Source organism: Phascolarctos cinereus, unplaced genomic scaffold (assembly GCF_003287225.1).
Source record: "Phascolarctos cinereus isolate Bilbo 61053 unplaced genomic scaffold, phaCin_HiC Scaffold_4;HRSCAF=312, whole genome shotgun sequence".
Lineage (NCBI taxonomy): Eukaryota > Metazoa > Chordata > Mammalia > Diprotodontia > Phascolarctidae > Phascolarctos > Phascolarctos cinereus.
The window spans coordinates 218513596-218657774 of record NW_027555847.1 but is presented as its reverse complement, the minus strand read 5'-3'; positions in this window follow the sequence as shown (position 1 = coordinate 218657774).

Below are 144179 nucleotides of genomic sequence, written 5' to 3'. Positions count from 1 at the left end.
TCTCTCTCTCTCTCTCTCTCTCTCCTCACTTCTACCTCCTAGCATCCTCATCTTCCTTCAAGGCTCAGCTGAAGAGTCACTCTTAGGTCAGGGGTGGGGAACCTGTGGCCTTGGGCCACATGGCCTTCTAAATCCTTAAGTTCAGCCTTCTGATTGAATCCAAATTTTACAGAATGCAGTACTAGTGCACTAGGTGAAGCCTTCTCTGATCCACCCCCATTGCTTCCCTCTTCACACACATCATCAGTACTTTTATCAAATTACTTTTAAAAAATGATATGTGTCTTTTGTTTTTACATCCCCTTCATTACTGAATAGAGCCCTCCCCTCTTCCCTATCCAGTGAGATACACTTTATAACAAAGAATAAAAAAGAAAAAGGAAAAAGAGACAGTTTTAGTAAAACTAGCCAGTTTATCAAGAAACTCTTGAGAGTTAATGCAAATTTCCATGCCCGTGATCACCCATTTCTTTAAAGAAGAGAGGAAGGTATATTTCTTCCATCTCTTCTTTGGGTCCAAGCTTGGCCATTATAATTATATAGTATTTACTTTTGTTTCATTTCAAATGACTTTGTATTGACTTAATTAGTATACTCATTGCATTCCCAGAGGAGAATGTAAACTCCATGAGGGCAGGGACTATTTTGTTTCAGCCTCTTTTTTTCCAGGACCCAGCACAGTGCCTTGCACAGCACACTTAATAAATGTTTATTGAATTGCGTGGAGCAGCTTTTCTGACAGGCCTTCACCCCTGCACAACTCTTCCTTTGTAATAGAATAGAAAGCTGGGTAGATAAAACATTTAGGAAGCATTTACTATATTCCAGGCACTAAACTAAATGCCGGGGATACAGAGACAAGCAAACAAGACTGTCTCTACGCACAAAAGACTGAAATTTTAGTGTGGGAAGATAACACATAACGAGGAGACAGAAAGCAGGGCTGGAGGGAAGTTAGACCAGGTATAGAGATGGTGTAGAATGATATGGAGGACTGCTTCCACAGAAAATGAGGAAACAGACTCCGCACTTCTGGTGGGAGGGGGAAGAGGAGGATGGCCAAAATGCAGATAGCATGGTGTGGGCAGGACCAGGAAGTTCTGGGAAGGTCTGACTCAAGTTATTCATCTATTTAAAAAGGCTCCTTGACTTTCTACTGTCTCCAAGTAAAGGTCAGACTCATTTGCTTGGCATTCAAGGCTCCTCATAATCTTTCCAGTATCATCTCATGTTAGGCCCTCCCACCTTCCTGAAACTAGAATCAACAATTCAGTTCTATACCCTGATCCTCCATGGATACCCTGGGCTTTCTTGTGACTTTCTCTGTGCTTTCTAATGCCTGGAATATCCTCTTACATCTTCACCTATTGAATTCCTATGAATTCTTTAACACTAATTTTATTTTTTGGTGAGGCAATTGGGGTTAAGTGACTTGCCCAGGGTCACACAGCTAATAAGTGTCAAGTGTCTGAGGCCAGATTTCAATTCAGGTCCTCCTCACTCCAAGGCTGGAGCTCTATTCATTGTGCCACCTAGCTGCCCCTAGAATTAATTTTTAAAGAATCGCCTCTTCCATGGAGCCTTTTCTGATCCCCTTGGCTGCAACAGTCTTCTCACTCAGACCTCATGTAACATTTTGTGCCTCATCTCTCTAATGCATTGTATTGGGGCAGCTAGGTGGCACAGTGAATAGAGCACTGGGACTGGAGTCAGAAAGATTCATCTTCTGACCTCAGACACTTCCTAGCTGTGTGACCCTGGGCAAGTCACTTCACTCTATTTGCCTCGGTTTCCTCATCTGTAAAATGATCTGGAGAAGGAAATGTCAAACCATTCCAGTATCTTTGCCAAGAAAACTCCAAATGGGGTCACAAAGACAAATGACTGAACAACGATGCATCTCATTCAAGTTGTCTGTGTTCATGTCATAAGACACAAGAGAGGCGGTGGCATGGTATATAGAAAACTGATCTCAGAATTAGGAATACCTGAGTCTAGGTTCTGCTTCTACCACATGTTAGTTATTTAATGCTAAGCAAGCAACTTAAACAACTTCTCTGTTTTGGGGCAATGCTAAAATTACAAGTTGCAGAACGTTTACTGCTTTGCAAGGGGAATTTCCTCAGTGGGTGGGGAGTTTCCTCAGTGGGTGCTCCCTACACCAGAACCACAGAATTTTCAAGGTGGAAAGGACCTCATTGACTGTCTAATCTAACTCATACACCAAAGGAATCCCCCACTATAGCATACTTGAGAAGTGGTAATCCAGCCTCAGCCTGAAGACCTCCAAGGAACACCTCCAAGATCTTTCCAAGATATCCTCACCATCTTTTTATTTTTTGTTAACTTGAGGCAATCAGGGTTAAGCGACTTGCCCAACACCACACAGCTAGTAAGTGTCTGAGGCCAGATCTGAACTCAGGAAGATGAGTCTTCCTGACTCCAGGCCCAACACTCTACTCATTGCTCTCTCTAGCTGCCAGTGTTTGATGTTTGCCTACCATCTTTTTAATGGTCAGTTCTAGAATTTTGCCAGAAATACAACCTGAACTCACTGGCCTATAGTTTGCAGACTCTTTTCTCTTTTTTGTCTTTAAAAATGTGAATATTTACCCCTTTTCAATTTTGTGGGTTTTTTTCTCCCATTTTCCACGAACTTCCAAATGTCACTGACAATGGCTCAGCACTCACTTTGCCAATTCTTTCAAGACCTAAGAATATAGTTCTTCTTTCTGAAGTGCCTGGAATTCCTCAAAGCAGCTAGATTCCCTCTTAGTATTTCTGAACATCTTCAATATAAACTCCCTGTTAATCATTTTTGTTATGTCATTTACAGCATAAATATCATTCTCCTTTCTGGAGAAAATAGAAACAAAATACCAACCAAGGAGCTCTGCCCTCTCTCTGTTGTCAGTTATTTTCATCCTATCCATCCCAAGCAAGCATGCTAACGTCCTATCCTTTCTTACACCTTCTTTGTTCTCCAAATAACAGCTTAAAAAACCATTTTCTGTTTTAGTTCTTTGCTTCCTTCACCGGCTTCAACTCATTTTGAGCTATTGCATTCCTGACACTCAAACAGCATTATCGAGCTTTTATATTCATGTTCTGTTACCACCTGGCCTTTTGTCCATCTTCTGCACATTTCTTTTTTAAACCGAAGCTGGTTAATGAGTTCACTATGCATCCACATTGTTCTCTTTAGACAAATCTCATTTTTTCTCCCCCTTTGAATTCTTTCCCTTCTTGGGGACAGAAATTCATTCTTGAGCGTTTCCCATTTTTCCTATACTGAAGCATGTTAGTCCATGGGATCCTTCCTACCTATCTTTCTTCTGAGGCCTTTGAAATCTGTTTTTACAATGATAGGGTATATATAAATAGCAGAATCTACTCCTCTATCACAATACCTAGAATGGAGTGGTCACTCACCCCCCCCCCCAAGTGTTCATGTCATCATCATCCCTTGTAACCAGTTCATTCCTGCTAATGAAAATCAGATTCAGAATAGAATTTCTCCTTATTGGTTCCTCTCCTTTTTGAAGGATAAAATCCCAGGTCTGGACCAAAAATTAGAAAGTCAACTGTATTATAGCTATTCCAACTACTAGTCTATAAGCTCTCTTAAGGTAGGAACTATGTCTTATCTATATTTTGTCTCTTCTGTGAGAAGAAGGTAGCACCTACTTCACAGGGTCATTGTGAAGATTAAAAGAGAATATTTATAAAGCATTTAGCACAGTGTCTGACACATAGGAGATGCTTAATAAACACTTGTACCCTTTTCACTTCCTCTTTCTTAGAACCCAGTGTGGTGATCTGTCAATTTAAGCAATACTTGGTATTAGGAATCCCAGCTGTGGTATCCTATAATTCTATCTTCTGTGTGTTTAAGGCGCATGTAAGCAAGGGAAAGGAACCACAGTGCCAGAAACCCCCAGAACCTTTGCTCAGTGCCTTGGTTTCTCTGGTATGAGGCCTACCTTGCTTTCTCTTGCCTCTTGTCACAGAGGAATATATGTTGACAAGGAGACAGAAGAAAGCATTTCATGGATCTATAATCTACTAGGTGTGGAAACTCCTTCCTCTAGTGCAGATTGCATCCTATGCAATTCACGTCTGTGTCCTCCCATAAATCCTCTAAAGCGGTGGTAGGGAGCGGAGGGTGGAGCCTCATCTACCCAATATGTTAAGAGACTTTCTCTAGATGTCTTGACATTACCTGGGTACTGATGCAGCACATAGGCTATCCATCTGTTATCTCTTTTGTTGTTGTTCAGTTGTTTCAGTCATATCCGACTCTTTGTGACCCCATTTGGAGTTTTCTTGGTCAAGACCCTGGAGGGATTTACCATTTCCTTCTCCAGCTCGTTTACAGATGAGGAAACTGGCACAAGCAGGCTTAAGTGGCTTGCTCAGGGTCACACAGCTAGTCAGTGTCTGAGGCAACATTTGAATCCAGAAAGATAAGTCTTCCTGACTCTGGACCCAGCACTCTCCACACTGTGCTACCTAGCTGCCCCTTACCTTCCTTCCCGGTGTATATCTCTTTGACAATGCTCTTAGTACCACTTCTAAGGTCCAGTTCTTCGTTAGTAATGAGCTGCAGCCTATTCGCATCCACTAAGCATCTTTATTAGTATAATATGTAACTTGGATCCTTGGGGGGCAGGGGGTCTGTGCTTTGCAGTCATAGAGCATTGCCAGAATATTGGTCTCAAAAAGATGGACCTGTGTTTCAGGGACAATTTTGGGGCTGCCTGAAGCACTGTACTATTTCCCAGATGTAAAACTGCCCATTCTCATCCTTCTCTTCAACTCTAGACTCAGTTCACTGTCCCTTTGCAGTGCCTGTCCAGTATGCACAGACTAAAGGACTAACATGTTTAGTGGCATGTCAGAATCTGAACTCAGCTTCTTCATCTACTGGAGGCAAGCAGATGACACAGTGAATAGAGCACTGGATCTAGAGTCAAGAAGACCTGAGTTCAAACTTGTCTTCAGACACTTACTAGCTGCGTGATCTTTCAATTGTTTTTTTTTCTAGTTGTATCTGACTCTTCACGACCCCTTTTGGGGTATTCTTGGCAAAGATACTGGAGTGGTTTGTCATTTCCTTCTCCAGCTCATTTTACAGATGAGGAAACTGAGGCAGACGGGGTTAAGTGACCTGCCCAGGGTCACACAGCTAGTAAGTGTCTAAGGCCAGATTTGAACTCATGAAGATGAGTCTTCCTGATTCTAGGCAAGTTATTTGATCTCTCTGGGCCTCATTTTCCTCATCTGTCAAATAGAAGAGATTCATCTGAGATTCTAACTGTAATTATCTAAGGAATGGGATGCCTTGGGGGACAGTCACTGTCGCTGGAAGACTTCTAATGACGCATTAGGGGTATTACAAATGGGATTCCCGTTTAGGGAATGTTGGACTTGTTGGATTCGATGACCTGACCTGTTAGCTCCCAAGATTCTGCGATTTTGTGTTTCTGTTTTAATTCTGCTTGGAGATCTTTGGGTTTCCCTTCTGCACTCCCATCAGTGAGCATCAGTGGTCTCAAGCATTGATTGAGGACCTAACCACAGGACCGCAGAACTAGAGCTGGGAGGGACAGTTCAAGTTCAGCTGTGTTCCAGAGGCCCTTTTGGCTTCCCTGTCCCCTCCCTTGAGCCAGGATGAATAACACACAGAAGCAGCTGTGCAAGTATGGCCTCTCACAGCCCGGCCCAGTTATTGAAGGGTTAAAGTGGCTGCTGCCTCAACGACACGCAATTTCTGATCCCCTGAATCCTTTTTTAATTATTTTGTTATGACAAAAGTAGAAATATCCACCTCCGAACGGCTGACTTTATTGATATGCTGCTATTTGTGCCTCTGTGGAGGTGCAATTCCATAAATGCAATAAATTAGAAAACCCCTTTCCTCACTAGAGAGACACTGTCTATATTTCTAAGATCTGAACTCTGAAAAAAAAAACAACCAACCTAGGACCCTATCTCCAGGGTGAACCTGAGAACACAGTCCGAGACCCTCTGTTGGGGCAAGTGACTTTTACACACCCAATACACTTCCCTGGCCAAGAATCCATTTATGGGCCTGGGGTAGGTGGGTGGGGGTGGGAGTTGTAGTATTTTTCTATTCTAGGTCCAGAGCTGGAGGACACCTTCAAGGCCAGCCAGTTAAAACTCCTCATTTTGGTGAGGATTCTTACTACCTGTGTAATCTTGTACATACATGTTATGTGTACATACATACACATTAATCTCTCTCTCAGTTTCTAGGTAAAATAGAACGAGCTCCAAACTCGTAAATGTGGAATTTGAGAGTACAAATCCTGGCTCAGCTACTTATTACCTGCATGACCTTGGGCAAGTCACTTTACTTTTATGTGCCTTGATTTCCTCATCTATAATGTGAAGGCGTTGGATTACTAGATGACCTCTGAGGTCCCTTCTAGCTTTAAATCTATAATCATATAAGTCTATGATCTATCCCATGGTGAAGGGACCTTTGGTCTAGTATGAATGTTAGCTGGTTACATACTGGTGTGCAATGTGCATATATATATATATATATATATATATATATATATATATATATATATATGTATGTGTGTGTGTGTATATTATATGTGTGTATATATACACACACACACATACATACACACACAGAGAATGACACTTCTTTTATCTTGTATCATCTGGGAATGAGGTATTCCATGGTAATGAACTTCCTAGATAATTAAATCTCATTCTTTTAAGCTCTAAAAATCTTTTATTGTAATGATTTTCAATACAAAGCTTTCTAAGACATATTATATATTTCCATGCTTTCATAAAGAAGAGGATAAGGAGCATAATTTCTCATTTTCTTGAAATGTTTGGGTCATTATTATTAAAGGGCAGCATTGTGTAGCCAAAAGTGTGCTGGACCTGAAGCCAGTAACAGCTGGGTTCTACTTCTGATCAAGGACAAGTTTTATCACAAACAAATAATACTAAGATTAAGAGGGAAACAATTAATTGGGGAAAAAAATCTTTGCAACAAGTTTCTCAAATAAAAGTCTCATTACCAAGATATGTACAGAACTGATTCAAATTTATAAGAGTAAGAGCCATTCCCCAAATGATAAATTATCTAAGGATAAGAACAGGCTGTTCTCAAGGGAAGAAACCCAGGCTATCTATAGTTATGTGGGGGAGAAAATACTCTAAATCACTACTAATTAGAGAAGTCAAAATTAAAGCAATTGTGATGTTTCACACCCATCACATTGGCAACAATGAAAAAAAGAAGAAAGATGATAGATGTTGGAGTGGCTGCAGGAAAATGGGCATGTTGATAAGCTGCTGATGGACCTGTGAAAAGCCACAACCATTCTGGAAAGCAATTTGGAATTTTATGTAGAGTACTAAATATTTGACTCAGCTACACTGCTGCTAGGGGCAGCTAGAGCGTACAGTGGCTAGAGCACAAGGCCTGGAATCAGGGAGACTCCTTTTCCTGAGTTCAAATCTGGCCTCAGAGACTCACTAGCTATGTGACCGTAGGCAGGTCACTTAACCCTGTCTGCCTCAGTTTCCTCATCTGTAAATGAATTGGAGAAGGAAATGGCAAACCACTCCCGCATCTTTGAAAAGAAAACGTCAAATGGGGTCATGAAGAGTGGGATGCAACTGAAAAATTATTAGCAGCAACTACAATACCATAGATGTACAAAAATATTTATAGCAGCTATTTCTGTGGTGGAAAAACAAAACAGTACAAAACAAAACAGGAAGCGAAAGGGATATCTACCAATAGTACCTGACACATAGTAGGCACTTAATAATTATTTATTGAATTGAATTGAACTGAATGACTGAATAAGTTGTGATATATGAATGTGATAGAGTAGATTAATTCTATAAATAATTCTATAAACTATTGTGCTATGAGAAACGAGGAAATAGATGATTTCAGGGAGACATGAAAAGACTTTGTATGAACTGATGTGGGGAGGAAGATTAGAACCAGAAGAAAAACCTATACCATAGCATCAATATTATAAAAATGAACAATTCTGAAGATTTGTAGAAGATCAAGAATGTCCTCAGAAGCGATCTGAGATTGTTCTGCCTGTAAAGAAAAAATATTTTTAAAATAAATTTTGAAGGTGGCCCGTGTTTTTGGTTAGGTAGCTCACTGGTTAGAATGCTGGACCTAGAGCCAGGAAGATGTGAGTACAAATACAATGTGTGGACGTATGCAAATCAAACTCTATCTGCCTTTGTTTCATTATCTCTAATGGAGATGATAATAGCACCTACCTCACAGGGTCATCGTGAGGATCAAATGAAAGAATATTTGTAAAGTATTTTGTAACCTTAAAGTGCTATGTGAATGCTGTTATTAATATTATTTTAATTCATTATTACCCTGTGGATTTTACCTATTTGTTTTTCTAGGATTTTCCCTTGGAAAAGAGAGGTAGGACATTAGATGACCAGTGATTAGATAAAAATGTGAACAAAATACCCAAATCTCCCCCTGACCTGAACCTAGCCCCAGGAATCAAGTGTCTTCCTTACTGGCTCAGAGTAAACCTGAGATTTTATTTATGTAATTTCTTTTTTTTTTTTAATGAATTTTTATTTATTGAGAATTTTTTTGGCCTTTTTTTTTTGTTTTTTTGGTAAGGCAATTGGGGTTAAGTGACTTGCCCAGGGTCACACAGCTAATAAGTGTCAAGTGTCTGAGACCAGATTTGAACTCAGGTCCTCCTGACTCCAAGGCCAGAGCTCTATCCACTGTGCCACCTAGCCTCTCCCTGAGATTTTATTTAGATCATGAACCATTGAGCTTGATCCAGAGCACCCAGGAGGGCAACTATCAAATCATTGTGGGGATGCTCTGGGGCACAAGATCTCATTCCCTTCAGGGCCACAAGGAAATCAAACGCTCCAGGCCCAAAGAACATCATGGGAGAAGCTAGATCTGGTGAACTTTAACTTAGTAATAGAATAAAAAGTTTCTTTACCACTCAAAGGACCTGAGTTCGAATCCTGGCTCTGGTTACTTGCTGCCTATGTGACTTTGGTAAGTCCTTACCCTCTCTAGGTTTCAATATCCTTACTTGTAAGATGATTGGAATGGACTGGGGTACCTCTAATGCCCCTTCCGTCTCCATAGCTCTGATCCCATGATCCCATTTGTGACTGAGAGGCTTTATTTTATATGCATCGTAATTATTTTATCCTAATGTATTATTGGGTAGCTAGGTGGCTCAATTTAGAGCTGAGTTCAAATCTGACCTCAGACACTAGCTGTGTGACTCTGGGCAAGTCACTTCCCCCTGTTTGCCTCAGTTTCCTCATCTGTAAAATGAGCTGGAGAAGGAAATGGCAAAACCACTCCAGTATCTTTGCCAAGAAAACCCCAAATGAGGTGATGAAGAGTTAGGACTGAAATGACTGAACAGCAAGTATATTATTCCTGAATTTGTATGTTCTCTTTTCCCTTGGCCAGGCCGTCTGGCTCCAAATCTATCACTTTTTTCACCATATCACACGATGCATGGTCTCTGTTTGTGTGCTCTTGTGTTGTGTTGTATGTGTCCCTCGGGAAGTCTCCAATATGGGTTGGTATGGGTCAGTGCACATTCATTGATTCATTCATTGATGCCTACTGGCAAACTTGTGAAACACTGTACATATGCCAGTGAATTGCATGGGCATACCCTTTCTCCAAGAAGAGGCTTCCATGGAAAGGAGCTGAGCACAGTGCTGAATTGTTTATTCATTACAATACCCAGAAAGCATGCTTTTAGGAAGGGGTGGGGAGGGCAGAATTCTGGGTGTGATATAGACCCCTTTAACTAAAATGACACCATTTAAACAAAAATGCCAGTTTTACAAAATGAAAGTGATTTCTATTAAGGCAAGTTTGAATGATGCTTATTAGCTTTCAAGCCTTTTATATATTTTTAATTGAGATTTTATGGATCTTAATTCATTAATAAAAAGGAGAAGGAGAAACATGGGTATGGTTTATCTCCTTTCGCTATTCAAATAGAACTGAATTTTAGAAAATAAATACAAATCTTGGGATAATTGAAAATCCCCATATTTCAGGGAAGCACATTTTCTTTATGATTCAGTCAACAAACTTCTATTGAGTGCCTATTATGTAAAAGGCTCTGTCTTAGTTTATTTTTTTAGGGGGAGATGGTAGGGGGGAGGGAGAAATAAAATATATGGTCCCTGACCTCAAGAAGATTACAGTCTGTAATGGGGGATAAGTCATTCATGAATAACAAAAATACAAGATAGTATGTGATAAATGTTATATGGTGGAAGGAAAGGAAGAAGCATTTATTAAGTGCCTATGTGTGCTAGGCCCTGTGCTAAGCCCTTTACAAATACTATCTCAGCTGATGCTCACAACAACCTTGTGAGGTGGATGCTATTAAGATTCTCATTTTACAATTGAGAAAATGAGGCAGACAAAGGTTTAAATGACTTGCCCAGAATCATACAGCTAGTAAGTGTCTGCTGCTCGATTTGAACTCAGTTTTTCCTGACTCCAAGCCAAGGTCTCTATCCAATGCATTACCTAGCTGCCTCCAATGTGTAAACAAATGATGGTATAAACAAATTTCTATGGGATTTAGAAGAGTCGGGAGGGTGGGGAATGGACATCACTTCTGGATGAAGGAACCAGGAAAGGCTTTATGGAGAAGGTTCCTTGGGAGCTTAGACTTATTCAATTCAATATTTATTGAGCCTCTGCTATGTACAAGGCACTTGGCTAGATTCTAGGAACATAACAGTGAGAACCAAATAGTCCTTGCTACCAAGCATCTTACCTTCTACCAGGTATGTAGGATTCCAACAGCTAGAGACTAGAGAAAGCCATTTCTTCCTGCTGAAGGAAATAGCATGGACAAAAATATGGAGGTAGGAAAATATGTGATATGTTGGGGGAAATATAGAAGGTCTAGTTTGAATGGCGAAGAAATTTTCAAAAACAGGTTAGGGACAAATCAGTGAAAGGCCTTGAATTTCATGCTAAGGAGTTTGGACTGTATTCAATAAGCAGTGGAGAGCATTGGAGGGTTGTTGTTGCTGGTTTTAGCAGCAGCAAAGTAACATCATTAAACCAATGAGTGCGCCAGCAAGATTAATCTGGCTGTAGTGTGTAAGACACACTTTGGAGGAGGAAACTTAATGTGTCCTCTGTAAACTCTTTTCCTTTGACTATTCTTTCTCCTTTCTGTGTTTCTGTTAATGGCTTCCATGTTCTTCCAGATATCCAGGCCCCAAACCTTTGAGTCATCTCTGACCCCTCTCTCCTTTCAGAACTCATTCCCCATAGTTGATCACTTGCATGGCCTCTAGAGCCTACCTCTGTAATGTCCTTCCCAACCCTACCCTCTATGACCCTCACTTCCTTTCCATTCCTATTGCCATCACTAAAATTTGGGCCCTTGTGACCACTCACCTAGATGATGCAACAACCTTCTAGTCATTTTCCTTGCCTCTCAATTTTCCATCTTCTATGCAGCTGCCATATTAAAACCATGAAAACACAGTTCTGAACATGCCACTCTTTAACTCAAGCATAATCATTGGCTCCCCACTTCCTGCTGAATAGAAATCAAACTCCTTAGTCAAATATTCAAAGTCCTCTGTGATATGATCCCAGCTTATCTTTCTATTCTAATAATAATGATGATAATAATAACCATAACTAGCATTTATACAATGCATTAAAATTTGTAAACCACTTTTCCTATGTTATCTCGATCTTCACAACATCAGAAGAGGAAATTTCTGAAAGTTTCAGAGGAAAAGAGAAAAGTTCTGAGAGTAAAGAAAAACGTTAAGTGACTTGCCCAAGGTCACACAGCTAGGAAGTGTCTGAGGCTAGATTAAAGCTCAACTCTTCCTAAGTCCAGCACTCTCATCATCATTAAGGTGCCCAAGCTTATCTCACCACCTTCTTCCATCCCTGAACATTCTCCATGCTTTCTCCTTGCTGAACCTTTGCTCATTCTACAGCAGAGTACGTTGGAATCTTACCCTGGGTTCCATTCTAAAGTTGGCACAGATGGTCAAAACTGCACATAGTGAAATTACCTTTTGAAAGTCCTTTAAGTTGTTCACATAATTACACTACATTTTTAAAAGTCAAGGCTGGAAAGGGGCTAGGGTTCTCTTCAAAAGAAAATGATCTGTATCAGCAGGTGGGTTGAAATGGTTGCTGGGAAAACAATTGAATTATACATTTTATTTTTTCACTGGACCTACACCCAACTGAGCTGTTGATAAACAGAAAGACTAGAAGTAGGACTTCTCAGATAGAAAAACAAAACAAAACAGAAAAAGACTTGGAAGGAAAGCTGTTCATTAAGGGGAAAAAAACCACTCTTGAAAGGGTGTTACCTGAAAATGTGACTATATTAGTCCTGCCATGTAATTTTTTCTTCATCATATTTCACTATGAAGCAAGATAAGGAACAAGGAACCCAATATGGGACTTCTAGCTGACTGAGAATTCTAGGAAGCCTTAGAACTAACACTAATACAACTGACACAGTCTCTCTCATTAGCTCTACCCACCTTGGCAGAAGGAAAACACCAACTGTGATTATGATAAAGAAAAGATTCTAGAATCATGCTCCATGTGGTTTACTCTATGAGATGTGTATGTGTGTTGGTGGGGGGAGAGGAGGACTGAAAATGGTTTAAGGAACAGTAGATTCACATCTCCCCTCTCAGGCGCCCTCCAAGGCAATATAACCTCATTAAGTGGAATGGTGGGCACCCAAATTGATCTCTCCCTCTTTGTGCTTGTCTCTTTCTATCTCATTGTCTCTCTGTGTGTCTCTTCATCTCTGTCTCTCATTCTCTCTGTTTCTGTATCTCTCTGTCTCTGTCTTTCTATGTGTCTCTGTCTCTGTCTCTCTCTCTGTCCTGGGCCCATATAGTTGAATTTATGTAGATTAAATGTACATATCATGCAACTCCATTGTGTTTCCTCTGCATGAAATGCCTTTCCAAATCCTTTAAAAGCCAGCACAAATATCACCTTCTCCATTAAGCCTTTCCTCATCCCCTGTACCAGATGTGATTTCTATCTCCTCTTAGTCTCTTTGAACTTCTCTGACAATGCTCATGATGAGATTTAGGGACTGGTCACACCCTGTGTGATCACTAGAAGATAGCACCAGTAGTGGCTTTATTGTTATAATTTCTTCATCATTACCCATCCCCTGCACCCCTCACTCCCACACCATTCCTTCTGGAAAAGTGCAAGCAAGTGTCCCAGAAGCTTTTGGGATTGTTGTTGTGTATCCTCCATTCTTGAAGAAGCCCATGACATTGGGAGGGTGACATCTTGGCTTGCAAGTGAATTAGATTTAAGTGATGTAGGGCTGTGCAAAGTCATCAGCCTCACTCTCTCCTCCAGAGTCATCTGGCAAGTGGAAAGACATAGGTCAAGACGACTCACCTTTTGGGACAATCTGATTGTGGTAGTCCTGTCTCAGAGAAGGTCCTTCAAACTAGTCTGAACACAACCCATGTCCATCTTAGGATCACTTAGGATAAAAACATTGTAATTAACCAGGCTCTGTCACTCTCATCTCTATGATAAAAATATCAATTTTGTACCAAAGGGCACACTATAAATATGGAGTGCTGTTGATCTTTTCATGATCTTTAGCATGAGAAAGAATTTGCTTTCTTTATTAATATCGATGCTAATACATGACATTATAATATCAACATCACTATCCTTAAAAGACCAGGGAAAGTTTCTCCTCTTCCAGTAAGTCTTCCCTGATGAAGCCTTCCCTGCTCCCCACCCCAGAACTTCCTTAGCAATTAGACTACAGTATCCCATTTAGCACTTCAGTACACCTGGGGTACCCCCTTGCTTTTTTCAGGGACAGTCCTTCATACAAGGACCTCTGGCAAAGCCAAGGTACTCTGAGTCCACATGCACTCAAAATTACAGCACACAGGTACCCACCAAGATGTTTACTTTTACTAGTCAGCCAGAAGACACAATTAGTTGAAATCTATTAGTATTTGAAGCATATCAAAGTTAAGAAAATTGACAATAGGGCGTTTTTTTCCATAAACCTGGAGCACTCTCCCACAAGTATATCATCATCAGTGCCATCAATGAACATGCCTAGGAAACTTATGGGGAGCAGCACATGTAGGGGACGCATGTGTCTGGGATACATGCATGAAGGGGCACACATATAAGAAACCTGTGGCCAAAGCACATGAATGAAGGGACACAGATGAGGGACACCTTAAAATGGTGCACAAATGGAAGGAGAGTTTTTGCCTTCTTGCTACAGGACCAATAACATTGCTCTACTCCTTCTGGGTCTGCCCCCAGTAGTTCTCACATGGTGTATGACCTCTGTAGGACAGGTAGTCTCTGCCAGGCATTATTCCACTGGTCACAGCTAACATGGATGAACAGAACACATGGTTGTGGCTTTTTTTCTTGTTTTTTTTTCCTATTTCCGGTTTCTGACTTCTTCTAGAGTCCTCAGCTGTGATGATGCCCCTTCCTTATAAGAAGAGTGGTCATTCCCATCTCTTTTTTAGTTTAGAACCCTGAGGTTTACATTTTAGTTTCATTTTTAGCAACAGATGCAAGTTTATTTGTTACCAAGGTCTCCCACTTACCCCCAATTGGGAGAGAGAGAAAATAAATGCTTGTTAATTTTTTAAAAGTAATTAAAAAGAAAACCAGATGCAGGTCCTTAACATAGTCAATCCTTGGCCAAGGAAGAAACTCTTGATTTTTTTCCATGAAGAAAGGAATCCATCAGTTTTTGGAGACTTAGCTGTATGTATCTCTTTCTCCAGAGGGAGAGTATTTGCCTCCAGGGTCCAAGCTCTTTTAGAACACATAATAGCTAGCCCGCTAAGTAGAGCCCATGGGTATTTAATATCTTTAAAACTATTATGTCTGGGGCTGAATTGCAGGCAGTTGTCCCAGACAACTATTTGACTTGGTGATAGAAATTCTTTGTAACTCCCCATTTAATCTCTTATAGGTATACTGTACCCTCAAATCTTATTACAGAGAGGATCTGTCAAAGAATTATGTCAAGAACTGTGTGGGTTTCTGGCACTATGGTTTTTCCTACAACTCCAGCATCCCCTGGCTCTCCCATACAGAACTATGGGAAGAGGCCATGCTGTCTCCTAAAGGTAGATCTCTCAAACTGACCATGTTATTTTTAAAGAGAGGGCTGATACACTGAGAAAAAATGCTGGACTGGGAGTGAGAGGACCTGGGATCAAATTCTGTAGCAGCTAGGTTTTGCAGTGGATAGAGTGTCAAGAAGATCTGAGTTCAAATCCTGTCTCAGACACTTACTAGCTGTGTGACTTAGGGCAAATCACTTAACTTCTATTTGCTTCAGTTTCCTCATTGGTTAAATGGCGATAATAATATCACCTACCTTTCAGGGTTGTTGTGAGGGTCAAACGAGATGGTAATTGTAAAGTGCTTAGCCCAGGACCAAGCACTATATAAATGTTAGCTATTATTATTATTATTATTATTATTATCATTATTACTTCTGACTCTCTTACCTGCTTGACCTCTTACTGTTTAGTCATTCTGTCATGTCCAACTCTACGTGACCCTATGGACATCATCTGTGAGGTTTTCTTGGCAGAGATACCAGAGTGGTTTGCTATTTCCTTCTCTAATGTGACCCCATTTTGATTTTAGGGAAGTCATTTAACTTCTCAGGGCTTCTGTTTCTTTGTCTGTAAAAGTAGGGTGTTAGAGAAGATGTCTACAAGTCCTTCTAGTCCTAATCCTATTATCTACCCGGTTGTAGAATCTCTGCGATAGGGCATTTGCCCAAAAGCTGGGGAGAGGTGGAATGGCCTGAGCTTGCATAGAGGAAGGAAAGGGAATGGTAGAGGTCCAAGCCCCAAGAAATTTTGCCCAGCAACCTGGGGATTTGCAAGGCCTGTTGGGTGGAGATTGTCCAGTTCTTCTTAGTTAGTATTGCTCTGTGGGAAGACAATGTCCCTTTCCAGCTCGCTCTATCCTGGCTGCCTTACAGGCACCAGGGGTGGCCTGGCTCCTAGCCTGGGCATCATAGCTGAGGGAACCCAAGAGGACTTGGTAGAGCCACTAATGATTGTGAGTTTGAGGGGTGGAGGCCTCACACGCTCAGAGCCAGGAGGTCACGTAAAACCCACAGCTGCTGCTTTGCATGTTCCCTGATTAGATCCAGGCGTGCGGTGTATGAGGGAGGGTTATAAAGTCAGCTTTTATTGAGGCTAAATAAAACGGCTAACAAAATCCTTTTATTAGGAGGAAACACCAGTTTCCTCATGACATTTCAGAGCCTTTCAAAGCTTCCATTTCTTTTTGAGCAGCATACATATTTAGGATAATAGCTCACTTCCTCACAGGGTTGTTGGAGGTATTACATGATATAAGATATAAAAAGAAAGCATTGTGCAACTATAAAACAGTATAATAAGTGTAGCATGCTCTTATTGTTATTAAAATAAATAATAATAATAATAATAATAATGATATAGAACCTACCAAAAAGGAGTTTGGATCATCTAAAAGATTACTACCCAATTAATACTCTAAAATTGGGATAGGGCTGTATTGAATCAGAGTTCAAGAAATTTATTTAAAATCACATGGGGAGCAAAGTTAAATGCCAGAAGGCCAGAATAAGAACTCGAATCTCTTGACTTGTCAAGTTATAGAGAGAATTCTTTTAAAAAAATTTTTTTCAATTAACAAACATTTAAAAAAAATTAATCTGTCCCTCCCATTACCTCCCATCTCTAGAGAGATAGCGGTTGAGGTTTGTGTGTGTGTGTGTGTGTGTGTGTGTGTGTGTGTGTGTGCATAGAGACAGAGAAAGAGATAGAGAGACAGAGAGATGGAGAAGAAGGAGAGAGGGAGGGTGAGGAAGAGAGACACACAGAAAGAGACAGAGAGGAAGGTGAGGAATGAGAGAGAGAGAGAGAGAGAGAGAGAGAGAGAGAGAGAGAGAGAGAGAGAGAGAGAGAGAGAGAAGGGGGGGAGAAATGAAAGGAGGAAGGCAGGGAGAGAGGAAGAGGGGAGTGAGGAAGACAGACAGAGATACAGAGACAAAAAGAGGAAGAGACAGGGGGTGATGGAAGGAGAGAGGGAGGAAAAGAGAGAGAGAGAGAGAGAGACAAAGGGGAGGGGAGAGGGAGAGGGTGGAGAGAAGGGGGGGGAGAAAGAGGGAGAAAGAGAGAAGTGAGGGACAGAGAGGTAGAGAAAGAAAAAGAAGCAGGGAGGCGAAGGAGAGGGCAGGGGAGGGAATGACAGACATAGACAGAGACAGAAACAGAGGGACAGAGTTGTTTTTCAAAACTGTTTGTCTTTAGTATGTATAAATGGCTTTCCTTTTTCTGCTCACTTTGCTATGTAATAGTTCATAAAGATCTTCCCACTTTCCTCTGAAATTGTCCATTTCACCATTTCTAATGGCATAACAAGAGTCTGAAATTTTTTTCAAAAAATGTGTTTAATGATATTTTCTGTCTTTATATTGCTAGAATTTCTCATTCCCGTTCCTCTCCAGATTAACCCCTCCCTTGTGACAAAGAAAAACAACTAAGCAAAAACATCCACGGTAACTGCATCTGACAAAAGGTTCTGTTCTGCTAGTCTGCTTCCTCTCTGTAAATCTCATGATCTGTTTGCTAACTCTTCCCTGGTTTTTTATAACAAAGTCAGCTTCCTTTTTTTTTTTAAGCAATATTTTCATTTATGTTACTATAGCATTGTATTTTGGTTTGGCTTATTTTGCTCTGCATCCATTTATACAAATTTTTCAGTGTTTCTCTGCTTTCCTCCTAGACCTCACTCCCTACTGCACAATAGAATTCCATTACACTCCTATGCCATGTTTTTTTTTCCAGCCATTAACTAATTGATGAAACTAATTGTTTCTAGTTCTTTACACCACAGAGTGCCACTATGAATATTTTTATATATGCTTCTCTACTGTTCTCCAGCATTTTCTGATCCCACCTCTCTCCTGCTTTTCAGCTTTCTTTTTTTTTTTTTTTGTGCTTTCTTCCCCATTAGCGTTAAAGTTCCTTGAGGGCAGCTACTGTCACTGCCTTTCTGCTTGAATTTGCATTCTGGGAGCTCAGTGCACTTCCTGACACACAGAAAGCCGAGAATAAATGCGTCTTGACTTGACTTGACCTTTCCTTAGGTCTTTAATTTTCTTGGGCTATGTGGCAAGTAGTAGGATTGCTGGGACAAAGGGATAAAATATAGGATTGCAATTGTCAAAGTGACCGCTTAGTTACATTTTTTGTATAATTCCAAATTGATATGTCCACCAATGATGCATCAATGTACCTCTCTCCCCACCTACTGTTCTCATCTTTGCTAATTTAAGAGCGTGAGGTTAAACCTAAGAATTGTTTAAATTTTCATTTCTTATATTATTAGTGATTTGGATAAGTCATGTCACTTAGAGATTGCAATTCTTTTGCAAACTGTTCATATCCTTTGATGACTATGCAGCTTGGCCTCACTTAAAATTCAATTCATGTTCAAGTCAAGACATCACCCTTGTGATATCATTGGTCTTCTTTGAGAACAAAGGATGAATAACAAGAATGATAATAATGTCCTTTGACCACCAATCAATTGAGAATGGCTCCCAGGAATTTTTTTCAAGTACGGATTAGATGAGATAATCATTCAGGTGCCTTCAAAATGTGACATTCTGAGATTCTAACCTTATGGCTTATGTTTAAAGTTTAAGCCAAATATTAGTGACTAGATAAAGGAAAATCTGTCATTTGGGGACTGAGGCTGAGTGGGAAGAAGAAGCTAAGTCTGTAATGATTGGTTTGGGGATGACTAGGGACCTTTAGGTAAAAGCTTTCAGGAAGCTGTTTGCTACCTCTTAGGAAGGGTGTGGGGAAAAATTGGCACCTATGAATCCACAGCACCCAAAAGAAAGAAGTTCAATTTTGTGTCCGTTTGAAGTATTGCTGCAATTCCCCTTTTTCTTTTTTCTAATTTGATCTTGCTTTTCCAAAGTCCCATAAGCCCTCAGGATTTGCTTCCCACTCTTATTCTATGCCAAAATGTCACTGCTACTGCAATGTCTCTTTCTTGGTCCCAAGCCAACCACCTTTTTAGCAAGTTTAATTATAAAGAGAAGTATTTTGGTGTAGTTGATAGAGAGATGGCCCCAGATGAACTGAGCTCAAGTAACACTCTATAATGGCTATATTATCTTGGGGGAATCACTTTATTTCTCTTGCTTTTTTTCAATAACACTACCAGAATTGCAAAAAAAAAAAAAGAGGGCAGAGGTGTTCAGAATGGGTCAATAAACATTTATTAAGCACTCATGACGTGGCAAGCTCTGTGTGTGCAAAGCACTGAGGATACAAAGAAAGCCCCTAAAAAGTCTTCCCTCAAGGAGAGGACCTTCCAAAAGGGGAGACAACATGCAAATAAATGGATATATTAACAATAGATGTACAAGAGATACATAGTACAGAGAATGGAATCTGGAAGGGGAAAGCATTAGCAGCTAAGGGGACAGAGAAAGGTCTCCTGCACAAGATAGGCTTTGAGCTAAGCCTTGAAAGAAGCCAGGAAAACTAAGAGGAAGAAGTGAGGGAGCAGAGCATTCCAGGCATGGGAGATAGCTGGGACAAAGGTAAGGAGGTGGGAAATGTTTGGAGAATTGTAAGTAGATCAGTATTGCTTGGTTCATAGTTTGTGGAAAGGAGCAAGGTGTGAGAAGACTTGAAAAGTTGGAAGGGTCAATTTAAATGACAGAGGACTTAATATTTGGTCCAAGATCCAATAAGGAACCACTAACATTCTCTGAGCAGGGGAGCTGATATGGTCAGATTTGCTCTTCAGGCAAATCATTTTGACAGCTGAGTGGAGGATGCACTTGTGTGGGGAGAGATTTGTGTCAAGGAAATTATTGCAGTAGTACAGGTGAGAGTCTATAGAGGGTGGTGGCTATGTGAGTAGAAAAAACAGAAATAAATATTAAAAAATATGGTGAAGATAGAAATGACAGGATTTGGCAATAGATTGGATATGTAGGTTGAGTATCACTGAAGAGTCAAAGATGACCCAAGGGTAGTGAGTCTGGGTGACCGGGAAGATCGTGGTAAACTCAACAGTAAAGGCAAAGTTCACAAGAGATGATTCAGGGCAAAAATAATGAATTCCATTTCAGACATATCATATTTGAGAGCTCTACAGTATGTCTAGGTTGAGATGTCCAAAAGGAAGATGAGGAGGAGGAACTAGAGCTCAGGACAGACACTAGGATTGTCGATATAGATCTGAAAAACACCTACATAGAGATGATAAGTGTACCCATGGAAGCTGGACAGATCACTAAAATAGGTTGTATTCAGGAAGAAGAGAAGACAGACCAGAACAGAACTTTGGGGGATACCCACAGTTCACGGGCATTACCTGTCTGAAGATCCAGCAAAAGAGGCTGAGAAGAAGTAGTTCAATAAGTAGGAGAACAACCAGGAGAAAATGGCATCATGAGTATCTAGAGATGATGGTATATCTAGAAGAAGAGGGTGATTGACAATGCCAAAAGCTCCAGAAACATTAAAGAGGAGGAGGATTGAGAAAAGGCCATAGTTTCTAGACAATTTATATGCTTTCATCACCCTGTCAGTAGAAGATGGTCTGATCATATGGTGAGTGTGAGGAATAATAGCTAGATAGCCAGTGCTCCAGTAATAAGTATCCTCATCTTTTCAGGAGAAAACAAGGAAATTCTCTCTTGGGTGGACCCTGGGTGGACATGATCAAGGGTCATACAAGATAAGCAGGCATGGAGGGACTAAAGTCTGCACCTTTGAAGGAAAGATCCAGATCAATAAGATCATAGATCATAGATGTGGAAAAGTCCATATTTTATTTAATAACACTGGGAAGTAGGATCTACAAGATTATTATTCTCATTTTATAGATGAGTACACTGAGCCTGAGAGATGTTACTTCCCCATGGACGCAAAGCTAGTGAATGTCTAGGAGAGGAATTAAGTCACAATCTTACAGCCCATTCTGCTTCTCACTTAGGCTAAACTGCATTAGTTTAGGCTAACACTAGCTTGGCTCCCAGCCAAGCAAGGATGCCATCTTGGCTGGAGAGGGAATCAACAACTGTGGTTGGCTTCTCTTCCTTCTCCCAAGAAGCTTTCTGGAGCTTTTGGCTCTGCTGTTCAGTTGTCATATGACCTATTTAACTCACTCCCCATTGACGGGTTAATGGGTAACACAACATGACCAGGAAAATAAGATGTGCCCATAGGACATTATACTCCAAGGCCAAATCCTCCTAAAGTCCACAAAGAAAAACATGATCTCCATCACAGGGTTCACCTAGGCTTGACATCATGATATCCAGAGGAACAGGAGAATTGGACTTGGGGGGATGAGAAGACTTTAGAGGACGTAGTAAGTGTCTGCAAGTATTTGAAAGGTTCACATGTAGAAGATAGATTAAAGATGTTTTGTTGAACCCCAAGAGGCAGAATTGGAAGCAGTGGATTGAAGATACAAAGAGGCAGATCTATGTTTGATATAAAGATTATCTTAACAATATTATTTGTAAAGCACCCAGCACAGTGCCTGGCACATAGTAGGTACTTAATAAATGCTGGTTCCCTTTTCCTTCCTAACAGCCACCCCAAAGTGAAATGTACTGCTTTGGGAGGGTAATATTAATAATAGCTAGCGTTTATATAATGAATTAAGGTTTGCAAGCTGGTTTGCATATGTTGTTTTATTTGATCTTTATAACCATCCCCATGAGGAAGGTCATATTACCATCCCCATTTTGCAGATGAGAAAATTATGGCTGATATAGATTAAATGACTTGCCTAGGGTCATACAGTAATTTTCTGAGGCAGGATTCAAACTCAAGTCTTTCTGCCTCCAAGAGCAACACTCTAGCTAAGTAATGGCTACCCTCTGTCTAGGGCAGCTAGGTCATGCAGTGGATACAATGGGGGCCTGAAGTCGGAAAGACTCATCTTCTTGAATTCAAATCTGGCCTCAGACATTTAGTAGTGTGACCCTGGATAAGTCACATCACCCTGTTTGCCTCAGTTTTCCTTGTCTATGGAGAAGGAAATGGCAAATCACTCCAGTATCTTTGTTAAGAAAACCCCAAGAGGGGTCAAAAAGAGTCAGACACAACTGAAATGACTGAACAAGCTGAACTCCCCTTCTCTGGAAGTCTTCAAACAGAGGGTGACAGCCCACTTCCTGGGTATATTGTAGAAAAGATTTACTTCAGGGTCAGCTAGGTGGCGCAGTGGATAGAGCACTGGCCCTGAAGTCAGGAGGATCTGAGTTCAAATCGGGCCTCAGACCAAACAGTTGACACTTACTAGCTGTGTGACCTTGGGCAAGTCACTTAACCCCAATTGCCTTAAAAAAAAAGAGAGAGAGAGATTTACTTGAAGTATAGAGTAGAGTACATGGTCTTGGAGATTCCTTCTCATTCTAAGAATCTTAGGTTCTGTGATTCTGAGGGGTGCAAAGGGAATATGGTTAGCTTAGTCAAGTACCAAATAAATTGTTCCATCAATCTTTGGAGAAACTTAGACTCTAAACACATGAACCTATTATGGCCTCCCTTTATGTGAAGTTTTGGTCTGTTTTTCCATTGTTCAGAACCTGGTTCACATTTCTATAGAATCTACTATACTCCAGGCACTTAGGCACTCCAGCCTTTCACAATGCCTCTTAATTCCTTAAGAGTGTAAGCTCCTGGAGGGCAGGAACTGTCTTTTGACTCTTGTTGTATCCCTGGTACTTAGCACAATGCCTGGCTTTTAACAAATGCTAATTAATTGATTGATTGATGATGATGATGACGATGATTGTTATTATTTTTAATTGCTACACATGGACTCTTAGGTTTTTGTTTTGGATGGAAACTGTGATTTCATTGGTAAAGGAAACTCTCAGTCAGCCACTTCCTCTAACAATGGAGGTCTGTACAAATTAGCCTCCTTTGCTGCTTAGTTTTAGGGTTGCCCAAGGTGCTGAGAGGCTAAGTGGTTTATCCAGTCACACAACCAGTACACTGTCAGAGGCAAGATCTGAATCCAGGCCTCCCTGATTCTGAGGCCAAGCCCTCTTTCCACTAGTCATACTACCTTCTCCATGTTTATGATAGTTATTTGCCTATTTGTCACTTGTAGGCTGTGAGCTCCACAAGGATGGGTACCTAGTCTTATGGAAACTGTGGATTTCTCCCAGTATCTGGCAGAGTATTCATTACACAATTAGTGCTTAATAGACATTTTTTGTTGTTGTTCAGTCATTTCAGTTGTGACCCCACTTGGGGTTTTCTTGGCAAAGAAAGTGGGGTGGTTTGCCATTTCCTTCTCCAGCTCGTTTTCCAGATGAGGAAACTGAGGCAAACAGGGTTAAATGACTTGCTCAGGGTCACACAGCTAGTAAGTGATTGAATTAAAATGGAAATGGGATGATGAAAGGATACCTAACAAGGAAGACTTGCTTTTGGGAGCTACAAAGCTAAGAGTTGTAACAGTTAAGGAGTGGGTAGAGGGGATCCTCAAGGAGGGCAGAGATGATCACTGTGGTTTGGGCTGCTCTGTTTGGATTCCATTCCGAATAGCTTCAAATTCTATCTGAGTCCTTCAAGATAAGAAAACAAGAATTACATTCAAGGTTGAATAATACTGAACCCTGGCTGGTCAGAGAGGGCTTCATGGAGAAGGAGGTAGGCCTTCATCTGGACCCCAAAGGAGATTTGGAAGGCATACAGAGGGGCATTCCAGGGGCAGGACAGGTAACAGAGGGAGCCTCAAGGTACAGAAGAGTCAATGTACATCACCCCTCAATGGATGCAGAATGGGGTAGCTAGGTGGTAAGAGTGCAGGCCTGGAGTCAGGAAGACTCATCTTTCTGAGTTGAAACCTGGCCTCAGATACTTACTAGCTGTGTTACCCTAGGCAAGTCACTTAATCCTCTTTGCCTCAGTTTCCTCATCTATAAAATGAGCTGGAGAAAGAAATTGAAAACCATTCCAGTATCTTTGCCAAGAAAACCCCAAATAGGGTTACGAAACATCAGACGTGACCTAAATGACAACAAAGGGTGGGTTTTGCAGTCAGGAAACCTGGGGTTCAAGTCTGCCTCTAACACATGCTAGCTGAACCGCAAGGCTTGCTGGTCTGAAGCTGTCCTGAGATGGTGGCAGCTTCCTGCTTTCCCAGCCCCAGTGGCCCTTGCTAGAGGGTAGGCTGAATTTTCTAGCAGCCCCTTTTCTGCTCGCCAACCTCTGGTTTCTCTCTTCCCCTTGTGCTGGCCGTGCAGACTGTTTAAATTGGAAATTATTTGTATTACTGTCTGTAAATAATAGATGAAGGAGTGAAGTGGAGTTTGGTAGCCTTTCCATAAACTCCTCCTCACTTTAATTAGTGCGAAACAGCCTGGTGAGAATGCGAGGTGCCTTGATGCTGGTAATTAAAATTGAAACCACTGCAAAGCTGCTCTATTTTTTATCGGAGCTGCTGTTAGGAGCCAAGAGCCCGCAGACGGCTCTGCAGTAAAGAGTGATAATGAAGGTGTGAATTCCCCTGGGGGGAGGGGCAGCTGCAGCGATGGCTGAACTTACAACAGATGAAAATTCAGGAGCAATTAGAGGTGGCTGTGTACAGGCTGGGCATGGGAGATTAGTTGGCATCTTGGGAACAAGGCAGGGAGGGACAAGGAAGGGTGTTGGGGGGGGTGAGAGGGGGAGATGGCTGTTGGTTGTTTTTTTCCCCCCCTAATAAAAAGAAAAACTGTCAGGTTGACAAATTTAGCATTTTTCTTTTCAAAGAGGGGAGTCTGTTCCTTAGCTTTATACAACTCATTGAATCTTAGATGTCAGAGCTGGAAGATTGGAAGCTTTCTGAGGACAGGGACTGTTTAACTCTTGTCATTGTATCCCTAGTACCTTAGTAGAGTGCCTAGTAGGAAGTGCTTGGTTGACTTATCTTAAAGATTATCTAGTCCCACTCCTTTTTACAAGCGGAGAAACTGAGGCCCAGAGAAAAATGACTTACCCAAGGTCACAAGGCTACAAGTAGGAGCCAGAAGTAGAAATTTAAGTGACCTTAACTCCTGATCTAGTCTTTCTGCCGGACCACGCTGCATCCCTTGGTGGTTTCTCATGGTCGCTACACGTTTGCAGGTGTTCCTGCCTCCTAAACTCCCTAACTAGACGGTAAGCTCCTTGAGGGCAGGGACTGTGTCTTATTTTTTATCTATTTCTCCCACCCCCATCCCCATCCCTGCACTTAGTACAAGGATAGAACACAAGGGCTTAAATCAACATTGGATTTGTGGAATTGGGATGAATTAAATTACAACAATAATAACTGACATTTATGTAGTGCTATGTAAGTACTTACATTTATTATCTCATTTGAGCCTTGCAGAAACCCTGTGAAGTAGATATTACAACTGTTCTGGGCCAGGCCTAACTCAGGCTGGGCTGCTAGTTCAGGCTTGAGACTAAAATGAAATAGGACTGTCGGTGCCAGGAGAGAAACAGAATTTGGACCAACTGGAGTTTATTGAGTTCATCTGCAGGGGAGTCTCACCCGAAGAGGGAAAGACTCCCCAAATGAACAGTATGCAAGGTTTATATAAGTTTTAGTGAGAAGCTGGGTAAGGGGGACTGGCAAAAGCTGATTTGTGAAGGTCCCTATTGTGGGCACTCAAGGCTGATTTGGCTCAATAACCCTTTCGCCCAGTTTTGGGGTTAGAGGTTTCTGCATAACAGAATGGGGGGATTAGGTTGTTTCTTAGAACACATTGCACAAAGGGATACAGTGGTGCATCCTTTTTTGGGTTACTTGCATTTGCAGGCACAAATGGGAGAGTACAGACATAGATGTGTGAACAAAATAGAATGATTCTCAAAATGTAGTAGCTCTGGATCCACAACTCTCTTAGACTACATCACATGTAATAAAAGGAAGGTCACTCAAAAGTGGAAAGGATAGTCAGTCAATATATAGCATTACTTCAGGTGGGCATAGCTTCTCTTACCTTGGATTTGCCCACATGGCACATTCAGGCAGAAGGGAAGTCCATCAAGCCTGGAAGGCCCTGACCGCTGGTGTTTATGCCTCAGGTAACTAGGGACACCAACAATTATAGCCTTAGCTCCCTGGACTAACTTTTAGAGAAAAACTAGCCTAATAAGCGGTTGTGATCTTCTAGCCCTTGTTATGGGTTTCAATCAGATTAATAGGAGATGGTCCTCCTACCATACCCTCTATGGTGTGCTGGAGTGAAATGTCTGGAAGTATACCCCCAAATGTTAATTGTGCTGCCTCCTACCTTTAATTATGCTGCGGTGTCCTTTTACGCTGTATGTTGTGAATTTCTAGTTACTTGACAAGGACTACTGTCATGGGTCCCAACCATATTAGCAGGAGATGTTGTTCGGACCAATGACATCACAGTGTATTGATGTCTTGACTTGTACATGAACTGGGTTTAAGTGAGGCAGAGTTTCACAAAATCTCCAGCCTCATTCTCTCTTCCAGACTCGTCTAAGTGAGGTGACAAAAGTCAGGATGACTGGTGAAGGCCCAGGATGCAGTGAATGACTTTGGCGTCTTTGCTGTCTGACCAAGCTCTAGGTGCTCCACAGTGCCTGCTTTAGCCACCTTCATGGTTATTGGAACAAACTATTCTCATATGCCCATTCTGCCAGGGGAAGTCTTCATATGCTTGAGGTAGATATCCCTTTAACTCACTGATGGGCTTGAGGCCCCTCAGTTGTCCTCGACCTGCCAAAAAGGTTTACTGGAGCGTGGCTGCTGCATATACTACAGCTTTTTGGAGCCACAGATGACAGTGGGGTGACAGGTAGATACCAAAAGTGGATGAGCAGCCCTGAAAAGGGCTCTAAGCAAGTCCTCGCACCAGAGGTGCTAGTCTCCCCTGCATACCCCAAATAATCCTTTTTTTTTTTTTTGGTGAGATGATCAGGGTTAAGTGACTTGCCCAAGGTCACACAGTTAGTAAGTGTTAAGTGTCTGAGGCTGGATTTGAACTCAGGTCCTCCTGACTCCAAGGCCAGAGCTCTATTCACTGCGCTACCTAGCTGTCCCTCCCATATAATCCTAGTAGTAGACACTGAACCTATTGCACCCCACCCTTGGTGGCAAGGTCCTAAAGGTCTTCTAAGGGATCTTCAACTATTTAAATGGCCTTAGGGACATTAATGCCTAGTTCTGAAAAATTCTTACCTCAAGAGCCTAGAGGAGATACCAAAAAAAAAAAAAACCAGAATGAATCCCACAAGGAACATGACCAGAAGCCTCGGGCTTTACCTGCTCCTTTATAAAGACCAAGTCCCAGATCATAATGATCAGGTCCATTGTGAAAAGGGTGAGGGAGGCCAGTCGATCAATGGTAACAATGAATTGGAACTACACCAGGAACATCAGGGCCACAGTGCAAGGTAACACTTCTGGCACAGTCAATTGATCCTAACCAGGAGTCAGCATCATCTATAGTAAGGTAATTAAGAGATCATATCCTTCTTGCATGCAGCCTATCCTAGGGCCTAGGTTAATACCAAGATTTGACTCTTTATACCACTCATTCAGCTTTCCCTGGCCTAACAGCCTTCTCCCTGGGAACACCAGTGTGTATGGGAGGGGGGAATGATACCAAATCTTCGACCTTTTAAAGGTCTCTATCATGAGACTTCCTCCTTATTCCATAGGGCTAGGTAAGGACTTCCCTTTACCTTCACTCAGAGAATCAGGATTACCACCAAGTTGGCTAAAGGATCCCCTTTCTTCCTGGTGAATTCTCATCGTAATTTTGTTAGAAATCAAGGGACCTACAAACAATTCTGCTCCCCTTGTCCTCCAAATCCTCTCTGGAAAGTTGCCTGAGCCATCCACTGGAAAAGCGATCTGTTAATTAAAGGAGACCTGATCCATCTTCCAGAGTGTATAGAGCAGGGATGGGGAACCTGCAGCCTTGAGGTCACACATGGCCTTCTAGGTCCTCCGGTGTGGCCTTTTGACTGAGTCCAAGTTTTACAGAACAAATCCTTTTATTAAGGGGATTTGTTCTGTGAAGTTTGGATTCAGTCAAAGGGCTGCACTTGAGGACCTAGAGGGCCACATGTGGCCTGGAGGCCTCAGGTTCCCCACCCCTGGATAGAGCTATCTGAGGAAGCAAGGACCTTAAGACCTTGAGAACTCCCCACATAAGGAAGGGCCATCGAGGGTCAACTGCAACTATGGCTAAAATCAATCTGTTTTCATGAGATAAGTCTTCCTAGATTCCAGAAGCCATTGTACCAGAGATCCTTCCCTCTTCCTAGGGTAGCACTGATGCATCAAAGATACTGCTTCTGGGAGTAGCCAGTAATCAGGAGCATGTCAAAGGCTTCGTTTAGCCTGGTCCTAGTGAACAAAGACTTCCAAAAACATGAGATTCAGAGAGTGAAAAAGGCCCAGGGAGAAAGATGGCTGGGTGACCTCTTTTAGGTTCTCCAGGGTTGTAAACTATTCCAGACTCCATTGAAAAGAGGTGGCCTATGGGCAAGGGTCTGTTGGATCTAGCTTTCAAGATCTGTTTGTTAAATTTTAAGTATGAGTATTTATGCCTCAGAAATCAGAAAATGCTATAAACCAGGGCTTGATTTATTTTGTTGTTGCTGATTGCTTAGACTTAAGAAAATAACAAAGAAAATATTGATAATACAGATAAAACTTAAAACTGACCTGTGCATACATTTTTTTGAGAACTGGTTGTAAAACATTTACCAGCCCACTGATATTTGTGGGTGGGGATCAAAATACTCAGCTGGAGAATGTAGAGTCTCCAAAACCTAAAGGACCCAATACATCTCAGTGCCTACCGTGAGCATCAGCTGCTTGTACTGGGCAGTATCAGGAATCATATGGGTTCTCCCCATCCATTGTATTCCCCAAAATATAACTGAGTCAACTGGACCCTGGATTTTCTTAGGGCTGATCTTCCACCCTTCATCCTTCATATGTAGTGTGTAATGGGCATGTTTGACTTATAAGCTATAACCCTGTCAGTTTGACCTCATGTTGGAATGAAATAAGACACTCATAGGTTAATCCACAGTTAACAAAAGGAGGTTTATTTGGCCATGAAATAGAAAGGATCTTCGACAAGGGTACTCCAAAACTTAGCTTGGGTAGACACGTTGCTGACTCCATATGGAAATGTGTCTAATCAGCAGAGCTGGGTTTGGTGATCCACAGAGGCTTGAGATATCTGCCCACTCTGAAGATCTTTAACTAAACCTGGGTGAGCCTTTTAATGTTCTAGTCAGAAGCTACCAGGAAGCAGAACAGGGAAATGCAGTTTGAGCCTTAGACCACTGGGCCAATCAAATCCCAGGAAGAGTTTTGCTGCCTTTCGAGGAAAAAATTAGCCTAGTCTACATTTTAGCAGGAAAGGAGAATGCTGGTAGGTAGTGACCCTGTGATAGGGCACCATCCAATCTCTGGACTCATCCAGTCTGGTTAGCATTAAATCATCAATGTTATGGTGGACATCAGTGCAGAGAGGATTCTCCCCCATACCCTTGGGGGAAGCCCTTGGGATCTTTTTCAGGTGTCTTCCCATCACACTGTGGCAGTATGAAGGCAAATTCAAATGGCCTTAGGGAAATATTTTAAAGAAGGCAAACTTCTCTTGACTAGTCTCAGACACAGAAATAGAGAAAAAGGGAGGTGAACAACCCAGTATTATTTACTCAGGGCCAGGCTATCTGGTCCACCACATTGACAAGGTTTGAGAATCACCACAGTGATCCACGTAACAATTCTGTTGAGTGTACTGTAATCCATTGTAAGCTTCCATCTGCCGTCCCCCCACCTCCCGTCCACTGATGTGGCTAAGTATTTTGGCCCCTTTGTCTCCATCAATAGGGAGATCAAATAGCGGATCCCTCCTAGGACACAGTTTTCTTTTGTGTTAACTACATGGGATGGCTTGGCTATTCTCAGGGTTTCTACTTGGCTACACCCACAATCATCAGCATAGAAGTTGCCTGTAAGTACCCATAGAGATACTGATTCCCAAGAGTTCATGATGTCAAATCCCATAACATACTCATTCTGATTGATCACCAAGAGTGTGACTCATGTAGAGCTTTTCCATTGAAATAATAATCACATCTACTTTACATGGTTGTTGTAATTATCAAGTAAGATGATATATATAGATATATATATATAGATAGATATAGATATATGTATATATACATATATAAAGTATTTTGTAAACCTTAAAACACCATAGAAATATTATCAGCTGTCTACTGAAACTCCTCATGAAAACTGAGGTACCTCAGTGGATCCAGTGGGGGTCCCCTGGTATGATAGTAACCTGGCTACCAGTTACTATCATCAACTCCAATCAACTTTGGCCAATGGAATTGTGTGTATTATATATTATTGTGTATACCATTTTCCTAGATCTGCTTACTTCAATTTGTAGAAGTTTCTTTAAAACTTCTCATGCCTTTCCAAATTCTTTATATTCACCGGTTCTTACACTACAGTAACATTCTATTACTTTTATCTATTATAATTTGTCTAATCCAGTAGTCAGCGAACTATGACCTGTGAGCCAAATCCAGCCTACCGTGTTCTCTTGTAGGGCCTGGGACCCAAGCATACTTTTTACATTTTAAAATAAAGTTAATTACATTTTAAAATGTAAAAAAAAAAATTCTTAGCTACTGAGCCATATAAAAACTGGAGGTGGGCCCTCAGGTCTCAGTCTGCTGACCCCTGATCCAGTTATTCCAAGGTTGATGGGCATCAACTTTGTTTCAAGAGATTTGCTAACACAAAAAGCGTTTCTATGAATGTTTTGCTATATACAGGACACCAAACATAGAAGTGGTCTTTTCTTGGCCTCTTTGAGGTATATACCTAGCAGTGGGATTTCTAGGGCAAAAATTATAGGTATTTTAGGCAGTATTTCTTCAAGATCCCACATTCCTTTTCAAAATGGTCTGACTAATTCACAACTCTACCAGTAGTCTATTAGCGTACCCACCTTTCTGCAGTCCTTCCAATGTTGTCTATTGTCATCTTTATCGTTTTGGAGGTGGCCGGGCACGAGGTATTTTAGAATGTACATTTCTCTAATTTTTGGTGTCTTAGAAAAGTCTTTCATATGATTGTTTATAATTCAAAATTCTTTTGAAAACTGTTCGTAACCACTGACCGCTTATCATTAGGGAATGGCTATTGGTATTATATCAGTTAGTTCCTTAAATATCTTGGCTATCAGTTATTCATAGGAGATGTTTCATGAAAGATTCTTTTTCTCAAGTCATTTTCCTTCTAATTCTACTTGTGTTGATTTTATGTGAAAGCTTTTTAATTTCATGACATTGAAATTACATATTTTTATTTTTGTGATTGCCTCTATCCCTTGTTCGGTTAATAATTCTCCTAGCCATAGCTCTGAAAATCACTTGATCTGGTTGTCTTCTGCATTTTTTTTTAATGGTGTGACTTTTAATATTCAGATCAATGGACATCTTCTTGTATTTCCAGTTCTTTGATATTACAAAGAGTATCTCTATGATTATTTTGGTTTAGATAAGACCTTTCTTTCTATCTTTGACTTCCTTGGGATTCATGCCTAGCAGGAGGATCTATGAGTAAAAGGTTATGGACATTTTAGCCACTTTCTTAGCATGACTTCACATTGCTTTCTAGAGTAGTTGGAGTCATTCACACACCAACAGACTGTAAGTGCACCTGTCTTCCTGCAACCCACCCAATATTGACTATTCTCATCTTTATTCATCTTAACCAACTTGCTGGGTATGAGGGAAACCTTAGAATTGCTTTGATTTATGTTTCGCCTATTACTAATGATTTGGAATAACCCTTCATGTCATTGTTAATAATTTGCAATTCTCTAGAGAATTGTTTGTTCATATCCTTTGACCACTCATCCATTGGGGAACAATAACACTTACTATTAGTACTACTTATGATAGAATTATAGAATCTCAGAGTTGGGATTACATCTTACCTTGTATAGAAGTTAAGTGCCATATAGTTTTATGTGGGCCTTTCCTCCAAAATAAGAATATAAACTCTTTACAGGCTGGGAAAATGTCTGCTTTACTGTATTTCCCACTATCCTCCACAAAGTAGGAGCCCAATAAATAGTGTATGTCATTGCCCTGGTCTGCACATCCTGATCCCTGAACCTGTTACAGTAGGATCTTACTAATTCTAGTCCACTGGAATCTCCTAGTCCTGACAACTCCATTTTGTTTTGTTCTTCCTGGTTCCTGATTCAGTCCAACATCCTGATTGCTAAATCTGACAAGTTCCTAATGGGGAACCCTATAATTCCTAGTGTTCAACTGTGATCTGAATGAGTACTAAATTCCTCATTGCCTATTGGTTTCACAAGAAGATATGACCCTGGGCATATCACTTTATCCTCCTTACACTCAGTTTTCTCATCTGTAAAATGGGGAATCTGGATGAGCTCAGTGGTGTCAAACTCAAATAGAAGTGGGACCATTAATTCATACTTAAGAATTCCTATAGGCCCTTTATGGACTTAGCTTTAAAATGTAATATTATCTATGTTTTATTGCATTTTTACTTATTTTGTTAAGTACTTCCCAATTACATTTTAATCTGGTTTGGGCTACACTCAGTTTTGCAGGCACTATACAGTCCAAGGGCAGAGTATTTGACACGTCAGGACTGGTTGACCTCCAAGTTTTCTTCCAGCTCTAAAATCTGTGTTCCTATAGGTGCAAATTCTTGCTTTAAGGACACAAGTCACCCCAAGTCTTATGCTTTCAGCCACTCAGGATTATTGGGGAAGGAAGTGGCCCAGAGAGCTATTACTAAGGACATGAGGCTCATAAACACCTGACCAGCCCATACAATCCCCTCTGTCATCAAGGCAATTCCTTGCCCTTGTTTCATAAGGTTTAAATCCTATAATCCCATGAGCTTTCAGGCTACATGTTTCCCCTTTGTGAGGCTGGATCATGTTAAAATTTGACCTTGCTACCCATTATAACCTGGATTACTCTTTAAGCATCAATGAATCAATCAACAAATATTTACTAAATGCCAGGTAACTGAGGAGATACAAGGACACAAGTGAAACAGTCCCTGCCCTCAAGAGGCTTAAATTCTACTGGGGAGACATTATATAAACATACACATGTACATACATACATACATACATACATACATACATATGTACATATGTATGATTATTTGATATATGTACATAATGCAGTGGCTTCTGGGATCCAGGAAAACATATCTCATAAGTCTAATAGGGAAGCTAGGTGGCACAGTGGGTAAAAGTGGACAAAGCCTGGAGTCAGAAAGACTCCTCGTTCTGAGTTCAAATCTGGCCTTAGACCAAGCTAGAATGGGGGCAGCTAGGTGATTCAGTGGATAGAGTGTTGTGCCTGGAGCCAGAAAGACCAGGATCAAATCTGGCCTCAGATACCTCCTAGCTGTGTGAACCTGGGCAAATCACTTAACCCTGTTGGCTTCAGTTTCCTCATCTGTAAAAAGAGCTGAAGAAGAAAAGAAAATGATAAACCATTCTAGTATCTTTGCCAAGAAAAACCCAAATGGGGTCACACAGAGTTGGACACAACTGAACAACAAAAACAAAATACGTGGTTATTTGTAGATCATTGGTATGATTACTCTCTTCACCAACATAGATCTCAATCCCTCTTTCCTTCAGTAGGTGAGTTGCTATGGCCAAAACCGTCAACATCTTGTCATGAAGCTGGTGATAAGCCTCTCCAACCTTCCCTAGGCTGGCCCTCAGGTGACAGTCATACATTTCATCACTATACTGTACTACAAGCCATTCTAGCTTGTTTTTTTTTTTTCCAGTCATGTCTCACTCTTCATGACCCTATTTGGGGTTTTCTCGGCAGAGATACTAGAGTGATTCGCCATCTCCTTTTCCAGCTCATTATAGATGAGTAAATTGAGGCAAATAGGGTTAAGTGACTTGACCAGGGTTACATAGCTAATAAGTGTCTGAGTCTGGACTTGAATTCAGGTCTTCCTGATGCCAGGCATGACCCTTGATCCACTGAGCCACCTAGCTGCTGCGTTTCAGCTTGGTAGGACCTGCCAAAGCTCGTTGTCAACTTGCACAGCTTCCCAGAGCTCAGGGTCACCTCCATATTACAAGGAGGTAGTCATTCACAGGATTCTAGCATCATAGATGTAGAACTAAAAGGGACTTCAGAGGCCAACCTTCCTGTTTTACAGATGAGAACACTGAGGCCCAGGAAATTTAACTTATTTCCCCAAGGTCACACAAGTTATAAGCATCAGAGACAGGAGTTGAATCCAGATTTGACTCTAGAATTAATGGAGAAGCTTTCATTAACTTGGAGAAAAAGGTTAGGGTTTAGTGGGGGGGGGGTATCACTGCAATAAGGGATGGCCCTGCCTTTTTTTCCACCAAGAGAAAAATCCTTCAGAAAGGATATCTGACTTTGATATGCTACTAATTTAATGTTTATCCAATAACAAAGGCTTTGCAAACCCCCTTACCTTTCCAAGAGCCTCAGGTAACACTGTCGACTCATAATTGCTCTGATCCCTTTATCCTATGGCTTAATAAATAATTTACCTGAATTATTAAAATGAAAATTTCAACATTATTAAAAATTAACCAACTTAAATGAGCCAATGGTAAATAGCTGGGGTGGCTCTTCCTGAGGAAAAGCTGGCCAGAGACAGTAAGGTAAATAACCCAAAATGATTTCAGTGCATTTGACATCAGATGCTGCATACATAACCACCTACCTACTGGGGTTGAGAGGGAGACCTCCAGAAGAGAGGAGGAAAAGGAGGGATGGACAGAACTGGGGAGAGCCAGAAGGTTAAATAACTCTGAGGAAGCTCTACACAGGGGTGGCTACTGCAGGGAACCATAGCGGAGACTTTTCCTTCCAAAAGAATACTGGCCCTGGCTGGGAAAGGGGACAGTAGTGGTGTGGGGACAGTAGTAGTGTCTGGAGGAGAACTCAAGGACACAAAGCATAATGGGAACTGAATGGGAAGTATTGAGCTAAGGGGTCTGAATGGTTTTGTACTAAAGGTTCCTGAAACAAGATTCTATTTTTTTCCACTCAAAGGCTGATCAAATTGGGGAGTGATCAACTTGGAAAGGAAATCTAATTTTTTAAAGCTAAAAATGTTGGGTTTTTTTTAAACTTTTACAACTAAACAATAAGATATTTTAAGTAAAAATACTGTAAATGTGAAAATACTGTCTATAAAAATGGTAAGATAAATAGAGTTTTGTCAGTTGCATGCCAGCGTGATTGATGTAGACCCAGAGAAGTCTCTCTGCCCCTCAGAAGCTTACCCCCCAGCAGAACCAAGATCAAGGGTTTGCTAGAGCCAGCTCACACCAGCTTGTTAAATTTTCAGTGTGAGTATTTATACCTTAGAAACAGACAAAGCTACAAATCCAGGTTTGATTTATTGCCTTGTTGATTATTTATGCTTAAGAAAATGATGGAGAAAATATTAATAATGCAGATGAAACTTCAAAGTGTGCCTTGTACCCATATCTTTTTTTTTTCTCTTCAGAAAGCCAGTTGTTAAACATTTACCAGCCCATCACTGGCAAGAGACATCTACATTTCTAGTCACAGGCTAGGGACTGAAAGAAATTAGTCAGGGCCCAAAAGAAATCAGTCTGCTGACAAATGTGAATTTCAACTAAATAAGAAGTTTAGGATTCACAGTTACAGTTGCATGTCATAGCTGCCCCTATATCCTCATACCTCTTGGATGTCAATCAGGGATGACAATAAGACCCAGCCTGAAGGACAGAGAGTTGCAGCATAAAAAGAATTCTATAGCTAGAACCTTATTGATCATCTAGGTTCATCCCATCACATTACAGAAAAGAAGAGTGAAGACCAAAGAGAAATGATCATGGATTTTGGGATGGAAGGTATCTTTGAGGTCAGCTAATCTAACCATCTCATTTTCAGTTGGGGAAACTGAGTCACAGAGAGGTCAAGTCACTTGCCCAAGGTTACACAAATAGTGAGCAGCAGAGTCAGGTTTTGAATGTAGGCCCTCTGATTCCAAAATCAGTATTCTTTCCATGGTACCACACTGCCTCTCTTTGCTCAAACTCACGTAGCTAACCTAGGTTACTCATTCCTAGTCCGTTACATTTTTCTAACAAAAATTTATTGAAATCTGCCCACAAGGGCAGCTAGATGGATAGAGCACTGCCTCTGGAGTCAGGAGGACCCCAAATGAAAGAAAAAAAAGAAAGAAAACCTCAAATGGGGTCATGAAGAGTCAGATGTGACTGAAAAATGACTAAACTATCAACAAAGGACTGGTTAACCTGAGAACAAGAAGACGTGGAGGATACATGATAATTGGCTTCAAGTGTTTGAATGGCTAGCATATGAAAGATGGATTAAGCCTGCTCTGCTTGGCCTCAGAGGCTAAAATTAGAAGCAATGAATGGAAGCCATAGGGGAAATTTTACGTTTGATACAACATAAAGGAAAACTTCTTAAAAATGAGAGCTAATCAAAAATGAAATGGACTGTCACGAGAAGTGGTGCGATTTCCCCCCCTGGATGTTTTCAACCAAAGTTATTAGGTAACTCAAGTATGTGGACAGATTCCTTCCTTGTTTCCTTCCTCCCTTCTTTCCTTCCTTATAAATGGGGTTAAGTGACTTGCCCAGGGTCACACGACTACTAAGTGTGTGAGGCCAGATTTGAACTCATGAAGATGAGTCTTCCTGATGCCAGGCCCAGCACTCTATCCACTGTGCCACTTAGCTGCCCAGTCCTAGTTCCTTCAATTGGTCCTCAGGTGACATGACCTCAAAACCTCATCACACGCTGTATGACCCTGGGCAACTGACCAGGACCTCACTTTCCTGATTTTTAGAATGGGGGGGGGGGAACAAGACGGCCTTTGAAGTGACTTCCAAGTCTAGATCCATGACCCCTTGAAAATGTTAATCCTTTCACCAATTTGGTTGCCTTTCCAGCTTGTCATATGGTGCTTCTTGAAATATGGCGCTCAAAACTGAAGCAATACTTCAGATATCTTATCAGGGCAGGGTACAATGGGACTGCAACCTTCCTAACCTTATACGCTACAATTCTTTTAAGGCAGTCTAAAATCACATTAGGCTTTTTTAGGCTATCATAGCACACTATTGACAAATATTGTGCTTGTGGTCCACCAAAACCCCAGACCTTTTTCAATCAAGCTGTGTCTTCCCCGGTCGAGTTGAAGACTGGAGATTAGAGAACTAGAAAGGTGTAGTGAATAAGAAAACCACTAAATCTGGAGTTAGAAGAGTGAGTTTAAAGCCTAGTTCTGTTCTTTACTAGCTGGGTGATCTCAAAGCTCTAAATCTTATGAATCCAACCTCATTCTACAGGACTTCACGCATGGCAGAACTTAAGTAGCACTTAATAAAATATTTATTTACTGCTTAAGCCAGGTGTATGCTGAAGCCAGTTCAAACAGGTTCCCAAACCGATTGTCAAATTTTCAATGTGAACATTTATACCTTGGAAATCAGCAAACACTACAATTAGGACTTGTTTGTTTTGTTTTGTTGATTGTCTAGACTTGAGAAAATGATGGGTAAAATGTTAAAAATGAAGATTAAAATTCAAAGGGTGTCATGGGTACATCTCCATGCCCCACCCCCCCAGACTTCTCTATGGTTCCCTGTAATTGCCCCTGTGTAGAGACTTTCCTCAGAGTTATTTAACCTTCTGGCTCTCCCCAGTTATGTCCATCCTTCCTCTTCTTCCTCTATTTTTGTAGTCTCCCTGTCAACCCCAGGAGCTAGATGGTTATGAATTGTTAAAAAACAAAACAAAACAAAACTCAATGCCCGATTGTTAAAAATGTGTGAGCCCCCCACTGGACTGAGCTCTCTTCTTTGGAAAAGCCTTCACAGAAAGTCAAACCAACTGGGCTTGATATTCCTAACCTTCTCCCTCAAACTTCAGTAGTCTCCCATTCATCACAAGAGGTAGATGTCTCTTAATGGTACCTTTATTTATGAAACAATGATATAGAAATCAAATGCAATCCATATTAGTTTTCCGATGACATGTTATCGGTAAGTCAAAATACAAACAAGCATTTATTAAGCACTTACTATGTGCCAGGGGGGCCATCTCCAGTTGTCCTGATCTGTATCTTGCCTCTGGACCCAGATGCCTTCGGAGGAGAAAGTGAGGTTGGTGACCTTGCGCAGCTCTCCCTCACTTAAATTCAATTCACTTGTGAGTCATGGCATCATCTTCCTGATGTCATGGTCCTCTTTGAGAATGAAGGACAAACTGTGGGCCAGGCACTGTGCTATGCACAGAGAATACTAAAAAAGGCAAAAATATGATCTTGGTCCTCAAGAAACCTACATTCTAAGAGAAGGGGCAATGTAAAACAATAACAACAACAAACTATGGACATGCAAAATATAGAGAGTGTGAATTCCTTTCAAAGGGAAAAAGGCACAGGGAGGTGGCTAATGGGAAGGGGGAGAGAAAAGAGAGAACCAGGAAAGGCCTCTTAGAGGGTGGGATTTACTCCAAGTCAAACTGGATAGCTAGGTGGCACAGAGGTTATTAGAGTGGAGGTCCTAGAATTAGGAAGACCTGAGTTCAAATTCTGCCTCAGACACTTACTAAGCATGTGACCCTGGGCAAGTCACTTAACCTCTGTTTGCCTCAGTCTCCTCTTCTAAAAACAGGATAATAATAGCACCTACCTCATGGGCTGTTTTGAGGGTCAAATCAGATAATATGTCACATGTCTCAAAAGTCTTACTGCTGTTTTAAGTTATGACTTTTGAGACACCCTGTATGTAAAGCATTTTGCAAACCTTAAGATGTTATGTAAATGCTGCTGAGTCCGGAAGGATGGTCAGGGAAAGCAGGAGATGGAAGTGAAGAGGAAAAATTTCCAGAAAGTAGAGATTGCCAGTGAAAGGAACAGAGATGAAATGTCACCTGTGAGAGACAGCAAGAAGGCCAGCATCCTGGATTGCACAGCACACATGGAGGGCAGTAAAGTGTAAGAAACCTAGAAAGATACAATGGGGCCAGGCTCTGCCAAATAGAGCATTTCATATTTGATCCCAGAGGTCATGGGGAGCCACTGCAGTTTAAATGACATGGTCAGACCTGGACTTTAGGAAGATCACTTTGGCAGATGGATGGGCTTGAGTTGGGGGACACACTTGTGTTGGGAAGAACAACCAACAAGCCATCGCAGTAGTCCAGGATGACGTGATGAGGGCCTGCACCAGGGTGGAGACCATGTGAGTGGAGAAGATGTTATGAAGAAGGCAATGAGGAGATGCAGCAACTAACTGGATACGTGGGGTGAATGTGACTGAGGACTCAAGGATGACAGCCTGGGTGACCGGGAGAATGAAGGTACCCTGGACAACAATGGCGAAGTTTGAAAGAGGGGAAGGTTTTGGAGGAAAGATCAGGTAACTTTGGATGCAGTTCCGAGTTGTGTTCCAACGGTTGGACCAATCCACAGCTCCCCCACCTGCAATGCTCATGCCCTTGTTTTCTTTCTTTTTTTTTTATTTTTTCATTTATTTATTTTGATTTTTTGATTTTTTTAATATAAATTTATTTATTTTTAGATTTCAACATTCACTCCCACAAGTTTTTGAATTCCAAATTTATACCCCATCTACCCCCTCCCCACCCCAAGATGGCATGCATTCTGAATATCCCTTCCCCTAGTCTGTCCTCTCTTCTATCTCTCTCCCCTTCTCTTATCCACTTCCCCTTCTATTTTCCTGTAGGGCAGGATAGACTTCTGTACCCCATTTCATGTATTTCTTATTTCCCAGTAGCATGTGAAAACATTTTTTTAAATGTATGTTTTTAAAACTTTAGGTTTCACATTTTCTCTCTTCCTCCTTCCCTACACACCCTCATTGAAAAGGCAAGCAACTCAATATAGGTTGTACACGTGCAGTTATGCAAAACATGTCCACAGTAGACATGTTGTGGAAAACTAACTCTATTTCCCTTAATCCTATACTGCCCTCCCATTTATTCCCTGTCCCTCCTCAGAAGTATTTACTTCTGATTACTCCCTTTCCCAATCTGCCATCCTCTCTATCATCCCCCTGCTCTCTTGACCCCTTCTCCCCTTATTTTCCTGTAGGGTAAGACAGATTTCCATACCCAATTGAATGTGTATGTTATTCCCTCCTTAAGCCAAATCCTATGAGAATAAGATTCACTCATTCCTCTCACCTTCCCCGTTTCCCCTCCACTGTAAGAGATTTTTTTTCTGTTTTTTTTTGTGAGATAATTTACCCCATTCTACCTTTCCCTTTCTTCTTCTCAGAGTATAATCCTCTCTCATCCCTTAATTTTATTCTCCAGATATGACCCCTTAATCTTCAACTCACCCTGTGCCCTCTATCTCTATCTATCTATCTATCTATCTATATATACATACATATAATTTTTTTCCTTCAACTACCCTAACACTGACAAAGGTCTCATGAGTTATAAATATCATCTTTCCATGCAGGAATGTAAACAGTTCAATCTTAATAAGTCTCTTATGATTTCTCTTTCCTGTTTACCTCTTCATGTTCCACTTGAGTCCTGTATTTGAAAGTCAAATTTTCTATTCAGCTCTGGTCTTTTCATCAAGAATGCTTGAAAGTCCTCTATTTCACTGAATGACCATTTTTTCCCCTGAAGGATTATACTCAGTTTTGCTGGGTAGGTGATTCTTGGTTGTAATCCTATCTCCTTTGCCCTCCGGAATATTATATTCCATGCCCTGCGGTCCTTTAATGTAGAAGCTGCTAAATCTTGTGTTATCCTGATTGTGTTTCCACAGTACTTGAATTGTTTCCTTCTGGCAGCTTGTAATATTTTCTCCTTGACCTGGGAACTCTGGAATTTGGCTACAATATTCCTAGGAGTTTTCCTTTGGGGATCTCTTTCAGGAGGAGATCTGTGGATTCTTTCAATTTCTATTTTGCCCTCTGGTTCTAATATCAGGGCAGTTTTCCTTGATAATTTCTTGAAAGATGATGTCTAGGCTCTTTTTTTGATCATGGCTTTCAATAATTTTTAAATTCTCTCTCCTGGATCTATTTTCCAGGTCAGTTGTTTTTCCAATGAGATATTTCACATTGTTTTCTAATTTTTCATTCTTTTGGATTTGTTTACTGTGTCTTGATTTCTCATAAAGTCACTATCTTCCAATTGCTCTATTCTAATTTTTAAGGAAGTATTTTCTTCAGTAAGCTTTTGGACTTCCTTTTCCATTTGGCCAATTTTTCTTTTTAGGGCATTCTTCTCCTCATTGGCTTTTTGGACCTCTTTTGCCATTTGGGTTAGGCTATTTTTTAAGGTGTTATTTTCTTCAGTATTTTTTGGGTCTCCTTTAGCAAGCTGTTGACTTGTTTTTCTGATTTTCTTGCATCACTCTTCAGTTTTTCCTCTACTTCCCTTACTTGCTTCTCAAAATCCCTTTTGAGCTCTTCCAAGGCCTGGGACTGATTCATATTTTTCTTGGAGGCTTTGGATGTAGGAGCTTTGACTTTGTTGTCTTCTTCTGGTTGTATATTTTGATCTTCTTTTCACCAAAGTAAGATTATAGTCTGACTCTTTTTGCGCTGCTTGCTCATGATCCCAGCCAATTACTTGAGTTTTAAACTCTTTGTTAAGGTAAGAGTCTGCTTCCAATGTGGAGAATGTATTGTCCCAAGCTTCAGGGGTTTGTATAGCTGTTTTCAGAGATACTTGTAGGGACCTGTAAATTTTCAGTTCTTCTAAGGTGGTATGATAAGGGTCGAGGTGTTTACTCCTTTCCTGGCCTGTGATCACAAGTATTCCTTTCTGTCCTGTAACTGTGAGGAAGGGTTCCTCCCCATAGCCATTCCAAGGTCACCACGCCAGCATTCCTCCTCACCCCAGCACTGCCACCCAGAACTGTGACCCAGATCCAAACACAGGCAAAGCAAGAGATTCCCGCCTCAGCACTGGCAAAGAGATCCCTGCAATCCCTCTCTGATCAGCCACTGGATTCCCCCTCAGTCTGTGGGCTGGAAGCTCGGGAAGCAGCTGCCCCCACCCAGGGTCACACTCTTGGGGAATGGAGCTGAAACCCCACCTTCCTGTCTCAGCACCAACAGAAACAGACTTTTCCCACTGACCTTCTAAGTTGTCTTTGGCATTTGTGGATTGAGCCACAGCTGCCCGAGATTCAGTCCTCTGAGGCCTGCTCCAGGATCGTTGAGGCCTGTGCTCCACTCCCAGCCCTTGCGCGATATACCTTTCTGATCAATCATCCAGGTTGTCTTGGGCTGGAAATTTGTTTTACTCTGTCTTTTTGTGGGTTCTGCTGCCTCAGAATTTGTTTGGAGCCATTTTTTATGGGTATTTGGAGGGGTTTGGGGGAGAGCTCAAGCAAGTCACAGTTTTCACTTCACCATCTTAGCTCTGTTCCCCTCATGTCCTTGTTTTCCCACAGGCCCTTTAACATTCATCATTGACCTCAAAGTTCCTTTAATTTGCATTTTTCTAATTATTAATGATTTAGAGAATTTTTTCATATGATTCTTGGTAGTCTGAATTTCTTTCTTACAAAATTGCCTGGTCATATCCTTTTACCATTTACCTATTGGGGGATATCTCTTATGAGTTTGAACTGATTCACTAATAATTCCCTGGGGGGAATGTTACCAAGTGATGCATATACCCTTTGCTCATTTATACCACCACTAGGGCTATACTCCAAAGAAAGAGGAAAATGAGCCATAGGGACAAAAATATTTATAGCAGCTGTTTTTTTTTTTTAACAGTGGTCCAAAATCAGGACAAAGGGGCTGTCCTCCAATTGTGGAAGAGCTCTATAAATTGTAGTAATGAATGTGATGGAATGCTATTATACCATAAGAAATGACAAAAAGGGACAATTTCAGAGGAAAATGGGAAGATCTTTATGAACTGATGCAAAGCAAGGTGAGTAGAACAATTTATACAATGATAACAACATTCTAGACAAAAACCTTTGAAAAGTTTTAGAATTATTATTAACGAGTTCAAAGATATAGCATTTTACTCCTTTCTTGACAGAGGTAATGAACTTAAAATGCAGAAACACCCCCCCCCCATAAATTTTTAGATATGGCTAATATGAGGATTTATTTTGCTGGACTACATAAATATAAATTGAGGAATTTGTTTTGGGAATTTTAAAAATTGCTCAGTAAAGATAGTGGGAGGGATGGATTGAGAAAAAATACCTGTACAGTGATCCAAGATAATTCTAAAGGACGCATGATGAAAAATGTTATCCATCTCCAGAGAGATAACTGATAAACTTTGAGTGAAGATTGAAGCATGCCTTTTTTGCTTTCTCGTGTGTGTGTGTGTGTGTGTGTGTGTGTGTGTGTGTGTGTGTGTGTGTGTGTTTGGCAATATGGGTAATATGGAAATATGTCTTGCATGACTTCACATGTATAATCAATATCATATTGCTTTCCTTCTCAAGGGGTGGGAAGGGTAAGAAGGAAGAAAAGAATTTGGAATTCAAATCTTTTTTAAAAAATGAATGTTAAAAATGTTTAATGCAATTGAGAAATATTTAATAGAGCAAATAAAAATAGATTTTAAAAATACTTATTATTTGAAATTTTTTTTAAAGAAAGATTACCTTTTGATTAGAGAAGGAGAAGCTATGAAAAAAATTGTCTTGCCACAATAAAGGGCCTACTTAGGATTAAATAACATGAATCTGTCATGGACCAGTCAGTGAGTAAAAAGCACAGAATCACAAAATGATAAAGCCGGAAGGACCTTCTAGATTGTCTAGTCCAATGTCTTCATTTTATAGGTAAAGCACGCCCTGAGAGGGGCTATGGCTTGCTTAGCCATCACATATTGACATAATCAAGACTAGGATGCAGGTAGGTGGTGCTTTTTCCACCTCTGCCCTCCCATCTAAACAATACAAACTTATTTATAAATCATAATGTCATAGGTGGTACGCTTACAGGGTTTGGAGTCAAAGAACCTATGTTCCCATGTATTTTGCTGCTTACTGCCTATGTGACCTTCAGGAAATGACTTCAATTCTTTGGGCCTCAGTTTCCTCATCTGTAAAAGAGGTCTTAGACTCAGTGGGCTCTAAGATCTCATGGAGTTCTTTTTTAAAATTAGTTTATTTATTTTTAGTTTTCAACATTCACTTCCACAAGATCTCAAATTCCAAATTTTTTCCCCATCTCTCCCCTCCCCTCACCCCAAAATGGTGCACATTCTGAATACCCCTTCCTTTGATCTGCCCTCCTTTCTATCACCCTCCCCCCTTCTCTTATCCCTTCCCACTTCTATTTTCCCATAGGGCAGGATAGATCTCTATACTTCATTGCCTGTATATCTTATGTCCCAGTTGCATGTAAAAACATTTTTTAACATTTGTTTTTAAAACTTTGGGTTCTAAATTCTCTCCCTCCCTCCCTGCCCACTCACTCTCATTGAGAAGGCAAGCAATTTGATATAGGTTATACATGTGTAGTCATGAAAAACGCTTCCATAATATCCATGTTGTGAAAAAATAACTATATTTCCTTTCATCCTATCTCACCCCCTATTTATTCTATCCTCTCTTTTCACCCTTTCCCTCCTCAAAAGTGTTTGGTTCTGATTACCCCCTCCCCAATCTGCTCTCCCTTCTATCATCTCCCCCCCTTATCTCCTTTCTCCCTATTTTCCTGTAGGGTAAGATAGATTTCCATACCCAATTGGATATGTATGTTATTCTGTCCTTAAGCCAAATCCAGTGAGAGTAAGATTCATTCATTCCCTCTCACTTCCTTCCTTTTCCCCTTCACAGTAAAAGCTTTTACTTCCCTATTTTATGTGAGATAGTTTACCCAATTCTACCTCTCTTTTTCTCCTTCTCCCAGTACATTCCTCTCTCATCCCTTAATTTTATTTTTTAGATACCATCCCTTCATATTCAACTCACCCTGTGCCCTCTGTCTATATATATTCTCTCCTACTACCCTAATACTGAGAAAGGTCTCATGACTTACAAATATCACCTTTCTGTGTAAGAATGTAAACAGTTCAATTTTAATAAGTCCCTTGTGATTTCTTTTTTCCTATACACCTTTTCATTCTTTTCTTGAGTCTTGTATTTGAAAGTCAAATTTTCTATTCAGCTCTGGTATTTTCATTGAGAATGCTTAAAAGACCTCTATTTCACTGAATTTCTATTTTTTCCTGAAGGATTATACTCAGTTTTGCTGGGTAGGTGATTCTTGGTTTTAATCCTATCTCCTTTGCCCTCTGGAATATCATATTCCAAGCCCTCTGATCCCTTAACGTAGAAGCTGCTAAATCTTGTGTTATCCTGATTGTGTTTCCAAAATAATTGAATTTAATTCTTTCTGGCTGCTTGCAATATTTTCTCCTTGACCTGGGAACTCTGGAATTTGGCTATAATATGCCTAGGAGTTTTCCTTTGGGGATCTCTCAGTAGGTGATCAGTGGATTTTTTCCATTTCTATTTTACCCTCTGGTTCTAGAATATCAGGGCAATTTTCCTTGATAATTTCTTGAAAGATGATGTCTAGGCTCTTTTTTTTGATCATGGCTTTCAGGTAGTCCAATAATTTTTAAATTATCTCTCCTGGATCTATTTTCCAGGTCAGTTGTTTTTCCAATGAGATATTTCACATTGTCTTCTATTTTTTCATTCTTTTGGTTTTGTTTTAATGTCTTGATTTCTCTTAAAGTCACTAGCTTCCAATTGCTCCATTCTAATTTTTAAGGAAGTATTTTCTTCAGTAAGCTTTTGGACTTCCTTTTCCATTTGGCCAATTTGCTTTTAAGGCATTCTTCTCCTCATTGGCTTTTTGGACCTCTTTTGCCATTTGGTTAGGCTATTTTTTAAGGTGTTATTTTCTTCAGTATTTTTTGGGTCTCCTTTAGCAAGCTGTTGACTTGTTTTTCATGATTTTCTTGCATCTCTCATTTCTCTTCCCAGTTTTTCCTCTACTTCTCTTACTTGCTTCTCAAAATCCTTTTTGAGCTCTTCCATGGCCTGGGATTGATTTATATTTTTTTGGAGACTTTGGATGTAGGAGCTTTGACTTTGTGGTCTTCTTCTGATTGTATGTTTTGTTCTTCTTTGTCATCAAATAAGATTCTATGGTCTGACTTTTTTTTTTTTTTTGCAAAGTTTGCTCACGTTCCCAGCCAATTACTTGACTATTAAACTCTTTGTTAAGGTAGGGGTCTGCTTCGAGTGTAGAGAATGTACTGTCCTAAGCTTCAGGTGTTTTGTGCAGCTGTTTTCATAGATACTTCTAGGGACTTATACATTTTCAGTTCTTCCAAGGCGGTATGATCAAAGGCGAGGTGCTTACTTCTTTCCTGGCCTGTGCTCTGGTCTATAAGTGACCACAAGCACTCTTTTCTGCCTTGGAACTGTGAAGACAATTTTCTCTCCACAGCCACTACAAGCTCCACCACACCAGCACTCCTCCTTACCCCAGGACTGCAATTCAGATCCAAGCATGGGCAAAGCAAAAGAATTCTGCCTCAGCACCAGCAAAAAGATCTCTGCATTCTCCCTCTGATCAGCTACTTTATTCTCCCTCTGATCAGCTACTTTATCCCCCCTCTGTCTGTGGGCCCAGACCTCCAGAAGCAGCTGCTGCCCTGGCGCTGCACCAGGACTGGGGCCAGATTAAGCTCCTCTCTCACTGAGGTCTGACAGATGTTTCCTATTGACCTTCTAAGTTGTCTTTGGCATTTGTGGGTTGAGAAGCCTGGAAACTGTAATAGCTCCCCTTGATTCAGTCTCCTGAGGCCTGCTCCAGGTTCACTGAGGCCCAGTTTTTGCCTGCCTGGCCCATGCTGAACTATCCTTCTCTCCCAGCCTGATGCAAGAGACCTTTCCAATCAACCATCCAGGTTGTGTTGGGCTGGAAATTTGTTTCACTCTGGTTTTTTGTGAGTTCTGCTGCTCTAGAATTTGTTTAAAGCCATTTTTACGGGTATTTGGAGGACTTTGGGGGAGAACTCATGCAAGTCACTGCTTTTACTCCACCATCTTGGCTCCACCCCACCCTTGCAGTTCTAAATCTATGATTCTGTGCTTGCGGCATGGTGAAAAGAGTGCTGGACAAGATACAAGAGACTTCAGTTCTCATCCTGACTCTGAGGTGTGTAACCTTGGGCCAATAATTTCACTTCCCTGGGCCTCAGTTTTCCCATGTTTTGTAGGAGGAAAGTGTTCTATGACAGCGGTATTAAAATCAAATAAAAATGTCTAGGCAAAATATTGACTTAGAAAACCATAAGTTAATGTTACCTTTGTTGTGCTACATATTTTTTTTTTATTAAACATTGCCCAATTACATTTTAATCTGGTTCTAAGCGAGGTTTTGTCAGTTCTCTGAGGCCAGCAGGACTTGAATGGAACACCTCCGTTCTAGAAAGTATCTCAGATCTCAATTGTTGTTCAGTCATTTCGGTCATATCTGACTCTTTGTGACTCCATTTGGGGTTTTCTTGGCAAAGATACTGGAGTGGTTTGTCATTTCCTTCTCCAGCTCATTTTATAGATGAGGAAACTGAGGTAAACAAGGTGAAGTGACTTGCCCAGGGTCATATAGCTAGTAAGTGTCTGGGGCCAGATTTGAACTCTGGAAGAGATGAGATCTTTCTGACTTCAGATCCAGCACTCTAACCATTATGCCACCTGGTTGCCCCATCTCTCTCAGTACTAACATTTTATCTGCCTTAATACTTAAATGAGAGAAAGGATGGTTTAGTGGAAAGAGAGTTATCCTGAAAATGGATGAAGAGAATCTTCCTGGTAGTCTGGATCATTTGGGATCAAGAACTGCCTCTAACATATACTGATTGTGAGGCCCTGGGCAAGTCACCTAAACTGCCCACAGGCACCTGTCTAAGGGTCCTATGCTCCTGAGTCCAAATAAACAAACAAACGAATGAATGATGAATGAAAAAACAAAGTCCAAATGTAAATAGAGCAGGGAACCTCTTACTTGAAGAAATACTTTGTTGAGTGGATACTTTTAAAAAATGCAAATAATCATTCTTTAGTTTATTTGTTAGGTAGATATTGGCACAGTAGAGAAAGGTTGGGCTTGAATCCAAGAGGACCTGAGTTTGAATCCAACCTTAGTCACTTCTATCTGTGTGACTCTGGCTGAAGATGGGGATAACAATATCACCCCCCCATTGGGGTTTTTTCTTTCTTTCTTTTTCTTTCTTTCTTTCTTTTTCTTTCTTTCTTTCTTTCTTTCTTTCTTTCTTTCTTTCTTTCTTTCTTAAGGCAATTGGGGTTAAGTGACTTGCCCAGGGTCACACAGCTAGCAAGTGTCAAGTGTTTGGTCAGAGGCCAGATTTGAACTCAGGTCCTCCTGACTTCAGGGTTGGTGCTCTATCCACTGTGCCACCTAGCTGCCCCCACACTGGGTTTTTCAAAGCAGTCATTGAAAGTTATGGATAGGGGCAGCTAGGTGGCGCAGTGGATGCAGCACCGGCCCTGGGTTCAGGAGGACCTGAGTTCAAATCCAACCTCAGACATATAACACTTACTAGCTGTGTGACCCTGGGCAAGTCACTTAACCCCATTGCCTGCCAAAAAAAAAAAAAAAGAAAGAAAAAGAAAGTTATGGATAAAGCGATTCTAAAAGCACCACCCATGGGTGGGGCCTCTACCCTCACACTTACCCTGTGATCTTTAGACTGGTTTAGTTCTGGTCCTTGCCTTAGACTCATAGACGTGGTGCTGAAAAGAACCTGAGAGGTCATCTACTACAGCCTTTTCATTTTACAGATAAGGAAACTGAAGCCTGGAGAAATTAGGCAATTTGTCCCATAATAAGTGTCTTTAAAGCAAATACTATGTGCCAGGCACTGCTAAGTATTACACAAGTAATAAGTGCAAAGCTAGAATTCGAACCCAGATCCTCTGCCTCCAGACCAAGCTCTCTTTCCTCGGTATCTAATTGCTACTCCTGAAAACTGGAGTCAGCCACGGCAAAGAAAAGGAGGTGGGGAGTACCCAGAGGCATATTGGCAGTTACAGATTTGGGAACCTCCCCATCCCATACCAGAGAAACTGTTGGAGAATTTAATTAAATACAGACCAGCAGACCACCTGGCCAAGTAGAATCTGACAGCATCAAATCCACCTGGCCTGTGATAAAAGGGAATGCTAGATCTTTAACCTGCTCTGGTTTTGATTTTAAGTTAATGAAATAATAGATAACAATGGCGATAACAATGACCCCGTGAGCCAAATTTCCTCAGAATTTCTGAAGGCTATTGATAAGGTCCCTCATAAAAGATTATTAAGGAAAATAAATAACAGTGGGAATATGGGAGAAGTCTCCCAGCAGATGTGAATCGGGTTATGAGACAGAAAATAAGGAAACCCAGAGGACAGCTGCTTCTTGGAACAGAGAGAGGTGAGTGCTGCATGGGGAACCCAGAGGCCAATGTTATTTAATTAATGAAAGGGAGCGGAGTAGCAGTGAAGTTTGCTCTGAACATTTTAAGTTGTTTCTAATAGTGATAAACACTTTCAGTGGGCAAGCACCCAAACTAGGTTCCTTTGGGATGATTCTTGGGAAGGAAAATATATAGCTCCGGTTACGTTATCTTTGGCGGAGGTTCTTAAATCTGGGGGTCCCTGAGCTTGGTGTGTGTGTATGTGTGTATATGTGTGTAAATGTATATACACATACGCATGCATATACAGTCATATACATACACATATAAAATGATATTTATGTATATATGTATACGTACATGTATATTTATGTATATATAATTGATGTCTATTTCAACAGAATGTATTTCAAAAGAATTAGTTTCCTTTGTAATTCTATTTTATTTTACACATTTAAAAACATTGTTCTAGGAAAGGCTCTACAGGGTTTACCAGGTTGCCAAAGGGGTCAATAATACCCTAAAGGTTAAAAATGCCTCCTCTGTGGGGTACAGATGTCTCCCAAGTTTATTCTGTGGCTGGAAGCCAAGTCATTTATGTCATCACTTCCTGTGGGGAAAGTAGTGGGGGCTGGGGAAGGAAAGGTTCAGTAGTTAAGCATTAGTCCCTACAATAGGAGAGTGCGTTTGGAAAGATATGGCTGTGATGAAGAAAAAAACCTAAACAGGTTCATCATACAACCAAAAATGCTTCGAACCTCTGGGTCAAAGACAAGATTCAAGTTATGAATCTTTAAGACAAAGAGCAAGAGGTGTACATAACCTATATCTAATTGCTTATCATCTTAGGGAGGAGGAAGTAAGGGATGGAGGGAGAAAATTTGGAACTTAACATTTTTTTAAAATTGAACGTTAATTGTGTTTACACATAATTGGGAAAAAATAAAATATTTTTAAAAAGACAAAAAGCAAGTGGAAAACAAGGAATTTAAATGTGAGTATAGGGGCTGATTATCTTGAAGTGACACATCAAGGTTTTCTCTAATGGGTTGGTTGGATTTGGAGGATGCTGATTCTGTCTTTTGAGCCAAGAAATGAAAAACATTCACTCAAAAAGTCTGTGGTTCTCGTGCTAATTTTTTCTCCCCTCTTATATAGCCTTATGCCTTCTCACCTCCCTTGGCCTGAATCCATCTTCCTTCCTGTAGTCTCAGCCTCTAGACCACACTATTCATATGGTTATGACACCAGAGCCCTGAATAAGAACTCCAGCACATGGGGCAAATTCAGTTGAGTGAGATCTAGGGCATTGAGGTGTAGCAGCAACAGAGGCCAGTCATATCTGGGAAACTTTCAGTTGAGAAAGGAGGTAGGCCATCTTTCCAGAGGGTCTGGCCTTCTCTTCCACTGGGGCTTGGAAAGAAGTACTCAGTGGCCTGGGGGTGGTTGAAAATCATTCAGCATTGTAAACATCCTTCATAAGGAACACAAGGTGAGATATGGGAAGGAAGACTTCCTTATCCGCATCCAGAGAAGGAAACCCATGTCAGCACTCTGAGCAAAGCTCTATGTGCCCCTTGTTCATTATGACTCATTATGATGCTAAGGAGGGGCAGCTAAATGGTGCAGTGGATAGAGTGCCAGACCAGAAGTCAGGAAGACGTATCTTCCCGAGTTCAAATCTGACCTCAGATACTTACTAGCTATGTGACCCTGGCTAAGAACCCTGTTTGCCTCAGTTTCCTCTGTAAAATGAGCTAAAGAAGAAAATGGCAAGCCACTCCAATATCTTTGCCAAGAAAATCCCAAATGGAGTCACAAAGGTCAGACATGACAGAAATGATTCAACAACAACGTACAAATGATGCTAAGACCCAGAAACTTGGTCTGTGCCTGGCCCCAGTGTGATAGCATTCACAAGATCCTTTTAGAAGGTTACTCTCCTTTGCCTTCCATCTGGGCTGGAAGCCTCTGTTGATGAGCAAGCAGCCTGGGGAGAGTATATGTTGTCCACTCAGAACAGCTAGCTTGCCTGCTGTTGTTTCAGGATCTGAGTGACTTGTTTTCTTAGAAAATTTATTACCATCTACAGCTTTTAAAGGAACATGGTTCTGTTATTCTTAATTGAAGGTTTCAGTGCTGAAGTTGAAACACTTCATCTTCCCTCCTGTCATTCAGCCTGCAACCTCTGCCTTACAATTATCTTCCCACTTTTCATCTCTCCTTCTCAACAATTTTCTCTGGTTCTTTTTTCTTCTCAAGAAACCAATACCAAATGAGCTTTAAAGAAAAATTGTGGAGCTTAGAAGCCAAACTGTGACAAGGTTCTACTGGCTTTTGCTGGGAATAAAAACAGGAGACCTTGAGTTAATCACCCCAACTCTCTGAGCTTCAGTTTTCTCATCTGTCAAATGGGAATACTAATCTTCGCTCTGTTTACTTTACAGGCTGTCGTGAGTATCAGATGAAACCATGTCTGAAGCATAAAGAGCACTATACATGCATAAAGTATTATTATCAATCTGTTCCCCCAACTCCAGGACCAAGTCTCTGGATCAGTGCTGGGACTAGGCATAGGCAACCTGGGCAGCTACCCATGGCACCACATTCAGAGAAGGCACAAGGGATACTCCTCACATATGCATAGAGTTTTTAAAGCTAGAAAATTCTATTGTATGTACATATTTTTATATAAATGCAATATATTTTATATATATGTATTTATATATTTTTATATATTTAATATATTTTATGCAAGCAGATATTTTGTGACAAGTCAAGTTATGTGTGTTACAATGAAGGCTTGTTGCTTTTTTGGGATAGGAACACTGAGGGGATACAGTATTTAAGATTTTGGTGCTAAGAAATATTTGAACGATATCTCTCAGATCTACTCAGAACAGGCAAAGGGGCAGCTATGGCTCTGTCCCACATGCTTTTGAGGGTTTTTTCCCCAAGCTATTTAACTTTTGTCTGTCTCAGTTTCCTCAACAGTAAAATGGGGATTATTTTAGCACCTGCCTCCCAGGGTTGTGAGGGTCAAATGAGATAGTACCTGTCAAATGCTGGGCACATAGTAGGTGTTAATAAATCTCTTTTTCCTTCCTTGTTTGAGCTACACAGCAATCTTACGAGGTTGGGGTGCTATTATTATCCCTATTTATAGATGAAGAAATTGAGGCTGAGAAAGGTAAGGGAATTGCCCAGAATCACACAACTATAAAGCAAGATTTGTACTCTGAATTATCCAATCTAATAAACATTTATATTAAATGCCTGCTATATATCAGACACTATGCTAAGTGCTGGGGATGCAATTAATAAAAACAGAGATAGTCCCTGCCCTCAATGAGTTTACACTCTAAAAGGGGAGACAAACATGCACAAAAGGAGGCAGGAAAGCAGGGTGAGGGTGGGCACAGGACACCAGGGGGTACCCAGAGGCATCTTGTTTTGTGGAGTTGAAAGCAAGCAGAACAGCAAATGCAGTGTGGAGTGAGTCCAAAAAGTACAGTTTCTGCCTCTATAAAAAAAAAAAAAGACATTGGAAGGAGTTTGGCGCTCCATTCTTCAGCCCTCCAAACAGAGCGGAGAGGAAGCAGAGGGAAGTGGTATCTGTCAAGGCTTGAGTTAGGGGCTGGTGATGAGATTAGAGGTGAGGAGCTTAACACCACCTAGCAAGCACTTACTATATACCAGAGCTGTGCTAAATGCAGAGAATGAAAAACATAAGTATCAGTCTACATCCATAGCCCCCCACATCTTTATTAAGAGAAAGGACATGTGTTGAATTATCTGTTCTTTAGGACCAAGAAAGATCATTGCAATTAGTCAGAGATTACCTTCTTTTCCATGCGATTTTTTTGTTTTATATATGATATATATGCATATCTATGTGGGTGCAGGGGTATGTGTGTAATATATATATATACACACACACACATATGTATGTATATACATATATTTGCATATATATGTATGTGTACATACACACAGAGTTCTCTCTTTACGTAAGTGAGCTGTTCCTCTACATAAAGTAATTTTTATGTAATGTGAATTTGCCCACTAACATGGGAGGGAGGGAGGCAGAAAGGGAGGCAGGAAGGAGGCCAGGCACCCCTAGATAGGGGAGTGGGCAGCACACCGTTCAAGGACACATGGCTGGGGCTGGGGACAGAGAAGTGAGTGCAAGAGGGACACATGGAGGCAGACATGTAGGGGCCCAATACAGACACAAACAGGAAAGGACACAGACAGGAGAGGACAGGGGAGGTGGGATGGGGATAGACACAGAGAACCCAAGTAGATGGATCAAAGACAGACAAGAGGGGTGGGGCTGGACAAGAAGGCTAAAGGGCAGGTGGGTGGAGTGTGGCAAAGATCTCCTCTCTTGATGGAGATCTAAAGATTTTTTTTAGGGTTGGGTTTTTTTTGTTTGTTTTCTTTTTTGGTGGTGGGGTAGAAGGCTGCTAAGCAGAGGGACGAGAACAGAGATAGAGAGCACAGTACTATACCATAAAGTTAACATAGGTTAGTTTTGTTTTGCTTTTTGGAATGCAAATTTCTTGCAGAATTCTTTACATAATGTGAATTTACATAGAGTGAGAACTGTCTGTATATATCTGTAGTTGAGAGACAACATGGCGTAGCCGGTTTAGAGCTGGCCTGAAAACCAAGAAGACCTTGGTTCAAGCTCCACCTTTGACACATGCTGTTTGAATGACCCAGGTCAAATCATTTAATCTCTCAGTAGTCTAGTAGACCATAAAGAGGTATACAAGGATCACCACAGGCCACCTATTGATTTAGAAAGCCACATATTAACACCATGTATTACCACATTGTTATTTATTTTAGTAAACATTTCCTACATTTTAATCTAGTTCAGGCACAGTCCAGAGTTTTGCCCAGTATTGGGACAGTATTGTGTTCTAGACACACTAAGTAGAGGGAATTTTCTCATCTGGGAATTCCCTAGATCAATGAAATCTTAGGTCCAGTTTAACTATTCACGAGGTATTTTGTTTTGGTTTTGCTTTCTTTTCTGCATAAGCTCATACAAGTCTTCGCATGTTTCTCTGAATTCTTCATATTTGTTTTTATGGTGTAATAATATTCCATTATGATCATGTATCATAATTTCTTCATTAAATTATACTTTCATAAGTAAGCAGAACCAGGAGAACATTGCACAGTAACAGCCACATTGTACAACCACCTAATTTGCTAGACTTAGCTCTTCTCAGCAATGCAAGGATCCAAGACAATTCTAAAATACTCATGATGGAAAATGCTATCCGCGTCCAGAGAAAGAACTATGGAGTCTAAATGCAGATCAAAGTATACTATTTTCTCTTTTGTTTGTGTGTTTTTTTCTTTCTTGTGGTTTTCCCTTTTGTTCTGATTCTTCTTTCACAACATAACTAATGTGGAAATACATTTAATATGATTGGACATGTATAGTTTATATCACATTGCATGCTGTCTTGGGAGGGGAGGGAGAAACAAAAAATTTGGAACTCAGAATCTTCATATGAAGGTGTGGTGGCTAATTTGTCCAAAAGGTTAGAGTTTGGGGCTTTTGAGACTGAGCTTACTGATTTGATCCTTGAATGAACCAATTTTGTTCTCTGGAACAACAGTGCTTCCCAGGTCACTGGCCCAGCTTCCCTGAAGCCATTACTGAAGGGGGAAACCCTTGTGGCAAAGTGCTCACCATCCCTAGCACCACCAATACCAACCTCTTGGATTTCTACTTGTATCTGCAGTGCTTAGCACAGGGCTTTGGACATAATATTTATCAAATGCTTTTTCATTCAGTATTTTTCATTCATCATTTCATTCATTTATTCATTCCATTCTATGGCCAATGACAGTATCATTGATTCTAGCCAGACCTCATCATATGTAAAATGGGGAGAATAATAGCACCTACCATGGAGTAGTTGCTAGGATCAAATGAGGTAAAATATCTAAAAGAAAGAGAAGGAAAGAGAGTAAGCATTTAATAAGCTATGTGCCAAGCACTGTGCTAAGCACCTTAAAACTGTCTCATTTGATCTTTACAACAAGCCTGGGAAGTAGGCACTTTACAGTTGAGGAAACTAAGGCAGACAGTTTTTAAATGGCTTGGCAAAAACCTTAAAAGTTAAAGAAACCAAGGCATATAGACATTAAGTAACTTGGCCAGGATCACAGAGCTAGTTAATTGTTCAGGCTGGCTTTGGATTCAGGTCTCTCTGACTCCAGGTCCAGCAGTAAATCCACTGTGCTACCTGTGTAAAACTTAAAATGCTATATAAATGTGAGCTATTGTTATTACATTGTTGTTATTAAGAACTCTTTGCTCCCTACTGTCATTTCCAAGTTCTCTCCCTACCTCCATCACTCAGTAACCTGTCCTTCTTGGAGGTTTATACTGTTCATCTCTATCACCCAATCAAAATCCTGATAGCATCTATAGATGCCCCCCCCAGGTTGCCCCCAGGTCACTCTCTTTTTTTCTACAATGAGTTCAATACCTGTCTCATAATCTGTCTCTCTCCCTAACTCCTGCCCTCATACTAGAGGACTTTAACATACATACTGATATTCCCTCACAGACCCTAATCTCCCAGTTCCTCAACCTATTCATTTCTCATGACCTGTTTCTCCACTGAACAGCTAGATGGCACAGTGGATAGAGCACTGGGCTTGGAAACAGGAAGACTCATCATCATGAGTTCAAATCCAGCCTCAGACACTTACTGGCTGTGTGACCCTGAGAAAGTCACTTAACCCTGTTTGCCTAGGTTCCTCATCTGTAAAATGAACTGGAGAAATCAGTCACTCTAGTATCTTTGCCAAGAAAACCACAAGCGATAACCCAAATGGGGTCATAAAGAGTCAGACATGACTGAAATACTATCCCACCCCACAAAGATGGTCATACCCTTGATCTTGCCATCACCTACAAATATACCACCTCTATGTTCACGAACTCTTGAAAATTCCTTATCTGATCCACTTCTCCCTCCATCTTCTGTTCTTTATCCACACCATGACCTCTAACCCTTCCACTCCTCAGTTCTCTCCCAGGCCATCATTAGCTTTACTCCTCTTTTTCCATCTTGACCCCTTGTTGAACCAGTTCAACTCTATACTGTCCCTTTCTCTACAGTCTCATGCCCCCTTATCCTATCACTGATTGTTGACTACCAAGTCTCAGCCTTAGATCACTCCCACCATCTGCTGTCTTTGCTTCTACACATGCAGTGTTGAATGAAGGTGGAGAAAATCATGTCCACTTCACATTTATGTTACATAACCTCAACTCAGCCCTCACTGCTGCAAAGCAATCCTTCTACACCTCCTTAATTAACTCATTATTCCATTCATTTTGGGTCTTCCAAATCTTTTTATCCCCCTCAAACCTCTCATGGTTCCCCCTCTCCCCACCCTCTCAGCTGAGGAAGTTGCCTCATGTTTTACAGAAAAAATAAGGCCTCTTTGAGAGCTCCCTCTTCTCCCCTCCTTCTCCTTTCAAGTCTCTCAGATGCTTTCTTCTGCCACTACTTCCTCCTTTACACAAAGAGGAAGCCCTTCTCCTTGCCAAGGCAAACAAGTGATATCATTCAATCCCATCTACCCCAGCAGATTGCCTCCTCTATCACTCCACTTTCCCACTTATCTTTGATTTCTCCCTATCTCTTGGCTACTTTCTTACTACATACAAACATGCTCGTGTCTCCACCATCCTCAGAAACCTTCACTTCCATTCCTGCTATCATTCAATATCTCTCCCGCGTTTGGTGGATAACCAGCTTGGGAAGATGGTCTACCAAAGGGGCCTCCACTTCTTCCCTCACTCTCTTCTTAACTCTTTACAATCTGGCTTCTGACCTCACATCACTCACCTGAAACTATTCTTTTCTAAAGTTACCATCGATCTCTTAATTGCCAAACCCAACAGTCTTTTCCCAGTCCTCCTCCTTCTGGACCTCTCTGCAGAGTTTGACACTGTCGATCACCCTCTTCTCCTTGATAATCTCGTCTCTCTAGGTTTTTGGACACCATTCTGTCCTGGTTCTCCTATCTCTAGGACCACTCCTCTCAGCCTCCTTTGCTGGATCCTCATTCAGGTCCACATCTGTATCCTACAGTGTTCTGTCCTTGGTCCCCTTCTCTTTTCTCTCTATACAGCTTCATTTAGTTATCTCATCAGTTCCCATGGATTCAATTATCTCTGCACTGATGATTCTCAGATCTGCTTATCCAGCCCTAACTTCTGTACTGACCTCCATTCTCACATCTTTAATTGCCTGTTAGACATTTTGAACTGGCTGTCCTGTAGACATCTTAAATTCGACATGTCCAAACTGGAACTTACTATCTCTCCCCCGACTTCCCCCTTTCAAACTTTTCTATGGAAGGGCAACACCATCCTCCCAAGTCCCCCAGGCTCAAAATATAGGTATCATCCTTGACTCCTCACTATTTCTCACCCCCTATATCCAAACGGTTGCCAAAGCCTATAGATTTTATCTTTGCCCCATCTCTTAAATACACTCCCTTCTTTCCTCCAACATTGACATCACCCTGTTACAGGCCCTCATCTCCTTATGCCTGGACTGATGGGTCTCCCTGCTCCAAGTCTCTCCCACTCCAGTCCGTCCTCTGCTCAGCCGCCAAGGTGATTTTCTAAAGCGCAGGTCTGACCATGTCACTCCCCTACTCAATCAACTTCAATGGCTCCCTATCACCTCCAGGATTAAATACCAAGTCCTCTGTTTGGTATTCAAGGCCTGCATAATCTAGTCTCCTTTCCTACTTTCTCAATCTTCCTAACATCTCACTCCAGCCTCCCACACTCGAGGATGCACTGACACCAACCTCTTTGCTGTTCCTCAAACACGGCACTCTGTGTCCTGACTTCAGGCATCTTCTTGGCTGTCCCCCCTGCCTGGACCGCCCTCCCTCCTCACCTCTGCCTCCTGGCTTCCCTGACTTGAAGTCTCAGCTAAACTTCCATCTTCTCTTTCTGATCAGCTTTAGTTCTTATGCCTTCCATCTGTGCGTTATTTCCTATTGCTCCTATGTCGAGCTTGTTTGCACATATCTGTTTGAGCGTTGTCTCCTCCTATAGACTGTGAGCTCCTTAAGGGCCGGGATTATCTTTTGCTTTTCTTTGTATACCTGGCACTGAGCACAGTGCCTTCATATAGTTGTCACTGTTGTTACTCAGTTGTCTTAGTCATGTCCAAATCTTCATGACCCCATCTGGGGTTTTCTTGATAAAGATACTGGAGTAGTTTGTCATTTTACAGATGAGGAAACTGAGGCAAATGGGTAAAGTGACTTGTACAGTGTCACACAACTAGTAAGTATCTTAGGCTGGATTTGAACTAATGAAGATGGGGGCAGGTAGGTGGCGCAATGGATAGAGCACCAGCCTTGAAGTCAGGAGGACCTGAGTTCAAATCCAGCCTCAGACCAAACACTTGACACTTACTGCCTGTGTGATCCTGGGCAAGTCACTCAACCCCAATTGCCTAAAAATTTAAAAAAAAAAAGAAAGAAACTTGGAACATCTCAGATCAGGGTGTGCCAAAGATTAAAAAAAAAAAAGATGGGTCTTCTTGACTTCAGGCTCAGCACTCTATCCATTGTGCTACCTAGCTATAGGCGCTTGATAAATTATCATTGAATGACTGGCTAAATGCTCAGTTCCTCACATGAGTGGCCAAGATAGTTCCTTGTAAATCCATTCCCATTACTAACACCATAACTCAAAAAGCTTGTACTGAAACTAGTGGATCAGGAGTGATTCAGCGAAGTGGTTCAGTGGATAGAATGCTAGGCCAGGATTTGGGAAGACTCATCTTCCTGAGTTCAAATTTCGTTTCAGACACTTACTAGCTGTATGACCCTGGGCAAGTCACTTCACTCTGCCTCAGTTTCCTCATCTGTAAAATGAGCTGGAGAAGGAAAAGGTGAACCACTCCAGTAGCTTTGCCAAGAAAACCCCAAATGGAGTCATAAACAGTCTGACACAACAACCTGAAGTTTGACATCTACTCTAAGACAACATAAACAAAATGCTGCAAACATCCAGATAATCCAGGTGATGAATGTTCACATTGTAACAGGATTCTTACCTGCAAGCTCCCTCATACATTTCGGTATGTGTTTATAGATCATTAAACTAGCTGGTGAAGTGGCTAGATCTTTGGATTTGGGATTAAGAAGGCTTGAATTCAAATATGGCTTGAGGCACTTCTTCGCTGCAATCCTGGAAAAATCACTTGCACTCTGTCTACCTTGGTTTCCTTACCTGTAAAATTGGGCTAATAATAGCACCTACCTTCCAGAGTTGTTATGACAAAATGAATACTATTTATAAAAATGCTTTGTAAACTCTTAAGGCACTCTGTAAATGCTGGCTATTTTTATTAACTACTTGGGGGAAAGTTGTTGTTCATCCTTCATTTTCAAAGAGGAACAGAGACATCTGGGTGATGTCTTGACTTGCGAATGAATTGCACTTAAGTGAGGTAGAGTTGAATAAAGTCACCAGCTCCACTCTTTCTTCCAGAGTCATCCAAGTCCAGTGGCAAGACAAAAGTCAAGATGACGAGATAGCCCAGGATGCACTGGATGACCTTGGCATCTTCGATGTCTGAACAAGCTTTAAGTGCTCTGAAGTGCCTACGTTCAGCCACCTGCATGGTCGTTGGAACAAATTGTTCTCTTCTGCCCATTCTGCCAGGGGAAGTCTTCATGTGCTTGGGATAGATATCTCTCTACATCTCTGCTGTGTTTAATGCCTGTTGGTTACCCTTAACTTGGAGAAAAGTTAGGCAGCAAAGCAAGGAGAACAGAGAAACGAAGTATCATGGAGTCATTGCCGATGAAAGAGCAGTCAAAAATAAGGATAAAACATTTCCGACATACTTACTGACCAAATCGAATAAACCAGAACAAAGAAGGGGGTCCACTGTAATCAACAAGAATTTACTAAGCGCCTACTATGTGTGAGGCACTTTGTGAAGCACTGAGGGTACAAAAGAAGGCAAAACAGTCCCTGCCCTCAAGGGGCTCACATTCTAACGGGAGAGTCAACATGTAAATGTTGCTGTTGTTTGTCTTTGTTCTTTTTTTCACATTTTTTTACTAATTTATTTTGATTCATCAACAATCACTTCTATAAGCTTTTCAGTTTTAAATTTTTCTCTCCCTCCCTCCCCAAGATAGTGTGCAATCTGATATAGGCTCTACATATACATTCCTATTAAACATATTTTCACGTTAGTGGTGTTGTAAGGAAGAATTAGAACCAATAGGAGGAACCACAAGAAAGAGAAAACAAAACAGTAGAAAAAAAATAGCAAATAGTATGCTTTGATCTGCATTCAAACTCCATAGCTCTTTCTTTGGATGTGGATAGCATTTTCTATCATGAGACTTTTGGAGATGTCTTAGATCCTTACATTGCTGAGAAAGGATAAGTCTATCAAGGTTAGTCATCGAACAATGTGGCTGTTACTGTGCACAATGTTCTCCTGGTTCTGCTTACTTCGCTCGGCATCAGTCCATACAAGTCTTTCCAGGTTTTTCTGAAGTCTGCCTGCTCATCATTTCTTATGGCACAATAGTTTGTCCTTCATTCTTGAAGAGGACCATGACTTCAGAAAGTTGATGCCATGATTTGCAAGTGAATTGGCTTTAAGTGAGGGAGGGCTGTGCAAAGTCACCAGCCTCACTTTCTCCTCTGGAGCCATCTGGGTCCAGTGGCTAGATATAGATCAGGATGACTCGAGATGGCCCCCACTTGTAAATGACTGTGGACATATAGTATACAGAATAGATGAGAGGTAATCTCAGAGGGGAAGACACTAGCAACTGGAGAGACAAGGAAAGGTCTCTAGCAGAAGGTGGGATTCAAACTGAGTCTTGAAGTAATAATCCAGTTAACTAGGAGGCATAGTTTGGAGAGGGTAATGCATTCCAGGCATGGGGGGACAGCCAGAGTTCAAAGGCATGGAGATGTTGTGGTGTGTTTAAGATGCTACAGTGCAGTCAGATCATAGACAGTATGAAGGGGATGAAGGTATAAGAAGATTGGAAAGGAAATGTGAGGTCCATCTGTATACCTTGTCTACACAAGACTTTTCAGAAGCATGAATATGCCAGTGAACACTTTATCAGAGATTTGGATGAAGGCCCACTTTCCATGCTTATCAGATTTGCAGATGGCACAAAGCTAGCAGGGATGCCTGACATACTGGATGACTGTTAGGACTCAAGAGAATCTTGACAGGCCAGAACACTGGAGCTGAATCTAATGAGATGAAGTAGCTCTAAATGTCCTTGTATCTATCTGAAAAGTAGAATGGGCTACTCATTGAAGGAGTATGTTTCCCCTTCCAAGAAGTCTTCAAGTAAAGCTTTGCTACGTAACTAATTAGAAGCTGTGATGTAGAATGGGATTCTTTTTTAAAAAAAAATATTTCTTTATTTTTTTTGGTTTTCAACATTCACTTTTATAAGATTTTGAATTCTAAATTTTCCCACCTCCCTTCCCTCCCCAAGATGGCATGCAACCTGATATAGGCTATATATGTACAATTATATTAAACATGTTATAGTTATATTATAAAAGAAGAATCAGAACAAAAGGGAAAAACCATAAGAAAGAGAAAAAAGGGAAAATAGTATGTTTCCATCTGCATTCAGACTCTGTAGTTCTTTCTCTGGATGTGGATAGCATTTTACATCATGAGTCTTTTGGAATTGTTTCAGATCATTGCATTGCTCAGAAGAGCTAAGTCTAACAAAGTCAGTCATCATACAATGTTGTTATTACTGTGTACAATGCTCTGTTCTGCTCACTTCACTCAGCATCAGTTCATGGAAGTCTTTCCAGATTGTTCTGAAGTCTGCCTGCTCATCATTTCTTATAGCACAATAGTATTCCATTACATTCATATACCACAACTTGGTCAGCCATTCCCCAACTGATGGGCAGCCTCTCAATTTCCAATTCTTTGTCACCACAGAAAGAGCTGCTATGAATATTTTTGTACATGAGTCCTTTTCCTATTTGTATGATCTCTTTGGGATACAGCCCTAGAAGTGCTATTGCTGGATCAGAGAGCAGGATTCTTATTCAGGGATTGATTGAGTCAACTCTGAGGGTCCCTTCCAAGTCTGAGATTTGGTAGTTTGGTCATATGAAGTGGCATACATGGGTGACTTGTTCAAAAAAATTACCTTTTTTGGGGGGAGTGGCTGCTATGAAATGTGAAGGGTTATCTGTTTTCTTGATAGTTAACATTTATTAAGCATCCACTTATGTGCCAGGTACAGTGCTAAGCACTTTGTAATTATTATCTCATCTGGTCATTGCAACAACCCTGGGAGACAGGTGCTATTATTATCCCCATTTTACGGATGAGGAAACTGAGGCAAAGAACTGGTTATTATTGCTTAATACAAGTTACGCCTGTGTGTCTAATCCTAGTAAAACTTTTCAGGAATTTGCTTACTGTATAATGCAAGGCATGTCTGGATACCATATGTGAAGAACATTTGTCAAGTGGATGTCTCCTATAGAAAGTCAGGTATGTTTGTGTGCCTTACTTGGATAAGCCACATAGTTGTTGTTCCAGGGTTGATGGAAAGACAATAGAGAAGATAAAAGTTCTTCTGGCTGGAATCTAAGGGAAAGGGGAAGGAAGAAGTAGGTGTACATTGGAATCTGGCCTGGTGTGGTGGCAGAAACTGAAGTAGCATCCCTGACCTGAGGCCCAGGTATAATCTTAGTCTCTTCCCCCTAGTTTTCAAGGTTTCAGGCTAAAACTGACAAGGCCTTAGAGTCAGAGACAATGAGGAGACACCACGTTTCCTGAAAACAAAGGCTCACCCTCCCAGGAGACCTGGGGAAATATTGACTTCCAAGCTCCAGAGAGGTCCTTTCTAACATGGATAGAGCTAGTATCTGAATTAATCTGGATTTTAACCACAATTAAAGAGGTAATCAGGGTCAGCAGCTCCTTTCAAACACAGTTTAGCACAAAATCCTAATGCAGGAATTACACAAATTGATATTGTCAATATAATGGATTCACACCAATTTCACTAAACAGGGTTGTATAAAGTCTGTGCTCTGTGTTAGGCAAGGGCTAATTCTTTCTAGCAGCATTGGAAGCAAGCAGAAAAACAAGGATACATCGAGCCTTCCAGATTCAGATTCATTACCAGGGAGCTTGTAACACATTTCAGAGAATTCATTAGGGAAAGAAAACAGTAAAATTTGAAGTTATTTGTAAAACCGACAGGGAACACATGCATCCTTCCAGGAAAGAAAATGTGTCTATTTCAGATGAAGACAATGTTGGAAAATATGGAGAATGAATGAAACGACATGGGAAAGGGAGGGTGAGGTGGGCATTACCTCGCTGAGAGCACAGTGTCTGGCCTTCCTAAGACCAGCGGCTATGGGTCATCGGCAAAATTCCTTAATAGAAACAGTGATGCTTTTCACTTAGAATCAGGTAGGAGGGGGCTTTATAATCCTTTTATTTTGTAGAGGAGAAAAGTAGGGGTCAGAGAAGTGAAATGGCTTACTGGCTGTAGGTCACACAACTGAAGATGGGCCTAGAATCCAGGCCTCTTGACTCCCAGTACAAATCTCTTTCCTCCACTTTCCTTATGAGAATCTGAGATTCTAGATTAGAAGTCTAGAGGACACTATGGTAAGGGGTGGGAGGTGGGGTCATAGAATCATGAGTTTAGAGTTGGAAGGGACCTCAGAGGTCATCTGGGCCAACCCCCTCATTTTACAGATGAGGAAACTGAGGCCCAGGGGGACTAAGTAACTTGCTCAAGATCACAGAGGTATTAAATGGGAGAGGCAGGATTTGAATTCAAATCCACTACTCTTTCCATTATACCATACTTCTATCTAGGAGACAATGGAAGGAGAATTCATTCTATCCTATCTACATGTATAGATGTCATATGTGATTGAGAATACATATACTCAAAGTAAATAGCCATACCTTTTTGTGCAAATGAGTCTTTCTCACATTCGGTTCTCCATTTTGCACTGACCTGATTTGGACTGACCATGGGTTTGGTAGGGCACAGATGCAGAAACTTGCAAAGAGGCAGGTGGGATTTGGCCAAGTAGGGGAGGCAGAGAAAGAGGAAGGTGGACAAAAACCTTGATTCAGGCTTTAAAAAATACCTACAAATGAAAAACCACCAATCTTTTGAGTTAAAAACATTGAGTTTAAAAGAATTATATTTTTAAATCAAACTTTTACTGAGAATATGTTTTTAAGCAAAATACTTGATTTGCATTTAAAACAAGCGGTGAGTCTGATTTACGAACTGAAATATTCTTACATTCAGGGTTTTTCCACTCAATAAAAGCATTTTAAAATTAAATTCATTGGATTTTAATCCCTGAGTCAAGCTTCTCTCTGTATTCATACAAATCTACCTGGAGAATTTTACAAGTGGTCCATACACATGAACCAGAGGCATCTTCATCATCCTCTTTGTCCCTTGGCAAATTCTTTGGTACAAATTTACCAACTTCTTTAGGACTGTCCATACTAAACATGTCTCATTCCAGTAGACATAGAAATGATACCTCTTTGCTATAGCACTGTTGTGACTTTCTAGATAGGACGCTCAACTAACAGTCAGGAGATCAGGGTTCTAGACCTACCTTTACAACTAATTATTTGTGTGATCCCACCTGCCTGTACTCCTTTGCCTTCTCCATCAAGCCCCCGTGCTGGCTACCTTTCCTATCCCCCTTCCAGCTTCCTTCTGTATCATCTTCTCCCATTAGACTATAAGCTCCTTGAGGGCAGGGACTGTCTTTCATATTTGTATTCACAGTGCTTAAAACAGTGCCTGGCACATAATAGATACTTAATAAATGATGACTGATTGAACCGTCCTGAGGAAGTCATTTGGCCTCTCTTGGCTTCAGTTTCTTCTTCTGTAAGATAAAAGAGTTAGGCTCCTTCTGGTTCTAAGATTCTGTGGTTCTATTTCATTAATTCCATGCCCTAAGTAGGGCAAGGAAATAGAACTCATTTGGGCCTGTGGATGGGAATTCCCATAAAGACGCCAAGCAGAATCACATGACTTAGTCATAAGCTCATTTACCTGGGCACCTTGGGTGGATGTTGGCAGCTTTCTTAGCCTTTGAGATTGCGTACCTACACACTCTGCTCAACTGAATTAACAGGTCAGGACTGTTGCAACAACTAAGTAGCCAGATGGACTGAAGTTTTGACTTGAATCAATTGAACTGATTGTGTCCTCAGACATAAAGCTGGGTACCAGTCCCAGCTTCACCCCAAATGACACCGCAATTCAATTCTATAAACATTTAAGCATCTATGTGCAAAGCTGTCTGCTATGTTCTAGGGGTACAAAGGAAGGGAGGGAGGAGGGAGGGAGAGAGGAAGGAAGGAGGAAGGAAGGAAGGAAGGAAGGAAGGAAGGAAGGAAGGAAGGAAGGAAGGAAGGAAGGGAGGGAGGGAGGGAGGAGGGAGGGAGGAGGGAAGGAAGGAAGGAAGGAAGGAAGGAAGGAAGGAAGGAAGGAAGGAAGGAAGGAAGGAAGGAAGGAAGGAAGGAAGGAAGGAAGGAAGGAAGGAAGGAAGGAAGGAAGGAAGGAAGGAAGGAGAAAAGGGAGGGAGTGAGGGTCCCTGAGCTTACATTCTCCTGGGAGATACAACAAATTACACAGATAAACACATGTAGGAGACTGATCAGGTGAATTGCCTGATCAACTTAATGAGTTTACGAGATGGTGAGCCTTTATGTATCTGTGGTATATATACCCTGTGGAGGTATGAACATGCTCCTTGATCCCTCCTGGAGGGTCATTGGTCTCAGGTATAGGGGCTGAATTGGTTTATAAGATATAAAATCAAAGGTCATTGCTATAGAGCTGGAAAGGATCTTAGAAGTCAACTAAGTCGACTCCCTCATTTTGTGTTGTTGAGTCATGTCCAATTCTCTGTGACCCCATTTGGGGTTTTCTTGGCAGAAATATTAGACTGGCTTGCCATTTCCTTCTCCAGCTCATTTTACAGATGAGGAAACTGAGGCAAACAGGGTTAAATGACTTGCTCAGGATTATACAGCTAGTAGGTGTCTGAGGTTGGATTTGAACTCAGGAAAAGGAGTCTTCCTGACTCCAGGCCTGGTGCCTGTGCCATACAGTTGTCTTGTACTATTGTGGGAGAAACCTTCAATTCCAAACTCAGCTGTCCTTTTCCCTTCTCTCTTTTTTGGAGGACAGACCAGAGCACAGCACAGAGCTAAGGCAGTGGACACAGAGAGGGCAGGCAGTGGGAGGTTCCCAGACCAGGAGCTAATGACTGCCTTGGGGTAGAAGTACATGGAAGCTTCATGACTCTCAACTGCACAAAATGAGTTTCTAGAGTTTCTTAACCTTAAAATTCTTTGCCCCCACCTGAAGAGGAAGTAGCTTAATCTCCCTCTCAATCCAAAACATGGCAGGCCTAGAGAGAAGGATCATGTGTTTTGAGGTGTAGGAGTTCTTGAACCCCATTTCAAGTGGAGTCTTGACAGTGAACCCTAGCCTTCTGGATAGAGTTGGGGAGATTTCCTTTGTTGAGGGCATAGAAGCATAGGTCTAGAGCTGTAAGGAATCTTAGGTTTCATCCAGTCTGATCCTCTCCTTTCACAGAGGAGAAGATGGACAACATGAGACTTACCCAAGGTCACACGGGAAAGAAGGGGCAGAGCTGAGATTCACACTCAAGTCCTACCATTCCCCCAAATCCAGCCTTCCAGAGAGAGAAGGAAAGTTCTTGGGCAGTGCCATCTTCAGGGATATCTTGCTAGCAACTCCAAGTATGAGATTCCTGAAATCCATACTTCTAACAAGAGAAGAGGGATTGTGTTAACTTTCTTGAAATCTTAAATTCATTAATTTCATTCTAAGAGGGAGCCCAGTTCCTATAAGGTAGTACCATAAGGCTTCATGTCTCTATGGATCCTTGGAGGAGAAAGTAGGATTTACTAGAATATTGAGGGGCTGCCTACAGAGCAACCTCAAGGACATTTCTCTCCAGGGGAGTCCAAACCATAGGGTAATACCATAATGATGGGGTGGTGGGACCTGGACCCCAAAGGCAATGATCATGCCTTTGGAAGCACCTCTAATCTCAGCAGGCCCCTGCAAGAAAATTCTCTCCTTGTTACAGAGTTGACCCTGTAATTCCTCAGATAAAAGCTACCTCAGAGGCCCAAAGACTCTTTCCCTGGCCCCTGACCCCCAAGGACCATGCTCTGGCAACCCTTCTATCTTGTCCCTTCAACAAAGCCCTCTGTTGACTCCCTGAGTTTTCCCATACATTCTAGCAGCCCAGCACCTAGATGACATGCATATACTGACCACCCCCTAATCCCACCCCTGCATCACCTAATTAGCATATGTGGCATCCTTTCCCTGTCCCTTTTCCAAGTAAGCTTTAGTATCATCCCCATTAAGTTGCAAATTCCCTAAGGAACCTCACCCACTTCTATTGGCATCACAATAAACTTTGCCACTTGCCTGGAAGACGGTTTGAGTGAGTGAATGCATTCCAGGCAACTCTGCCATTTTGGGGTCCCAGCACCCCTAAATCATATCAGCACTCCCAAACCACATCAATAAGACTGAATGGCCATCTGGGATTCTGTTATAAAAGAAGGACTCACCATCACTGGGGAGGGGAAAGGATTACCTGGTTAGAAACTCCATGTTAGTTTCCCTTCGGAGGGGAGTCCAAACCTCAGGGTGGTGCCATGAATCCAGAGGACTTCAGGAAAATTTGGAAAAGTGAGACTCCCTAGGAAGGGAGAATTTTATCAATTATCTATGAGCTACTACCTAAGAGGCAGCTGGGTGATGCCAGCGATCGAGTGCTGTGCCTAGAATAAGGAAGAACTTGGGTCAAATCTAGCATCAGACACTTACTAGCTGTATGGCCTTGGGCAAGTCACTTAACTCCACAACAATTTCAGCTGAAAAGCAGAGATCCTAATAGTACCCACACCCCAGTCATTGTGAGAATCAGATGAGTTACTACTTGTAAAGCACTAGGCACAATGCTTGACACATTGTGGGTGATTTAATGAAAGCTTAATTTCCTTCCTTCTGTAGGTCTTTTATGTGTTGTTTGCTTTTTCTGTGGGGTGGAACAAAAGCTACCCTCTCCCCATTATATGAAAGTTTGTATTGGGGCTGGCGCCCCCTTTATCCACATATGTAGGTATACCGAGACGCGAATTATACTTGTGCCTTATTCTCTGATTTCCCAGAGGCAGCTCTGGTTGAGGACAATACAAGCAGAGAGCTGTGGCTGCTCCCAAGTCTCACTTCAGTCATTGTAAACCCAGAGCCTGGGGGGCTGGAGCACGGGTTGTGCAAGAGCCAGAATAACTATGGGGAGCAAAGAAGGGTTCAGGTGGCACCTGAACTGAACGTTGAGAGGTCATTATCATTATCATCAACTCACATTTATATAATTTTATATAAAACACTTTCCTCACAATGACCCCAAGGTAGTTATTACAAGTATTAATGTGTCCATTTTTCAAGATGAGGAAATTAAAGATCTGAATGGTTAAGCAATGTGTCCATGATCACGTGACTGGGTGTCTGAGGTGGGATTCAAACCCAGGTCTCCTGACCCCATGTCTAGCACTTACTAACTTTGTTGGTGTGAGCACAAATAGTGAAGGGGTCTGCTGGGGAGGGATGGGTCTGGGGGTGGGGGTGGGGTGAGATTGGAGTGCAAACAGGTATCTCTTCACAAAAGCCGGGCTCTGGGTCTCATTGTTTCTAAGGAAAACTAGGGCACTCATTTTGGGGAGCAGAGAAGTGGTAAAAGAGATAGACCTTCAGGTCTGGTGGGGTTAGGGTTGTTCTGATCTTTTCATGACTCGTTTCTTGAGGACTTTCACCCAGCCAGACCTTCCCTTGGTCCTGGAGCCGAAGGCTGCCCTCTCTTTAGGTCTGGAAGTTTTCATTTTCCCACCTGGGTCAGCTTGCATTCTCTTTCCCACCAAGAGCTGATTTCACAGGCACTGAACTGTCCCATGGAAATCCTTCCTTCCTTCGCCTGTTCCCTTCCTCTGACTTCATCCCCACCTTCTAACTCTGTCTCAGTTCAGGATTGCAGTGGGGGCAGGGAGGGGGAAGGGTCCTTTGTGTTCCCCACATTGCCCTCCTCCAAGCTTGGGTGAGCAGACAGATGTTCATCTCTCTCGATGCACAGGACCAGCTCTGTTTCCGGGGCCAGTGTGAGAAAGGAGGTTAATGAGAGATACTTGGAGGCGTGAAGGTAGAGTTAGTGGTGGGAGGATATGGGAGGAAGGGAAAGTTGAGAAGAGGGGAGAACCATCCCTATCACCTCACCACCACCACAGAGGGATCATTTAGCTTCTGTCAAAATTCCAGCAGAGTGGAAAACTAGGGGCCAGGGAGCGAGTCTTAATCTATGAGAATCACCTTTTCCTCTTCCTGCCCCTGGCTAGGTGGCAGTGTCCTGATCAAAGTAACCCCATCTCGGCCCCCACAATTTATGAGGCACTGGGGTAGCTGTTCATTAATGGGTCTGAGGGGTTCAAGGGAAGCAGGATCAGCCACACTCCTTCCTGTTTCCCACCTTCAAACTTCAGCCTCATTCTCTCTCAGGTGAGCAGCTTATGTGAGAGGTCATCATTTTATTTATTTGTTTGTTTGTTTTTGTTTTTATTTTCGTATTTATTTATTTATTGCTAGGCAATGGGGTTAAGTGACTTGCCCGGGATCACACAGCTAGTAAGTGTTATGTGTCTGAGGCCGGATTTGAACTCAGGTCCTTCTGAATTCAGGGCCACTGCTCTATCCACTGTGCCACCTAGTTGCCCCATGAGAGGTCATCATAAGAGGGCAAAGAATCCTGGCAGAGTGGGCTTTGTTGGGGGACGGCCAAGAATTGTAACTTGACGGAAAGGGAAAAGGGAAATCAGAGCCCAGATCTGCTGACTGATATCTATGTGATCCTGGGTACCCTTCTGCTAAGAGTTATGTTGTTGTTCAGTTGTCCAACTCTGCATGACCCCATAGACCATACTGTCCATGGGGTTTTATGGCAAAGATACTGGAGTGGTTTGCTATTTCCTTCTCCAGCTCATTTCACAGATGAGGAAACTGAAGTAAACAGTTAAGTGACTCGTCTACTGCCACCCAGCTAGTAAGTGTCTGAGGCTGGATTTGAAGTCAGGTCTTCTTGACTCCAGGCCACTAAGCCTAAGCAGCCAGGTAGCTGCTTCCCTGACAGCAGTTTACTCATCTGTAAAATGAGGGGACTGCTCCATGATCTCCTAGGTCCCTTCCAACTCTATATCTACGTCTATGATAGCAGTAGACCCACTTACTTCATTGAAAGAGATATCAGAGGCCATTGAGTCCATCCCCTTCATCTTACAGCTTTGAAAGCTGAGACACTGAGAGGCTATGCGATTTGCCCTGGTTCCCACAGCTAATAAGTGTCTGAGAGAAGATTAGAACTCAGCTCTTCCTGATTGCAGGTGCAGTGATCTATCTACTGCACAACACTGTCCTGTGTCTCTGAAAATTCTCCTCCAGAATGAATCATGGACTGTTGTGTGATGTTCACTTCAGGCTCACAGGGGCAGTCAGGACAAGGCACCTGTGTGATCTAGGCAAGATCTTAAAGTTGTAGCCCCTTTCTCTTTCTGTCCCCTAGAGGCTTTGAACGTTCCCTATACCAGGCTGTGCTTGACTTATCACACAATAAATACCTTCTGCTATGGTGAAAAGATTTTTCTGGCATTCAAATATTTGCATTTAAAAGTCTCCTCCTTGGCTCCATCCTAGATGTTGTATCCCAGACAGGGGCACATCTAACCTGGCCCAGTTCCCTATTCTGAGGCAAACAGGGTTAAGTGACCTACAGGTGTCCTACACCTGCAGGATCCCATCAAGCTTCAGCTGGCACTGACCTTCTGGCTTTGCTGATACTTAACCCAGGTCCTAACTTCCTAGTAAGCGAATATTCTGTTCTGCAGCCAGAATGCAAAATCTTTGGGGAATTCTACAGACAGTCAAGGAAAGGTTCAGGATTACAATTGTTAATGCATTTATCAATGTCCTTAGCTATAGGGACTGGGGATTGGACCTGTGATTTCATTAATACAGGGAACTTTCAAGTGAGGAAAATGCAGGTAGATCAGTACCTTTTTTGAAACCACGCTGAAAAGTTCAATGATTTGTCCAAGGTCACACAGTCAGTATGTTGCAGAGGTGGGAACTCAAGTTTTCTTGGCTTTAAGTCTAACTCTCTATAAATACTATACTGTGGATAAATGGCTTATAGTGCATTTGGACATTAAATAGAAAATTAGTGTCTATTATTTCAAGTTAATAGTTTAGGCATTTGGAGGTAATGATATGCTTATAACCAAGATCACTTTAATAAAACCTAGACCATGGATTCCAGGGACCGTGAGAAGGGATGATGACATTAAGGCCTTGGTTAAGTTCTAACAATATGGGGGTATTGTCAGTTTCATTTGATGTCTACAGAGTCTAGTATTGACTAAGGGCAGCTAGGTGGTGAAGTGGATAGAGTGCCCGGCCTAAAGTCAAGAGGACTCCTCTTCCTGAGTTCCAGTCCAACCTCCGATACTTACTAGCTGTGTGATCTTGGACAGGTCACTTAACCCTGTTTGCCTCAGTTTCCTCATCTGGCAAATGAACTGGAGAAAGAAATGGCAAACTATTCCAGTATCTCTGCCAAGAAAACCCTAAATTGAGTCATGAAGAGTCAGACATAACTGAAAAATGATTGAACGACAACAAAAGTATTGACTAGCATAGATAGGCCTATTGTTGATGATGGAAATAAGGGTGAGAATAACAATGATGGCAATAATATTTTTGTTTGTTTGTTCTGGACTGCTGATTTTGCCAGTAAAGAAGTTTCCTCTCCCAGTACTCATCTACAATTGATCTGTAACTTCAGTCTTAGATGGTTGCCTGGGATGCTGAGAGGATCATAGGATCACAGATTTAGAGTTGGAAGGGACCACAGAGGTCATCTGTGCCAAGCCCTTCATTTTACAGATGAGAAAACTAAGGCTCGAGGAGGTTAAGGGGCTTGCCCTCAATCATGGAGCCAGTATCTGTCAAAAGCAGTACTTAAACCATAGTCTTCTTGGCTATGAGGCTGGCTCTGCATTAGCCGTAGATGACTTCCAATGATAATGATGACTGATTGATGATGGAATGTATTAAGTGGTCATGCATATAGAAAAAAAGCAAGACAGGCCCTGCTCTCAAGGAGTTCCCATTCTAATGAGAGAAACTCTCTCTTCTTCTCTTCCCCTTCCCCTTCTCTTCCCTTTCCTTCCCTTTCCTTCTCTTCCCTTCTTTCCCTCTCTCTTTATAAATACATATTATATACCAATTTATATAAATATATAAACTCTTTCTTCTCTCTTTATTTCTATATCTATATATCTACCCTGACATTTCATCTAAAGTCCTGTTAGGCTTTGTCTTCTGCCTTCTAAGGACTGCCCTGCTGCTGTGAGGAAGCTTTTCTAGGTATCATTATTCCCATTTTGCTGATCAGGAAACTGAGGCTCAGAAAGGTTGTGACTTGCCTATGGTCATGCAGCTCAGAAGGAGGACGGTGATGATGGTCTCTGTCTCTTCCCCTCCCTTCCTCTTTTCTGCTCCCCTCTCTTTTCTCAGTTTCTTTTCTTCCCTTCCCATCCCTTCTTTTTTTGTGTTTGCTCTAACTCTCCTCCTGATCTAGCACCCTTGAAGATTCCAAAGGAAGTTTTTCCATAATTCACATGAAAAAATACAAACAAGGACTAGAATCCTTCTCTCTACTTTCCCTGATGGAAATCTCAGGGAAGGCTCTTCCTTCTCTGCCCCACCCCCAGCCCTTCTCCTGCCCCTTCACCAGCTAAAAACAATAGGAAGCAGGGAAAGGAAAGTTTCCCATGCTTGGCCCAGTGAACTCCTCATCCATATCCCAGGGAGACTCTGTGCTCCATTTTCTGTTGTTTTAGGCAAATTGCGCTGGGGTTGTAAACTTAGTGACCATCTCCCCGCCCCTCCCCCTTTGACCCATAGGCCAGGGTAAGCCCCAGATCTGATAACGCTTCCAGATCTGATGTGAGGGAAAGTCTGCCTGACCCTAGGTGCTAGGAATCCGAACACTCCAGCTTGCCCTGGGAAATGGTCATCCTTCACTCGTCCAAGCATCTCCTCTCCTGTGGCTGGTTGGGAGGAGGTGCTGATCCCTTTACAAAGAAGCCCAGACCTCCTCACCAACAACTCAGCATGCCTTGAGGGGTTTCCCTGCCCATTCTCTGCTCTCTCCACTTACACTAACTCTGCCCTTCCTATGTTGGGGGTAGGGAGCCCCAATTCTTTCCTTTCCCATCTTTCTCCCTGCAGGTCTGGTTACTTGGATGGGAATTGGAGGCATGAGCCTAGGACTGCAGCTGTTTCGACAGAAGGCTCTAAGAAGGAGGTGGATGAGGTGGGGAGGGGAAGGGAGGGGGAAGGAGGGGGAGGGAGGGGGTTGTGGTTCACTGCTGCTACCTAAGGGAGAGAAGACCAGGTTGGGAAACCAAATCCATCCCTCAGGGCATCCGGACCCAACTGCCACGGGAAATGTCATCTCCCCAAGCTTTCTGACTGAAAGTAGAGGAGCCCTAAATCTTGAAGGAAGTTATCATCAAAGACTAGCTTACTCCAAATTCTAAAATTTACAGTTTTTCTTTGTTGACTTCCTCTTCCTCCCCTCATCCTCCAAAAAAAATCTAAGGTCTGCCCAGTGTGTACTCAGAGGGCCTTACCTTCAGCTGGCTGCCAATGACGGAAAGCCGTTTCATAAAACATGAAGTCAGCTAATACTTTGGCAGGGATCAGCTGTAAGGTCCTAGGGAATGCATCTTCTCAGAGACCAATAAGAAATCCTGTACCCCAAATGGATACCTTGGAACCTCAAACATGACAGAGAGGATATTTTGAGGGTTCTCCTCAAGAGTCACCATATTGCAGCAACCCTATTCAGAGAGGAGACCAGCCCTGATGTCTGTGAAACACAAAGATGCCATGGGAGTGGAGTGAGCTGCCAGGGACAGTAGGAGCAGAGGCCAGGGATCTCAGCATCAAAGGAAGGGACCAACTAGCTCAACCCATCCCTGACTAGGAGTCGCCCCTACAACATTCTCCAGTCTCTGCTTTCAATGCTCCAGTGATGGGGAACTCCCTCTCCCCTTTAGCCTCCTACCAAGAGTAGAGCTCTCTGTAGAAGTAGAGACATCTTCATCCCTTTGTCTAGAATCATACAGGATTCGTGTCTTTCTCCTACCTTTCCCTGGAGAAAAACATGGCTCTGTTTTTCCCTATTTAGTCCTTCTTAGGGGAGGTATTCTGATATAATACCCTGGCCCTGGCCTTGGACTCAATACCTCCCGCCCCACACTCCCGGAGTATATATAAAGCCTCAAAGACAACAAGCATCCATTCGTTTGAGCTGTTAAAGTCAATAGAGGAAGTCAAAAGATTTGCTGAAGAAATAAAGAGAGATTGGGGTGGGGAAGAAAATGGCCTTTTCCCCACCTCCAAACAGGTGAGCATAAGGTTTTAAGATTTCCTTCCTTCCCTCCCTCCTTCTTCCTACTTTTCTAACTGCCTTTCTGCCCACCTGCCTTCTCTTCTTCCTTCTCTCCATTCCCTTTTGTCCTTCCTTCCTTCCTTCCTTCCTTCCCCCTTCCTCCTCTTCTCCCTCCCTCCCTCCCCTCTGTTCTTCTTTCCTTTCTCCCTCTCTCCCCTCCTTCCTTCCCTTCTCTCTCCCTTCCTCCCTTCCTTCCTTTTTTCCTCCCTTCTCTTCTCCCTCTCTCCCTTCCTCCCTCCCTTCCTTCTTTATTTCCTTCCTTTCTCCCTCCCTCCCCTCCTTTCTTCTTTCCTTTCTCCCTCTCTCCCCTCTTCCTTCCCTTCTCCCTCCCTTCTTTCCTTCCTTCTTTTTTTCCTTCCTTGCCTTCCCCCTCCCTCTCTCTCCCTTCCTTCCTTCCCTCTTTCCTTCCTTCCTTTAACCCTCCCTCCCTCTTTTCCTTCCTTCTTCCTTCCTTCCTTCCTTCCTTCCTTCCTTCCTTCCTTCCTTCCTTCCTTCCTTCCTTCCTTCCTTCCTTCCTTCTTTCCTTCCTTCCTTCCTTCCTTCCTTCCTTCCTTCCTTCCTTCCTTCCTTCCTTCCTTCCTTCCTTCCTTCCTTCCCCAAATACTTGCTTAATATGTGCAAGGCACTGTGCTAGCCCTGTGAAGGACGCTAAGATGAAGAAGACATATTTCCCGCCCAGGAAATGACCCTTCCGCTGAATTTGGGCATTAGGGCTAGCTCCTCCAAAGAGCAGTCGAGCATTTTCCAGGGGCATTCTTCAGTTTTCCAGTAGGCTTCTTCTGTATAACCCAGAATCTTCGTTATTTGGCTCTGTGGAGGTGGTCCCACTTAAATCTTTTCTCCATATGATTCAACTCAATCAATAACTATTATTCATCATATACCACCACGTACCATCATGAACTGTGGGAAGTATATGCAAAAGTATAAAAGCCAGTCCCCGTTTGTTGTTGTTTAGTCCTTTTCCCGTCATGTCCAACTCTTTGTGACCCCATTTGGGGTTTTCTCGGCAAAGTTACTGGAATGGTTTTTCCATTTTCTTCTCCAGCTCCTTTTAGAGATGAGGAAACTGAGGCTAACAGGGTTAAGTGACTTGCCCAGGGTCACACAGCTAGTAAGTATCTGAGGTCAGATTTGAACTCAGAAAGATGAGTCTTCCTGACTCTAGGCCTTGTACTTTATCCACTGTACCACCTAGGTGCCCATCCCTGTCTTCAAGGAGCTTATAATCCAGTCAGAGAGAAAACACACACACACACACACACACACACACACACACACACACACACATGCACACACACACACACACACACACATACACAGAGCTAATGAATGCTATATCATTGGTAAGTCAGTTCATCTAGCCCTAGAGTCAAAGAACCTGGGTTCAAATATTTTTTTTTCTTTTCTGCTACTAGACCTTCAGCAAGTGACTTAACTTCTCTGCAGCTCAGTTTCTTCATCTGTAAAATGGAAATAATAACACTTGAAGTACTCACTTCATAGGACTGCCATGAGACTCAAATGAGATAATTCAGGGTGTCCCAAATTCTTAGCCCAATTTTAATATTTAAGACTTTTGCTGGCACCCTGTATGGAATAACGTAGCATAGACACACACACACATAAATATGAAGCATTATGAGAGTGTCTATTATTACTTTTTTGTATTGGATCTGGATGGGAAGGAGAGTCTTAAGCAAGATATTGCTGGACACAGTAATGTCATGAGCAACCAGTATCCCATCCTGGGCCATCACCAATCAGCCTGACTTTTGTCTGGCCACTGGACTCCGACGACTCTGGAGGACAGAGTGAGGCTGATGACTTTGCACAGCTCTGCCTCACTTAAATCCAATTCCTTCCCAAGTCAAGACATCCCTCCTGATGTCCTTGGTCCTCTTCAAGAATGAAGGATGGATGACAACAAATATCCTATCCTCTACCAACCCTCCTGAATAGAAGGGAGACGGCAAAAAGCCCACATAGAATAGAATAATGGATTCATGCTAGGGGGTTGTGGGAGTTGAGGGCAGATAGCTAGGATAGGACTTTTTTTGGCTAGGCAATTGAGGTTAGGTGACTTGCACAGGGTCACACAGCTAGTAAGTGTCAAGTGTCTGAGGCTAGATTTGAACACAGGTCCAAGGCCAGAGCTCTATCCACTGCATCACCTAGCTGCCCCTAGGACTTTTTGACCCAAGAATGAAGGGGTCCTGTCTCGACAGCCACCAGCAAAGATGGATCAGATCATATTACATTAACCTACATCCCATTAGAAAAGCTCCCGCCTTCTTGAAGCCAGTCATTTCTATCAGACCTGCTTTCTTAGGGAATTATGATCTTACTGGACATCCATCCACATGTAAACTTCTTAAGGTCAGGATTTGCTTTTGTTTCTGTTGTGGTATCCCTATCTCCTTGGCCAGCATTTCATACACAGTTGGTGGGGAAAATGGTGAATGAATGAATGAAAGTAGAAGGTACATTTCTGCTTCCTGCAGCTACTGGGAATTTCCAGAATTTCACCCACTTTGAAGAGGACTCTGGCTCCTCCCTTAGTGTCCAACAAGTGGGGATCAATTTAGAAAACAAGTCCTGCAGCTGAGGGGTCTGGTAGGAGGTTATGTTCCTAATGATGAAATAGGGAGAAGACCGTGGTCAAGGCTCACGGCCCAGCAAGGCTTTTATTGAGTGTGCTGCCAGGTAATGGAAGGTGCCATAAAGCTGATTTGGAGTAAATGAGACAAATGTTGTTATATTTCTATCTATCTCACCTAAATTTATGATAACAAATTGGAGACTGCACTATTGAACTTTCAGATGTGCTGCTTACAGAGAGAAATTAAGAGGAGGAAGACCCAGGGGAATGGGGGAGTCTGAAGAAAGCAGACACATGAGATTTTAATCTAAGACAAGGGTGGCTATTGTCTCCCTGATCCCCACAAGGCATCCTCCATGCTCTGTACATGCCAGTGGGCCCCCACTCTTCATTTCTAGCCTTATGACTTCCCTACATTTAACTGAGTTCAATTCAACAATTTGTTGGGGGGGCAGGGAGGCAATTGGAGTTAAGTGACTTGCCCAGCGTCACACAGCTAGTATCAAGTGCCTGAGGCAGGAGTTGAACACAGACCCTCCTGATTCCAAGGCTGGTACTCTATCCACTGCGCTGCCTACCTGCCCCAATTCAACAATTTATTAAGCATCTATTACAGGCAGAGAACAATGTGGGACCCTTGGGTAAATAAAAGGTCGGATAAAATGTGATACCTTCCCTCGTGGAGTTTATAGTCTACTAGGGGGTGCTGGAGGCAAAAATGATTATTCAATTTTCATTGTGAACATTTACACATCAGTAATTGGCAAAAGCTACTATTTGGAATTTGATTTATAGTTTTATTGATTTCTAAACTTAAAAAAGTGATGGAGAAAATGTTATTCAGATTAAATTTAAAAGGGTGTCATGGATACATCTTTTTCAGAGAGCCAGTTGTTAAATATTTAATAACACACCACTGGGTTGAACTTTTTTCCTTGGAAAAGACTTTGTCGATAGTCAAATAAGCTGGGCCTAGGTACTCCTAAAACCTCCTCTCTCAAATTTCAGTTCTCAGGACACACACAGAAATGACTATAATATACAATATTAGAGATATAGCTAGGAATTGTTTTCCCTAGGGCAAAAATAGTTGAATGAGTAACAATTGTGGGGTGTGTGTGGTGGCAGGTCAGAGGACAGTCCAAATGATGATGCAGCTCTGTTGGGAGAAAGTGTAACCCATCTCCCAAGACTCATCTCTACAGGGCTGTGGGTGGAGAGATCGACAGCATGAGAGGCATGCCATAGCAAGCAGACCCTGGGCTGGGGGCTGGGAAAAGCAAGGTGCTACATTGCTGGGGGGAGACTATTACTGCCTGAGGGGGATCAGAGAAAGCATCATTAATACTGCACAGTAATCACAGAGATTACTGACTATACCCCATCCATATGGAGGAATTAAAATGCATTCTACACTTCAGCCAGACTGGGAGAGAGATAAGACAAAAAGACAAAATGAGAGGCTACTGCAAAGTCCAGGTGAGAGGAGATAGAAGCCTGAGCTACGTAAATGGAAAACAGACAAGATATAGAGGAGATGCTATGGAGCTAGAAAGGACAGCCAGGTGGCACAGTGGGTAGAGTGCTGGGCCTGGAGTCAGAAAGAGTCATCTTCCTGAGTTCAAATCCAGCCTCAGACACTGACTAGTTGTGTGACCCTGGGTAAGTCACTTCACCCTTTTTGCCTCAGTTTCCTCACTTGGAAAATGAGCTGGAGAAGGAAATGGTAAACTACTGTGTATCTCTGCCAAGAAAACCCCAAATTGGGACATGAAGAGTCAAACATGACTGAAAAAACAACAATGGAGACAAAAAACAACAAAATTAGGCAGCTAGTATGGATGGCACATTAAAATCCTGGGTGACTGAGAGACTGCTGGTGCCCTCCACAGTAGCAGAGAAGTTGAGAAGAAGGGAGTTTTTGGAATAAAGATAACAAATTTTGTTTTGGAGATATCCACGTGAGTTCCAGTTCAAAATATACTGGAATCCTGAGTCAAAGCCAATGAGATGAAATTTAACAGGTATAAGTAAACTCTGGCATTTGAGTTAAAAAATAATAATAAATTGCCCAAAGAAGAATGGAAGAGGCCTAGCTTAGCAGCTACTCACCCGAAAAGGTTTGGGGATGTTAGCTGACAACGTCCTCAACGGGAGTCAACAGGGTGATGCAAGGGCTGGCGAAACTAATGCAATTTTAGGATGAATTCGTAGAAGTACAATAGGCCAGTCACTGATGTAGTAACCACATCTAGAGCATTGTGTTCAGTCCTGAGCACAGCAAGGTGGTACAGTGGATAGAGCTCTAGGTCTGGAGTCAGGAAGACCTGAGTTCAAATCCAACCTCCAACACTTACTAGGTGTGTGACCTCAGGCAAGTCACTTAACCCAGTTTGCCTCAGTTTCCTCATCTGTAAGGAAATGACATGCCACTCCAATATCTTTGCCAAGAAAACCCCAAATGGGGTCACAAAGAGTCAGACGTGACTGAAAGAACAGAATGCCACATTTTAAAAGGGATATCAACAAACTGAAAGTTGATTAAGGTGGTGGAGGATCTGTAAGTTTTGTCATATGAAAACCAGTTGAAGGAACCTGAAGAAGAGAAGTCTGAGAGAAGACCCTCTGGGCTCTACTGCCAGATCTACTACTGAAGGAAGCAGTCACCTGACCTCTGTCCTCCTCAGATTCTTCACCTCCAAAATGGGAGGGTTGGGATTCGGGGACTTCTCGTGGCCCTTCCTAGAGTCAACCAGGTAGCGTCTACAGTCAGCAAGGCAACCAGAGCACTGTGTCTGGAGTCAGGAAGACCCAGGTTCAAATCCAGCCTCAGACACATAACAGTAACAACAACAACAACAACAACAACAATAATAGCATCTATATGGCATGGCATTTCATGTGCCAGGTACTGTGTTAAAGTGCTTTAGAAATATTATTTCATTTGATTCTAACAACAACCGTGGAAGGTGGATGCAATTATTATTCCCACTTTACAAGTGAGGCTAAGACATGTTAAGTGACTTGCCCAGGATCACACAGCTAGCAAGTGTCTGAGGCTGGATTTGAACTCAGGTCTTCCTGACTCCAGGCCTGGCACTCTATCCGCTGCGTTATCTAGCTGACAACTTATTAGCTGTGTGATCCTGGGCAAGTTCCCTTAAACCTTTATCTGCTTCAGTTTTCTCAATTGTAAAATGGGGATGATACTAATAGCACCTACCTTCCAGGGTTCTTATGAGGATCAAAAGAGATAAGAGTTATAAAATGTCCAGCACAGTGACTGGCACATAGCAGGTGCTGAATAAATACTTGTTTTCTTCCATCCTCCCTTCCTCCTTCCCTTCCACCCTTCCTTCCTCCCTTATTTCATTTCTCTCTCCCTCCTTCCTTCCTTTCCTTCTTCCTTCCTTCCTCCCTTCTACCCTCCCTTTTCTCCCTCCCTCCTTCTCTTCTTCTTTCCTTCCTTCCTTCCTTTCTTCCCTCCTTCCTTCCTTTTGTCCTTCCTTCCTTCCTCCTTCTCTTCTTCTTTTCTTCCTTCCTTCCTTCCTTCCTTCCAGCTCTAAAATTCTCCAATTTTAGAAGATTTTTAGAAATTTTAGAAATTTCTTCAGAGGGAAAGGAGCTAGATAATCTGCATTTTAGTGACAGCTCTGCCACTGAAGGCACAGTCACTTAGCTTACATCTACCTCAGTTGCCTGAACTGTAAAATAAGATGATTGGATTAAATCACTGCTTCTTAACCCTTTCTTCATATCATAGGCTCCTTTGCCAGTCTAGTGAAGCCTAGGGACCTCTTCTCAGAAGAATATTTTAAATACATAAAATAAAATACATAGGATAACAAAGGAAACAATTATATTGTTTTTGGGTTTTTTTGGTGAGGGCAATTGGGGTTAAGTGACTTTCCCAGGGTCACACAGCTAGTGAGTGTTTTGCATCTGAGACTGGATTTGAACTCAGGTCCTCCTGATTCTAAGGCCAGTGCTCTATCCACTGTGCCACCTAGCTGCCTAGAAACCAATTATATTGAAATATAGTTATCAAAACATTTAAAAAACAAATTCACAGACCCACCCCCACCCCATCCCTGTGGGATCCGTGGACCTCAAGTTACCCTGGATTAGACAGTCTCCAAGGTCCCTTCCATAGCTCTGACGTGCGATGAACCCAGGATCCTAAGCTTCTATCTGATAACTATCTATATTTGAAGGGTTGTCATATGTAGAAGCAGATGAGTCCCATCTCAAGAAGGAAGAACAAGGACTATTAAAAGGAAATTGCAGGGAGAAAGAGTTTAGTTTAGGTTAAGGAGGAATTTTCTGGCGATTAGAACTGTCCAACAACAGAACCAGCTGCTGTAATATTTAAGGAGCTCACCCGATAGGAAATGGAGACTACACGACCATCTGTCAGGAATGCTGCAGAGGTGATTCCTGCCCTGGGTTTGAGGTTGGGATAGAAGGTCAGGAGGATCCCTTCCCACTTAAAGACTCATATATTCTACTGGCCACCATGGTGGATAGCATCATCCCCTGCCCTTGAAGACTGTGCGGTCTAATGGGAAAGACAGACAAACCATATGCAAAACCACTTAACAACACTGACAAAGCAAGAGTGAAACAATATAGCCAAATTTATTTATGTTGTTAAGTCATTCCCCCGTTAAAAGCCCTCATCCTGGTGTGGAAATAAAACTGGGCATTCCACGTCTGGTCTACCTCAAGCAGAGTGCAATCTCTAATTGAGTCTACCAAACTGGAAATACTTGAAGGACAGGCAGGACAGCAGACTATTGCATGCCATCTGAGGGCCTTGGTGAGAAAGGCTCCTCATGAGGTGGGTGGTCACCAGGTGGTAAATTTTTCTAGTTTGTGAAACTGGTCTATCACAGTTCAGGGAGGTTGCAATTTATATCAGGGAGTACCATAGTGTTGAAATAATGGAAATTTGAAAGATAAATTGTGTCCTATATGTGCATACACAGGGATGCATGTGTGCATGCACATGCATACACACACACACACACACATACACACACACACACACAATCAGTGGCTTAGAGTGCTAGACCTGGAGTCAGGAACACCTGAGTTCAAATACTGCCACTTACCATCAGTGTGGCTCTGGGAAAGTCACTTAACTGTTACCTGCCTCAGATTCCTAATCTGTAAAATTGGGATAATAATAGCATCTATCTCTTAGGGTGGTTGTGAGGATGAAATGAGATATGTGTTAAGTGTTCTGCAAACCTCAAACGACTATATAAATATTAGCATATATATACAATACATATGTGTGTGTGTATATATGTATGTATGTATATGTATGTGTTTACATGTATATGGATACACACATATATCTCTGTGTGTATATATGTGTGTATTTTATGTATATTCCAAGGACAAAAATCCATAAGCAGTCCTCAGCCCCATGGAGTCTCTGTATGATCTTCAGTGACTCAGTTGATCAATTCAAAGTTTCAGCAGCATAAAGACAAGATTCTACATCTCTAAGAACTGCAGTCACATCCAGATTAAATCCTAGTCCCAGCCTAATCAGGCCTTGAAGGTCTGTACCTTCCCAAAAATCCAGGTTCCAACTTAAGGATACTAATGTGAAGAGAGGAGGAAGCAAAGAGACCACCTAAAAGAACCTCCAGGAACCAACCAAAACATCATTTGAAGAGGTTGGCAAGGAGCAAACACTTTCTCTCCTTCTTTCCTTTTTCCCCTCCTCTATTCTGTTTTTTCTGTCTTCTATCCCCCATGAGTCCCAACAAGGTTTTGGGGGTAATGGCCAGGATTGATGGCAAAGGGGCAATTCTCTTTCCCTGTTTCTTTAACCAAAGACTCTGTGAAAATGGCTGCCCCGATTAGATACAATTCCCACTTTCTCCCCATGATCATTCCCCATTGTCATTTTTCCTCTTTCTTGGAACCACTGTAGTCTGAGTTTCTTCCTACAATCTCTTTCTGGGACCTTCTGGAGTAGCCACCCACCAAGCAACCGTTGCATTCTGCAGGCAGATTTTAATTAAGCCTGCTTGTAATTACCTATCTGTATCCCTACTTAATAAAACTCTGGGGAGTTTTAATTTTTTTTGTTTTAGTTAAAAATTTCATTGCCGCCCTTCGTCATGGGGAGAGAGCTGTTGGGCCCTCTTGGGCAGCCTGGCTGAGTCTCAATAGCTCAGACTCTCATTAGAAATGTCCCCAGCTCGTGCCACCTGGACCAAAGACTGAAGCAGAGACTTGGCACTTTGCCTACACCCCCATCCCATTCCTGGCTCTAATTCCCTCAGCCACGTTGGGCACTGAAGGCCCTGATGAGGAGAAGGGAATGACAGACAACACAAACATCTCAAGAAGAAGGAAAGGAAAGGAAGAGAATAAATATTTATATAGCACCTACTATATGCCAGGCACTGTGTTAAGCACTTTACAAATATTATGATCCTGGGAGGTAGAGTTATTATCCTTATTTTACAGTAGGGAAATTGAGGCTGGAAGATGTTAAGTGACTTGCCCAGGGTCACACAAATAGTAAGCATCTGAGGTTGTATTTGGACTTGAGTCTTCCTGACTCTAGGTCCCAGCTGTAGGGGAAGGCTGATTCAAGGGTAGGGCATTGTCTATCTAACAGGCTGAATAAATGTCCCAAAGTATCCAGGTCACCAAGGTGAAGTTTCTAATATTTCTGCTATTGCTTCTCCTCCTCATCTCACCCCCACCCCCCAAAAGGACAGGCTTCCTCAAATGTCAGAGGGCAAATGCCTCTTAATGTCTGGTTCATCTTAATTCCTCAGTTATACATCTCTTTTGTTTGTTTGTTTTTTATATAGGCAATTGGGGTTAAGTGACTTGCCCAGGGTCACACAGCTAGAAAGTGTCAAGTGTTTGGTCTGAGGCCGGATTTGAACTCAGGTCCTCCTGACTTCAGGGCCAGTGCTCTATCCACTGTGCCACCTAGCTGCCCCCTTACACATCTTTTTAATATGAAGTAGTATTGCCTAATAGAAAGAGCATAGAGCTTGCAGCCAGAATACCTGGATTCTTATCTCTGTCTTCCCCCTTACAAGGTCTGTGACCTTGGTTAAGATCCTCAGTCATCCCCTCTGTGCATCAGCTTCCTCATCTCTAAAAATGAGTACAATAATACTTGTACTACCTCCCTCACGGAGTGGTGATGAACAAAGTGCTTTGAAAACTATAAAGCAGTCTGTTCATATGTGAATTATTATTATTGTGATGGGAGACAAGACAACAGCCTGAAGACCTACAACCTTTGACATAGAGATCAGTGGGGTTCAGAACCAAGCAGTCTATCAACTGGTCAACAAGCATTTATTAAATGCCTACAATGTGCCAGGCAAATACAAAAGTGTGACCATATTATTACCATGTAACTTAATATGGCATATTGAATGAAATTTGTATTATGTTATATATCCTATAATTATAATAACTCAGGCAACTCTTTAAGACTGTATGTTACCAAGCAGGTGCTGATCTGCATTGGCAGAAGGAGTTTCCTGGCTGGGAGTTCCCAGATCAATAATATCACAGATTGGGTCCAGAAAGTGATAATATTTAGTCAATGAACATTAATAATAATAATTAATTATAATTGGGGAAGCTAGGTGGAGTAATGTATAGAGTGCCAGGCCTGGAGTCAAGAAGATTCATCTTTTTTTTTTTTTGGCTGGGCAATGGGGTTAAGTGACTTGCCCAGGGTCACACAGCTAGTAAGTGTCAAGTGTCTAAGGCCAGATTTGAACTCAGGTCCTCCTGAATCCAGGGCCGGTGCTCTATCCACTGAGCCACCTAGCTGCTCCCAAGAAGACACATCTTTATGAATTCAAATCTGGCCTCAGACACTTACTAGCTGTGTGACTCTGTGACCCTGTTTACCTCAGTTCCCTCATCTATGAAAAGTCTGGAGAAGGAAATGGCAAACCATTACAGTATCTTTGCCAAGAAAACCCAAAATGAGGTCACAAAGAGTCAGATATGACTATAACTGAACAACAATTATAATAGTTGATAAATAAATAAAAGTTATAATAAACAATAACAAAATAATAGGTAGTGAATATGATAAATTTATAATAATTAATATTAATAAATAATCCTAATAATAATAACTGACATCTATAGTGCTTTAAGTTTTGCAAAGGACTTTGCATTCATCCTTTCATTTGATTTCATTGGAATGTGTGACCCATACCCCTCACCCCACATGAGTAACATGAGTAAAGGGTCACCCACAGCTATAAAATGAGGTCAGAGGTCATCTAGATTCTCTTGTCCTAGCAAAAGGATAATTTTCAAAAGTCCAGGCCAGCCTTGGCATTATAGCGGAAATCCCAGCAAACTGAGGTTTGCTGGCAAAATACAATAAAGCAACCAGGATGGAATCCTTGAAAATAATTCCTATAGTCCTTCCTGCCTGCCCTGTGGATGGGCAGGCAGTGCTTGGTTTCAGTTTCCCACTGATAGGCAGAGCAGCTGCCCCATGGGTGCTCCATTGTGGAGAATGGGCCCGCCTTCCTCATCTCCAGCAGCGCTAACTGCTGACCAATGACCACGAACAAGCAGATGAACACGAGAGTGCTATTGGTCCTGCTTCCAGTTCAGCTCTTGGAGTTGTCATCCAGAGGAGCTGCTCCTGTGGAGGAGAAGAAGAAATGCCCTTCACGGGACAGGTGGGCCAGCCACACTAAGGCAATGGGGGGTGCCAAGGGGGAGATGAGAAGAAGCACGTGTCAGGCAAGCCAAGCCACCACCACTACCAACTTGACCCAGATAGAGACAAGCCAAGACTCTGAGCCCAAGAGCCTTTGGGGAAACAACACTTCCAGCCCAATGTCCACAGCCATCCTCCTGGGAAAAGACTTCCGTGGAGATGCAATGGCTCCTGCAGGTGCTACAGCCACATTTATTGAAGAAAGTTCTCGTCACCAATGTCCTTGGTACTGCCAAATGGTCCACCATCAGAAACTGATAGGATTTGTCAGTGGAAATAACATTAAAGAAATGGCATTGCTGTTGGGACCCTAAGGAATAGGGGAACTCGTAGCTGAAACTTTCCATGTGTGTTTTCTTCCCCATTAGAAGGGGAGCTCCTTTGCGAGTAGGGACTGTCTGACTTTTCTATTTGTACCCTTAGTACTTAGCGTCATGCATTGCACATAGTAAGTGCTTAATAAATGCCTTATTCGTTCATTCATTTATTCATTCCATTGGTCTCTCTTCTCATCAGTTTACTTCATTTATTTATTAGAACTTTTAATTCTGAACCTAACAAATGCCAAATAAAATGAGCATTTCCATATACATTAGTAGAATAGGAAAAGAAGAAGATAAATTAGACTGGGAATCTCTATTATGTATAACTTACTCTTCTCTTTAAAAATATATAATAAATTCACCATGTTACTTTCAAGACTTCTTATTTGTCTGAATTATTCCTGGTCTCCCTTCTATTCCCTTTTGTGCATTTATAAAAAAAAAATCTTTCAATGCCCCCTCTTTTCCTCCTCTCTTTCTCTCCCTCTCTTCCTTCCTTTCTCTCTCTGAATAGATTGCATATATAATCTTTCTTGACATATGTATATAATATACACATATATGTTTCTGTCTCTCTATTTCTATCTCAGTCTCTCTCCACCTCTCTCTATCTCTCTCACCTCCCCCTTCCCCATCCCTAGACACCCTCTCCATTCTACCACTCTCCAATTGAAAAGGAATAGAAAAACCTTCTAACAATATGAGTAGTAAAAAGATAAATTCCCACATTGGCTCTGTATGAAAGTGTACGATGGATAGCGTTGCTTCACTATCTGTAGAACTGTGTTTGTTCATTGCATTGATGAGAATTCCTTAGTCTTTCTAGGTTGTTTTTCCTTACAATAGTGTTATTGTAATAATTGTTCTACAGGTTCTGCTCAGTTTACTCTGCATCAGTTCATACAAGTCTTCCCAGGTTTCTCTGAAACCATCACCCCATTTGCCATTTCTTAACAGCACAGTAATATTCATTACATATACCAGTGCTTCTTAAATTGTGAGTCACGACCCCCTACGGGGTTGTGAAAATTTTGGCAACAGTAAAAGGTTTCTGAATGCACAAGGACCAAAAATTAATTCAAAATCAAACATGTAATGGTGCTTGCCGTGACGTGTCTCGCCACTTCACAGCAGCCTTGGTTCTGAACACCAGGATGTGCACCTTGCACTGTGCATGCCCTCAGGGTCCCTGGGGGAAAAAGTTTAAGAAGCCCTGACATATCCCACAGCTTGTTTAGTTGTTCCTTAGTTCTGTCACTTACTTTAATTCAACAATGGTTTAGTTACCATCTATTAAGCGACTTGCTATGGACTTGGTCTTGTGCTAGCAACAAAGATAAGAAGGACATTGCTCATGCCCTGCTTTGCCTCATCACAAGGGTAGGCCCAGGCACCCACACAACGCAGAAGGATAGGTGCATGCTCACAGCTATCCTCTGCTGGAGTTGGACATTAATCTACAAGTTGGAGTAGATGTCAAATATGGGCCTATCTCAGAGCTTGGGTGACTAAAGCCATAAGTCAGATGAGCAGGGGGCAGTGTGAGATGACAAGGAGAGAGCAAGCAAGGCCTGAATAAATTCAGAGAATGGAGACTAGGAAGGAAGGTGTGCAACTTGGACATAGAAGGCAAAGGAGATAATTTCGCTTCTCCTTTGTTGCTGTTATTTATTTGTTTTCAGTTGTGTCCAACTCTTTGTGAACTCATTTGGGATTTGCTTGGCAAAGATATTGGAGTGGTTTGCCATTTCCTTCTCCAGCTCATTTTACAGATGAGGAAACCGAGGCAAACAGGGTTAAAGTGACTTGCCCAGAGTCACACAGCTAGTAAGTGTCTGAGGCCAGATTTGAACTCAGGAAGATGAGTCTTCCCAACTCCAGGCCCAGACTCTATCCACTGTGCTACCTAGCTCCTTTATCTTCTCACCCTAACTCTTAATTTGTTGGCTACGTCTTCTTTTCTACCACACCACATTGGAGCTACCAGAGCATCAGGGCTAGCTTCAGGAGCTATTTGCATAGAGGAGATAGATGAAGTTATGAAAGTGAATGCAACTTCCAAGGGAGAAAGAGTAGAGGGAGAAAAAAGAGAGGCCAACATCCATGTTGGGGAGCATCTACCTTTAAGGGCTGGGAAGAAGACACAGGATCAGTGATGGGGATTAACAAGTAGCAGTTAGAAAAGTAGTGGAGAATAAGGAGGATGGTATCTGTGAAGCCAAGGGAGAGGAGAGTATCATGAAGCAGATTGTGATCAGAAGAATCAAATGCTGAAAGAGGTCTCAGAGAATGATTAATATAAAAGGGCCATTGACATGGAATTTGGGGGTTAGAATATCATTGATGACCTTTGAGAAAACTGTTTTCTTAGGACAGTGAAGATAGAAGCCATATTGAAAAGGCTTGAGTGGCGAGGGTTGAGGAGAGATAAGATGGTGAAAAAGTGTAGATGTTGAGTGGAGATAACTTTTTTCCAGGAAATTAGCATTCAGTGGGAGATAGGATAGCCAGATGGGTAGAAAGGGTAGAGAAGACTCTTTTGAATTGGGGAAACAGATAGGATAGAGCCAGTTATACATTGAAAATAAGAGATAATTGGAAGAGGCATATTATTTTTATTGACTAGGGATTTTAAATATATATATATGTGTGTGTGTGTGTATATATATATATATATATAATATATATATATATATATATATATATATTTCCCAATTGCATATTAAAATTTTTTAACATTCATTTTTTAAAAATTTGAGTTCCAAATTCTTTCCCTTCTGCCCCTTCTCTATCCATTAAGAAGTCAAGCAATATGATATTGATTATACATGTGAAGTCATGCAAAACACTTTTACATATTAGTTATGTTGCAAAAAATACCACACATGAAACAAGAAAAAAAAATTTTAAGTTAAAAGTATGCTTCAAACTGCACTCAAAAAAAGCAAGAAAAATAAAGTGAGAAAAATTATACTTCAGTTTGCACTCAGAGTCCATCTCTCCCTGGAGGTGGATAGCATTTTTCATCATGGGTCCTTTGGAATTGTCTTGGATCATTATCTTGATCAGAGTAACCAAATTATGATCATCATTACAATGTTGCTGTTACTGTGTGCAATGTTCTCCTAGTTCTGCTCACTTCACTTTGCATCAGTTCGTGTAAGTCTGTCCAGGTTTTTCTGAAACCATCCTGCTCATCATTTCTTATAGCACAGTAGTATTCCATTACAATCATATACCACAAGTTGTTCAACCATTCTCCAGTTGATGGGCATGAGTAGGGCTTCTCTTGATCCTGACATCTTCCTACCAGTCACTGAAGGATGTTCTTATGCCAGAACTGAGCTTGATAGCTCCTTAAGCAGGATACAAACTACTTTGGAGACCTCTCCTATAAGCCTCCATAGTACCCAGCACAAGGTTGGGCATACCTACAGTAGATGATCAATAAATACTCACTGATTTGATGACAGGCTTGCTAAGACTAACTTTCCTAGGTCTGTGATTCTTAGCCCTAGAAAAGGAACATGGTATGATGGAAAAAGGTTTTGGAGTCAGATGACCTGGTTTAAATCCTGATGACCTACATGAGCTCAGACAAGTCACTTAGCTCCTTCTCTATGCCTTAGTTTTCTAACCTATAAAATGGGACACAAAGAGATGACTGGACAAGATGATATATATGATTGTCTAGGTTGAAATCAATAATCCTAAAACATTGGGCAGAGTGGGAGAAGATTATGGTTATTAATCAACCAACAAGCATTTATTAAGCATCTATTGTGTGCCAGGATCTGTATTATAGGGATGCAAAAATGAAACAGTTCTTTCTCTCAAGGAGCTTGCAGATAGCATTTGCTGTATACCTCCTGTATGTCTATCTAGCCCATGCTAGACACTGAGTATCATCCTTGGATGTGATCTCTGCCTTCAGGAAGTAGATTTGGTTGGGGAATAAAGACGGGTGACAGAAAATAGTCATAGAATAATTAGGAACTCAACTATGTATTACAAACAGTATGTCTAACAGTTCAGTGGAAAGAGAGATATCTATACTTGAGGATGAGACAGTAGATAGAGTGCCAGGCCTGGAGTCAGGAAGACCTGAGTTCAAATCTGGGCTCAGACACTTACTAACTGTATGATCCTGGGCAAGTCATTGAAACCTATTTGCCTCCATTTCCTCATCTGTAGAATGATATGGAGAAGGAAATGGCAAACCTCTCCACTACCTTTGCCAAGAAAACCCAAAGTGGGATCACAAAGAGTTGGATACGACTGAAATGACTGAACGACAACATAAAACTTCATCTGGGCCTTGAAGGATAGCTGGGGTTTGGACAGGTAGAGGAAAGAGAAGAGATCAGACAGGGGATCAATGTGAGTAAAAAAACATTGGAGATAAGATTGCATATGCCATATATTACATATAGGGAGAGGTCTGACCTGGCTGGAGTAGATGGTAGAGATTGGGGAGTAGTTTGCGATAAAGTTAAATAAGGAAGGTGTGACCAGATTATGGAATTCCATGAATGGCAGCCCAATGGAAAAAACAGAAAACAGCCTGTCAGAATATAAGTTTAGAACAGATGTAAGTTTACATCACAAAAACTCTAAATGTATTCACAAAGTAAATTTAAAGAGTCCAACAAAAAAATTAGAATACATTTTAATTCTATAGTTATGGAAAGAATTCTCAGCCAAATAATGGATAGAAGTCATCGTTAAAAATATAGACAGTTTCAATGACATGAAATTTAAAAAAAAAAACTTTCATATAAGCAAAATAAATGCAGGTAGAATAAGAAAATACACTGGCAATTGGGAAAATTTTGCATCAAATGTCTCATAAAAGTCTGATTTCCAAAATAAATAGGAAATTGATGTAATTATATAAGGTCCCAAGGTATTCCCCAGTAAATAAGTGGTAAAGGATATGAACAAACTTTTTAAAAGATGAAACACAAACTGTAATTTCCATATGAAAAATACTCAGTCATTAATATTTAAAAAAATGTAATCTAAAAAACAACCCTCAGGTTTCACCTCACATTCATTAAATTGCAAAGATGATAAATGATGGAAATAGTGTTGGAGGGACTGTGACATTAATACACAGATAACTGTGAATTTTTTTCAACCATTCTGGAAAATATCTTGGAATTGGGCAAGAAAAGTCACTAAACTATTCATATTCTTTGACCCAGTGATCCCACTACTGGAATCAAAGAGGTCAAAGGCAGAAAGATGCCTAACAATTCATAGCAGTACTTTATGTAGTAACAACAGCACTAGAAACAAAGTGCCAATGTATTGGGAAATAGCTGAACAAATTGTGATATATGAATGTAATAGAATACAACTGCACTGTAAGAAATAGTGACTGTGAAGAATTCAGAGAAATGTAGGAAAGTGTGTACAAACTGAAGCAAAGTAAAATAAGCAGAAATAAGATACTCTACAGTTACCACAACAATCTGAACAAAACAATACTAAAAGGCAGGCAGAAAACAGGAATTTATTAAGCACCTACTACAGAGGTCCCCAAATTTATTTGGCCTACTCCCCCCTTTTAAAAATTATTCTAGCAAAGAATTGGAAATTGAGGGGATGCCCATCAATTGGGGAATGGCTAAACAAGTTGTGGTATATGAATGTAATGGAGTGCTATTGTGCTATATAAGAAATGATGAACAGAAGGACTTCGGAAAAACCTGGGAAGACTTGTATGGACTGATGCTAAGTGAAGTGAGCAGAACCAGGAGAATGTTGTACACAGTAACAGCCACATTGTGTGATGACAGACTTTGATAGACTTAGCTCTTCTCAGAAATGCAAGGATCTAAGACAACCCCAGAAGACTCACAGTGGAAAATGCTATACACATCCAGAGAAAGAACTATAGGGTCTGAATGCAGATGGAAGCATACTATTTGCTCTCCTTTTCTTTTGTTGTTTTGTTTTGTTTCTTCTTTCTTGTGGTTCCCCCCTTTAGTCTAATTCTTCTCCACATCATGACTAGTGTGAAAAGTATGCTTAATATGAATGTATTAGCAGAGCCTATATCAGATTGCATGCCATCTTGGGGAGTGGAGAAGAAAGGGAGGAGGAGAAAATTTAAAACTCACTCAAATCTGGCCTCAGACACATAATATTTACTAGCTGTGTGACTCCGGGCAAGTTACTTAATCCCAGTTGCCTCACCAAAACAAAACAAAACAAAATTTAAAACTCAAAATCTTATGGAAATGAATGTTGAAAACTAAAAATAAATTAATTAATTATATAAAAAATTATTCAGTGCTACCCACCTCCCCTGGAAATCTACTTTCTTCAACCCTTTAACAGTTTTTTAAAAAAATTTATGTCATTTCAAAAATACATAAAACATATTTTTTTAAATGATGCATCTTAAATTTAATAATTTACTGTAAATTTGTGGTTTTTTCCCCGCTTTGAAATTTCAATGATGTGATACTGTGTCATGTAACCATATATTATCATATTGTAAACAAGTCATTATACACACATATTCCTGCCAATGCATGCTGGACTTCCCAACAATGCACGACATGCTCACTTGCCAACACTTGCTTGTTAAGACCTGTCAGTGGACTTGACCACTAATTGGTTATAACTTGCATTTTGTGTGTTTATTTAGAAAACAGTGTAATCACTATGACTTTAAGTCTGTTATGTGGCAGATGAAACATGTGCAAATGGTTTTTCAAAATTTTTGTCTCTTCTCTCCTTTCCTTATGCTTCCAGCACCCCCTTATTTTCATTCAATGCCCCCCAATTGTACCCAAGACTACTACCACCCCCCCTGGATCCAGCACCCTCAGGGGGCAGTATCACCCACTTTGGGAACCTATGACCTACTATGTGTAAGGCTCAGGGCTAAACATTTTACAGATACTATCTCATTTGATCCTAATACCAACCCTGGGAGATAGTCGCTGTTGTTATCACCATTTTACAATTGAGAAAACTGAGGCAGATGAATAAAGTGACTTGCCTAGGACCACACACCTAGTAAGTGCTTGAGGCCAGATTTGAACTCATTTCTTCCTGACTCCAGATCAAGTGCTTTACATTGTGCCATTTAGTTGCCTCTGTGGTCCAACAGATCAACTAAAATGACCAGTCTTGGTCCCAGGGAACAGATGATGAAATATACCTTTCTCCTCTTGGAAGAGAGGTGGAGGACTGTGGGTGAAGAATGTCACCTGTGCTATCAGACATAGTTGTGGGGGGTTTTTTAATCTATTTTTCCTTAACTTCTCTTAACAAGGAAAAGTTGATTGGAGTGGGACAAATTTGGGAAATGTTGGTTTTTTTTAAAGTATTAATAAAACTGAAAAATAATAACAAAATTTGGATTTCATGACATAGCCAATAGATAACTACTCTAGTCTCTTGAGGAAGAAATTTCCATGATGAAAGTAAAATTTAGGAAGGAAAATCAGGCCACTGTAATCAAGGACTGAATTGGGTCTACGCCTGGAATTAAGGATACCCACTAGAAAATCATTCCATTAGGAGGTCAAGTTTCAGAAAGTCTTTTCTCTCATGTGGTATACAGCGGTGATTACCTCAATTAGGTTGGTGGGCTTGGGAATAGAGAATAGGTAAATCTTACAGATATCTCAAAGGAAGAAACTATGAGACTTGTTATAATAACAAAAAGAAGAGGAGCATTTGTATGGCACTTTAAGGTTTGCAAAGTACTTTACATATTATCTCAGTTGATCTCATTTTAATTTCAAAGGAATTTTTTTAAAATAGAATTTTTAAAATCACAAAATACAGAACTGAAAATAACTTACTTTTTTATTTTTTGTTTTTAAAGTGGGACCCAGGCATTGCTTTGTGGGAATGGAAAGTTGTAAGATCATTGAATGTTCCAGTGAAGGAAACTGACTTAGCCAAGCTCGTGCACCTGAAACCAGAACCCATGCCCCCTGACTCCCAGATCAGTGCTCTTTCTACTACAAACACACAGCTCTTGGGATGCCAAAGATTTCTCTGAACTCCTCAGGTCATTCTTTCTTTCTAGACAGACACCCTGAGGTAGGTAGAATCAGTGGTGGGCATCGAACTGGACACCTGAGCCAGACTAGGCTAGACTACATTTCCTTCCTGGGAATTAGTCACACCATCTTGTCCATGAGAACATGGAAAGACCCAGAGGGCCATGGAACCTGGCATGCCCTGTAAGCTACAATGCCCAGCTGGCTCTGATGCCCACCTGTTGTGGTAGACATTGGGTTAGAATCTGGGTTGGAGCCAGGAATTGGTGCCAGGAGCTTGGAGCAAGAAAGACCTTTGCTGATAGGAAAAAGGGTATGTGTCGGGGTGGGGGGGAGTTGGAGGCTGAACACTGCAGGCACTAAAGAGGAGAACTCTTTTTACTCCTGCCAGCCATGGCATTGATTCTAGCAAAGCTCTGAGTCCACCCAGTGGAGCTGCCACCAGTGGTACAGTGGCCTGGCCTGTTATCATACCTGTCCTTCACTACAATATCAGGGCACAGCTCTCTGGGTACATCTCCCTAGCTGAGCAGCAGCCTAGCATCACAGCACACTGCTCAGCCTAAGACCAGAAGAGCAGGAATTAAATAATGCCCCCTTTCCTTCTGGCATTAGATCAGTGTCCTGTTGCTACCTGTCCTTAAAGAAAGTGTCCTTTCAGCTCTCACCTGACTCTCGATACCCGGCTGGTATTTATCTCTGGTCTCTCTACTCCTAGCCCCACTCTTGAAGCCAGCTTCAGAGAAAAACTAGAAAATAGATCTGGCCAGAGGCTTTCACAGCTGGCCTCATCTACCATTCCAGAAAGCCATCTCTGCCCACAGCTGCCATTTTACTAGGTGGGGTGGGTTCGAGACCAAAGCCTCATGCTGGGGCAAGGCCAGGCTATCAGTGGCAAAAAGAAAACTCCTGACTTCATCGGGCAGGAGCAGTAAAGACTGGAGGCCAATTCCATGGGAAACGTGAACATGTCCAGCCTGCCTGCATGAAACTATACCCTGAAAGTGCCACTCTGGCACTTGCTTTGAGTAACTGAGTCAGTACAGCAATGCAAGAAGGTTGCAGATTTAGGCCTCTGCCAGAAGGGAGCCTGCCCCCAAGGCCAGGAGTCCAGTAGAGTGTAGGGGTGGGGGCAGAGGAGGGAAAAGAGGGCCTGGACCAACAATAGCCATTTATTCCTGTTCTCCCCTTGTATCTGTGTCTGTCCGAGACCCTCGCGCCTGACAGATTGACGTAGCGGGTTAATAAGTACTTTCCCCTTCTCCTAAAGGCTAATTAAATATTAATCCACCTGGTGAGGTCAGCAAAAATAACAAACTATTGACAGAGCGAGATGCCTTTAATTAATTCTCTTGTGGAGGGTTTTTGCAGAAACACCTCCTTCCCCTGATGCTGCCTCTGCCCTCACCACTGCACACTCTTATCGGGTCCCAACTGCTGGGGGGTAGTAGTCAGGGGTGGGGAGGGTTTGCTGGTGATGGTCCTCTGCCCAGCTAAAGTATTCTTCTTGACTGAACAGAAGTTGGGAGGCCTTCCAGTCTAAGACAATGGGTGGAGGAGGCAGCTCGTTCAGAGGGGCTTGGGATTAATGTCCTGCCCCACAGCCTCTACCTACCCAAATCCTAACCCCTCTTCCGGGCCGGGTCAAGGATCACCTCCTCCTTCCTACCCCCACCCTCCCCACTTCCCCAGCCCCTACCAGTCAACAGCTCACCCTTTCCTTCCTGACCCCCTCTAAGACTTTTACTCAAGGGTCAAAATATTTGATGCACAAACTTAATTTAGCACTTTATTGTATCCCGCTTTGGGTAGATGTCTAATAACATGCTATATAAACATCAGCTTTTATTATCATTTTTTCCAGACCTATTAATTTCATTGATACAGATAAATCCAGTTGAGGAAACTTTCTCTGCCAATGCAGATGTATAGCTGTTTTGCAACTTATAACCTTAGAGCAGCAGTTCTCAAAATTTTTAGTCTTGGGACTCTTATACTCTTAAAAATTATTGAGCTTTTGTTTATGTGGGTTATAGAGAAAGATATAGCTATTTGCATATATCTATATATTGATATTTACCATATTAGAAATTGAAATGTTTTAGTATTATTATAAAGAGTTTTTGACCATCACGGACCCTCTGAAAGGTCCTCTTTCTGAACACCTGGAGGATCTTGGCCTTAGAGTATTGCCTGAGACCCTGAGAAGTCACAGGAACTGGCCAGAGGCTCACTGGCACTATTTATTTGAACTTGTCTTCTCAAATCTGAGGCTTTCTCTGTACCTGGTAGGCAGCATTGCCTCTCATCATCATCATCATCATCATCATCATCATCATCATTATTATTATTATTATTATTATTATTATTATTATTATTATATTATTATCAGTATTGGTGGGTATGTAAGACTGCAAAAGTCTCTGGAATCACCTCTTCTGCTTCTTTTTTTAATCTTTCCCCTCCTTCCCAAAACTAGCACCTTATACAAGGTTAGCAGACAGATAGATAAGCAGTTCAGTAAATGATCTGGGGGGAGGGGGATTCACTTGAATTGAACTCTTTTTTTTTGTTAGGCAATTGGGGTTAAGTGACTTGCCCAAGGTCACACAGCTAGTGCGTATTCTGTGATTGAGGTCAGATTTGAACTGAAGTTCTCCTGATTCCAGGGCCAGTACTCTAGCCACTGCAGCACCTAGCTGCCCTGAACTGAACTCTTGTGAGAGTGTTTGAAGGCTGAGCTCCTCCACTGACTCTTTCAAATGGAGATCTTCACTGTCATGGATAATCTCAGGGAAAGGGCACCTAGGTGGCAGAGCTCTGCGCTTGAAGCCAGGAAGACTCATTTTCCTGAGTTCAAATCTGGCCCCAGACACAACACTTAGTAGCTGTGTGACCTTGGGCAAGTCACTTAACCTTGTTTGCCTCAGTTTCCTCACCTGTAAAATGAGTTGGAGAAGGAAACAACAAACCACTGCAATATCTCTGCCAAGAAAACCCCAAATGGGGACACAGAAGGTCAAATACAACTGAATAACAACTCTCCTGACCTCAAGCAGAACCCTTTCAAAAAAAAGTCATAGATTAGAGCAAGACCTCACTGAATTTACCCATACCAGACTGGTTCTACTGTATTGACTCACAGAAAAAAAAAAATTAAGTGATGACAGCCTCTTGTCTTATGAGTAGCAAACTGCCATAGTGGAAAGAGGGATGCACTTGGAGTCAGGAAGACCTGGGTTCAAATCCCACCTTGGACACATACTTCACCACGCACAAGTTACTCATTTTCCTCACCTGTAAAATGATGAGGTTGAGATTGAAATCCCTTTAAGCTCTAAATCTATGATCCTATAACCCTGAATCTAAGACACAGCTGTAGGATGCTACTTCAAGAGAGCTGCTGTGGAGTAACCAGGGATGGATCACTACCTACCTTCTCTCTGAACCTCAGTCTCTCTAAAGAAGAGAGGCCCTGGCCCTTTGCCTCACAAGCACACCTAGTGACTAACTAACACTTAAAAATTGGGAGTTGATAGGCAATAGGATTGAAGCCTATAAAATCACTAACAACACAGCTAGGGACTAGTTCACCAAATCCCAGAATGCTGAAAGAAGGAAACTTGGAGCTTGAGAGACGTAAATGTAGCATAAGGAAAAGCCAGTGGTAGACTTATGGAACTTGTTACCTCAAAGGGGCCTATGGACTGAAAAGGCATTTTATCATCATCACTGTCACAGACCTGTTTCCCAGCTCAGTACTGCTCCATATAGTGATAGTAGGAAAAACCTCCAACTGACCTATGTTGAGTACGTGCTAGGAAACAGCCTACAGCCAAATTCACATGACAGACAGGTTCCCTCTGAAACGGGAGAAAGCTGGGTCATGCTCTGGCTCACTCCCACAACCTACAGACAAATGAGACAAAATAGGCCCTGTCCTGAGCTCTCTGTCCTCTCCAACATAAACTCATAGAACTATTCCTTTGGGCTCCTGACGGTACCGAAGGAAATGCCAGAATTACAACTCACATACAAGAATGGAGAAGGATGAACAAAAGCACAAGGTCAGTTCTGGTTCTCTGACTTCATTCTAGTCTACCGTACGGAGACAGAAATTCATTGCTGGGGTGGAGTATAATCATTCCAACTGGCCCAGAGCAAAGTGGACTATGCTAAAAGACTGCCAGTCTCAACCTCTGCTCTGACATTGCCTTAAATACTCCTATGCCTAATGAGTAATCACAGAATCAGACTCATTCTCTGGATGTCTCTGTTTCCTTGGATTTGCATGGGTACCAAGATAGATAGATAGATAGACAGACAGACAGACAGATAGATGATAGATAACACATATTATCAGAGAGAGAGAGAGAGAGAGAGAGAGATAGTTTTAGAATGAATGTAAGCCCCCTGAAGGCAGGAACTGTCTTGCTTTTTGTCTTCATATCTCTAACACTTAGCCCAGTACCTAGCACATAGTAAGTGCTTAATATGCTTATTCATTCTTTCATTCAAAGAGGTAGAATCTACTATATCTTAGTCATTTTCAATTTTTGACAGAGTGCCTGCCCTGGAGTAAGGAGGATTTGAGTTCAAATTCAACCTCAGACACTTAGCTATGTGACTCTGGGCAAATCACTTTGCCTTGTTTGCCTCAGTTTCCTCATCTGTAAAATAAACTGGAGAAGGAAATGGCAAACCACTCCAAGTATCTTTGCCAAGAAAACCCCAAATGGGGTTGTGAAGAGTCAGACATGACTGAAAAACAATTGATAGGATGTTTTCTCTTAAATTGAGCCTAAATTTGTCTCCTCAGAATTTTCACTGCTGCACTTGGTTATAGCCCTTTGGAGCTAAGAAGAACAACTCAAATCTCTCTTCTACTTGACAAGCTTTCAGATATTTGAAGATAGTTGTCATGTCCCACCGTTGCTCCCTCACCCCCAAATCTTTTCTTTAGGATAAAAATTCCCAATTCCTTCTGGCTATCTTGATGTGGCAAGCATGGGAAGTAGTTGGTCAATTGCTGCTGTACCAAGGACTTGGTACCTTCCCTATAATTATATTACCATCCCCATATGAAGTGAACTTCCCATACTCAACTACCACACAGGGAGTTACTCTTTTCACTTTGTTTAGTGGAGAAGGATTTCTAACCTTGTGTACAGATTTCAACCTCTCCCTGCTTCACTGTTAATGAAATTATGTCTCCTGTCTCCTCACTTGGTTAAGCATTCCTTTTGTTACCTCCTTAAACATAGAGACCCCAGACACTTCTTGTCTACTACAGTTTTCATCTTTTTGTTCCTGGTAATCATCATCATCAAATACTTATTAACCATCTATGCTATACAGAGTAAGATGTGTGACTCTAGTAGAAGACATAGATAGACCTTGCCCTTAAGGGGCTTATGGTTATGAGGCAAAGCTGGGATGTGCTGGTAAATGGTTAACAACCAGCTCTCCAAAAACCACCAGACACACTTTTGTTTACTCTGAATCATTATCATTTTCTCCATTACTTTCTAAAGTCTAGACAATCAATAAAACAACAAATCCAGCCCTAATTTCTAGCATTTGCTGATTTCTGAGGTTTACACTGAAACTGTAACAATTGTCTCTCATAAGCTGATGTGGTCGTTTAAGTGTCTATTATGTGTTAGGCCTTGTGCTAAGATCTGGGGGCAAGCAAACAAGACAGTCCTGCCCTCAAGGAGCCTACATTCTAATAGGGAAAGACAGTACATTTGGGGGAGGTTGTTATTGTTTGTCCTTCCTTCTTGAAGGGGACCATTACATCAGGGTGGTGACGCCATGACAGGCAAGTGAATTGGATTGTAGTGAGGCAGGGCTGTGCAAGGTCACCAGCCTCACTTTCACCTCCAGAGACATCTGGGTCCAGTGGCCAGATATAGACCAGGATAATTGGAGATGGCCCAGGATGCAATGGGAGACCTTGGCCTTTTCAAGGTAAGGTCTTTAACAGGTCTGTTTGAGGCAACACGAGGAAGGGTATCCATGCAAGGGCAAGGAGATAGAGAAGTCCAGAGAGTTAATCAAACATCGAGTGAAGTGAACATAGCTAAAGCCCACTGTGACATTGAGATCTGAGCTAGAGAGTCACCGATCAGAAGACTGGGTCCTTAGGGTGGGGGTTTCTCCAGGGTGAGAGGGCAGTTCTTTTTTCTTTTTCTTTTTTTTTCTTTTTAGGTAATTGGGGTTAAGTGACTTGCTCAGGGTCACACAGCTAGTAAGTGTCAAGTGTTTGATCTGAGGCCGGATTTGAACCCCGGTCCTCCTGACTTCAGGGCCGGTGCTCTATCCACTGCGCCACCTAGCTGCCCCTGTGGGCACTTCTTGATTAGCTGATTGAAGAGTAGGTTGCCACCCCTACCTCTTCTTTTAGCAGCCAATGGTTATAGTTGGTGAAAGTCAGGTGTTTCTGAGCCTCATAAAACAATGAATTTTTGAGACAGAAAGCAGAGGTTATACCCTACCCCTACCTTACCTACAAAGGGAAGCTAAATAGATTTAGGGAAAGAAATACTAATGGGGATCAAGAGTGATGGCTTCTCTTCCTACCAGGCCACACTGGGCCCAGCCTATGACTGCTCTCTGAATGTGCCCTGATCCCTCTCTACCCTGCCCTCTTGATTCTTCGACCTGCAGTTGCCTTGGTCACAGCCAAAGCCTCTAGAAAGCTCAATGCGAAGAACCTCATCTGAGTTTCTGCTCAAATTCCATGTTAATTTTTTATTTATTTGAAAGTGGTTCTGGAAGGGTTTTCAAAGTGAGTCCAAAGTAATTAGGAGCTCCCGCTGATGGATTGCACTGGAGGGACATGTGGATTATTTATTACAAAGTCACTTGCTGGAAAGGTTAGAGGCTGAGAAGTAATTATTTTTTCTTTTTCTTTCCCTCCACCTTCTCTTTCCTTGTTTAAAAGAAGCAAATCTGGAGGGGCAAGCACTTTTCTATCGCTGAAGGAGGGTCCCCTCCTCTCTGCCATATCTGCCCTACCCCACATGCCTAACCTCAGGGTCCCCTCTACCCTAAAGCACCCCACTCCCAGGAGCAAAAGAGAAGATGGTGACCTGCGTCAATTTGGTCCCAACAGAGTTCATGCCCTTTGTCTGCTTCTGTATGCAAGGTTCTCAATGTGCCCTCTAGAATACACACGCACACACACACACACACCCCACAGGCTTTGCTGGGGTTCACATCAGCTGCTTCCTCTTTCTCTTCTTACAAAGAAGAAAATGATCATGTGCCCCATATTTCCTTTAGTTAGAACTTCTACACTTCTTAGAATCCTTACCCCTAAATTTAACCCTTGTTATTCATCCACGGTCATTCACTGGGCCATAATGGAAAGAAGGCTGGGCTCAGAGACAGAGGCATAGCATCTCAGAGCCAGAAAGGACCTCATAGACCCTCTAATTCACACCATATGTAAGAGGGAGGGTCAAAATCATCTCTACCCCATTTTAGCTTTCCTATCTGAACTAGGTAAGAACAAGTCTCAACTGATCAATAAAATCACAGGCTTTAGAATAAAAGTAAAAGTCCTTTGAGCTGGCTGGGGTAGAAGGTCTGACCAAGGGGGATGGGGTTATTGGTGAGGAAGTTGTGGGAAAGAGGTTGAGGAGGAGAAAGCTGAAGAGGAGGGAGATTTGGAATCAAATGTTTTATTCCAGGAAATACTGTGAATGAAGTCAAATTACTGCTTTACTTTCACAGCCAAAGTTTAGGGGTCTTGTTGGGTATTGTCAGGGCTCCACGCACGCTGACCCAATGTGGCAGGGAAGGGTTTGTAAGACGTTGTCAAGGACACGGCTATCACTAACTTTATGACACAGACTCATCATTGCCTTCATTATTCTTCAGGTCCAAGATCTTTGGTTCCATGCAGCATGACCCATCCCAGAAGACTTTCCCAGAGATACACACAACACTAGGGAATATAGCCACACAGGGGAAACCATACAGCACACTTCGTTAGTCTTACTGCTATACCATGAAGTAGTGGTATTTAGCTCTTGTTTTTCCTCCTACTAATTATTGTTGTTCATCCTTCATTCTCAAAGAATTAGTTCTGTAGTCATAGTATCAGGCCCAATTCATAAACACCAGTAAAGAGGCCAGGACTCTCCCTGTATTTATCTATTGTATTCGAGCAGCCTCAGAGTGAGAGAAAAGTTCTGCTTCACTCATTGTGATAAGATATCTGCCCTGGAGTTAGGGTATCTCCACTATCATGGACTCAATGTGGCCACTGATAAATTAGTGCTCAGACTGAGACTGGGGCAAAGGAACTGAGCTGTGAAACTGGAAGGATGGGTAAGACTTGAGGAATCAAGTTAGGGAAGGACAGGAAGTATCTCTTTCCCCCCACCTCCCACCTCCTCCCCTTCTCCTCCCCCTGCCATAGATGCTTGGCTCTATATTGTTCAGTATTTTTTATTAATGACTTAGATACAGGCATAGATGGCATGTTTATCCAATGTCTAGATCACACAAAGCTAGAGAGGATAGTTAAAATACTGGATGACAGTGTCAGGATCCAAAAAAGTGTTTCCGGGTTCAATGAGTGAGTTGAATCTAATAAATTGCAATCCAACAGGGAGGAATATAAAGTCTTCTACTTTGGGTTCGAAAAGTCAACTTCACAAGTACAAGAAGGGAGAGACCTAGTTTAGATAGTAGTTTAAAAAGTATCTGGAGGTTTTCACAGACTGGAGGCTCAGTATGAAGTGAGCAACATAGCATAGCAGCCAAAAAAAAAAAAGCTAATATCCTATTCTGTGTTAACAGAGACATAATTTCTAGGAATAAGAAGATTATATGCTTCCATATTCTGCCCTGGTCAGATGACTTCTGCAGCATTTTGTTCAGTTCTGGGCACCACAGTTTAAGAAGGATATTGATAAATTGTTGAAGATGACAAAAGAGGTGTAGTCCATGTTGGAAGGGCTCTGGAAAGACAGGCACTCTAATGCACCATTAGTGAACTATGAATTGGTAAACCATTCTCAAAACCCTTCTGAAATTCTGCTTTGAAAAAAGGAACAAAAATGGTGAGATCCTACTGCTAGGCCAATGACTGACAAGAAAGAAAGGCATCATATATGTCCAAATATTCATAGTATTCTTGTTGTGCTGGCAAAGAACTGGAAACATCCCCATCAACTGAGGAATGGCTACACAAATTGTGGTACAGTAATGCAATGGCATATTTTGGTGCCATAAGAAACAATAAATTTGAAGAATGCAGACAAACATGAGTAGATTTATTTGAACTGTTGCAGGATGAAAAAAGAACCAGGGAAAAAAAACACAATTCCAATGTAAATGGGAAAAACAATAACAACAAACTTGAACCATGCATAATTATAATGACCAATCTTGGACCCAGAGAGAAAATGAGAAAATGTACCTCTCTTTCTTATTTGTAGATGTGGGGTGCTATGGGTATGGAGGAAGGCAATGGAATAAGGCTTTGTTTTTTATTTATTTTTATTTTTTTGGAGGCAGAGTTAAGTGACTTGCCCAGGGTCACATAGCTTGTAAGTGAGGCTGGATTTGAATTCAGGTCCTCCTAACTCCAGGTCTGCTGCTCTTTCCACGGAGCCACCTAACTGCCCCAAATAAGGATTTATATAGTGCCTACTATGTGTCAGGCAGTGTGCTAAGCACTTTTACAAATAACTCATTTGATCCTCATAACTCTTCAAGTTTGGTGCCATTTTTACAGTTGAATATGCCCAAAGGGCTACAAAAATGTGCATACCTTTTGATCCAGCAATAGCACTTCTAGGGCTATATCCCCAAAGAGATCATACAAATGGGAAAAGGACCCACATGTACAAAAATATTCATAGCAGCTCTTTTTGTGGTGACAAAGAATTGGAAATTGAGAGGATGCCCATCCATTGGGGATTGGCTGAGCAAGTTGTGGAATATAAATGTAATGGAATACTATTGTGCTATAAGAAATGATGAACAGGCTGACTTCAGAAAAACCTGGAAAGACTTATATGGTCTGATGCTGAGTGAAGTGAGCAGAAACAAGAGGACTTTGTACACAATAACAGCCATGTTATGCAATGACTAAGATTGTTAAACTGAACCCTTCTCAGCATTACAAGGATCTAAGACATCTCCAGAGGCCTCGGGATGGAAAATGCTGTCCACATCCAAAGAAAGAACTGTGAAAGTTGAATCGTTATCACTTATTTTTATCTTCTGTTGAGTTTTGTTTCCTCTTTCTGATGGTTCCTCCTATTGGTTTTAATTTTTACTTACAACTTCACTAATGTGAAAATACGTTTAACGGATATGTAAATATAAAGCCTATATCAGATTGTGTGCCATCTTGGGGAGGGTGGGGGGGAGGAAGGGGGAGAAAAATTTTCAACTCAAAAGCATATGGAAGTGATTGTTGATAAATCAAAATGAAGTAATATATATATTTAATATTTAATATATATATTTTTTTTACAATTGAGGAAACTGGGATGATTGACTTGCTGGGTCACACAGCTAACAAGTGAGACCAGATTTGAACTCAAGTCTTCTTGACTCCAGGTCCACAGCTCTCTGTGTGTATAGGTAGAATTATATATCCTGTCAGAATTTGTTGAAATGTCAGGGTTTTGTTTTGTTTTACTTTTTTCTTCTTTCATTCTTTGTTACAAAGGATAATTCTCTGGGTGGTGGGAGAAGTAGGTATATATTGGGAATTGAAGTTGGTATAAAAACAAAAGATATCAATACAGTAATTTTTTTTTAATTTTAGATGGAACATTGATACGCTGAAAGGCCCTGAGTCTGCATCCTGTGAAAACTGGTTGGTAAAAGGTGGCAAGAAAATGGTGTGTTTGGCCTAGAGAAGACTCAGAAGAAACAGGATAACAATATTCCAAGGACTGTTATGTTGTGTTTGGTCCAGAGTACTGAACCAAGAGTAATGGGCAGAAGTCGCAAAGAGGTAAATTGAGGCTGAATGTCAGGAAAAACAATTAGAACTGTCCACAAATGGATTATGCTTCATAAAATGGTGTATTTACCTTCACTGAACACTTTTTTATGTAATTTTTCCCATTAACAAAAGTCCATTCTTTCTCCATCTTATTCCCACCCCACTGAAAGATAAAAACAAATACTAAACTCTTGTAATAGGAAATATGCATAGTCAAGCAAAACAAATTCCCACCTTGACCATGTCCAAAAATGCATGTCTCATTCTACACAATTCTGTAATATGCTTCATCATGGGGCCTCTGGAATTTTGATTGGCGTTCTGACAAAGAGACTTGGAGCCAAGTTCTGATTTTGCTCCTTATTAACTGTGTGATCTTGAGATTTCTTCCATACTACCACTAATTTGACTATTTGCATCACAAGGGTATGAATGTAAATGATGCTATCATTAATAACAAATTATATTATTACTATTATTTTTGTCTAAACCTGTGGTTTCATTAGCTTGGGGAACACCTGTGTGACCCCAGCCAAATTACTTAATCTCTCCAGGTCCTGGCTCCTCATCTCTAATATGAGGGAGTTTAGCTAGAAGGTTTCTAATGTTCCATCCAGCTCTAATATTCTATTAACAACAACAACAACAACAACAGCAACAACAATAATGGTACAGCTAGGTGGCACAGTGGGGTAGAGTGCTAGGCCTGGAGTCAGGAAGACTCCTCTTCCTGAGTTCAAATTTGGCCTCAGACACTTCCTAGCTGTGTGACCCTGGGCAAGTTACTTCTCTTTATTTGCCTCAGTTTTCTCATCTGTAAAATGATCTGGAGAAGGAAATGGCAAACCACTCTAATATCTTTGCCAAGAAAGCCCCAAATGGGGTCACACAGAGTTGGACACAACTAAAGTAACTGAACAATGAAAAAATATGTATGGAGAGAGGCTTGAGTTTTGCAAAGCATTTTCATGTTGTTTATTTTTTCTCAATTACATGCAAACAAAAATTTTTAACATTTGTTTTTTAAAATTTTGAGTTTCAAATTTTCTCCCTTCCTCCCCTCCTCACTACTTGGGAAGGCAAGTAAATTTTACATGTACAGTGATGAAAAACATTTCCACATTAGGTATGTCAAAGCAATTTTTAACTATTATCTCATTTCATTCTCACAATGACCCTGGGAGGTAGGTACTATTATTATCCCCATTTTATAGATGAGGAAACTGAGTCAGATAGAGGTTAAGTGACTTACCCAGGATCATAGAACTAGAAAGTATCTAAAACTAATTTGAACTCAAGTCTTCCTGAGTCCAGCTCCAGTTCTTTATCCTCTTAGTCACCTACCTGCAAAATATTTAAGAAAAAGAGGGGAGGGGAGAGAGGGGAGGAGAGAGAGATACAAGCAATTTGATATAGATTATACATGTGAAGTCATGCAAAACATGTTGCAAAAGAAAATGCAACCCTAAACAAACAAAAACCTCCAAGAAAAATAAAATAAAACATAGTATGCTTTGATCTGCATTCAGACTCCATCAGTTCTTCTCTGGAGATGGATAGCATTTTTCATCCTGAGTCCTTTGGAATTGTCTTGAATCATTGTATTGCTGAAGAATAGCCAAGTCATTCCCAGCTGATCACTATACAATACTGCTGTTACTGTATGCAATGTTTTCCTGGTTCTGCTCACTTCACTTTCATGTAAGTCTTTCCAGGTTTTTCTGAGGGCATCCTGCTCATCGTTTTTTTTATAGTACAATAGTGTTCTACCACAATCATATACCACAACTTTTTCAGCCATTCAAGCTGGGATATTATTGAAAAGGTTCTTATTTAGGATGAGATTAAGCTAAATGACCTCTGGGATTCTGCAATTTTAAGTTAGCAGGAGAAAAGGGTCCTTGTTTTTGCAGATGTTTACTCTGAATCACAAAGAAGTAGACGTTTGTTTTCCATAATTCAAGGGATGAGAGGTAGGGTGGTTTGAGAGAGAGAGAGAGAGAGAGAGAGAGAGAGAGAGAGAGAGAGAGAGAGAGAGAGAGAGAGAGGAGAACCTGGGTTCAGGTCCTACCTTTGACCAATGCAGATCTGCATTAGTAGAGGGAGTTTCCAGTCAAGCTAAGTCAACAATCAATTATTAAGAACCTATTATGTGCCAGGCATTGTGTTAAAACACTGGGGGTTCAAAGAAAGGCAAAAAACAATCCATGTACTTGAGGAGCTCTAATGGGAGAAACAACCTGCAAATAACTAGGTAAAATCAAGATAAATACCAGAAAAATTGGAGATAACCTGATGGTTTCCTCATATGGTGGACAAGGTGGGGGCGAGGCAGGGAGTGGTCCCTATACCTATGAAATCAATAGCGTAAAAAAAAAAATTCATGGGCTGCACTAAGGATATGCTCGTAGACTAAATCAGCTCCAAGGTTCTAATGAGAAATTTGTTGGAAAGATGTCAATAAATGTTTGTTGGAAGGAAATTAGTCCCTGCCTATCCCTAGTACTCAACACTTTCCCTGTGCTCTGATTAGCGCCCTTGGCTACCATTTCCAGAGACTAGGATCCTTTGTACTTTTGTCTCTTAGGTTCAGGGGTAGCCCTGGGCCTTTGCTCAAGGATACACTCTGTGGTCATCATTTTGGATGTCAGCCCCTAACACCTAAGGCCCACTCCATAGTGAAGCTGGCAAAGGTGTGTCTCTGGTGTCTTCACTTCTAGGCATTCACCTGTCCACCCTTCTTTCCCTCCATGCCCTACCATCACTCTTGGTCTTCCTGGATACATCCTATGGCCTGTCAATACCATTCTTCTCTACCAATCCTTTCACACCATTGAAACTTGACTAGCCTGAGTTTCAGCACCTCCAGACCAGGTACTCAAGATAACAGCTAAATAATTCGATGAATTAATTCCCCCTATTTTCCTGATTGCTAATGCTATCCCCTCTCAGGTTGCTTTCCATCAACTCTGAATATATATTGTAACCAATTTTATATTGTAACCAATATATATTGTAACCAATTTTCTCCTCCATTAAAATGAAAGCTGTCTGAGGCTGAGGGTTGGGTTTTTCACTTTTTTCACATCACCGACACTAAGCATAGACACTGGCACATAGTAAGCATTTAATAAACTCTTTTTGATTGACTAACTAGAGTGCTAATGGTAGAGGTCTAGAGGAGGACTGCAGGGCAGGTAGGTGGTGACATAGTGCACAGAGTGCCAGGCCTGGAGTCAGGAAGACTCATCTTCCTGAGATCAAATCTGGACTCAGACACTTACTAGCTGTGTGACTCTGGCCAAGTCACTTCACCCTGTTTGCCTCAGTTTCCTCATCTGTAAAATGAGCTGGAGAAGAAGATGGCAAACTACTCTAGTGTCTCTGCCAAGAAAACCCCAAATGAGGTCACAAAGAGGTGGACAGAACTGAAACGACTGAACAGCAAAGATTTAACATCTGTCTTCTTTCATTCTCTATGAGCATATTCCTCCCCCTAGGCACTTGGTAGCCGCTTGGGGTTCCTACTGAAATATTCTCCAGGGTTTCTACACCTCAGCAGAGCCTCCAGTTCTAGAATTTTTTGATGGGGACCCTACAGTGCCCTCCAACAAAACTTCCTACTCTGTGTCTTATCCTCTCCAGACACATCTAGGTGACAGTTAATTGATATTATAAGCCAATCTAGTCTGCTATTTCAGGGGCATTGGTGAATTAGTGTGTTAACCTCTGCCTAGGTAACAGATTTTGAGTTTCACAGGGGTCTTCTGTACCTTGAAAGAAGGTAGCAAATGTGGAAGAAAATTCTATGCTTTGCATTTGAGGCACAAGCCTGCCAGAAACAATTTTATTAGATTTATATTAGTTTAATCAAAGTATTTCTGCTTGGAGAGAGAGGAGGAGGAGAAAGGGAGAGGGGGGTCAGAGAGAGAAAGAGAAATAGTGAGACAGAGACTAAGAGGAGAAATGGTGACAGAGAAATGGTGAGAGAGAGGGAGAGGGAGGGAGGGAGAGAGAGAGAGAGAAATGGTGAGTTACCCTCATGGCTTTCAAAATCCATCTCTGACAGGCCATTTTCAAGTTATAATTCATCATATTAATAAACAGTAGACAAATTCTGCAATGAGAATATTTTGAAAAAAACATAGTTCCAGAGCTCAGGGTAGAGTTTAATTAACATTTTCCTTTATGAAACCTAACAATAATAATAATAACAACTTTGGGCACACCTTTGGAGAATCATTTTCTTAAAACTATTCAATCTCTTTTAAACTGCTCCCTTCAAGGACTCTCCTTTCCAGTTCTTCAAAGGTGAACTTAAGAGATACTTCCATTAACTAAAGTAATCAAAGACCTTCTTTCTCTTAGTATGATCATTACCTTAATCACTTCAGGAAGGAGTCCTTCCTGGGCTGATGGTGGAAAAGCGAGCTGGGGTGGGGGGGTATGAGTTAGAAACTAGTTAGATCTTTCATAAAAATGATGTAGAAAAAGCCCAGTATAAAACATGGTTTTAGAATTGGTAGTTAGAGAAAGCCTTTTGCTTTCTCTTTCATAATGGATCACACCAGGATTTTTTTAATGTTCTCTTAATGTTTCTGAAAGAAAAGGGGGGGGAGTTAGCTCCCACAAGTACCAACCTCAGAGCAATAAACATTTTATTTATGTGTGTATGTACCCATATACATACGTATACATATATGTTTGAAACCCTTGGTCTATCATAAAAGAGAAAACATTAAATTTTCTTTCTTTACTAATTCCCAAACAAGGTTTTACACTGGCCGTCCCAGTCCCCTAGACCAGAGTGTCATACTAGCAGCAGGGCAACATTCCAGTGTTAGGAGAATGAGATTAAAATGTAATTGGGAAATAATAACAAATAAATTAAAATATAATAGAACACAGATAATGTTAGTGTGCTGTTTCCTAAGTCAATATGCAGCCTGTAAGGTTTAGTGGCCCTAGTTTCTATTTGAGTTTGACAGTACTGCCAGGCAAATTCTCTAGACCATAAGCTGCAGAAGAGGTGCTGCCCTGCACTAGTAAAGGGACTTCCCACCTTTGGGAGTAGCCAGTACTACTGAAATCACAGGTCAAGTCCATCTTCCTTCTATGCCTTAACTCAAAGCGAGGAGGAACTGGGGATGGAGAACTTGCTTAGAATAGTAGGCCTTGTGCTGGAGGTGGGATGCACCTTTCAGAACCCCTTAAGGCAGATCATGAAGATGACTTTTATTCCAAGAGCAGGGTTAGTTCTGTGAAGGCTAGTGCCTCTCCTGGTAGCCAGGCCGTCTATTCCTTTGGGGAGCCAGATTTTCGAGGGAGCTCCCTGGTCTGGGACAGCACAAAGCTAGATGCTTGGCTTTTATGGAGATGCCTGACATCCCGCCCAGCGGGGAGGAGGCCTAGCTCCCAGTTTTAATGAGTTCACCTTTAACCTGCCTGGTGTGGGAGCCAAACACGACCCTTCAGTCTCCCAGCTCTGCTCCAATCAGTTAAAGGGCTGAGACTGTAACCTAAAATCCTTGGCTTCCACCTCTCCTTAAAGGACCCTATTCCTTCCCTCGTTGTCAAAAAAAAAAAATCACCTCCTCTTCTCTCCCTCCCCTCCTCCTTCACCCCTGGCTAATCACCACCACTCTTTTGCTAGTGATTGGGAGCAGGAAGGACTGTGTCAACTGGGGCGCCCTACTGCTCCCAGGAACAGTATGGCACTGGTATGTTAGGGGACAGTGCAGGTTGGGAGGAAGAGGATGAGGCTGTGTCCCTTTAAGGAGAGTTTGGGGGTGGAGAGGGTGGGAAGAGAAGGGGAGGGAAGAAGCTGCAGGCTCACCCACAGAGACAATATTCGCATTGAGGCTTTGCTAATGGCAAAACCAGCTTTGCAAACAGCAGCCCTGCTGGGGGGCCAGGACTGGGGGGAGGGAAAGGGAGAAAAGAAAAGGGAAAGGGGAGGTTAGCAAGAATGAGGGACAGATGGAATGGAATGGAAAGAGAAACAGAGTAAGGAGGGACAAGGGACACAAAGAGTCAAAACCATACCTTTCTGCTCCCCAAGCCAGTGTTTTAATGGTCATCAGACCCCAAGGTACCCAGGGACCCAGAGAGGATAACAAGACCAGAATTAGGCTGGGTGACTCAACCCAGGTGTCTGATTGGTTTCTCCAGGTGTTAATAGCCCTTCTCTCTCTGTGGTGTTTCCAGGTGCTAACAGCCCATCTCCCTGACCAGGAGTGAAGGGGACCCCTAAAATAAGATCTCAGGATAAATTTTTAGGATTAAAAATTATAGAACATCTTGTTCAGCTCTCATTTTACAGATGAAGAAACTGAGGCTTAGAAATGTCAAGTGATTTGCACAAGATCACACAGGTAAAATAAGTAGAGCCAAGGTAAGAAGCCAAAGCTCCCTCCCATTCTCCATTTGGTCCTCCTCTTAGCCCTCTTGGATTCCAGGAGGAGTGGTCCAAAAGCAATCAACAGCATGGAAATGGATCATAGATTTAGAGACAGAAGGGATCTCAGAGGCCATTAGCCCAACCTGCTTATTTTACAGTTAAGGAAACTGAGGCACAGTAATGACTTGACTAATTTCACAGAGGTAATAGACATTAGAAGTGGGATTTGAACCCATGTCTTCTGACTCAAGCCATTGCACTTTCCACTGTGCCACCATTCTCTGCCCATTTCCACATTTCACCACCTTCCACTCCCCCTGCCGTAAGCTCAGATGAGGCTATACAATTGGAAGAAAAGCCAACTGAGGCATCAGGGACAGAAGGGAAAGAAGCGGGCATATCTCCATGTCCCTACCTCACCCAGAGCCTGTGTGAGTCAAGCCCGTTCAGAGGTGACCTCGGGGTTGCCCTCCCAATGTCCCTCCAACCCCCAACCTCAACCCTGTCCGTCTGTCTGGCCTAGCAAGACAGTGGCGATATCTGTCTGCGTGTGGGCAAAGCTCTGGGAGCGATGCCGGGATGGATGCAGTGAGCGCAGCTGTTTGTGGGGCCTTGTCAGGAACCAAACACAGTAACTGTTTAACGATTTAACTGCACTAATGAATATTGGGCCAGATATTTTCGAGGCCTGTTCAGACTGATTACTTGGAGAGCTGAGTATGTCTACCAATTACCCAGGCAATTAGGCAACTAATTAAACACTTACCCTCGGCTTCATAAACAGAAGAGAGGGAGTGGGAGGGAGAGAGCTGGCTCCCGTTCCTGTGAAATATTAGCTGTCAGGAGAAGCTGCTCACACAGAGAAAGGTATTCACAGGCCGACGGACGGACGGATGGACCGACAAGCAGACGGCTCACCAGGGGCAGTGGGAGCCGGATCTTCTGCCTATTTCTGTGACAAGGCCAGCACGGGAAGTCTAGTTCAAGGTAGGCCCTTGTTCACGCTATTCTCTCCCCCACCACCTGGAATGCCCTCTCTGCCTCTTCTGAATCCTAATCATCCTTCAAGGCGAAGAGAAATCACATTATAACGACTCACATTGTTGCAGCACTTGGAGGTTTATAAAGCACTTTCTTCACAACGGTGCTGGGAAATATTTCTGGTAGTAGTATGCCCATTTTATGGGTGAAGAGCTTAAGGAGCAGAGAGGTGACTGACCTGCCCAGAGTCACACAGTTGGGAAGCATCAGGCCAAGTTTCAGGACTCCAAAACCAGGGTTCTATTTTGACTGTGTCATGCTTGCTACATACTCATCCCTCTTCCAAACTTCCCTCTTGCTATTGAGGGCATTACCACCCTTCTATATTATCCTCAATTTTTTAATCTCCCTCCTCCCACACATCCAGTCAGTTGCTAAATCTTGCAGTTTGTACCTCTACAACATCTTTTGCATCCATCCCCTTCTTTCTACTCACACAGCTATGACCCTTGTTCAGCCCCTCATCATCTACACTACTGCAACTGGTCCTTTTGCATTAAATCTTGACCCGTTCCAATGAATCCTCCACATGGATGCAAAAGCAATTTTCCTAAAGCTCAGGTCTGACTTTGTCACTGCCCTACTCAATCAATTCCCACGGCTCCCTATTGGCTTTAGGATGCCCAGAATATACTCCAACTCTACCTGTTGAGATCCCTCCCTCTTTTCAAGATCCAACTCAGACCCCCTTCTCCAGGAAGGACTGACATCCCCACTCCCCAATCTAAGGAGATCTCTTCCTCCTTGAATTTCTCCTAGTGCCTAGCCAAGTCCTTTCCTTTATCTCACTTTACATTTATCTCACTTGCCTTTTTGTAATAAAAGTACTCATCTTTGCTCCCATAAGCTTAGATGCTCCCTGAAAGCAGGTACTGTGTGATGTCTATAAAGAATATAATTTCACAGAACGAATATTCCCAGCACCTAGAATAAAATGTAACAGGAATGCAAAAGATATAAATTCTATTGAATTATAGAAGCTGTGTGGTCTATTGGAAGGCCTACTAGGTTTGGAGTCAAAGGACCTGGATTCCAAAGCCAGCTCTTCTACTTGCTACTTGTATGTGACCTTCATCAAGTCATCTCCTTTCTCTAGGCCTCAGTTCCCCTAGTTGTAAAATAAAGGAGAGTTGGACAATGTTCCTGTTCAGATACAAGTTTTATGATCTAATGAATTAATTAGTTACTAGGTCACTTTGCCGAAGTTTACACAGTTGATTACTGGAAAATCTGGTCCCAGAATCTAGACTTTAAGGTTATTACTGTTTCTATAAAAAAACACATTCACACACCCTCTGCCCAGCAGAAGATGACAGGGGAGAATTGACCCGGCTGCCAGGTCAGTAGGCAGCTTAAAGAACTGTAGGAACTGCTGATGTTCTAGGGGACATCATGCGGGGAGGGAGAGGGGTCAGGGGAAGGCAGAGGAAGGGCACAGCTCCCAGGTGCCTCTATTCGATATACTCGCTTGCACCCTGGTCCCCTTCCCTGGTAAAGTGCAATTACCTTCCTGATGCCAAGTCTGAAGCTTGAGTGTTTTCTAGCATGAATCCTGGCCTTAACTGGTCCTAAGTCACCCTGCCCTTTCCAAAGCAGTTATAAGCAAATAAGAGGAAGGATCCCCTTCTAGGAGATATGTGCTCAGGTAATTCTCACTCTACCTCCTACATACCTGATAAGCCCTTCTCCCTCTTCGTAGTGTATCCAAATCTTCCCATTCTTCCTTCAGTTCAAATCAATAAGCTTTAATTAAGTACCTACTACATACCAAGGTAGGTAATACGGTGGATAGAGTGCCAGGCCTAGAGTCAGGAAAACTCATCTTCCTGAGTTCAAATCTGGCCTCTGACACTAAATGTGTGACCCTGGACAAGTCACTTAACCCAGTTTACCTCAGTTTTCCTTATATGTAAAATGGTCTGGAGAAGGAAAAGGTAAACCATTCTAGAATCTTTGCCAAGAAAACCTCAAATGGGGTCACAAAGAGCCGGACACAACTGAAACAAATGAACAACAACAATGAAGGCCATATACCAAGCATTGCGCTGGGTGCTGAGGATACAAAGATAAAATAAAAGAGCCCCTGACCTCAAGGTGTTTATATTCTATGGGTGGGGGGACAACATATACGTATATAAATATAAATGAGAATACATACAAAGACATTTCCTGGTAGAGGGCACGGGCTTACTAGGAAAGGCAGTTTGTTGACAATAGAGGGATTCCACTGGATACAATAGAAGGGCAGAGGGATAAGGCTGGCACAAATGGGCACCATAAGCCTGTTAAAAGGAAGCTTCTGGTTCACCAGCCTAAAGCACAGAATTACAGAGATTCCTAGAGGAGCCAGTGGGCAGAAGATTGTCCCTCTTCTTGCGAGACATAGGTAGGTCCCATGCCTTGAGGGTAAAAGGGATGAATAAATAATCCCAAAAGAAAGTACTCAAAAGAAGACACAGACAAGTGAAGCAGTTTTTTTGCTACCATTTTAAATTTAATATACACTATTTTTAAAAATTACATAATGGAAGTTCCCAGATTCATCCACAATCCTATTTTCCCTTGTTTGTCTATTTAAATGCTCTTCTGTTGGGGGCAATGTGGTATAGTGGATAGAGAGGTAAGGAGGACCTGCTTCTGCTACATACTGGCCACATATGGTGACCCTAGGTAAATCACTTAACTTCTCAATGCCCAAAGCAACTCTAAAAGATTAAAAATGCACGGGAGGTGTTGACTGATTTTGTGGAAGGAGCTTCCTCATCTGGGGAGGGAGGCTCCCTGTACCAATGATAGATGTCTAAATAGTTAGAACATTCACTCACTATGTGTCAGGATCTGTTTGAAGCTGACCAGACAGTCTGTACCCTCAAGAACCTTAAGTTCTCATAGGGGGAAGACAACACTTAGTTAAAGGGGTGTTGGAAAGGAGGGGAAGTTGGAGAGGAAGGCAAGGCACAGGAGGCCAGGAGAAAAAGGAGGATTGTGGAGAGTCCAGGTGTGAGAGAGGTGAAGCATGCCTGGGGTCTTTTCAACAATGGTAGTCCAAGGGAAGGAGTCTCCAACAGGAAGAGGACGGCCCTACATACAGCAGAGCCTTCTCAGAGAGGGAGAGTATGGCACTCAAGGAGGAGGAGGAGCCTAGAGAGAGTCCAGGAATGAATGACAGGAGACATTGCTCGGTGAAATCACAGGTCCAATTTTTCTCCTCCTTAGATTTGTTGATGTATGTTAAGTCCATAATAAAAAGAGAAAATTTTTTAAAAAGATTCCATGGCAAGAAAGTGGCAGCTGATGTGGCACGAGGGTTATGCCAAGCTTCCATCAGTCCTTCTTGTCCAGTACAGGAATACATGGGTCCCACCCCACCCAACAAGGCTGCTCAGTGATACAAATGAAGGTGAGGGGGTTTATTTTTTCATTGTATTTTTAATTTATAGAACAAAACAAGCATTTCCATAACACAGTACAATAAAAAGGATAATTGCACATGAAACTGCAAATTTACTATGTGCAACTTGCTATTCCTTTCAAATATACAACAAAATTATCATGTAAATTTCTTTTTTTCCCCCTTCCCTTCCTCTCCTCCTGCCCTGGAGACCTTAGATAGAGGCTATCATTAGACACAAATAGGTATATGTGTATATACATACATATATATACACACACATATATGTATGTATATATATGTATATATATATATATATATATATATACACACATACACACATATATATAAATACATACGTAAAATTATTCTATCCATCTTTTTATCCATTCTTTCTCTGGATACAGACAGCATCTTTCTTCATATGTCCTTAATTGTTCATTTAGGTATTTATAATAGTCAAAATAACTTATTCACTCAAAGTCATTCTTAAAACAATATGCTGTTACTGTATACAATGTTGTCTTGGTTCTACTCATTTCACTCTTCATTGTTTCATGCAATTCTTTCCATGTTTTTCTAAGATCATTGAGCTCATCATTTCTTATAGCACAGTAGTATTCCATCACAATCAGGGTTTTTATAAGGAGGTTTTTAATAAGAGTACCTTCTTTTGGGATTATTTATTCACCCCTTTTACCCTCAAGGCATGGGACCTACCTATGTCTCCCAAGAGAAGGGATAATCTTCTGCCCACTGGCTCCTCTAAGAATCTCTGATTGAGTGAATCTGATTGGCTTCCCATCTCTGACATAAAAGATAGTGAGGATCCAATTGGTGGGATTGAATTGAGAGCCTGGAAGGTTCCAGAAAAGACAATGGGTGCCAGGCAGGTGAAGGGCTGTCTAAAAGCAGCCTGTATACTAAAGAAGTTTTCTAGACCACCCAAAGGAAATGTAGCTGAAATGAGTATTGGTAGGTCAACACAATGTGCTGACTAATATGGAAATATGTTTTGTATGATTGTACATGTATAACATATATCAAATTGCTTACCATCGGGGGGAGAGGGGAAGAAGGAAGATAATTTGGAACTTAAAATTTTTTAGAAATATTAAAAATTATTTTTACATTGGGGAAAAATATTATCAAGTTCAACACAATGCTTGATAAAGCCTAAGAAGGAAGGTTCAGATAATGCCCTAGAAGTATCCCTGGTTGGAATGTAAAACATTAAATTATTCTGGGGAATTCAGAAATAATTCCCCTTCCCTGAACCTCCAAATCACATAAATGCTGGTTGACTGACACATTCAAGCACTATTGTTATCTTATAGAATTGTCACTTTTAGGACCTCCAAATTTTTCAGGGCCTGTAATTATGATGATGTCATATGCACAGTGGATCAAATACTGGGCCTGGAATCAAGAAAATCTGAGTTCCAATTTGACCTCAGACCATTCCTAGGTGTATGGCTCTGGGCAAGTCACTTAACTGCTATCTGACTCAGTTTCCTTAACTGTCCAATGGGGCTAATAATTAGCACCTACCTTCTAGGGTAGATTGGGAGGATTAAATGAAATAATATTTGTAACAGGGATGTAGAAGAAAGAGATGAAGGATGGAAGAAAGTTAATAATGTCTTGTGGATTCCAAAGATTATAAGGGGAAGAGGTGGAAAGAGGATGGAAGGTGGAGAAGGGATTTTCTATCCACTCTCTGACCCTTCTCAGATGGCTTTGTGCTTTCATTCACATCAACATTAGGCATTGTCTGCCCCTGTTAGAATGTGAGCTTTTTGAGAGCAGGATTGTCATGCAAGATAGGGATAGAAGGGAAGAATGAGAAACTATGGCTAAGAGATGGGAGTTTCAGAAATCAAAACCTTGGAAATGGAGCAGTTTGGAATAATATGTAAGCATCTCAGTGAGTGGCTGACATAGAGCAAAGATGGAGGGCATAGATGAGAATTCTGCTGAAGGAACTAGGAAGATAAGGTATTTAAAGGGACATCAATATGGATATGAACCTCCCTGAGAAAGCATAGCTGTCAGGGATGGAGAAGAAGAATGTAAGGTAGGTCCTGAAGTCTCTGAGAAAGATTGGAAAGGTCCATAGATGACAAGGATTGGGAGATACAAACCTGAGAGACATTTGTCATGCTTTTCTATTTGTATTCCCAGAATTTAGTATAATGCTTTGCATGTATTAAACACTTAATAAAATGTTTACTCAGGGCAGCTGGGTGATGCAGTGGATAGAGCATGGGCCCTGAAGTCAGGAGGACCTGAGTTCAAATCTGGCCTCAGACCAAACACTTGACACTTACTAGCTGTGTGACCCTGGGCAAGTCACTTAACCCCCATTGCTTAAAAAAAAAAAAAAGGTATCTTCCTGAGTTCAAATCTGTCCTCAGATATTTATTAGCTGTGTGATCCTGGGCAAGTCACTTCACCCTGTTTGCCTCAGTTTCCTCACCTATAAAATAAGCTGGAGAAGGAAATAGCAAACTGCTTGAGTATCTCTGCCAAGAAAACCCCAAATGGGGGTCAGACATGACTGAAACAACAGAACAACAAGAGTAGATCTTTATGTATTCATCTCTTAGGCCTAAATGGAATCTCTGCCTACCTCAACCCCATGTGTTGAGGTTCCTCCTTCGCAATCAAATTCAGGGGCGGTCCTGTCCATGAAGACTTTTCTGATGCCGGTGTCCTCTATCCTCCAGCTGAAAATGGCTTCTTCCTCTTCAATGTATTCCTAGCACCTTGACTGAACCTGTTCTCTTTGGTTCATTCTTTCAGCAACAAGAATTTGGTATGTGTTCAGGCCCTCATAGGCACTAGGGATTATAAAGACAAAAATGAAACAATCTCTGACCTCATGGAGTTTGTATTCTATTGAGGGAGGAGTAGAGACACGGCATGCACACAGAAAAGCAAGTATAATATACAACATAGATTAATCCCCTGAATAATTTCTCAGGGGAAGGCACTAGCCTTAGCAGGCAGGGGAGAAAGGGACTTCTTATGGTTCAGTCCTTTTTCAGTCATGTCTGACTCCTTGTGACCCCATTTGAGGTTTTCTTGGCAAAGATGCCGGAGAGCTTTGCCATTTCCTTCTCCATTGAGGAGTAGAGATCAGGAAAGAGGTTAACATTTGAACTGAGCCTGGAAGGAAGCTAGAGATTCTAAGAGGTAGAGATGGTGAGATGGTGCATTCTAGGCCCTGGAGGACAGAGAGCCTTTGCAAAGCCATAGAGAAGCGAGATGGAATGTGGTGTTTTGTCTGCAACGTAGACTACATGAAGGAGATTGATTGCTATACTCTTTGAAAGGTCAGCTGGAGCCAGATTGTGAAGAGCTTCAAAAGCCAAAAAGAAGTATAAGGGGGCCACTGGGGTTTATTGAGCTGGGGAGTAGCGTGGTCAAATGTGTGCTTTAGGAATATCAGTTTGGCAGCTGTTTGGAGGGCTGATTGGAGAAAGGAAAGACCAGATGCAATCAGGAAGCTATTTCAACAGTTTAGGTGAGGGCCTGAATTAAGGTGAACTCAAAATGTTCAAAACAGAGTTTATTCTCTTTTCTTCTAAACCTACCCTTCCTCAGTTCCCTATTTCTGTCAAGGATACCACTGCTCTTCCAGATTCACATCCTAAGAGTCACCTTCAACTCCTCTCTCTCTCTCTCTCTCTCTCTCTCTCTCCATATATGTATATGTATGTGTATATATATATATATATATAATAATGTGTATATATATATATATATATATATGTATATATATATATATTCACACACACATATGCATACATATATTATCCCTCTCACACTGAGGCAGTTAGGGGCACAGTGCCTCTGGGATCTGGAAAATCCATGTAAATATTTTATACTGGAGAAGAAGTCTGAATTTTTTCTTTATCTTTTATGGAGTGTTTATAGTACCTTACTGTGAAATTTGGGTTAAGTATTTGGTCATAGGCTCTGTGGCGTCTGCCAGGCTTCATGTGTTGTTTGTGGCTTCCACAAAACTCCCCCAAATTCTCATTGAATTTCATATGCCAACCCACAATATATTGAAACTACTGTGGGGAAAGTCACAGTGTGGAAGGGATAACTATATATATACTTTCTCTCTCTCCTCTCTTCTTTCTGTTTCCCTCTCTCTCTCTCTTTCTCTGTATATATCTATATATATATACACACACACACATATATACACACACACATATATACATATACACACACATAATATATGTGTGTGTATATGTATATATATAAATATATATAAATATAAATATATATAGCCAAGTCTCATCGTTCTCACCCAGAAACCTCTCTCACATCTGTCGCCTTCCATACCCATGCTGAAATGTCCAGTGAGTCCAGGTCCTCATCACCTCTGGAGACTGAGAAGAAACAACCAGGGAGCCAGGAAGGGGACCAGGAGAGAGAAGTTTCCTGAAAACCCAGGAAGAAGAGAATGTACAAGTCATTTCCTGCATTTGATTGTAGGTTTCTTGAGAGCCAGGTCTCTGTCTGGCTTTGAATACCCAGGACCTTGTACAAAGAGGGTGCTGAATACAGGATCATAGGCCCAGAGCCAGGAGACTTCTGCCGTGGAGGGAGATCATCTTTCTAGAGCTAGAGACCATCTAGTCCAATCTCCTAATTTTATAGATAAGGAGACTGGGGCCTAAGAAGGCGACATGACTGCCCAAGGTCTCCCAGGTAGTAATCATCAGAGGTGGGATTTGAACCTGGGACCTCCTGAATGAAGAATCAGGGCTTTTCCCCCATATTACTACTGCCCCCTAAACATTGTATTGAATTAAATTGAATGTTTAACTCTCCCAGACATCGAAACATATGAGGAGGACTCTGAGAGTGACCTATTTTTTAACTTTTTTTGGTGGGAGAGGGGTTTGAACCCACAGCAACAATTCCCAGTGGCCCGTCTATATCACTAAGAAGAAACACGTAGTCTTCACAATAAAATGCCCTTCCCAAGTCTTCAGGTTTATGAGAACCAGAAGCCAAAGTTATCTTCCTTCCAGTTAAAAAGCAACATGATAGAGCAGAGTGCTGGGCTGAAAATTAGCAAAAAGCCTGGGTTCTACTCCCAGCTCAGCCAATAACTAGCTGTACAATCTTGGGCAAATTCACTTGCCCATTCTTGGTCTCAGTTTCCTCTTCTGTAAAATGAGGGTGTTAGACAAGCTAATCCCTAAGGTCCTCCCTAGCGCTGCCATTTCATGAAAAGATAATGTTCTTAGGCCCTATCTCCAGATCAAGAACTTTTCCCAGAAGGCATATTTCCTACTGATTCAGTGTCCCTGAGGCTCCAAACAAAAACACACCACTCATGAGATGTCTATCCAGCTTTTACTGCCCTCCAGAGCCTTCAAGCTTTCAAAGAGTTGAAATCTTTCCATTCCTGATGCTTTGGGAATTTATCCTTTTATGGAAGCACCTTACCTCCAGTGAAATTGCTGGCTGTCTCCAAGGGAGGAGATTTCTGCCGCTGGGTGGGAGGAGCAATGCAGATCTCCCAGAATGACCAGTACAGGAGGATGCGGGTCTGGAAGCAGAAGGACTAGGTTAGACAGGTTAAGAGATGGGAGAATAAAGCCTAGAAGTGGATAGGAGAATTGGGTGGCTTGATTACTGGATCCCAGGTAATAGATGGCCACGGGCCCCTGGGGAATTGGGGTTCAAATCCAGAAGGATCTTTGATCCAAAGCATGGTGAGGTTTAAAACAAAGAGCTTCAATACCTTTTGTTGGTGAGGATGGAAGGTAGGTGTGTAGAATATCCTTGAAGTAAAGACGAAGCAAGACAGAGAGACAGAGAGAAAGAGAGAGAGAGAGAGAGAGAGAGAGAGAGAGAGAGAGACAGAGAGACAGAGACAGAGAGACAGAGACAGAGACACAGAGAGAGAGAGAGACAGAGAGACACAGAGAGAGACAGAGAAAATGAAAGGTTAAAAAAAGTACAAAATAATGTCAAGACATAAAGACGGAAAATAGAAAGAGGAAAAGGAGACAAGGAGAGGGGTAAAAACAAAGAAAGAGAGGAGAAGAAAAGTCAAGGGCAGAGTTAGGAAGAAAGGAAAGAGGGAATGAGAGATACAGAGGGAAAGAGAGAGAGAGAGAGCTGTCTGGAAGGCTTGGGTTTATTCCAGCACCATCAGCCTCGAGCCACTGCTTGAATGGTGAGCCTGTGGCCAGGAGACAGAAGCTTGTTTGGATAATTTCTCTGTATTCCGAGGCATGAACACTTTACAGTTTTCTGTTTAAATGACCCATTTCTGAGAGCGGAAAGCAGTGACCAATAAGCAGGCAGGCCTCTCTGAGAGTATCCGGAGTTTACAAACCATCCCCACCGATCCGTGCTTGTTAATGGACACTCCTGCTGCTCCGGGGGGAGGGTGGGCGGCTGAGGGAGAAGGGCTGCCAAACTATTCCAGGTGATCACCAGCTGGGGCTGGAGGCCCGAAGCAGAGGCAGGATGAATCCCTTGTGTCCCTGGGAGCCAGCCCTTGATGGATGGTAGGCCCTGGCTACTTCCTGCTGGGAGGCAACTCGGGGTTTGCACAGTCCAATGGGGATAGCCAAGGAGCAGGAAACTGAGCCCGACTGTTTGCCCTGCGCTTGGCAGACCTCAAGACACCCACACAGTAGGCAAGCAGGAAGCCCTCCACTAGTGTCCAACTTCCCTCTCCCCAGGGACCAGTACCTCTGACACCTCCAAATCATACAGGGACCAGATGTTTTCTTTTTGTTCTTTAGGTAAACAGTTAACCTGTCTCCACACCTCACCCCCAAGGCCTCTGAACTCAGAGCACTGGATTTGGAGTTACATTCCCTCAGATTCCTTCTGCTACTTACTACCTGTCCCTTGGGCAAGTCACTTCCCCTCAATGGGCCTCAGTTTCCTCATCTGGAAAATTGAGGGGAAAAAAAGAAGAAGAAAAAGAAAATTGAGGGGATGAAACTAAATGGTTTCTAAGGTTCTTTCCAACTCTAAATCTTATGAACCCCTTCTTTCCTCAGAGATCTGGTCCAACAGGATCATAGCTCTGGAGCTAGAAGGGATGGCCCAGGGGCCATCCAGTCTAACCTCCACTTAACACGACTTGGCTTCAATTTTTTACAAATTAGGAAACTGAGGCTCAGTGGTATTAAGTGGAGGTATTTGAGCCCTGGACTTCTTACTCAGGGTCAGTGGTGGCTCAGCGGATAGGGCACTAGGCTTGAAATCAGGAAGACTCATCTTCATGCATTCAAATCTGGTCTCAGATGCTTAACAGTTGTGTGACCCTGGGCAAGTCACTTAACCCTGTTTGCCTCAATTACTGATCTGTAAAATGAGCTGGAGAATGAAATGGCAAACCACTCCAGGATCTTTGCCAAGAAAACCCCAAAATAAAGTCAGGAAGAGTCAGACACGACTGAAATGACTCAACGACAGCTTCTCACTCTAACGCTGGAGATCTTCTTCCCTGGCTGTTGTCTTTCAAGGAAAAGATTAGACTAGATAAGGAATCAAGTATCTTTAGTATTTCACAGAATCACAGAAGCTCAGTTGGGAAGTGATATCAGGGGCCACCCAACAGCTAAGTCTTGATTAGTGAGAATAAATGAATCCCCTGAAGTGGCTGATGATATTTAAGTCAGCATTGTTTGAAGTTGAGATTATATAAAATATGAAATATTGGGTTCTAGCCCAATGGAATATGCAGGGCAGGGTAGAATAACGGGACCACTTTGGGGAACTTTGTTATTTGCGCTAATTGGGACCTAGCTACAGTCCAATCTGTACCTGGAGAAAAATCCTTCTCTCAACAAACTCAGTGAATGGTCCTCCAACCTTTGCTTGAAAAGCTCTAGTGAAGGGGAAACCACTGCCTCGTGAGGCAGCCTCATCTCTATAGCTCTAATTGTTGGGACTTTTTTTTTTTTCATTTTCTGATACCAAACCTAAATCTGCCTCTTGGCAACTTCCACACTTTGCTGCTGGTTCTGCCCACTGGGGGCAAGTGGAATAAATCTAATCTGTCTCCCAATATGACAGTCCTTTGGATATTTGAAGATAACTGTTGTGTTCCTGGGTCTTCTCTTCTCCATGTTAACCATCCCCAGTTCCCTAAATGATTGTGAGAAGGCCCTTTGCCATCTTTATTGCGCTCCTTTGGTGTTCTTCAACTAATTCTGCCTAAAAATCAGTGCTCAGAACTGGACACGGATCCATCCTCCTCCTCATTTTACATTTGCAGAAACTGAGGCAAACAGAGGTTGTGACTTGTCCAGGGCCATACAGTAATAAGTGACTGAGACCAGGTATTAAACTCCTGACTCCAGGCCCAGTGTTCCGTCCACTGCATCACACCATTTAGAAAATATTCAGTTTATAATAATAGTTAACATTTATCTAACACTTTAGAAATGTGAGATACGTGAGTTCAGAGACGTCTCGACTCCAAACGTTCGTGTGGACTAACTATACCTGACCTGCGGCGGATCGGCCAGTCGGACACGCTGTACCTTGACCTCAACGTTATGATGTCATTTTGGTCTTCTTCCAGAACAAAGGACAACAACCATAACACTTGAAGATACACCTTAAAGTGCTATGTGAACTATATAGATACAGCTAGATGTAGATGTATATCTATATATATGCTATTGAGTTGTGTCTAACTCTTTGCGACCCATGGACTATGTTGTCCGTGGGGTTTTCTTGGCAAAGATATTGAGGTGGTTTGCCATTTCTGTCTCCTTAACAGACATTGAGTGACTTGCTCAAGGTCATAGAGCTAGTAAGTATGTAAAGCCAGATTTGAACTAAGGTCTTCCTGACTCCAGGCCCAACACTTTATCCACTGAGCCATCTAACTGCCTCAGATTTCATATCTATATATCTATATATATGCATGCATGTATATATTATGCATGTATATGTAAATGTGCACACATGCATATGCATGTATTACGTGCATATAAATATACACGCATGTGTGTATATGATATATACATAGATATGCGCTTTGTATATAGTATTGCTACCTGATCTTTACAACGACCCTTTGATGGAGATGCTGTTATCATCCTCCTTCTATAAATAAGAAAACTGAGGCTGAGAGAAGGGTTAAATGACTTGCCTAGGGTCACCGAACTAAAAAATTTAATCCTGGGGCAAGGTTCAAAATCAGTTCTTCCTGTCTTGGTGCAGTGCTTCAGCCACTCTCCCACCTAGTTGCCTGTCTCTGTGCATAAATTAAACCATTTGGATGGTCAATGCTGTAGAAGGTCAGTCAAGGTCGATACATCAGTGTGGGCTGGGAGTTTTCAAGGAAGGCAGCATGGGAGAGGTGAGCTACACTTTTAAAATGGGTAGAATTCAGACAAATGGAGAGGAAGTAGGACAGAGCAGAGCACTGAGTCTGGCACCTATCCCTGGCTCCCCTTTATACCTACCCTACTAGCTCCGCAAGTGGCCAGGTAGCATTCTTCCTTTGGGGAGAAAGTGAAGAGAGGAGCTTTATCTACTTTGCCCCCAGTCACCAATCCCCAAAGCCTGCATTTTAAAGGGCGTGGAAGGAGAACTCGAAGGGATGAGAACATTGCAGCCCTTTCCTTCCCCCTCTTGTAACATCATCCCATATATCACCTATGCCCCGAAACCCTGATCCCAGTGGTCGTACCCAGTGTCCAGAAGGAGAATTTTGCTCAGTCTCCAGAGAACTGGTTTTCCAGTCCTACTCCTATCTTTCCTCCCAGAAATATATTCTTCATTTCCATCCAGGGTAAGAACGTCTTTACTGTCATAGTGGGTTCTGAAGAATTTGAGATCTCTGGTTTTTTTGTCCTTCATGAACAGAGAAGATGAACAGAACGACTGAGTTCTGCAGTCCAACAGCCCCCTTACACTTGGATTTAATCCAGTGACAAATGTCCTCCAGTCCTCACCATGCTTTCTTGCCTCATCCACTCTTGTCCACCCACTAGTGCTTTAGAATGATTAGCTCTGTTTCCTGGATGGGCCCTGAATGAATCTCTGGCCCTTCTCCTTGGATAATGAAAAAGTTAAGTGGTCCCATCAGTCAAACACATAATATAATAGTAGTAGGTGGACTTCTTAACCAGTCTGGGAAGTTATCTAACGCTCAGCTCACGTCAAGCTCAGAGTTCCCCAGGATATCCAACTGCCTTCTCTGCCTTTAGAGTGCCATTTGGGGGTTGAGGCTCAATCTTCTCCCAACAGGCTCCAAGGTGAGGTCACTGGAAGTGGAAGGGGTGCAGGATGGAGGTTGGGGGAAGGGAAACTAACTCTGGGGCTGAAGCTTCAGGGTATTAGTAGTGCCTTAAATGATATCACAAAGGGAAGAGGTGAATGTAAGCTCCTGTTGCCAGTCTCCATAGAGGGTAGTCTAGAATACTGAAGATCTGGATTCTACTTCCCACTCTGCCTTGACCCGTAAATGGGATAATACTTACATAAAGGAAAGGGGGGTTGGAGCTAAACCCCCTAGTTGGAAGATATCTTCCAACTCTGCCATCTATAATTCTTCCTACAAACCATAGTGTAATTGAGCTATAGAACAATGCTCCTGATGTGGGACGAACAAATTGCAGGATCATATGCAATTCAGGGCTAAGTAGGACTCTTAGAACTTAGCTAGGCTAAGCACCTCATTTTACAGGTGAGAAAACTGAGACCAGGGAGATAAAGTAGCTTACCTTAGGGTCATACCTTTAGTAAATAGCAAAGCTGTGCATGGGGTACTCAAGGAGGACTAGCACGTCTGGTGTGAGGGCTTGCTGAGCCCTTTTCAGGGCTGCTCAGCCATCTTTAGTGTCCGTGGCACTCGGCTGTCACCTGTGGCTCCAAGAATGTGCAGTGTTCACACCCCCAGTAAACTATCTTGGCAGACAGGCTAGATCAGGTTGAGGGTAACCACCAGGCCTCAAACCCTGTAGGGAGTTAGGGTGATATCTACTCCAAGCATGTGAAGACTTCCCCAGGCAGAACGGGTGGATGAGAACAATTTGTTCCAACAGCCATGAAGGTGTATGAAGCAGGTGCTATGGAGTGCTTGAAGCTTGGTCAGACATCAAAGACACCAAGGTCATCCACTGCATCCCAGGCCATAACCAGTCATCTTGACTTTTGTCTTGCCCCTGGACTTAGATGACTCTGGAAGAGAAAGTGAGGCTGGTGACTTTTGTGCAACTCTGTCTCACTTAAATCTAATTTGTGCACAAGTCAAAACATAACCCTGTGAGGTCGTCGGCTCTCTTCGAAAACGAAGGCTGAACAACAGTAGCAGAGCTGAAATTCAAATCCAGGTCTTCTGACTGCAAATCCAGCATTCTTTCCACTACCCCACACTACCCTCTCCTTAAGGTCTCAAGCTTGTTTATCTAGATTATTAGATCCACCAATACAAGGTAGGGTCCCAGAGATGTCTGGGTGCAAATGGCTCAGCCCAAGCCCTGCTTAGTAGCTGCATTGTCTTATAGAACGAATGGTCTTTTGTGTATCCAAAGGAGAGAGAAAACAGATCGAGAGTATTAGCTGCTCCTGAACTCTAGAAATCCCAGGGGCTTTGTCAGATGAGATCATGTGATAATAGATTTGGAACTGAAAGGGAACTTAGGGACCATTTAGTCTAATCCCCTTCATCTTACAAACGAGTAAACTGAAGCCCAGAGAGGTTACATGCCCAAGGCCACACTGGTAATAATCATAGCTAACGTTTATTTAGTGCTTTGAGGTGTATCCAGCACTTTACATGAATTATCTCTTCTGAGTCACAGCAACCATGGGAGGTAGGCACTATTATTATCCTAATTTTATAGATGAGGAAACTGAGGCTGAGAGAGTTAAGTGGTTTGCTCCAAATCACACAGCCAGTAAGCATCTGAGATAGAGTTTGAATTCAGGTCTTTCTAACTGCAAGTCCAGAACTCTATCCACAGAGTCAGGATTCAAACCTAGGTCCTGTGACTATGAGAGCAGTGCTCTTTCCACTGCACCATACTACCTATAATGTATACATGCCATGCATGCATGCATGCATATACATATGTCTGTACTTCCTCTTATGTAACCTCTTCCCCCATTAGATTGTAGGTGCCTTGAGGGTAGGGACTGTTTTTCTTTTTCTTATTTGTGTCTCCAGCACTTAGCACAATGCCTGACACATAGTAGGCACTCAATAAAAGTTTGATTGAATTGAATGTGTGTGTGTGTGTGTGTGTGTGTGTGTGTGTGTGTGTGTGTTGGAGGAGCTGGGTGGTGCAGTACATGAAGTGCCAGGCCTGGAGTCAGAAGGACCCAAGTTCAAATCAGACCTCAGATACTTACTAGCTGTGTGAGCCTGGGCAAATCACTTAACCTTGTTTGTCTCAGTTTCCTCCTCTGTAAGATGAGCTGGAGAAGGAAAAGCAAACCACTTCAATATCTTTGCCAAAAAAAAAAAACAAAACGAAACTCAAAAAGGGTCACAAAGAATTGGACATGACTGAAAACAACTAAGCATGTATGTATTGATTTGCAAAGCCTTAAAACCAATATAAATATCAGCTTTTATTATTTGTCTGTTTGGTCCTTCATACTTCCATACCACTTTGGAGGGTCTATGACATGAGAGACAACTTGATTCTCTCTGATTACCTCCCCTCATTCACTAGATGCCAATTGTAACTTTTGAACTCTTTCCTTTAAATTCCCAGAGTCCCTTGCAACCACTCCCAGGCTTGCTGAATGATAGACAAGATTGGCTGGTCCCCAGCTCACAGGGATCAATCCCACTGCCTTCTGGTTAAACAACTTGGTTACTTAAAGAAATGGAGCAAAATCCTGCTGAGGTGTCAGATTTCCTACAGTAGTAGAAATCACCAGATCTAGCCCTAGGCTTAAATAGACCTTATTGAAATAGTTTCCTCATGGGAGATTCATGCATATCCATTGAACCAAAGCAAGGAACCTCACTCTTGGCCCCCAAGATTTTTCCTTTTAGTAATATCTCTGCCTGCACTGATCACTGAGCCCCCAACTTGATGTATGGAATCTCCATGGCCTTCTCTTTCTCCAAGGATGCTTGCCATCAATATCTGCCATGCCCCAAGCTCAGATCATTTCACCCCTGACTTCTGCTCCTGTTAATTTTTCTCAATGTCTAGTGCTGGTGCCCATTCCATCTTTCCTTCCCTTTAAGAGGCCCCAATCAGGGGCTTATGTATCCCTCTAGGATACAAGAAGCTTGTCAAGGGGGTATGGGGAATATTTGGAAATAACTACATTATCCTATTGAAAAGGAGGTCCAAGGTAACAAATAATGCCAGCCTCAGAACCAGGAAAGAGCTGGGTTCAAGAACTGCCTCTCACACCTACTCCCTATGTGACCCTGGGGCAAGTCACTTAATCTCTGTGTTCTGGGCACCTCTCTAAGAGCTGTGGAGAAGGTCCTCACTTGCATCCATAGAGGGAACTTCTTCTACCATGGAAGAATTTTCTAGACCAATGAAGTAACAAATCCAATCCCTATTCTGTATCTCCTGTCCCATTAAAATATTCCAAAAATAGTAATGCTTGTAAGAAAATGCTATATACCAACTAAAGTTTTCTTCATGAGAAGGTAATTAATGTCTTAATTTTGTTTCATTGCTTATGAGTCAATGCATGGTAAACTCTAGAATTGATTTCTTTTCATATTAAATAGGGAATTGGGGAAGGTTTACTGAAAGCCAAGGGATACTAGGATCAAAAAAAAATTGGGAACCTCTACCTTACCACATCAAATCCTTCTTAGGTTTAAGCAAAGATATTTTTTATAACAAGGGGAAAGTGACTGCCAATTCAGAAATAATACACTGGGGAAAAGTAATTCAAAATTTATGTAAAAAGTTCTCTTCTATACAATTGAATGGCTTCCAGTGTATGAGTCAATCCTATCTCCCTACAGTTCTCCTGGCCATTCCATGGCTCCCATGATGTTTTTTTACTGGTTGGGAGCCCACTATACAAGTACTGCTCCTTCATGACCCCCAAATAGAATGACACTTTTGTATATGAGCATACTCCATAGCTGAATTGTGATTGGCTTATCTCTGTGCTCTGGCTCAAATGCATCCCTCCATTCCATTGGCTTCCTATTGTCTCCAAGATAAAATATAAACTTCTTTGCCTTTTAAAAGCCCTTCACAACTTGGCTACTTCCTACTTTCCTAGCCTAATTATACACACTTACTCTTTTTCCTGCACCATATGGCCCTACAAAACTGGCCTTCTTATTATTCTTCACACACACAGTACCCCATCTCCCATCTTTTTACCTTCTGCCTTTTGCATAGATGGTTCAGTGATTAGAGAGCCAGGCCTGGAGTCAGGGAGTTCAAATCTAGCCTCAGACACTTACTAGTTGTGTGACTCTAGGCAAGTCACTTCACCCTGTTTGCCTCAGTTTCCTCATCTGTGCAATGAGCTGGAGAAGGAAATTGTAAACCATTCCGGTATCTTTGCTGAGAAAACCTCAAGTGCAGTCACAAAGCATTGGACATGATTGAAAAACAACTAGAAAAAGGAGTAGAGCTGGATAAGATGACCTTAAAGGTCCCTTCTAGCTCTGAATCCATGATCATATGGTCTCTGCCATCCCTAAATGACCAAAAGAACTAATAAAGGCTTATTATCATATCCCCCCTCCTAAGTTGTAATGAGTATGGTGGCATGAAAGAACGAAATGTGGAGGGAGTACTGGCCTGAGAGTCAGGAGATGTGGGTTCTAATTCCAGCTCTAGCATGCACTATCTGTATGACCACCCCCTCTAGGCCTCAGTTTCCTCCTCTGTGAAATAACTGAGTAGGACTTGGTTATCTTCAACCCTGTAGGAAAGCCCTGGACCCAAAGGAGTCCACAAGAGTAGGCTTGACAGGGGATAGATTTTGAGGCAGGAAAATTAGAACGCAGAGATGACGAATAACACATTGCCAGGCACCAAGTCGATGTTTTATAAATGTTTTATAAATCCTTGTTGAACACAAAAATGGAGTCCAAGCTCTCAGCCACTGGAATACTTCATGCAGGAAGCTTCCTGAAATCATTTTATTTCGGTCTCTGGCTAGCCAGGCTTCCTCCTTGCCAGGCTTTAACCTTGGAGACCAGGCCCACTAAGGAATTCAGAGTCTTTATACACTGAGACCCTGGCCATTGGTACTCTCTAACTTGGTTCCTAGATTTACAGCCAGAAGAGTCCAATTCCTTCATTTTGCAGATGAAGGAAGGGAGACACTGAGATGATAGGTGACTCATCCAGGGTCACACAGCCAGGTTGTGTCAGTCAGGGCTTGTACTCGCTCTTCCTGGCGCCAAGGCTGACTTTCCATCCACTACATGACAGTGTTTCTTCTTGGCCATTGTAGATACTATAATCCCCGCCTATTGTCAAGTACCCCATAGGGATGGGCCCTGGAGTGCCATACCCACCAAGGGGACCACCAGAGGAGTGAACTAAATGCCTATTGCTGGGTTTTGTTATTGTTGTTTTAAATAGGTACGAGATACTTCCTTTCTCTATAGGTAAGGGAGGGGGTGAACAAAGGGTAAAAAATAGTCACATATGCTATTACCCTTGTTCACTGTATCAATTGATTTTACTTTATTTTTATTATTATTATTTGCTCCTCATTTCAAGAAATGGGGGGACACAGGGCAAGGAAGATATATTAGAAAATGGTTGTGATGAAAAAGACATGTCTTCAAAATAATTTCTAAAATGAAAAAGTTTCTTATGAGTTATATGTTGGTAGCTTAAGGGGAAAAATGAAGTTTAACAAAAAATTATGTTAATTCTTATGCTGTTATAAGGAATATATAATATAGTAGGAAAAAAAGATAGAGCAGTGAGGAGGAGGGGAAGGAGAAAGAGTGAGGGGGAGAAAGGAGGAAAGAGAAAAAGACAGAGACAGAAAGAGAGAGATATACAGAGAGAAGAAGGCTACATGGGGCGGGGGAGATCTGAGTCCCTTCCCTGGTTGTCTAATTCATAATAACTAAAAATGTCTCCATTTTGTGGGGTTGACACCATGCATTGAGTTCAGGGGGTGGAGGAGGGTGGGAGTAGAGTTAGAGGCTGGGGGGACAGCCTGAGCCCAGCCCTTCTTGCACTACACTTCCCAGGATTGCCAGACAACATCTGGAAAAGTATAGGATTCCCCAACAAATCCTCAAGAGTGTCTCAGATTTCTCTGCTCCCCAAGGAGTTGACCATCCCTCTGCCCTGGCCTCCTCACTTTGCTCTGAAGTCCAAACAAACCATAAACACATGAAAGCCTAAGATGTCCATCCCCCTATGGTTATGACAGGCCTACTGCTGGGGAGCTTCCTCAAAAGGATGGGGGGGGGAGAGGCAGGGGCATGCCCAGAATAACAGCATTTCCAAGGAAATGAAATAAGACGTGATATGACCTCCCTGGGGCCTGGAGTAGCAGGCTCTGAGAGACAGTGGCTGGGTACCCCAGACCAGGAGTAAGGAAACTTCAGATCACAACTGGGTTCAGGTGCTTCTACCCTTCAATGTCAAGTCAAGGACCCATATTTATTAAACACTATAAATTTAGTTCAATTCTACACACATTAAGCACCTATTGTGTGCCAGGTACAGTGCTAGGTGATGTCTATATAAGACAAAATGAAAAAGTGTCTGTCTTCAGGTAACTTACATTGTCCTGGGGTGGGGGCAGTATGTAATAAGTACAGATGCAAATATAATAGGGGCTGGCAGTGGGGGGCCCAAGGGACTGGTAGCATGGAATGTGCCTGATATTCTCAGCCTACTGCACATCTCTACAGAGGTTTCAGAGCCTGCTTTGGGAAATGTGTGGTGATGCATGATGGAAGAGAGTAGTGCCCCTCCCTGATTCAGAACATGGCACAGGTGCCTTTTAATTGTTTCCTATCAGCTTACTGATAGGTTATGAAAAGCCTTTTAATTGGCTGCTGAAATGAGACAGAGTGCACTTACAAAAGGCAGGAACAAAGGAAGTTTCCCTCGATTCCCTGGTGGCTTTTTAATGAGAAGGCAGAAAAACCACTGTGGGTCTCTGGACGAGGGAGGGTCCTCTGGTTCTCTCTCCCACCTGTGCTACCATGTGGCTGTGAATGCATGGGGCCTTGGCTTCTTCAGCTCTTCATTTATTCTTTTCCTGACATTAGGTGAATGACTCCTAGAGATGGAGCAGACCAGGTCAAGAACTTGTGAATTTCAAAGGCTTGGAAGATCCATCAGGGGGTCAGCAACTGAAGACCATGACAGAGTCTACTGGTGGCTGTAGTCACCAAGAAGTGTGAAGTCAACTCTAAGGAGTAACCTCTTTGACCCATTTTAACAATAAATCAACCTCACAACCAAGATACTGTGCTCTTCAAGCAAAGGAATGACTCATTCATCAGCTCTGCCTCAGCCAGAAGTGAACTTGGTGAGAAGGTGTGTAGCAATAACCTTAAGTCTGAACCCACTTTACCCAGTCACTGAGGAAATAGAGGAAAGTGTGCCCCAGATTCCAAAGACTGGACCCCTACTATCCAGTTGCCACTACACTCGCATATGTACTTATATTGCCAAGTAGAATGTAAGCTACTTGAGGTCAAGGTTTATAAACTTTCACTCTTGCTGTACCTGCTCAGTAAATATCTCTTTGTAAAAGCTAATGGTATTAACCATTAATTGGTAACTAGCACTAGTGACTTATACTGAGAGGAACACACTGATAACATTAGAGAAATAACATTAGAGCAATAACATTAGAGAAAGACACCTCCTACCATTTATAGTCCCCTGGGATCTGGAAAGAAAATAGCCAATTAATCTCTGGGATCCAACCAATCAGTGCTAGAGGGGGTTGGGAGAGTAGGCTCAGAGCCTAGATGTGTTTCACAAGGAAATGCAAAATATATATACACGGTAATACTTTTTTAGAGGAAGAGAAAGTTAATAACTGGGGGGAATCAGAAAATATCTCATGAGTATGCCCAAAGGGCTATAAAACTGTGCATACCCTTTGACCCAGTAATAGCACTTCTAGATCATAAAAATGGGAAAAGGACCCCAGATGTACAAAAATATTTATAGCAGCTCTTTTTGTGGTGGCAAAGAATTGGAAATTGAGGGGATGCCCATCAATTGGGAATGGCTGAACAAGTTGTGGTATGTGAATGTAATGGAATACTCAAACTGACTTCAGAAAAACCTGGAAAGACTTGTATGGACTGATGCTGAGTGAAGCGAGCAGAACCAGGAGAACATTGTACATTGTAACAACCACGTTGTATGATGACTAACTTTGATAGACTTGGCCCTTCTCAGCAATGCAAGGATCTCCAAAAGTCTCATGATAGAAAATGCTATCATCCACATACAGAGAAAGAACTAGGGAGTCTGAATGCAGATCGAAGCAGATTATTTGCTCTTTTTTTTCTTCTGTTTTGTTTTGTTTCCTCTTTCTTGTGGTTCTTCCTATTAGTTCTAAATCTTCTTTACAACATGACTAATGTGAAAATATGCTTAATAGGAATGTATATGTAGAGCCTATATCAGATTGCATGCCATCTTGGGGAGAGAGGTGGGAAGGGAGGGGGAGAAAATTTAAAACTCAAAAGCTTGTGGGGGGCAGCTTGATGGCACAGGAGAAAGAGCACCGGCCCTGAGTTCAAATCTAGCCTCGGACACATGATACTCACTAGCTGTGTGGCCATGGGCAAGTCACTTAACCCCAATTGCCTCGCAAAAAAAAAAAAAAGCTTATGGAAGTGATTGTTGAAAACTAAAAATAAATAATTTTTTTTAAAAAAGAAAAGATCTCATACAGGAAGAATCACCTGGGCTATACTTTGAAGGAAACTAGAAATTCTTCATGGTGGAGTTAAGGAGGGAGTACAGTCCAGTTATGGGGGCCTCTTGGACAAAGGCATGGAGACAGGAGATATAATGTTGTTTATTCATTTTCATCATAAAGAAGCTATTTCCCCTTTCTGGGTATCACTTTGCTTCTGTATAAAATGAAGGGGCTGGATTAGATGTTTTTAGGGTCTCTGGCTCTGGTGGTTCTATGATCCCTTCCTCTTTCTCCTCCCCGACCCTGGCTATAGGGAGGTATGGCAGGACTATTCTAAAATTCCACCAGAGAGATTTGGCCATTGAGCTGCCGGCTCAGTAGACCTTAAAAGGGTGTTGTGCGGTCATTTCAGCTGTGTCTGACTCTTTGTGACCCCAGCTGAGGTTTTTTTGGCAAAGATGCTGAAGTGATTTACCATTTCCTTCTCCAGCTCATTTTATAGGTGAGGAAATCGAGGCAAACAGGCTTGAGTGATTTGCCCAGGATCACCCAGCTAGGAAGTGTCTGAGGTCAAATACTGTGCCACCTAGCTGCCCATTAAAAGGGTAACTCCCCTCTAGGAGGTGGTCTTCCTTCCTCTCTCTAGAACATCTACCATGTAACTCTCTCTGAGATTTTCCTATGAGGGATTTCCAGCAAAATGACCACTGCTTTCACTGGGTAGTTAAGAGTAGGAATTTAACTAGATGAACTTGGGTCTTTAGACGCCTCTTCTTTGCATATGTGCATTTCCTCTGAGTGTAGGTGATCAAATAACAATCTTGAGATGTGTGTTTCTAACTTTGGAAACAAACTTGTGGGTATGAGGGGTTGGGAGCCCCTGAGTTCCTCATGGAGTGTAGCTGCACTCTGGGAAGTGTTCCCTATGACTCTTACAGTGCTTGAAGATGACCATTGAGGAGAAGAGGGTCCCAATTCTCTGGCTGGTTTGTCAGAAATCAGGGAGCTTCTTTACATCCTCATGCTCACAAAATATATAGAATAACAATAATAATAATTATAAGACCTGTGATTTTGTCATTATAAAGAAATCCCAGATGAGGAAACTCCTTTTACAAACATGGGTCTTAAGGGTGTTACTGAGAGCACTGAGGAATCAAATGTTTTGTATACAGCTATTACGTGGCAGAAGCAGGACTTGAACCCAGGTCTTCCTGTTTCTGAGGCTATGGCTGTCTATCCTCTTCAACACATTATCTCTCATAACAATAATAATAATAGAAAATAAAAGTGAGACAACAACAATAATAATAATGAACATTCATAAAGTGCTTTGAGGTTTACAAAGCACAGCTTTGGGGCAGCTTGGCAGTGCAGTGGATAGAGCTTTGGCCTGGAGTCAGGAGGACCTGAGTTCAAATCCAGCCTCAGACACATAAATAGCTGTGTCACCCTGGGCAAGACATTTAACCCCAACTGCCTCCAAAAGAAAAAAAGGTGCTTTTTTTCAATTGCAACTCTGTGAGCTAAGTAGTGCAAGCTACAGAAACTGAGGCTCTGAGAAATTAAGCGATTTATCCATGGTTACAAATAGTGTCAGAGTAGGATAAAATATAGTACCCACTGACATTAAACATCATAGATGCAAAAGTAGATGTACTAAATGAATGTCTGCACAGTGGAAAGGAAAGGAGAGGGAGGAGAGGGAAGGGAAAGAGAAGCAGGGGAAAAGAGGGGGAGGAGAAGGAGAGAGATAAGAGAGTGGAGGGGCTGGGTAGGGGAAAGGCAGGGGACATGACAGTGATCATGGCCCAATAATTACTTAGGCACAGAAGGATTTCAGATGACTGATTCTCTAGCCATCCACTAGGTGAGGCAGCTGGCAAATTCAGAGTGAGTCTGGTTTTAATGCAATCATAGCTCCCACCATTTTTCTCCTCACTCTCCTCCTCATCTCCTCCTAACTACATATCGCTGCCGCCACCACCATCCACAGAAGATGAGGGTAGAAATCATCAGCCCTTTGTGAAAAGGTGAGAGGCCAGGGGCAAAGGGTAAACTAGATTCTTTTCTTATCTCAGATCCAAAAACTATAGCCCAATGACGTGCCCAAAAGGGATCTCTAAAAGTGCAGCCAGATGGTACAGTAGATAGAGCACCAACCCTGGAATCAGGAGGACCTGAGTTCAAATCCAGCCTCAAACACACTTACTAACTATGTGACTTTGGATAAGTCACTTAACCCTGTTTTCCTTCTTTGCACATATGCAAAGAAGAGGCATCTAAAGACCCAAGTTCATCTATAAAATGAGCTGGAGAAGGAAATGGGAAATCACTGCGGTATCTTTGCCGAGAAAACCCCAAAAGAGAGTCAGAGACGACTGAAATGATTCAACAACAAAAGTTCATCTGAGAGCTGAATATCCTGTTCATTCCATCGGGCCACCTCCTGCCTGTCCCACAGATTTGGACCAGTCTTGGGGTTCCAGAACCCCAAGGTCAACCCCTCTGCTCATAAACCACTTTCATTCCCCTTTCATAGTAGCTATGTGGTTTTAGGAAAGCCCCTTCCCCTTTCTGCGCCCCAGATGCCTAATCCATCAAATAGGGGGCTTGCACCAAATATATTCTCTACCTACTGTGACATTCTGTGATTCTAGAACAGTGGAAACAGTCAAAAGACCTGGCATTAAATCTTTCCTCGGTCACTATTTGTGTGTTCTTGGGCAAGCTAATTTACCTCTTTGGGACTCAGTTTCCTCCCCTGTAAAGCAAGGGGGTTGGATTTGATGGCAACTCAGGCCCCTTCCAGCTCTCATCCAATACTTCTAACATTCCGGGATTCTGTGACTATCCTGACAACCCTGGAAAACCAGCAACAGGCTATGAAGAATGGCCCAGTTTGGTCAGGCAGAGAAGAAATCCCCCCTCAATGTCTGGAAAGATCCAGTCACCTCAGATGAAATGTAAGCTCACCACAAGACAAAAAGCGTACTGTCTCCTGGCCCAGCTGCGGGACGACATGCCAGATATTTATGATGGGGCAGGTAGTTTAAGAAAACAGAGACCTTCCACTGGAGACCTCCGCTCCCCAGCCCTCACCGGGCACCCGGGTTAGAAAAGTTCAGGCACTAATTAAATCTGTACCGGACACTGTTCCACTGAGGGCCGGACTGTAATGCTAAGAGGATGTTAATGTGCATTTTAAATATTTATTATAACTGAGGTAGGTTATGAAAACAGACATTTCTCCTTTCAACACTCTATAACGTCAGATTTAAAGGTTTGTCTTGGGCTCTGAGTGATTTCACAGCAGTTGTCAGGGGCTGGGAGGCCCATTCATCACATTCTCAGCGAGGGACCCCGCCGGACAGTGAAAGATTAGAGGGCTGATTTATGGAGCCCGGGCGAAAAAAAATGTTGTTCTAACTGGCGGCTGGGTGCAGATTCATGCACACCTGTCTCTGTGTCGGGAGTAAGGGGATTGTGCTCAAGGCTGGGAGCCCCCACCATCCTGGGATCCAGCCGTGAAGCCATCCAAAGTCCCGCTTCTTGTTGGCAGCCCACGCTTCTGCTGGAAGCCCCTACCCACTCTGGGTGGGCCCTTTGGCAGAGGTTGCAGGCAGCTACTGGCCCCAGACAGAAAAGCACGCGTCCAGGAAGCCTGGGAACAGTTGGAGCCTGGAAGACAGTAAAAGGGAATGATTGGTTTCCAGATGTTTCCCTGCTGGGGGCTGATGGATAGCAGATTCAAGCAAGCCCAAAGGCTACCCACCCTTCCCCCCAACAGGTCCCTTCAGTTCCCTGTAGAGGGGGCTGGAGATGAGGCGGGTGGAGGTGGGGTACTGCTAGGGTTCTGGTCTGCTGGTTCTAGAACCAAGACACCTGTTGACACCTCTTTTACAACCCAGGTTATGGGAGGGGGAAGAGGGGAGGTGGACCATATGAAAGACACAAATCATTAGACTATCTGGGAACAAAGGACTGGGGGGAAATCCCCATTGAGAGTCAGGGAAGAATTGGGTAGGAGGTAGAAAAAGTCAGAAGACCCGGATTCTAGTCCTGACTGTCACCAACTGGCTGCATTACTTTTGGGTAATTTTGTCCCTTCTTTGGGCTTCAGTTTCCTCATCGTTGGAGATGTGGAAAGAGTACTAGACTTCAAATCTAGCACTTTAAGCCAAGAGAGACGGGTTGAAATCCTGCCTTCAACTCTTACTACCTGTGGGACCATGGGAAAGTCATTTAACTTTTCTGGAGCCTCAGTTTCTCTATCTATGAAATGTAGGGCGTGGAAACCTACAGCTCGCTCTTTTAGTACCACATAGTTTAGGGAGGAGGCCATGGAAAGCTTGGCCTATACCTTAAGTAGGCCCTGCATAATCCTCCCTCCCAATGATGTTCTGTGCATGATCCTCCAAAAATTTCATAGCCTCAGAATCAGCCTTGACTCCTCCCTCTCCCTTACCCCCATCCTCAATCATCAGCCAAGTTGCATTGATTCCTTCTCCACAGCATCTTTCATCTGCCCCTCCTCCCCTCTCACACACCTGCTAGTCTAGTTCAAGCTTTCATCACCTCTTGCCTGCACTATTATAATAGTCTCCTAATTGGTCTCCCCACTTCCAGTCTCCCCTGTTAACTAATCCATCTTCTAAATAGCTGCCAAAATAATCTTTCTTTTTTCCCCATCTATTTATCTATCTATTTATTTATTTTTAGTTTTCAATATTCACTTTTATAAGATTTTGAGTTCCAAATTTTTCCCCTGCCTTCCCTTTCCCCTTCCCAAGATGGGGTACAATCTGATATAGGCTATACATGTACGATCATGGTAAACATATTTCCACATTCATCATATTGTGAAAGAAGAGTCAGAACAAAAGGGGAAAACCACAAGAGAGAAAAAGAAAAAGAAAGAGAAAATAGCATACTTTGATCTGCATTCAGACTCCATAGTTCTTTCTCTGGATATGATAGTGTTTTCCATCATGAGTCTTTTGGAATTGTCTTGGATCATTGTATCACTGAGAAGAGCTAAGTTTATCAAAGCTGGTCATCGCACAATATTGCTGTTCAAATTAATCTTTCTAAGACAGATCTAACTTAGTCGCTCCCCTGTCCAAAAACTCGAATGGCTCTCTATGGCACAAAGGATAAAATAAAACTTTCTAGCATTCAGAACCCTCCAACAGACCTTTCCAGCCTTATTTCATGCTACTCCCTGTCACTACTCCACTTTCCAGCCAAACTGAACGGCTAGCTATTCCATAAATTGAACAGTTTTCCTCCTACCCCCAATACACTATCTGCTTTGCTTCCAGCTCTTTGTAAGCAATTTCTCCATGCCTAGAATAAGCTTCCTTCTTATCTCTGCTTCTAAAAATACTTTTCTTCAAGACTCATCTCAGGTGCCATCTCCTCCATGGAACTGCCCCCCACCTTTCATCTTCAAATTACCTCATATTTGCTTATCAATATATCGTCTTGCATCCCTCCAATGCTCTTTGAGGGGAGGGATCATCTGATTCTTGTCTTTGAATACTCAGTACCTAGTAACTGGCACATAGTAGATATCTAATAATTTATTTTATTAATTTATTTTGCTTTATCAACAATCACTTCCGTAAGCTTTTGAGCTTTAAATTTTTCTCCCCCTCCCTCCCCATCTTCCTCCCCAAGATGGTGTGCAATTTGCACATATATCTATATATATATAGATATCTATATATCTATAGATATCTATATAGATATATAGATATATAGATATATATCACATGCCTATACATTCCTACTAAACACATTTTCACATAAGTGATGTTGTAAGTAAGAATTAGAACCAATAAGAGGAATCACCAGAAAGAGGAAATGAAACACAACAGAAGAAAAAAATAACAAATAATATGTTTCGATCTGCATTAATAAATTTTTTTTTAACTTAACTGAGTTGATAAGGATAGAGACTGTTTTTTTTTCTTCATCTTTGTATCTCTAGCACTTAGAACAAAGCCTGGAACACAAAAGGTACTTAATAGTTGGTTTGTATACTGAATAGCCTCACCTGTAGCTGCCCAGGAAAATGGGAATGCAAAGACATAGCACATTGGAAAATGGTGCTGGGAATGAAGGCTCTAAGGTTAGACAGGCAGATGGACTCTATGACCTCACAAGATCCCTCTGTGACTTCTAAAGTCTTGGTTTGGAAATAGTGCTAATGCTATTTCCTGAAGAAGAAGAAAAAGAAAAAGAAAAAGCAATTTCCAAATATCAAAGTATCATTCACAAGAATGTTCGAATCATCCACAGGAGAGGTGTTGTAGGCCAAGCCTGAGTCAGGCTGGCTTTAGGACTGAATGGAAATGAGATAATCATAGACTATTTAGCCATCAACAAAAAGAGGTTTACTTAGCCATAGCAACAGGGACATAGCGTTGATTCAGTTGGACACAGCTTCCCTGTCTCTGTACAGGCCATGCTGGTCTGTGGGTCAGCAGACTTGAGGGAGGTGCTCCTGACTCTTTGTGTGCCAGCTCCTTAGATTCAGGCCATCAGGAAGCTACATCAAAAACCCAGGCTTCGGTCCTCAGAGCCAATTAAATTTTGGGGACGATTTTTGTACCTTTGAAGAAAAAACTGACAGCCTACAAGACAAGTATTGCTCCTACCATGCTAGATGTGGCATCTTCAGGGTTGGCTGTTTCAGTCAAGTCATGGCATGACTCTCCACAAAGAGAAACATTTGACTGGGTGAGTGGGTTGGTGGGTTCATTTTAATGACAAAAAGCTAGGAGGGATAGCCAGCACACTGAATACTAGAGTCGATATCCGAAAGGATATCTGACTTGAGAGGCTACAGTAAATTGACTAGGTCTATTAAGATGAGATTTAATAGGGATAAATAGAACTTGGGTTCAAAAAAGCAACTTCACAAGTTCAAGATGGGATCGTTGTTGTTTGTCCTTCATTCTGGAAGAGGTAGGGGTGATTAGATAGTTCATCCGAAAAGGATCTGTGGGTTTCTGCAAGGCCTTTTTTCAGTTGACAGTGTTATATGGCAGCTAAGAAAGCTAACGTGATCTTAGGATACATTAAGAAAGGCATAGTGTTCTCTATGAGATGTCATTAGTCACCTCAAGGAAGTGTTAGTGCATCTGTACTCGGTGGCTCGGTGGAAAAAGGACTGGACCTAGAGTCAGGAAGACCTGAGTTCAAATCCAGCCTCTCAGATATTTTCTAGCTAGATGACCCTGGGCAAGTGACTTAGCCTCATTCTGCCTCAGTTTCCTCATCTGTAAGAGGAGGACAATAATAGCACCAACCTTCCAAGGCTGTTGTGAGGATCAAATGAGATAATGTTTGTAAAGAGCTCAAATCAGGCACAGAGTAGGCTCTTAATTAATGCTTATCCCTCTCCCCTACCCCTTACTACCTGTGTGGTCCTTGGTGAGTCATTTAATCTCTGTTTGCCTCAACTTCCTCAGCTGTAAAATGGAAATAATAAAGGCATCTACCTCCCACGGTTCTTCTGAGGATAAAAACAAGTTAATCTTTGTAAAAAGTTCTATAGATCTTCAAAAGCGCTCTGCAAATGCTAGCTATTACTATATTATTGTACTTGGCCCTGGTCAGACCACCTCTAGAGTATTAGGCTCAGTTCTGGAGGCCACATTTTGGGAAGAGGGTGCCGTGTTTAAGGGAGGGTATGCTGGATAGTGAGAAGGCTTGACTTCACGCCACCAGAGAAGCTGAAGCGAGTTGGGCTGTTGCCACTAGTAAAAAGAAAACTGTGAAGTGGAAGACGTGAACTGTTTAAAAATATCTGAAGAACTATCCCCTGAAAGAGAGATCAGACCCATTCTACTTGTCCTCATATGGTAGAACTAGAATCAAGGGGCAGAAGCTGAAAAAAGGTAAATTTAGTCTTGTTATCAGGAAAAACTTTCAACCTTCATTTTCACTGGACACTCCCGTTGTCTGGAACTCCTCTCTCCTCATGCCCACCTCCTGGCTTTCCTGGCTTCCTTCAAGTCTCAATATATGCATATTTGTTATAAAAAAATGTGGTTTTCTTTTCTTTCTAATGGGTGGAGAGTGAGAGGGACAGAAAATAGATTTGTTATTTTTTAAATACAGTTATTCCTTCCCCATCTTTCCCCATTGTGTTTTTTTATATATCGAGGGTCAGCATAAGAAATTAAACAGGAATTTTTTGGGAGTTTTGTGAAAGCTGCAGATGACATGCAAAGGCCAGCAGACAACACAGAGACTATGACCAAATACTTAACCCAAATTTTACAATAAGGTACTGTAAACACCCCCTAAAAGAAAAAAAAAATCAGACCTCTGTGGTATGAAGGGAGGGCCAAAAAAATTTACGTGGATTTTTCGGATCTCAGGGGCCCCTAACCTCTCAATGTGGAAGGGT